The sequence below is a fragment of the Oncorhynchus nerka genome, linkage group LG27 (assembly GCF_034236695.1).
Source record: "Oncorhynchus nerka isolate Pitt River linkage group LG27, Oner_Uvic_2.0, whole genome shotgun sequence".
In the NCBI taxonomy this organism is placed as follows: domain Eukaryota; kingdom Metazoa; phylum Chordata; class Actinopteri; order Salmoniformes; family Salmonidae; genus Oncorhynchus; species Oncorhynchus nerka.
Window position 1 is genome coordinate 71,900,443 of NC_088422.1, and position 122,369 is coordinate 72,022,811.

Sequence of the window (122,369 nt, forward strand, 5' to 3'; positions counted from 1 at the left end):
GGAGTGTGGCGAAGCCAGGTAGGAGACCTGCGCCAACTTCCCGTGCTTACCAGAGAGAGAGAGCGAGGGACCGGGCAGGCACCGTATCGGCCGGGCTAGAGTGGGCATCGAGCCAGGTGCCATGAAGCCGGCTCTATGCATCTGATCTCCAGTGCGTCTCCTCGGGCTGGCGTACATGGCACCAGCCTTACGCATGGTGTCCCCGGTTCGCCAGCACAGTCCAGTGCGGGCTATTCCACCTCGCCGCACTGGCCTGGCTACGGGGAGCATTCAACCACGAAAGGTTGGGCAGGCTCGGTGCTCAAGAGCTCCAGAGCGCCTGCACAGTCCGGTCTATGGCTGTCTCTCCGTCTTCTGCCTACAGGTGTTCCCGCCTGTCCAGCGCTGCTAGAGCCTTCCTCCTCTCCAGCGCTGCCAGAGTCTCCCGTCTATCCTGAGCCACCAGAGTCTCCCGTCTGTCCTGAGCCGCCAAAGCCGCCAGTCTGTCCTGAGCTGCCAGAGCCACCAGTCTGTCCTGAGCTGCCAGAGCCGCCAGTCTGTCCTGAGCCGCCAGTCAGCCAGGAGCCGCCAGAGCCGCCAGTCAGCCAGGAGCCGCCAGAGCCGCCAGTCAGCCAGGAGCCGCCAGAGCCGCCAGTCAGCCAGGAGCCGCCAGAGTCGCCAGTCAGCCAGGATCCGCCAGAGCCGCCAGTCAGCCAGGAGCCGCAGGTCAGCCAGGAGCTGTCCGAGCCGTCAGTCAGCCAGGAGCTTCCAGAGCCGTCAGCCAGCCAGGAGCTTCCAGAGCCGTCAGCCAGCCAGGAGCTGCCAGAGCCGTCAGTCAGCCAGGAGCTGCCAGAGCCGTCAGTCAGCCAGGAGCTACCAGAGCCGTCAGCCAGCCAGGAGTTGCCAGAGCCGTCAGCCAGCCAGGAGCTGCCAGAGCCGTCAGTCAGCCAGGCGATGCCAGAATCGCCCTTCACTCCGGAGCCTCCGGAGTCTCCCGCCTGTCCGCCGCTGCTGGAGTCTCCCGCCTGTTCGGCGCAGCCGGAGTCTTCCGTCCATTCGGGACCCATTTCTAGGGTCCCCAGTCCGAGGTCGGCGGTGAGAGTCGCCACTCGTAAGAGGCCACGAAGGCGGACAATGAGGCGGAGAAAAACTATGGTGAAGTGGGGTCCACGTCCCACGCCAGAGCCGCCACCGCGGACAGATGTCCACCCAGTCTCTCCCCTATAGGTTCAGGTTTTTGCGGCCGGAGTCCGCACCTTTGGGGGGGGGGGGGACGGTACTGTCACGTTCTGACCTTTATTTCCTTTGTTTTGTCTTTATTTAGTATGGTCAGGGCGTGAGTTGGGGTGGGCAGTCTATGTTTGTTTTTCTATGTTTGGTTTCTGTTTCGGCCTAGTATGGTTCTCAATCAGAGGCAGGTGTCGTTAGTTGTCTCTGATTGAGAATCATACTTAGGTAGCCTGGGTTTCACTTTTGAGTTGTGGGTGTTTGTTTCCGTGTGAGTGTTTGTTGCCACACGGTACTGTTTCGGTTTTCGTTCATGTTCTTCTCGCTTCTCCTCCTCAGAAGAGGAGGAGGAATGCCGTTACAGTATGAGGTGACTGGCCTTGCAGTTGTTGTGTTTGCGTAAATCAGGGAACTCTACACTGTAGAAACACTATTGAAATAAGTACAGACAAAAAGGGGGTACAATGATAGCACACCCCTAACAAATGAATAGGTGTTGGAGGCTGTGGACACTGGGATCTGTCATTGTCTGTCTGGGATAACTGACAGGGTACAGCCTCCTGACATGAGCTCCTGTGGTGACGTGATCTCTGTTCAGAAAAAACCCTGCTGTAGAAAATGACCATACTCCACTAAGAGACAGGACTCCTATGTTGCGCTTCCTAGGTGACCACAGCTTGAAGAAACTGCTTGCCATTTTCCCTGTGAAACATCAGAGGAGAGTGTGTTACTGATACTAGCTGCTGTCCCCTTGATCCTGAAGTACTACTGAAGTACTACTCATCACTACGAGTCAAGATCTACACAAAACCTACTGGTGTTACTACTTGATTGCTATTGAAATGTGTGGTAAACCAGTAGTGATTTATGTAGTAATTTAAGTACCGGTAGTAATGAGTGATACATTGGGATGTTTCACTACTGTTGAACACTACATATTTCCTACTCAAATCACTACACAATTATCCCTTAATGACTACTGTGCAACTACTGAGCTTTTGAGTATCGACTACTTAAAATCTACACATACCCACACAATTCCTACAGGTTCACTATTGGATTACTACACAACGCCTACACATTACTACTGTATGCTTATTCAATCCCTATTGAATTACTACTGCCAGTGCCATCTGTGTGTGTAGTGTTGTGTCACTGCTGAATTGCTCCTGGTCCATTTTCATTTCCTAAATAAACCCTTTAGAATTACTATTGAAAACATTTACTCCTGTTTATTTATTCAAAATCACTACTGACATCTTGTTTCACTACTGTGTCACTACTAGACTAGTGCACATTATTGAACTTTTTATTATTATTACATTAATTACATATAAATTACATATTTACACTTTTTTGTTAAACCCTTTGAAGTCTTGTCTTCATTCAACTTTGACTTAACTATCTTCAGATCCTCTTTTTTGTTGCAGTCATATTTCTCCACAACGTAACTTTTAGAAAATAAAGATACGCAGCAGTAAAATGTAGGCATTGTGTAGTAATACAATTATAAGCCATTATTAATCATCTGCTAACATAAGATCTTAAGTTATCTGGAGTTATTGGAAACTCAATAGTAGACTGTTGGAAGATGATCATTTCAAGATGGATGCCAAAGATATTATACAAGACAATTGGAGGAAAGCCCAACTATTTAAGTCTTATGGGAAATACTGGGAATGAATGAAGTATGAAATAAGACAAACAGCCACGAAGAGAGCTAAAGAAATTGCTGAACTTAAAAGATTGAGGGAAGATAAACTTAAGGAAATACTTTCTCTAATCTCTATGGAGGACCTTGATGAAGAAGGAAAGGCTCAGTTATTCTCTTTACAACTAGAAATGGACTGAATGTATGAAGAGAGCAAACGGGGTATTTTAAAGATCAAGAAGGAGACGGTTGGTGGAAGGTGAAAAGAATACAAAATACTTTTACAATTTAGAAAGAAAGAATTTACATCTATTAATAAGCTCAATATAGATTGCAAAGAAAATGAAAAGCCCAAAGATATTTCAAAATATGTTTCAGAATTCTATGGTAACCTTAATACCAGTAATGCCTGTCCTACTAGTGACATATTTGCCTTTCTAGACTCTGTCAAAGACTGTACAAAATTCATAGATGAAGACTTCCAAAAGTCTTCTGATTAAATTATTTATATTAGTGAAATAAAAAAATGTATCAGCAAGTTAAAAGAGAACAAATCTCCAGGGAATGATGGCATTATCAGTGAATTCTATAAATATTTTCAGGAGGATATTATTGAATTTATATCTAATGTTTTTAAGGAGGCAATTGATTTAGAGGTCCTGCCTGTTTCTATGACACAAGGCCTAATTTCTGTAATACCCAAACCAAACAAAGATTCTATGATGTTAGAAAATTGGAGAGCAAACCCATTTATGAACAATGATGGAAAGCTACTTGCATCCATCTTTGCAGAAAGACTTAAAAAAGGTCTTGACCAAATCATTGATGATACCCAGTCTGGTTTTATGAAGAGCAGACATATATGTAATAATATTCTACTAGTATTGGACTTGATAGACAACAATGAGCACATTATGGAAGAAAGCTTTATTTTATTTGTAGACTTTTACAAGGCATTTGATACAATTGAACATTATTTCATTTTTGAGACTTCAATTTTTTGGTTTTGGTCAATATTTTCAAAGTGTAATTAAGACACTTTACAATAATAGTAATTCGACAGTAGACGTGGAATCAAACAAGGATGTCCGATATCTCCTTTCTTATTTTTATTGGTCACACAAGTTATGGCACTTCATATAAATAAGGATAGTTTTAGGGGTATTGAGATACAAGACAAAAATATAAAATGTTCACAATTGGCTGACGACACCAGCATTTAAAAAAAAGATCATAATGAAGTCAAGAAAGCTATTGAGTGTATTAATGCCTTCACACATGTATCAGGTTTATCTCTGAATATTAGGAAATGTGAATTATTTGCGTTGAAAAGACGTGACTTAAACTCAGTATTGTAATATCCCTGTAAAAGATGTGATCACATATCTTGGTATTACAGTTAGCAAAGATCAGAGAGAAAGGGCCAATTTAAATGTCTCTCCTATTGTAGAGAAAATTGGATAGAGATTTAACTCCTGGTTATTAAGAGATGTGTACTTTTATCACAATCTGAAGGTCCAGATTAGTTTACACCTCCCTTGCCTTGGATGTTCCTCTGTCAGTAACTAAAATGGTTGATACTAAATTATTTAACTTCATATGGAGGAATAAACCTCATTATTTAAGAAAAGCGGTAATATGCAGAACCCAAGGTGAGGGAGGGTTGAATGCTCTGGATTTTAAAACCTCTAATATAATATTTAAGATTAAATGGATACAAAACTATTTAAGAAATAAGGATTGCATCTGGAATATAATCCCTAATTTAATATTCCAACAAATTGGTGGTCTAGAATTCTTACTCAAATGCAACTTTGATATGGGTAAAATCCATATTAAGCTTGCAAACTTTCAAAAACAAGTTCTTCTAACTTGGAACCTCATGTACAAACACAATTTTTCCCCTCATAGGTATATAATCTGGAATAATAAAGATTTTGACAAAACAGTATTTGGGTTAAACAATTATTGAATAGTGATGGACAACTATATGATTATCCAGAATTGATTAGAACACACAATGTTACATTCACAATGTTACATTCACAATGTTACATTCAGTATCAAATTGTTGTTGGAGCTGTACCTAAAGGTGCTATTCTTCTTTTAGGAGAATATAACAATACTCCAAGTGCAACTGTTGAGGATTTTGTAGCCTCAATGCAATTAGAAGGAATTGACATTTTAAACTATAAATGTAATAACATGTATATAAGGAAACTATGTCAATATGTTACTATTCCCTCTGCTAAAACGTACTGGAATGCAGCCCTCGGACAAGTGAACTGGAACAAAGTTTAGTTGTTGTCTGGTAAATATTGTATATCTAATAAGGTGAAAGAAGTATCATACAAACTCATTCATAGAATCTACCCTGTAAAGACCTTTATTATACACAGATTTAAAATAGCTATTGATAACAAATGTGTATTTTGTGATTGTAACCCAGAGACTCTTGACCATTTATTTTGGGACTGCTCTTATGTCAGAAGATTTTGGATTGAGTTAGATGATTTTATTTTAAAAGAAACAACTATTCATGTTAATTTGAAAGAGTCTGATATTATGTTTTATTTTGAACCTAATGATATGGACCCTGATTTAACTTTCATTGCGAATTTGTTTATCTTTCATGGAAGATTCTTTGTCCATAAAATGAAGTGGGCAGAGAACAAACCCCTCTTTACATGATTTAAGATAGAATTGAAATATTATTTTGAAATAAAAAAGCATTATGCACCATGAAAGTATTTAACAAATGTAAAATGAATCTTGATATGTAACACCCCTGTCTGTTAGGTTTATGCCTTGTTTGTATATTTCAGTTTTTGTTGTTGTATTTGTTGTGTTCATAATAAAAATACAAATAAAAAAATATTTCATTTAACGTTCTAGAACACAACTGTTGACGATCAGGGGGCGCGCTGAACGTAACCACTGCTAGTATTCAACCAGCCGCAAGATGGAGTTATTATTCCTAAAGGTTTTTAGCTAAACTTTTATTTTAGTCGACCACTGATCAATGTTCGGTGGAAGATTAGTACACTTTTTAAAATTCATGTTCAATCTATTTACTAACAGGGTTGCAATTGTATTTAGCCTTGGCTCAGACAAGTCAAGGAAAGGGACCAGATAGAAAAGTATAATAATGTCGTTGATTGGCTGAATAAACAGGCATAATTAGGCTACAGTTTGCGCCGATGGTGCGACCTGAACGCCACGCGGTAGGCTATTCAACAGCGTGTGCATGATTACACGCTCCATCCTTTTGCAGCCATTAAATGGCAGTGAGCACCAATATACTCCAACAGAGCCAGGTGGGTAGCAGTGGGCTGGGGTGGAAGGGTTTGCTTTGTTTGAGTTCTTATTGAAAGGCTCCTCAGCTCAGAGCTTTTGAAAACGAATTTGTAGTGGTGCACATCACTGCTTGTTTTAGGGCTGTGAGTGAGGGCCCTACTATTTAAAACCTAAACCATAATGAATAAAGGTGTGTTATCACAATGTAATGCATATAGACTATATTGCTATATTATGATGCATATCTGATGTTCATCGAAATGAAAACATCCCCCCCCAAAAAACATTCTTAACACTGCAGACAATATCATATTTCGGAACAAAACATCCATCACTCATGCTGCCAAACATACCCTCATAAAACTAACTATCTACTGATCCTTGACTTCGGAGATGTCATTTACAAAATAGCCTCCAACACTCTACTCAGCAAATTGGATGCAGTCTATCACACTGCCATCCGTTTCGTCACCAAAGCCCCATATACTACCCACCACTGCGACCTGTATGCTCTCGTTGGCTGGCCCTCGCTTCATATTCGTCGCCAAACCCACTGGCTCCAGGTCATCTATATGTCTTAGCTAGGTAAAGCCCCGCCTTATCTCAGCTCACTGGTCACCATAGCAACACCCACCTGTAGCACGTGCTCCAGCAGGTATATTTCACTGGTCACCACCAAAGCCTACTCCTCCTTTGGCCGCCTTTCCTCCAGTTCTCTGCTGCTAATGACAGGAATAATTGCAAAACTCACTGAAGCTGGAGACTTATATCTCCCTCACTAACTCTAAGCATCAGAGCAGCTTACAGATCATTGCACCTGTACATATCCCATCTGTAAATAGCCCGTCCAACTACCTCATCCCCATTTAATTTTTTTTTTTTTTTAATCCTATGCACCCCAGTATTTCTACTTGCACATTCATCTTCGGCACATCTATCACTCCAGTGTTTATTTGCTAAATTGTCATTATTTCACCACTACGGCCTATTTATTGCCTCACCTCCCTAATCTTACTTCATTTGCACACACTGTATATATACTTTTCTATTGCGTTATTGACTGTACGTTTGTTTATTCCATGTGTAACTTTGTGTTGTTGTTTGTGTCGCACTGCTTTGCTTGATCTTGGCCAGGTCGAGGTTGTAAATGAGAACTTGTTCTCAACTGGCCTACCTGGTTAAATAAAGGTGAAATAAAAAATTAATTGTTATAGATTATACCAGCAGATGGCGATATACCACTGTGTATATTACTCTTGAGCAGTAGGTGTGTCCAAATCCTGTGCATTTTCCCCTTGCCCTCGGTCGCCATGACGTATTTCCTGAGGGGCTACATGATGTGGACCCCTCAGCTGTTTTGAGAGGGTTCATGGAATCATGTTATTTATTTATTTATTTTGTAACCATTAACAATGTAGTATGGTAGTTGTAAGAGTATATTCGATTCATTAGTATATCAAAGAAGACAGGGGATCATGCATAATGTAAACGGGAACTGGTAAACCTACAGAATAAACCCTCCCAAGGCATTGGAAAGTTTCCTGATAATTGAGGCGCTCATGGGGAGTTTTGTACTGGTGTGCCTTCGTTCCTGGAAGAGGCCAGACTAGTTGGTTAGTGCGAGGAGTGTGCTTTGCCTGTCATCGGTATTGCCTTGTCCCTATCTACAGAGACACTCGGGCTGTAACGGTGTCCGCTAGAAGGGCATTACGAGCCTGGCCTTAACGTTAGCTGAAACTTGACGCCGTCGATCCCGGTTGTTGTTCTGTGGAGTGGGTTTATTTGAAATTATATTCCGATTACGGTCCAATTCGGAACGATCAGAGAAACAGAAGGCTGGGATTAGACACAGGGGATAAATTGGGTGAAAGAGCGCGTAGCGCCGCAGAATCGCAGTAGGCTACATTGCATCAAGTAGTTGTAGCTGATACAGTGTTACTTTACTGAAATACCAGCGGGAGACGATTCAGGAATTTATTGTATTCGAAGTTTTTCGCCAAACCGTTTGCAGTTTTCAATGACATTTGTGGTAAGTTACAGTTTTTTTTCATGCAATAATAAGCCATTTCTGATATGAACCATAATTGTTGTCATATAATGAAACTTGAATGGTTTAGTGAAACGTTGTGTAACTTTTTGAGCTACGAGCAAAAGTTTTATAGCCTAACTGGGCATGTTGACTCACTGGTATGACTGTCAAAAGAGGAGATATTCAATGTTTTGTGCCCAATTTTAAGAAAGGCCTCTTGAAAGATTTTTAAAATTTGAATTGTAGCTTGCTTGCTTATGATTTGAAGAAGTGTATATTCAGTGGAGAAAACGCCTTGTTACTCTATATGATAAAGACATTGTTCATGGTAATTAAACACTTTCCTTATGACATAGCATATTAATTATCTGCAAGCAACATACAGTGAGTGGAGTGTTAGAGGAGCTCAAGACAAGAAGACAGTATATTGTAGTATGCTGTAAATGTTAACCGTAGGTACTCTTTGTGGATTGTGATACAAATGTATTGTCTTCATCACATATTAAGTGATTAGCACCTTTTAAGTTCCCCTATCATGTCTCTGGGTTAGTGTGTGTCAGAGCTTGGCTGTCCTCTCTGAGTTCCAATTTGCCTTTGGGGAAAGTGCAAATAACCACTGGGCCCCTGTGAAAGTTTGTTCCTGTTTGAGATTTGTTGAGTTTTTAGCCATTCCTCAACTCCTGAGCCAGTGGCCATGTTTTGATTGCTAGTAGGGAGACCTGACACCCCCCTGCCAGAGAAATGCTGAAGGATTCTAACCTAGGGCACTGCTCTGTGGTTTGCCAATGTTATCTCCTGGGCAATCACCATCTGCAGTTTGACTTACACTTGGTGAAATTATCACCCTAGGATGTAATGTTTTCCATTTGGCCTTTTAGATAATTTCAAGCAGAGTGTTGAAATGTATGACTTCTTTCTGATTTTGATTCACATCTATCTGTTATCGCTTGTGCAGTTTTATGATAGTTGCTGCCAAACTTTGATGTATGGTATCATTTACTCTGCTAACACTGGCAGAAAAAATGTCTGGTTCCCCACTTTCTCCTGCGAGCAGTAAAGTAGTTGAGCTTTTGTTATTCCACGGTATATGGTTTTTATACTGACGTTAAACTCCGGCTGAACGGTTGAGTGCCCAGATGAGGTCACTAGGGGCGGGTGTACTTTGAGCCATGCATGTCTGTGAACGTTAAAGGGAGGCTTGGGGAAGGTGCACACCTCTGTCTGTGTGTGCTGCCTCCGCATCAGATCGGACTGCATCAGAATCACAACAACAACAATAGTCTGAAACTCAAAGGTGAGCTGCATATTTTACCGCTTTTTTTCCCCTTGAAAGTGTTATGCTGTTAAGACTGTAGTTTTCTTTAGGGCATTTAGAGAGAACCCAGTGAGTTTAATCAACATTTTATTCTTAAGTATTGTGTCTTTTTTGTAGCCTCTTAAACTGGAATGTTTTGGTCTCTGAGCTCGACAAACAAGTTGTTTTGCCAGAAGCTAATTATCACTCTGAGCATGCGGTTTAGCAGGTTTTAAGCCAATGCTTAATCTGGACCTCTGCTCTGTCTTTAGCATTGCAAATAATTCTCTAAGTGTATCCTAAATCTTTGGGCACAAAAGCTTTGGTGTGCCCAAATAAATAAATGAACCATAGAGAATCAGACTGAGTCGTGGTCATCTCAGAGGAACGGTCTGACTGTACACACTGTCTAACTTTGTGTTTGCTGCTCTGATACCATTGGCTACAGTTGGCAGAGCAAACTCCTCTCCTCTCATAGTTATGGTAGCACCGCAGCTCTTTTGTCCTGCAGGGTTCCACATGCACTGAGGTTTAGGGAACAATGGGCCAAATAGTGTGTCTGAGCGTGATATAATGGCTTTCATGTGGTTTAAATGTTTCTCATTTCTGAGCTAAGGCTTTTTAAAAATTTTGCCAGGTATTTTTTTCTCTGAACTTGTTTTCTGAAGCTAGAAATGTCAATCATCACTGTGGAATCATTGGAATGTCAGTTTCTTGTTCCTTGTTTCTTGAGCTGTCAATCTGGGCATATTCCTGCTATTGTAACAGTGTGGTACTTTCTGTCATTTATAGTTAAAATGGCATTGTATTTGGTGGCTTTGGCCAAGTGTTCTGTCAGAATAATGCATCGGTTCTGGAAGCTGAAGCTGACCCACCTGACTATTTTCATACTGGTACTCTTTGTAGAGCTGTTTTTGAAATGTTCAGTGATGAAAAGATTCATCACCCCCTCTAAAATAAAATACAATGATGTTGCTGGCCAGTACAACAGCAGAACAAGGCATTACATAAAGTGGAAATGTTGCTGCTTGTTAGGTGGGTATGTTTTGTCGCGTCTGTTGGAACAGCTGTAACAGAACACGCTGCCTGGACCACTGGACAGGGATTTGATGGCCACTCTGTCAATGGATTTCACACACCCTAGGGACTAGTAGTATTTCAACTAGTTCTTTGAAATGTTTTCATTGAATGAAATAACCTGGAATGCATCAAATGTTCATTCAGATAAGTATTTAGTCTTGTTTGTAGCCTTTTAGATTGGAATGTTTTGGTCTCTGAGCTTGATAAACAAGTTGTTTTGCCAGAAGCTAATGGTCACCCTGACCATGTGGTTTAGCAGGTTTTAAACTAATGCTTAATCTAGACCTCTGCATTGGGTCTTCAGCATTGCAAAGAATTCTCTAAGTGGATCATAAATCTTTGGGCACGAAGAAGCTTTGGTTTATTTTATGTAATGATATTTGTGATGGAATTAGGATGCTACAGTACAAATTTAAACATTTAGTTATGAGTAAGTGTATGAGTCAGTAGGGATTTTTCCTCATCTCTATAAATTGTCTGAAAGGCGCAGTCAGAAGTAGTTTTATTTGGAGAATAGTTATTTGTAACTAACGGCCAGTAGGTCTATAGGTAGATCAGTATTGAAGAGATTTTAACTGTGCCATGCTTCTTTCTACCTCTGCCTGCTATTTTAAGCTTTAATGGGTTTAATCCTCCAGGATTTTTCACCCAGCTTCTCATTTAGCATATTCTTGCCAAGCAACACTATATCTCTGCATTGTTTCTGCATTTGAAGACATTGTCTTTTTTCCAGACGCTTTGTAATTTGCATTTATTGGGTTTCAATTACCGAAAGCTCTTCAAAGGGGAGCCTTGCATGTTTTTTCATGTTTTCTTCTTTCAAATTTCCTGTGTGGAGCTTGAGCCTACGAGCGTCCAAGGTTCCTCAGCCAGAGCACCATCCCAGCTGAGGTCTCATAACTGACTGACTGACTGCCAATGGCTAACAGTCATCCTCATAGGGAAGACCAGCTGAAATCTCCCCATCACTCTCTCTCTCTCTCGGACTCTCTCCGTGACTCATCATCATCCGATTTCCTTTTGAAAGATCGAGCTGGAAATGAAATGTTATGTTCAATGAAAAGTCTTCTTGGAAGGTTGAGGAACAGGTAGGGCCAGTGTTCTTTGTAGCTTTTTGGAGAAGTAATGGAAGCACGGAAGCCTCAAAGCAGCCTCAACCACATTCTCTGAAGTCAGCTGGGCTATATTTATTAATTGGTTTCACTCTGAACACCTCTCAAACTAGTGATTCGGGATCTCTATGGGGTTGGACAGTGTTTTCATGATTCCAGTTCACAATGCCATTTTACTTGGAAAAGTTTTCTCATGAATAAAGACCTAGACTAGTCATTGCTGGGTGACCTTTGGTCATTGCTGGGTGAAGGTCTTCTATCTTGGCTTACAGAAGGAGAGTGAGAGGGGAAGTACAATAGTACATGTGTTACGAATCCCTTTTGGCCCGACAGTCTAGGGGGGATGGTAATGAGACCCGTAACATAACTCATGCAAATTATTATTGTGACAAAGTAAAAGTGTGCACGAAATAACCACGACAACAGAAATCTACCGTCAAACTCTAGGTTTATTTATAAACACACGGTAATGGGGGGAGCAGGAAAAGGGGCTGAGCTGGACCCAAGGAAAGAAACAATAAGTATTCAAAAACACCCCTAAGCTAGACTAGCCTACTTTAACAACAGCTAACTAACTAACCAAAAATACAGTGGGTGGTCCACCCAGTTCTAACTAGTGTATTTAACAAAGTTCACCTACGGGTAGTGTATGCCCATGGGCAACTTGTCTTGGTTTCCCCCTTTTCCCACCAGCAACAAACAAACACCATAACCAAAAACAATACTCACAGGTGATGACAAAGTGCTATGAGGTGCTTAAACAAAAGAGAGGTTAAGACACAAAGCGAGAGTGAAACACAGAGACCTACAGACATGGCATTTACAGAGAGATTGAGCTAGAGATTGAGCTAGAGATTGCTCTAGAACAAACAAATGATGGGGTTTTTAAACCATGGGGAAGGAACTGTGATAGGGTAGGAAATAGGAGGAGGTGTGTCTTCTGATTGATGATTGATTGTTGACTGATTGGGGAGTGATGATTTTCACCTGTGAGGGGAGAAGGAGAGAAAAGAAACACACACAGGATACACACACACACACACAGGATAACTGTATCCGTAACAACATGTGTGATCCATAAGCTTTGCATAATGCATGGTAAGAGACAACCACTCCTCCACCACCTCCAGTGCTGAGAAAAGCAAAGTTAGGAGGAAAATAATATTTCAACTGTCATGGATTTGTTTTTAGTTTGTCAGGTGAACAGGCTGTTGAAAAGTCTTCCCCCATCCCCCACACACAGTCTTTATTTGCAATCAACATTTTCATGCTATAGAAATTGGAATGGACTTTTGTAATTCCAAATACAATATGCGTTTAATTGTCATAGCTTCACTGAAAGGGAGAAGAAAGGACCTTGGACTCCTTTAACTCAAGTCTGTTGTTAATCTGGTATTGTTCCATTGTGAATTTTGACATCTTCACGTCACTCCGCTTTCCTTTTTGTAATGCTGTTGTCATGGTTGCGATGTAACAAGTCAGCAAAACTTGGCAGGATTGTCTTCCTTCTGACAATACATGCTGCTTCAGCTCACTATTACAAAGCTCCGAATAGACGTTGTAGGAGTTGTTTTTCTCATTGTGCTGAGCTCTGCTACATGTTGTAACACTCTCTTTCTTCTTAGGTGATCCCGGTGCAGTGACTATCCTGTGTCGTCTCTCTGCGTCCCTGTATGTCCCCTGGCCTATCATAAAGACGCTGAGCTTTGGGACTTCGCTGTTGTAGGACCCTATGGCTCTGGGCCTTCCATCCTCCTCCATGGGCCTTTGGTCACGGCTGGCTGAACGGCTGCTGCTGGGACCATTGCTGGTCCTGCTGGTGTCTGGGCTGGGCATGGCCCTTGGTCAGAGGGTTTACACCAACACATGGGCCGTCCACATCGCTGGAGGACCAGACGAGGCTGACCGCATTGCCAGTAAACATGGCTTCGTCAACCATGGCAATGTGAGTTGTTGGGTATTTTTTTACCCTCTTTTGTTTGTGTCTTTGTGGGTTTTTTGTCGAAGTGAATAATTAAGGAACATCTACTGCAGAAAGTGCTGATCTAGACCGCTTTTCCCACATTGCCTGTTAGTGCCAAAATACCTGACCTTAAATTGGCTTAAATATTTATTACACTTGGAAGTTGCCAAGCCTCCGAGGCACTCGGAACCAATTGAATTATATCACTTTACTAGAGCAGAAAAAATACTTACAGTTGAAGTGGGAAGTTTACATACACCTTAGCCAAATGCAGTTAAACTCAGTTTTTCACAATTCCTGACATTTTAATCCTATTAAAAATTCCCTGTCTTAAGTCAGTTAGGATCACCACTTTATTTTAAGAATGTGAAATGTCAGAATAATAGTAGAGTGATTTATTTCAGCTTTTATTTTTTTCATCACATTCCCAGTGGGTCAGAAGTTTACATACACTCAATTAGTATTTGGTAGCATTGCCTATAAATTGTTGGGTCAAACGTTTCAGGGAGACTTCCACGAGCTTCCCACAATAAGTTGGGTGAATTTTGGCCCATTCCTCCTGACAGAGCTGGTGTAACTGAGTCAGGTCTGTAGGCCTCCTTGCTCGCACATGCTTTCAGTTCTGCCCACACATTTTCTATAGGGTTGAGGTCAGGGCTTTGTGATGGCCACTCCAATACCTTGACTTTGTTGTCCTTAAGCCATTTTCCACAACTTTGGAAGTATGCTTGGGGTCATTGTCCATTTGGAGACCCATTTGCGACTAAGCTTTAACTTCCTGACTGATGTTGCTTCAATATATCCACATTTTCATTCCTCTTGAAGCCATCTATTTTGTGAAGTGCAACAGTCCCTCCTGCAGCAAAGCACCCCAACAACATGATGCTGCCACCCCGGTGCTTCACGGTTGGGATGGTGTTCTTCGGCTTGCAAGCCTCCCCCTTTTCCTCCAAACACAAAGATGATCATTATGGCCAAACAGTTCTATGTTTGTTTCATCAGACTATAGGACATTTCTCCAAAAAGTACAATCTTTGTCCCCATGTGCAGTTGAAAACCGTAGTCTGGCTTTTTTATGACGGTTTTGGCGCAGTGGCTTTCTTGCTGAGCGGCCTTTCAGGTTATGTCAATATAGGACTCGTTTTACTGTGGATATAGATACTTTTGTACCTGTTTCCTCCAGCATCTTCACAAGGTCCTTTGCTGAGGCACTGGGAGGCACTGGGTTTGAAAGTAGGCCTTGAAATGCATCCACAGGTACACCTCCAATTGATTCAAAGTATGTCAATTAGCTTATCAGAAGCTTCTAAAGCCATGACATCATTTTCTGGAATTTTCCAAGCTGTTTAAAGGCACATTCAACTTAGTGTTTGTGAACTTCTGACACACTGGAATTGTGATACAGTGAATTATAAGTGAAAGTATCTATCTGCAAACAATTGTTGGAAACATTACTTGCATCATGCACAAAGTAGATGTCCTAACCGACTTGCCAAAACTATAGTTTGTTAACAAGAAATGTGTGGAGTGTTTGAAAAACGAGTTTTAATGACTCCAACCTAAGTGTATGTAAACTTCCGACTTCAACTGTATCTTTAAAAACATATTATGTATAGGAGTAATATTGAGAATGTTGTATGGCATTTATGTCCCATATAACTTGCACAATGCAGTGCTTCTTCTGGAGATTTAGGCTAAATGTTAGTGTACCAGAGGCAGTGGTCCTTATAGAAACCCCTCTGACTAGTTTAGTTTAGTTTCAGTTCATCCATTCCAGAGAAATGACTCACCCAAACAGACTAAACACAGTTACCTGAATGAATACAGTATTGCCTTTCTGGGTAAGATGTATATTCTGTTACTCTCTTACTGAGAGTGGCTGACTACAACCTCCATACGAATCAAGTCACATTTTATTGGTCACATACATGTTTTTAGCAGATGTTATTGTGAGTGTAGCGAAATGGTTGAATCACACACCTGTGTGTGTCTGTAGATATCTCTGTATTGTCCTGAAAGCTTCACTCATCTCTCTGCTTTTCATACAGCTTTTAATCTCATTGCTTAAGGGGAGGAGGCCTTCAAAGTTCGCCATATGCTCAGCCTGCTGTTTTGTTTGTGGTTAAAGAGTTCATCAGAAAATGACCTCCCTCGTCTCTCTGACATGTTAGCATTCTCAACACTACCACAGTCTTCCATACTTTTCTGTTTCTTTTCAATGAAACATCCCACAAACTTATTTCTGTGGTGGTCTTCCTTTGTGGCAGATGAGAGGCAAGTCATGGTACATTTAATGTGGTGTTAACAGAACTCTTTGAACTAGCCATCAGACTCTTCCCTCTCGTCTCCTCAATGCGCTGTGTTGTGGCATTGTTTGCAAAGCAGAGCTGTGTGTTTGTGTCAGGAACAGATGATCCGACAGGAGCTTCCTGACTGGAACGCCCAATCAGAGCGTGGGTGAGATGGGACTTTGAACTATGAACTGCACGGTGCGGCTGAGGGAAGACTAACAGGCAGTGACAGGAATGGGACTCCGATCCTATGAGCAGCACCACCAGGGTTTAGGTTTTCACTGTTTCTCTCCTTCCTTCCGTTTTGAGGACAATCTATGAATAATTAAGCTCTACTTGGGATAGTTTGTTGTTGAGGCCCCAGTGGGCGGGTGTAAAGTAAATGTAAACATTTCCTGTTTGTAAGTGAGCCACTATATTCTCTGGTTGCTCCAAGACTTCAATGGGGGCATGATGAGTAGAAGTACTTTGTTTTTTTGCCTCTGTCTTTTTTCATCCATTTCACTTTTAGCTTTAATAGCTTCCTTCCTGGTTAGCCTGTATCCTGCTAGGCAACTATATCTCATGTCTTCCAGTTAGAGATCATTCATTATGCACCTGGTTATGGGATAGATCTGTGTGTAAGATCATTATTCCGGTGACATTATAAGGTGGTACCTTTTTAGTCTGGGTTTTATCGTTCTGACATGACTCTCTGTAATAGTTTACATCCAGATTTTTTTGTATGCTGCCTACTGTGGAAATGTAGTGTCTGTGAGTCAATTTCCTTTAAAAGGCTTTTTGCTTAAAGGTCTGTTTTATACTAATGCCAATGGCTAAACTAATGGCAATGATGTTGATTTATCAAATAATGATCTGAACCACATAGTAAACATCAGCTTAGACCTCTTTAGAGCTCAGACTGACTCAATAAAGGTTGCAATTGAAAAAATCTATCAATCAATGGTTTCTGAAAACTCACTAGCGAGAGAGATGAAATAAGATTGCTTAATCCCTTTGGGGAAAATATGTTGGGAAAATAACTGGGGAGGATTGTGAAATCACTAGCTAGCAAACAAACACAAAATGGTTGCAAGAAAATATTCTCTTTTTTTAGTTGATTTCTTTATAATTTGTTTACATTGCATCCATGAACAGATTCTATTCTGGGCTATGGGAAGGTCAGACGATAAACCTTCCCTCCCACTGACTCCTAGGTAGTGTTTAGTGGATGTATAATGTCAGTAATTGGTAGTGGTGTGGGCTTGTCGGCTGACGTGTGGGTGACTGATTGGTCCTAATGGAAAGGGGAACCCAGTAATTCTTCCTTCTGACGGAATCTAAGGAGAGTTGAATCAGCCTGCCCTGCCAGTGTGACTGGTGACCGGCCCTCACATGTGGTAGTTAGGTTACCTCTGTTGCAGTCAGCCAACCAGGGACAGTAGTGGGTATCTGGAGGGCCCGGTAAGAGATTGTAGCTCCTTCTTCCACACCAACTGACCCCTCTTTTCCCTGTGTGATATTGACAGTAATTGAAGAGCTTGGTCGGACATGAAGCCAGGCTTCCTGCCCTGGGGCAGGCTTGTCCTGTGTGTCTCTTTTCTCTGTTGACAGATGTTAGGCCTCTACATTTTCAAGACTAGACCCCACCTCTATTCACAGGGCATCCATTTGTGATTAGGGGCCTGTATTCTGACTGTATTTCTTACCAATCATCAGGAATGTTGTTTATGCTGCGAGACGCAGAGTGCAGACTAATCAGTAATCTCACTGTGAAATGTCCAATGGCTTTGTTTTTACTGTGATTACTAGTAAGCCATTAACTATGTATTGGCCATAAGGGAATAAGGAATCCAGACATGACCATTAGAGACACTTACTCAGACTGTTTTCAGCATACTGTGAGCTGTGTGTGGGCGTCTCTGTCTGTATGACTGCTGAGTAGATTTGTCCCATCACCATAAAGGGATCTGAACTTGTTGGAGACTTAAAAAGCTGTTTTCAACCAAAATGGTGAAAAGTTTTGGGCCTCACTCGGTTGACCAGAGCCAAGTTTAGCCAAGCCTCATTGGTCAGATCAGTAACTGTACTCAGCTAATGTGCTTTACTCTGACCTTTTGCTCTACAAAACAACACTATTTTCTCTGCATGGTTATACCTGGCCCAGCCCCAGACCTACAGCGGGGAGGGACATGCTGTAATCGCAACACTTCATCTTTTATAAGCTCTTGTCCTCTACTTTAGAGTTGTTGTCTGAAATGTCTGGAAATGGAGTCTGAAATGTAGTTACGTTTTTCTCTCCGCAGCAGTGTGGTATTTGAGTCTTCTCAGACATTTAGATTACTCTTCCATTGCCCTCGGGACTCTTCTTGAGGAATAAGGCAGCCAACTTCCTCAATACTAGTGTGGCACTTTTTTTTTCTTGGTATTTGTACCCCCTCTAATGGTATATATTTGGCCTTTCATGTTTACTCAATTGCAGTGTGCTCCAGTTAGAGGACAGAGTTGACCCTGTCATGCTGTTAGCTTTCACACTGCTAGTGAGTACTCAGTCACTGTGTGTGTGATATTATAACGCTACCACCTCCAATGTGGCTACAGGAAAACCAGTGTTTTGACATCTGCATAGGCTGTTGTAAACACATTATCTTGACACCCAGATCAGCCACCTCACTAGTAGTTTCTACATGCCTCATCCTCTGTCTCTTATCAGCTTGGTGACGCACTGCGTGACCTTAACTCTCTCAGACCCAAACCATAAACCTGCCAGGAGGAAAAGGCCATTCACAGGGTAACGTGGCATGAAACCTGCAAACGTAGAAATTCCCAGCCAATGTGTCCCCGGAAGATTGAACATCACACCTAGAGCAGCACTGACTACAGCGGTGTTTGTTTTGTGGACAAGGCAAGGCCACAAACGGCATCAGGCAAGGTTGATGACTTGATGGGCTGTTGATGCAACGTGCGCAGCCCCCTACTCATTAAAATAGACCATTAGGCAAAGGAGAGGGGACCAACTGGGCACTAAAAGTGAGGGAGCGAGGTGCTCTGTATGGCCTGCTCGGCTGAATGAAGTGTGAGATGATTGGAGTATGGTAATGAGGGGAGCAGCGATTTACATTTACGAGGGGGTGCTGGGGGAGTTGGATGGAGGGTGCTGAACTCGCCCTGGGTGGTATGTGTGGGGGGGGGGGGGGGGGTAAGGCTGGGGGGCTCCATCCCTTTGTATTTTGAAGGCCTTCCACGCTCCTCATCTCATTACCATGTGGATCAGTGTTAGTATGTGTTCATCTGCTTTATCTATCTGTATAGAAGGCCGTGGACAGAGGCCATACAGAACTATGACTACACCTTTCTACATGGAACAGTCACATCTTCAGCCAACAGTACATAGTTTGTGCAGTATCTTTTAATCGCACCTGCATTAATATGCATTAACATTAAAGGAGGTAAAACAATCATGCTGAAATATGATAATATCATCATGCAGAGATTCTCTATTGAAATAGTCGTACTTAATGATCTTCCTGATGCAGTGAGGCATCCATCACCAGTCATTGTGCAAAATAAATTGTAGTAGATCTCTAATCAAAGCAGTTATTCTGCCTTCCCTGGACTGATGGTGAAGGAAATGAGGGTTGCGTGAGCAAGATCTGGTGAGGAATGGCATGCCCCAGCTGTGGTGTGGGGCTGGTGTGTGCAGGTGTTGTATTGAAGTGGAGGGAGGGAGGGCAGGGGGATCACAGGCTGCAGCTGAGGGGGTTTTACGACCCCTTGATTGTCCCTGTAGAGTTCCCCTCCACCCCTGGGACCCCGCAGCTCTGGCCCCTGGCTGCTTTTTACAGTAATGAGCCTCTGATGTCTCTGTTAAAAACACAAGCACCTTTTTCTAATTTCGCTGTTAAAAGTGGATTAAATAGATGGCCAAATGGCCCGAGAATATATATATTTTTTCGTTGTGTGCTAGAGCTCTCCGAGAATGGAGGTGTACTGCAGTAGTTTGTTTCTCAGCCTTGGGTGTTTTGCCTAAGCTCTGTGTCTGGCCTGCCTGAGACGTCTCTACTCCCGTCGTGGCCGAGACGTCTCTACTCCCGTCGTGGCCGAGACGTCTCTACTCCCGTCGTGGCCGAGACGCCTCTACTCCCGTCGTGGCCGAGACGCCTCTACTCCCGTCGTGGCCGAGACGCCTCTACTCCCGTCGTGGCCGAGACGCCTCTACTCCCGTCGTGGCCGAGACGCCTCTACTCCCGTCGTGGCCGAGACGCCTCTACTCCCGTCGTGGCCGAGACGCCTCTACTCCCGTCGTGGCCGTGACGCCTCTACTCCCCGTGGCCGAGACGCCTCTACTCCCGTCGTGGCCGAGACGCCTCTACTCCGTCGTGGCCGAGACGCCTCTACTCTCCCGTCGTGGCCGAGACGCCTCGTGGCCGAGACGCCTCACTCCCGTCGTGGCCGAGACGCCTCTACTCCCTCGTGGCCGAGACGCCCTACTCCCGTCGTGGCCGAGACGCCTCTACTCCCGTCGTGGCCGAGACGCCCTACTCCCGTCGTCTCTACTCCCGTCGTGGCCGAGACGCCTCTACTCCGTCGTGGCCGAGACGCCTCTACTCCCGTCGTGGCCGGACGCCTCTACTCCCGTCGTGGCCGAGACTCCCGTCGTGGCCGAGACGCCTCTACTCCCGTCGTGGCCGAGACGCCTCTACTCCCGTCGTGGCCGAGACGCCTCTACTCCCGTCGTGGCCGAGACGCCTCTACTCCCGTCGTGGCCTCTACTCCTCTACTCCCGTCGTGGCCGAGACGCCTCTACTCCCGTCGTGGCCGAGACTCCTCTACTCCACTCCCGTCGTGGCCGAGACGCCTCTACTCCCGTCGTGGCCGAGACGCCTCTACTCCCGTCGTGGCCGAGACGCCTCTACTCCACTCCCGTCGTGGCCGAGACTCCTCTACTCCACTCCCGTCGTGGCCGAGACGCCTCTACTCCACTCCCGTCCGTGGCCGAGACTCCTCACTCCACTCCCGTCGTGGCCGAGACGCCTCTACTCCCGTCGTGGCCGAGACGCCTCTCTCCACGTCGTGGGACGCCTCTACTCCACTCCCGTCGTGGCCGAGCGCGTCTCGGCCACGACGGGAGTGGGTAGAGGCGTCTCGGCCACGACGGGAGTGGAGTAGAGGCGTCTCGGCCACGACGGGAGTGGAGTAGAGGCGTCTCGGCCACGACGGGAGTGGAGTAGAGGCGTCTCGGCCACGACGGGAGTGGAGTAGAGGCGTCTCGGCCACGACGGAGTGGAGTAGAGGCGTCTCGGCCACGACGGGAGTGGAGTAGAGGCGTCTCGGCCACGACGGGAGTGGAGTAGAGGCGTCTCGGCCACGACGGGAGTGGAGTAGAGGCGTCTCGGCCACGACGGGAGTGGAGTAGAGGCGTCTCGGCCACGACGGGAGTGGAGTAGAGGCGTCTCGGCCACGACGGGAGTGGAGTAGAGGCGTCTCGGCCACGACGGGAGTGGAGTAGAGGCGTCTCGGCCACGACGGGAGTGGAGTAGAGGCGTCTCGGCCACGACGGGAGTGGAGTAGAGGCGTCTCGGCCACGACGGGAGTGGAGGCGTCTCGGCCACGACGGGAGTGGAGACGTCTCGGCCACGACGGGAGTAGAGACGTCTCCACTCCCGTCGTGCCCGAGACGCTCTACTCCACTCCCGTCGTGGCCGAGACGCCTCTACTCCACTCCCGTCGTGGCCGAGACGCCTCTACTCCACTCCCGTCGTGGCTGAAGCTCATAAAGCCTGCGATGTTGATGAGGCTCGGTGTCCTGGTGTTAAACCTGTCCCTCTGCTTGAATAGTCTGCTACTTCTGGGGCTCACCTCGTCTCGTGTGGTTTACTGCCCCTGTCTGGCTTAATGGTCTCATCTCTCTGGTCCTCTTTCTACCTACTCCTGATTTTCCTATCCACAGTCAATTGCTGTCATTATAGAGTGATTCACCCTGGCTTTTATAACATAGGTGACCTTTTGGCACCGTCATTGGCTTTGGGGTAAGTCGAATACCAGAAGTTAAACACACTTGTATATGAAGTTGAGAGCTGTTTGAAAAGCAGTGTTTGCATGATGGATGTCACTCTTTTCTCCATCTACTTCTAGTTCCCAGGAATTTAGAACAGGTTTGTGCTGTTTTCCTTTTCGAGAAGTGTTGCAAATGTCTTGCTACTGGTGTACAGATCTTTAACAAAATCTGCCTTTCCTGTCCCATTTTCTTTTGACAACTTATTTTGATTTATGTATAGACAGATGTGGGAAGGAACCTGATTAATAAATAAATGTCTCATTGTTTCCTGCACACGCACATCAAAGTAGAATCCAGCGTTTCTCAGAACCCTGCCGGTTCCTTTTTTCTCAACGAGCGCTGTGGTTTCTGTCACTAATGGCTGATGTGAACGCTTCCTGTGTTCAGGGTGTAAGCTACGATGAGGAATTGAATTGCAAGGTGGGCTACCCTGATCAGAGAAGGTCAAATATTTTCATGATAATAAGAACAGGAGCCTCCAGTTCATTTCACTGGTTGAACCTCCAACTCTGTGCCTGTGCTGTGTTAAGAGTATTCTATCCCTTCTGTACTACGTGGAACCACAAGGTCTAGCATTAAACCCATACATCATCTAATGGGGAAGGATGGTCTATCTCTGCCATCACGAGACAGGCTGATTCTAATCAGTGCTGCTACAGCCCTGCACCATGACTGGGCGTGATTAGTGTTACTGGGGGGCATTTCCATCTAAAAGGACCCATGAGCATCAACATGTGAAGTTCATAGGCTCATGTCAAATGAAGGCTTAGAGTCTATCATTTTGAGAAATTAAGGCATACATTTTTCAACCATTTTCCATCCTACAAATTAGGAATAAGCAAAGGCTTATTAGTAACAGAATTACTGCAATTGAATTGGCTACAATGGGAGATGATGGTAGTCACAAACCACAGTTGGGTGACCTGCTACTGTCCTTCCTTCCACTGGTGTACTGTTATGTTCAGCTCAACTTTTTTTTCTTCCTCTTTCTGTTGTCTGGTGGTCAAAGCAAGACTGTGAAAAAAGCCTGGACAACCCCTCTTTCACCTTTCTTTCTTTCTTTCTCTCGCTCTCTCTCTCTCTCTCTTTCTCTTTCTCTCTTCTCTCACTCCAGTTAATGGGCACGTTCCTCGGCGTGTCTACTGTGAACATGTCTACTGTGATGTCCAAACTTGTGAAAAACAGATGTATATGATTGGTTCAGATTTGGTCTGGTCCGGACCAACCAAATGTGGTCTTGTTTTGGGGGCAGAGCTCATTACGATAATAGCCAGTGTAGTATAATACCCAAATATTTCTACATATTTGAAATATTTCTCCCAAATTTCTACCTTTGTGTACCAATTCAGGCTACTTTACTATGAAGGTAATGATATTCATATCCATAATTATGAATTTCTGTATAGTACAGCTCAGGGACCGATTATATAACATTTTGGTTACAAGGTGTCATGTCTTAGTTGACAACCCATTATTTCTGCAGACTTAATCTTAATTCGTAGCAGATGGATATATTTAAGTTTTTGGACAATTTTATTTTTCTGTAAGTCTTTTACCATACTTTGCATCTGCACAGTTATTCCAGAAAATGTGTTTTTGTGAACATTTCTGTGTAAATTGTTCAAAGTAGTTCTTGTGCTTAGAGTTGTATGGTTAGTTAAACTTTGAATATGTTTTTTTCTTTGGCATACATTTAAAAGTGAAAAATCTGAGTCAAAGCGTAATTCTGTTATTGTGTAATTGCCTTGGGAAAGATTGACATCAATTTCCTAAAGGCATGGCTAAGGCCTATACACTGCATGTAGCAAGACTGGAGGCCTATCTGTGCACAACAGGCATCCGGAGTGTTTATCTGTTAGATTTCCCATCTGTATAGTTCTTGTTTTCACTCTAGACTTCTCTGTTCTTTAGTCAGAAGTCTCTCTGCTCTGTCTCCTTCCCAGTGCTTTTACATTTGTTTTCATCTTGTGGTTGTGCGAAACGACAAAATACTTTTCATGCAAAGTAAACACATCCGGATGCTCATCTCTTAGCAGTTGATCTCTGGCATAGAGATGGACAATGAGGACTTGGGGATTGTAAGTAAACACATCCGGATGCTCATCTCTTAGCAGTTGATAGAGATGGACAGAGGTTCCAAATGATCCATAGAGATGGACAATGAGGACTTGGGGATTGTAGTGCAGTTCCAAATGTCCAGAACTCCCTGCACCTACTGTAAATCACCAGGCCTGGTGCCACTGAGGACAGATGAATGCTTGCCGCTGCAGAAAAACACTATGTAAGCACACACACACACACACACACACACACACACACACTATGTTCACTGAAGTTGGTTTTGATAAATAGCTTTGCCATGTCTCAAATCGGACAGATGGGAATCCTGAAATATAATCCAGTGTTCATGGGAACTGTGTGTGTTTCCAACTCTTCAAGTCTCTCTACTAGCTGCTGGACCTGAGCCACTCCACCAGCCATAAATCATCTGTGACCCTTGTTGTTTTACTCTTGATGCTTTCTCTAGCCCCCTTAAAATCTAGCTATAGCTAATGTGGAACAGAACCTCAGGCTCGAATAGGAGATGCTGGACTCACACAGCCCATAATTGGTCCCTGGGGAGCCCAGGTTATTGACTGGGAGTCAACAGGGGTTTGAAGTGATTTGCTGGAGAATGAGGAAGTTATTGGGCGAGGGTGACAGGGAGAAAATGGCATGCTGATGGTCTTTGAGGCACCACTAGGCAGAATTCAGCTCGACTCCACAAAGGTGCTTTCTCCTGTGCACAGCACCAGTTCAGGTCCTAAACATAACCAAACTCACCCCTATCATGCTCCCTCACCCCTCTTCATACAACCTCTCTCAAACACAAACTCCTCTTCAACCCCTACTCCCCCTTTCCTCTCACAGCCTGAACACAAGGACTCTCTCATGATATGGTTTCTTGGAGAAACTGTTAGCGCCCAGTGTGGTAAGCCAACAGTCACCTCACGAGTTACCACTCCCTTGGTTGGAGAGACTGTATTGCAAACACTTTGGCTATAGATCTGCTGTGGTAAATATTGCATTATGGCTTTGCAGTGTTTTGTAACATGGCATACTTGTGCAATCTCTGTGTCAATCTTTAACAGGCCTGTGACTGTGCTGTGGACTCTGCTGTGGCCTACTTTAGCCAATGAGAGCTGACTGGTCTAAGGGAGCGTGCTGCTTCTATATAGCCAGAGCAGGATGCCTCTTAGACTCCGTAGCTTTGAAGTGCCGTAATGATATCACCGCGACCGTGGCTCTTAGACCTAACCATGGGAGTTGGCCCTTTTGAGATGGATGGTCTCGTAGTGTCGAAATGCGACTTAGTCCTCCCACCTCTTTGGTGGTTAACAGATGACCTCTGCATTGTCTGTGGCCTTTGTTGCTCCCTATAGATGAGCGCTGCGCCCCCTGACATCCATGACACTGTAAAGATATTAATCAGTGTCTCTGGCATCTTGCGAATGGTGTGATCAACTCTGTTTTGGTCCAGAGTTGGAGTTGAGGCATGAGACATTTTGATGGTTTTGGAACACGTATAACTTTTCGTAACCTTTTTGGTGATGAGCCTGAAGGCAGAGCATTATTTAAGAGGTAAATGACCTTTCATCATCTGCAGAACTACCCTCAACTTGGCCCGTGAGAACAGTCAGTAGTTGGGGTGGAAACGTTTTGCATTGCAAAAGCAGCTTTTGTTTGGCGCTGCTTAAAGAGACATGACCTGAGTATGAGGTAAACCTTTGGACAGAGCCGGGCTGGGATGGCCGCACCCCGACTCCCAAACAAAAACATTTTCTCCTGAAAGCCAGGCTGTCAGCAGGCGGCCATCTGGAGCCTACATCAGGAGTGGACACCCAGATCACCAGGGACCAGAGAGGGGCCTTGGGAGCCAGGGACCAGAGAGGGACCAGAGAGGGACCAGAGAGGGACCAGAGAGGGACCAGAGAGGGGCCATGGGAGCCAGGGACCAGAGAGGGGCCATGGGAACTCCAGTCTCTATTAATCCCCTGCTCTCCCGCAGGACAGGGATGGGTCAGGGCAGAAGGACTGAGGTGAACCACTCGCCGGTCACAAGGGCTGTAACCAGAGCCAGATGTACTGAGGGGACACAAATATACACTGACAATAGGCCTACATCCATTTTGGGATTTATTTGATTTTTCTTAACTTTATTTTCATGTAGATAAAGTTGTCCTAATAGCGGGCGTGTTTGCTAATGATTTAAGCAATTGTTTTTCCAAGTCTGTCTATTCAACTTTCTATATCTCCTCTCCTAGATGCGTGGGTGTGTAGAATGCTATAGGCTATGGCACTTTGGTAAAAAAAAATATTATATGTGGACATTATTTTATAAATGCAAGCTTTCATTGCCTCCCAGCAAAGAAATAAATCAGTCTTAAAAAATTAAATAAAAATAATTTTTCAACAGCAGTCAACAAGGTTGTTCTGGCTCTGTGGCCTATAATGCACTTATGTTATGCCATGGATAATGCTCCAATCCTCTCTAACTTGGCATGGTATAATTTGATACTGAATTGTTTCTAAATTTATAGACTAATCAATGCTGATCAGGCCCGGTCCTGGCCGATATGTCGCCCTAGGCGAGATGAAGAAGAATTACATCCCTACTAGCCGTGCCAAGTAGAATAGTAGCCTAGGCTATATAGTGCCGGCCTGCAATACATTTTTGCGATTGCCCATGAGGTAGCCTAGCTTTTGAAAATCAGGCAATTTAATGTTAATCCCTGTCATTTGGTTACATGAATTTCTGTTAATGCATGTGTTATTTACAGTTCTCACGCTTGCTGTGTGCAAAATGTAGGAAAGTGCCCAATTGACAATGTCTGATTTCTTTCATAACTCACCTCCTCCACAATTAATAAGCTGAGCTTCCCAGTCATTTTGTCTTCACCTCACAGAATGTTAATGTCTGTTTTTTCACATCTATTGCAAAAGATAGTTCCTTAGTATTAGAAAAATCTTTCCAACACTCCCGGGCCTCTAATCACCAAACCTCCTTGTGAAAGCTAAATATCATGATCTGATGATTCCATATATCCAGTGGAAACGTCATTAAAAAAAACAGCCATCTGTCCCGAGCTCACTGGTGCGGGAAACTCTGAAGGCCAAGAAATAGGTAGTTGTATACAATGTTTCAAGTTTGCTAGCACCAGCTTCTGGCTGAACCCAGTTGATGATGTTCTACAATGTTGCACTTCACTAGCAATAGCTCAAGTCAAAGTGAGGCAGGGAGGTGAAATAGAGAGATGAACCAGAATTTTCAACATGATATTTTCTGTTTTTATTTGCCTGCTTTAGGTTGACGATGGCAGTTATAGGTCTAGTGCTGCACTGGCCTATATGTTATCTCTGAGTTCCTTGTGTTCATTTCTTTAGCCGCCAATGGACCACAGTCTATCAGTGGGTCCAAATGGCAGAGGCTGGTGCTCCCACCTGAGTTGAATTTGAACTTTTAGATTTTTATGATTAACCACATGACAATGATTTTTGAGAAATACAAACGTTATTGAAATGAAACTGTTTCACAATAATGCACACAATAAATAATCATAATTGTCACGCAGATCGGTAGAAATGGTAGGATAAATTGTAAGCTTTTCCAAACTTCCCCTGAAAAGAACCTGCGTCCTTCAAAGCCACCAGCATATGTCAGACACAAGCAAATATTTCTAATTTCCTTAAAACGAGTGAAAAACCCTAGGCCTACCTTAGGCTTTCCGGATAGGCTATAAGGGAATAAATTGACAAGGAAAGTATGAAGGCAACAGCTATGCTGTAGTATGAAGGTGAAATTTATGACAATTAAAATCGAAACAAATACACGCAACATGTCCATAGCCTATTTATCAACGATGCTAATTATTGAGGGGAAGTATGTTGGTATATTTTTTAAAATACTGTTAGGAAATATAATAATCTGGATGTAAAAAAAATTGGGGGGTGACTTTGTTGATTTACTTTGAAGTGAAGACAAAATGGCTGAGAAGGCCAGCTTATTAGTGGTGGTGAGTTTAGACAATCAGACATCCCTAAATGGGCACTTTCCTACATTTTGACATTTGCGAGAAGCACTTGCATGCTCAGGCGCACGTGCTCCGTCAACACTAACGAGACAGAGAAACCAGACACATGCTCATTGCTCACATGGAGTTCGTAAATGATGGTATGAAATAAACTAAAACTGCTGGGTAAGTTGGCTGATAAAACATTCTCAATTACAGCAATGACCTTGGGAATAGTTACAGAGGAGAGGGGATGAATGAGCCAATTGGAAGCTGGGGATGGTATGAGGGCCAGATTGGGAATTTAGCCAGGACACCGGGGTTAACACCCATACTCTTACGTGCCATGGGATCTTTATTGACCACAGTCAGGCCACCCATTTTAATGTCCCATTCGAAAGATGGCATCCTACACAGGGCAATGTTTCCAATCACTGCCCTGGGGCATTGGGGTAATTATTTTAGGCCCGAGGAAAGAGTGCCCCCTACTGGGCCTCCAGCATCTGCTCTTCTGACCAGGACCCACCCTGCTTAGCTTCAGAGGCAAGCCAGCAGTGGGATGCAGGGTGGTATGCAGGGTGGTATGCTGCTGAACAGTTTCCTGTGTGTATCAAGAATGGTCCACCACCCAAAGGGCATCAAGCCAACTTTACGTAACTGTGGGAAGCATTGGAGTCAACATGGGCCAGCATCCCCGTGGAACGCTTTCGACACCTGGTAATGTCCATTCCCCGACAAACTGAGGCTGTCACGAGGGCAAAAGGGGAGGGGTGCCACTCAATATTAGGAAGGTGTACCTAATGTTTGGTATACTCAGTGTCTGCACATTCAGAAAGTTTCCTGAAATAGCCTGTCTGGACTCCATCTCTTTAATAAGAATCAAACGCTCCTGTCATGATTGAATCTGTTTTCAATGGCTAATGGTACATTATGTCTGTCATTATGGCGTCCTCTCTTTGAAGAACATATGCCACTGCAATCAAATGACCGCAGCAGCAGGTTTTGTGACGCAAATATTTTTGGAAAAGAGGAAGAAATCCCACCGGACCTCGTTTTAATAATTTTGTGCATCAAAATAGGATCTGTATTAAAAGAATGTATATGCAGAAAAGCTAACTGACGGACCCCCAAAAAAAATTACCATAACATAACATGTACAGTGGGGCAAAAAAGTATTGTCAGCCACCAATTGTGCAAGTTCTCCCACTTAAAAAGATGGGGCCTGTAATTTTCATCATAGGTACACTTCAACTATGACAGACAAAATGAGAAAACAATCCAGAAAATCACATTGTAGGATTTTTTATGAAATTATTTGCAAATTATGATGGAAAATAAGTATTTGGTCAATAACAAAAGTTTATCTCAATACTTTGTTATATACCCTTCGTTGGCAATGACAGAGGTCAAACATTTTCTGTAAGTCTTCAAGGTTTTCACACACTGTTGCTGGTATTTTGGCCCATTCCTCCATGCAGATATCCTCTAGAGCAGTGATGTTTTTGGGCTGTTGCTGGGCAACACGGACTTTCAACTCCCTCCAAAGATTTTCTATGGGGTTGAGATCTGGAGACTGGCTAGGCCACTCCAGGACCTTGAAATGCTTCTTACGAAGCCACTCCTTCGTTGCCCGGGCGGTGTGTTTGGGATCATTGTCATGCTGAAAGACCCAGCCACGTTTCATCTTCAATGCCCTTGCTGATAGTAGGCTTTGTTACTTTGGTCCCAGCTCTCTGCAGGTCATTCACTAGGTCCCCCCGTGTGGTTCTGGGATTTTTGCTCACTGTTCTTGTGATCATTTTGACCCCACAGGGTGAGATCTTGCGTGGAGCCCCAGATCGAGGGAGATTCTGTGGTCTTGTATGTCTTCCATTTCCTAATAATTGCTCCCACCGTTGATTTCTTCAAACCAAGCTGCTTACCTATTGCAGATTCAGTCTTTCCAGCCTGGTGCAGGTCTACAATTTTGTTTCGGGTGTCCTTTGACAGCACTTTGGTCTTGGCCATAGTGGAGTTTGGAGTGTGACTGTTTGAGGTTGTGGACAGGTGTCTTTTATACTGATAACAAGTGGAGGACAGAGGAGCCTCTTAAACAAGAAGTTACAGGTCTGTGAGAGCCAGAAATCTTGCTTGTTTGTAGGTGACCAAATACTTATTTTCCACCATAATTTGCAAATAAATTCATTAAAAATCCTACAATGTGATTTTCTGGATTTCTCATTTTGTCTGTCATAGTTGAAGTGTACCTATGATGAAAATTACAGGCCTCATCTTTTTAAGTGGGAGAACTTGCACAATTGGTGGCTGACTAAATACTTTTTTGCCCCATTGTAGGTCTACTACTACCGTCTAAAGATATTAGATGGAGTCAAGGTTACAAAGAAGCTGAGATGAATCACCCAAACCTCTTAGTAGATACTTTTGGCCATGTAGTGTATGTGGACACCCGCTGGTCGAACATATCATGGGCATTAATATGGAGTTGGTCCCACTTTTGCTGCTATAACAGCTTCTGCTCTTCTGGGAATGCTTTCCACTAGATTTTGGAACATTGCTGCGGGTCGTGCTTCCATTCAGCCACAAGACCATTCGTGAGGTCGGGCACTGATGTTGGGAGTTTAGGCCTTGCTCGCAGTCGCGTTCCAATTAGTCCCAAAGGTGTTTGATGGAGTTGAGGTCAGGGCTCTGTGCAGGCCAGTGAAGTTTTTCCACACTGATCTCGACAAACCATTTCTGTATGGACCATGGTTTGTGCATGGGGGCATTGTCATGCTGAAACAGGAAAGGGCCTTCAAACTGTTGCCACAAAGTTGGAAGCACAGAATTGTCTAGAATGTCATTGTATGCTGTAGCATTAAGATTTCCCTTCACTGGAACTAAGGGGCCTGAACCATGACAAACAGCCCCAGACCATAATTCCTCCTCTACCAAACTGTACAGTTGGCACTATGCATTGGGGCAGGTGGAGTTCTCCTGGAATCTGCCAAATCCAGATTTGTCCGTCGCACTGCCAGATGGTGAAGCGTGATTCATCACTCCAGAGAACTAGTTTCCACTGCTCCAGAGTCCAGTAGCTGCAAGCTTTACACCACTCCAGCCGAAGCTTGGTATTGCACATGCTAATCTTATGCTTGTGTGCGGCTACTTGGCCATGGAAACCCAATTCATGACGCTCCCGATGAACAGTTCTTGTGCTGAAGTTGCTTCCAGAGGCAGTTTGGAACTCTGTATTGAGTGTTGCGACCAAGGACAAACTATTTTTACGTGCTTCAGCACTCGACGGTCCCATTCTATGAGCTCGTGTGGCTTACCACTTTGCTGCTGAGCCATTATTGCTCCTAGACATTTCCCCTTCACAATAACAGCACGTAACAGTTGACCAGGGCAGAATTTGAAAGTCACGGAGCTATTCAGTACGGCAATTTTACTAGCAATATTTCACCATGGAGATTGCATGACTGTGTGCTCGATTAAAAAAATATATATAATTCTATACACCTGTCAGCAACGGTTGTGGCTGAAATGACCAAATCCACTAATTTGAAGTGGTGTCCACATACTTTTGGCCATGTATTTGTCAGTCAGTATCAGAAAAGTTCCCATGCTACAGAGACATGAGAATTCTGCTGAAGCTTGTTTTGAATACTCTGAGCTGTTGAAATTAAAAACGATCAATCACACTGAAACACTTTTAAAAGGATATTCCTCAATAAATATTTGGTTGTGAAGGATACAGCGTGTGGGAAGGGAAAGTTAGTGTCTTTTGTTTCTGGCAGCTGGAACTGGGTTCATTGTTCACTGTTGTGCAAGCGCTCAGGGAAATGGTGTCGACTGGCGTTCAGCAGATTGAATAACTCCTGTAGGTCGCTGGTGCATGTGGCTGGATCTAATGTCACGGACTGTCTACCCGGGACAGGAACTGCTGCCCTCAACCAGGGTCCGCTTGAAACCCTGCCTGTCAGCCATCCCCTGCATGACCCAGTCTCTCACTTTACACTGGCCAGCCAGGTAGACACACACACTCTTGACTGTCGGAGGTGGAGCGACCGCTTGGTGTCTTTTCAAAAGGTTAACGCTTAGATCAGATAAGCCTTTTACAATGAAAACAATGAAGTCTCCCTTTAAAAGCCTTTTAACCAGTGTAATGTTTGTGGTGGTGTAGGAGGAATGTTTTTATGACTGCTGGTCATAAATGGTGTTTCCTTTTAATAGGAGTCATGGTGGTGCGTGTGGGTATCAGATCTTAGTGTAGATTTGAGCTGTCTGCTCAGCACCTCTCTGTAACGCTGTAGCAGAGTAGCTGGGCTCACATTTCAGCTCTCCGGTCGTCATTACCACAGAGAAATGTAACCTGGGTATCATTTTCTTCTGGGCTTATTATGTTATGGACGTGTTGCTGCTTTGTTGTAACATCATGAATGAATCAACAGGTCATACATTGCATTACATGCTCTTACACCACACATACACACACAGGCCTGTGTTGTAAGGAGGGCTGCTGCATTAGTCATGCCATGCTGTGGGTCTCTGGTCTGATCCTGCCCACTGCCAACACCCCAGCTCTCCACCTCTCTCCTCTTACCTCTCTCTCCCGCTCTCCACCTCTCTCCTCTTACCTCTCTCTCCCGCTCTCCACCTCTCTCCTCTTACCTCTCTCTCCCGCTCTCCACCTCTCTCTCCCGCTCTCCACCTCTCTCTCCCGCTCTCCACCTCTCTCTCCCGCTCTCCACCTCTCTCTCCCGCTCTCCACCTCTCTCCTCTTACCCCTCTCTCCCGCTCTCCACCTCTCTCTCCCGCTCTCCACCTCTCTCTCCCGCTCTCCACCTCTCTCTCCCGCTCTCCACCTCTCTCCCGCTCTCCACCTCTCTCCTCTTACCTCTACTCCTCTCTACCCTATCTACTGTCCTGTTCTCTACCTGACACCTACAAGACTCACCCTCCTCATCTCTATTCTCAACGTCACTCTTCTCCCCTTTCCTTGCTCTTCCCCATCTTGTCCCCTATCATCTTCCCTTCCCTTTATCTGTTGATCATTTCACTTCCCTCTGACTCCTAGTCACATCATACACATCACGCTGTTACCACCACTGTAAACTAGACTTTGATTTGTTTTTCTATGGTTCCAGTAATGTCTTTGTATTGTGCCAACTCCACAGAAATCATTATTTTAGAGGTCATTCGCTCCTGAGTACACAAACTGTACAGTAGTTTATTTAATTCAGTGTTTCTTTTTGAAAGTGTTTGAGTCTTAGTGCCTTGTCGTGCAGTCATCAGACTGCCGAATTAAGCTGGCAGCTTAGTCAGGATGCGACTTGGTTCTGTTCCTCTGAATTCTCATTACATTTCAATAGAAAGCTTTGAAATGGTTTTGATCTTGAGAGCACAGTGATTCACAAGAAAGACAGGAACCCAGTCACTAAACATACCAGTAAAAACAGCTTGTATGATCTAGGAGGCTGTATATCTATTCCTCTTGCTGTGGGGTAGTGTACCTGGGTGTATGTCTCTTGGTCTTTTTACAGTATCAGTTGCAGTGATACATTTGACTGCTCGTGAATATTTTATTATCAGAGATGCAGGTTTTTCATGAAGGGACCACAACCAAGCAACCTCCCCACCCCCTTTTGTTTCATCAGTTGTTAATGAAAGTTGACTCTCCACTCCACATGAGAAAATTGCTTTGAAGACTGGATTCATGTTCCCTGTTTGATTTTTATTTGTGAAATACACTCATAACTTAGCTATGACAGCAATATATTTAGATTACTTTGCATTTGTCTGGGCTTGCTAGCAGTAGCCAATAGCCAGCCAGTAGCCCTGGGTGGAGAATTGCACCCTGGGAGTTAAAATGCACTCTGGCAATTATATGCTGTGTAAAATCCTTTGAATTTCTATGGTGTGTAAAGTAAAGTAAATTGCAATAAAGAAGCTTCAGAAATGAGCTTCAGAGTTTGTTGTTTTGGAACTAAACTATTCATTTAATACAAAAAATGATTTAGCTCGGATTAATAATGAATTGTATGTCTAATGAATTTCATTTGACCAAATATTATGGCCATGCGCAAATGAACCCTAATATGTATCAAATTACATTTTAAAACGGATGTAATCAGATTCTCAGATATGACTTTGCATAAGGAAAATGTTACATTCTTCTGTTATTTAATTTAGATTTTTTAAAGAAGTTCTAATAGAAGATATTATATTTGGGTTTTTAGTTGTTGTACCTGTTATCAACATATTGTTAAATGTTTAAATAAAGCCCTGTGGTTTATTCTGTGACTTTAGCTAATACGCTTTCTTTTTTTTGCCGAGGTATGTCTTCGGCATCCATTATCATTTTGGTATCAGATATCGTTTCGGTATCAAGTATTGTAATACAAACCTGGTATCAGTATCGAAGTCAAAATTCTGGTTTAGCGGTTATGACAGTTATATTATTTTCATGACAGTTTTCATATCAGCTGTATATAGCCCATCTGTAAATAGCCCATCCAATATAAATCAAATCAAATTTATTTGTCACATACACATGGTTAGCAGATGTTAATGTTAGTGTAGTGAAATGCTTGTGCTTCTACTTCCGACAATGCAGTAATAATCAACGAGTAATCTAACCTAACAATTCCAAACACAAGTGTAAAGGGATAAAGAATATATACATAAAGATATGAATGAGTGATGGTACAGAACGGCATAGGCAAGATGCAGTAGATGGTATCGAGTACAGTATATACATATGAGATGAGTAATGTAGGGTATGTAAAAATTATATTAAGTGGCATTGTTTAAAGTGGCTAGTGATTCATGTATTACATAAAGATGCAGTAGATGATATAGAGTACAGTATATACATATTAGATGAATAATGTAGGGTATGTAAAAATTATATTAAGTGGCATTGTTTAAAGTGGCTAGTGATATACACTGCTCAAAAATATAAAGGGAACACTTAAACAACACAATGTAACTCCAAGGCAATCACACTTCTGTGAAATCAAACTGTCCACTTAGGAAGCATCACTGATTGACAATAAATGTCACATGCTGTTGTGCAAATGGAATAGACAACGGGTGGAAATTATAGGCAACTAGCAAGACACCCCCAATAAAGGAGTGGTTCTGCAGGTGGGGACCACAGACCACTTCTCAGTTCCTATGCTTCCTGGCTGATGTTTTGGTCACTTTTGAATGCTGGCGGTGCTTTCACTCTAGTGGTATAATGAGACGGAGTCTACAACCCACACAAGTGGCTCAGGTAGTGCAGCTCATCCAGGATGGCACATCAATGCGAGCTGTGGCAAGAATGTTTGCTGTGTCTGTCAGCGTAGTGTCCAGAGCATGGAGGCGCTACCAGGAGACAGGCCAGTACATCAGGAGACGTGGAGGAGGGCAGCAACTCAGCAGCAGGACCGCTACCTCCGCCTTTGTGCAAGGAGGAGCAGGAGGAGCACTGCCAGAGCCCTGCAAAATGACCTCCAGCAGGCCACAAATGTGCATGTGTCTGCTCAAACGGTCAGAAACAGACTCCATGAGGGTGGTATGAGGGCCCGGTGTCCACAGGTGGGGATTGTGCTTACAACCCAACACCGTCCATGACGTTTTTCATTTGCCAGAGAACACCAAGATTGGAAAATTTGCCACTGGCGCCCTGTGCTCTTCACAGATAAAAGCAGGTTCACACTGAGCACGTGACAGACGTGACAGTCTGGAGACGCCGTGGAAAACGTTCTGCTGCCTGCAACATCCTCCAGTATGACTGGTTTGGCGGTGGGTCAGTCATGGTGTGGGGTGGCATTTCTTTGGGGGGGCTGCACAGCCCTCCATGTGCTCGCCAGAGGTAGCCTGACTGCCATTAGGTACCGAGATGAGATCCTCAGACCCCTTGTGAGACCATATGCTGGTGCGGTTGGCCCTGGGTTCCTCCTAATGCAAGACAATGCCAGACCTCATGTGGCTGGAGTGTGTCAGCAGTTCCTGCAAGAGGCAGGCATTGATGCTATGGACTGGCCTGTTCCCCAGACCTGAATCCAATTGAGCACATCTGGGACATTATGTCTCGCTCCATCCACCACAGACTGTCCAGGAGTTGTAGGCTGTCCAGGAGTTGCTCCTCATCAGGAGCATGCCCAGGTGTTGTAGGGAGGTCATACAGGCACGTGGAGGCCACACACACTACTGAGCCTCATTTTGACTTGTTTTAAGGACATTACATCAAAGTTGGATCAGCCTGTAGTGTGGTTTTCCACTTTAATTTTGAGTGTGACTCCAAATCCAGACCTCCATGGGTTGATAAATTTGATTTCCATTGATAATTTTTGTGTGATTTTGTTGTCAGCATATTCAACTATGTAAAGAAAAAAGTATTTAATAAGAATATTTAATTCATTCAGATCTAGGATGTGTTATTTTAGTGTTCCCTTTATTTTTTTGAGCAGTGTATTTTACATACATTTCCATAAATTTCCATTATTAAAGTGGCTGGAGTTGAGTCAGTGTGTTGGCAGCAGCCACTCAATGTTAGTGGTGGCTGTTTGACAGTCTGATGGCCTTGAGATAGAAGCTGTTTTTCAGTCTCTCGGTCCCAGCTTTGATGCACCTGTACTGATCTCGCCTTCTGGATGATAGTGGGGTGAACAGGCAGTGGCTCGGGTGGTTGTTGTCCTTTGATCTTTATGGCCTTCCTGTGACATCGAGTGGTGTAGGTGTCCTGGAGGGCAGGTAGTTTGCCTCCGGTGATGCGTTGTGCAGACCTCACTACCCTCTGGAGAGCCTTAACGGTTGTGAGCGGAGCAGTTGCCGTACCAGGCGGTGATACAGCCCGACAGGATGCTCTACCTACCTCATCCCCATTTTCTGATCTTTTGCACACCAGTATTTCTACTTGCGCATCATCATCTGCACATTGATCACTCCAGTGTTAATTTGCTAAATTGTAATTACCTCGCTACTATTGTCTATTTATTGCCTTACCACCTCACGCCATTTGCACACACTGTATATAGACTCTTTTTTTTCTATTGTGTTATTGACTGTACGCTTGTTTATTCCATGGCCTCAGTTCTCTCCCTTGCTTTCCCTCGCTCTCTCCATCCTCTCACTCTCTTCCCACATCTCTCTCCTCTTTCCCTCCCTCTCTGGGCTGAATTCCAGACCTGGCTCAGTCCACTGTGCAGTGGTGTAAAGAGACTCAGACTGCAGCCTTTTTCTCTGAAAGTCCAGCTCCCTTCCATTCCTCGACTTGCTTGTACACGAAGTAGACCACAAGGCCTGCAATTACGGTGCATGTGAAATAGCTGAGCAATGCGGCCACCTGCAAGGGAGCTTTCCCAACCGGTGGGTTCAGTCCTCACTCTACACAGCCAAGTAATTCGGCCTCCTGCTGCTCTGCAGGCCCATAACACTGTCTGGGACAAGAATCGCTCTCGGCCGCAAAACCTGCCCTCGACAAACACTGAGACTGAGCGGCTCAGCCGAGGCCAGAGAAACCTCTCATTATCTGTATTTTTGGCATCAGTTTGGCTTGTTTGCATATTTTATAACCACTGCTTCTTTGGAAGTCAAAACTTCATCTGTAGGTTGAGCAATAAGTTAGCTTACAGTAAACAGAGGCTGATGAATCATCAGGGTATAGTAAGTGTGTCTTGCTTCCATCCCTCTCCATGCCCCAACCTGGGCCTAACCAGAGACCCTCTGAACACATCGACAACAGTCACCCACAAATGCCTCTGTCCTTGCAGAGCAGGGGAAACAACTTCTTAAAGCTCTGTGACGACACCGATTTTGAAACGCTACTAGTGTGCACCGCTGGGAAATAGGACAAATATAAGCACCCACCTAATAATAATAGTAATTTATTATTATTATTATTATTTCACATCAGTTACATAAGCAGCATTTTTCTGTTTGCATGTTCAAGCTCAGCCTCAGAGGAGGATGGTGAAGGGTCTTTCATGAAGGTTTGATGTTGGAGGATGAGTGTGAACTCCTTTGATGACTGAGAAAAGGGTGTAAATGTGCAATGAATGCTGCCTTTTAATGGGGGTGCTGGGCCTGCACATTCAAATGCTCCAATACCATCCCTTAATTGGTTAGTGTTTTGATCCATTTACGGTAGGTATTGGAGCTTTTGAATGTGCAGGACCTGCTTCATTATATTACCGACTACAATAGTCTCTGAGGGGTGTTAAACCCTTGAAAGTTTTGGTTGGCCCTCCTGACATCTCTCACTGCTGAGCAGGAGGGTGGCTGGGGGCCAACAGCGACCTGTGACCCTGAAGTGGTTGTCATGGTGACCGGGTGGCTGTCCGCAGGGCTCAGTGGGGGGGACCCTTGGACAGAATGGAATGTTCCCCCCTGTGGGGTGACTGACCTGATGTGTCTGTACAGCACGCTCCAAGTTTGAACACCACAACCTCACAAAACACACACTACAATCACTGCCAAGAACATTGTTCACAATGGCCTTGTACCCTGGACAAGAACATCATGTCGCCATTTTAAATAAGTAAATACATAAACCTTTATTTAACCAGGAAATCCACATTGATATTAACTGCTCTTTTTCAAGTGACTACTGGAGTTTGTCTATGGTCTGCTGCTTTGACTGTGTGTCCCTTGTTTTCTGTTCTTGGATGTTGTCTGCTGACGAGGGGTGTCAGGTGAGGAGGGGTGTCAGGTGAGGAGGGGTGTCAGGTGAGGAGGGGTGTCAGGTGAGGAGGGGTGTCAGGTGAGGAGGCTCAGTGTTTGGCTGTTGTCTGGAGGAGAAGAGGAGAGGCTGCCAGGTGGCTCTGTGTGCTCAAGAGGACATTCACCGCTAGGGAAGGCTCTGCCCTGCCATCCTGCCCCTGGCTCCATACCCCGCTGCCATGGTGTTTGGCAGAACGGCAGGCTTTAAATTTAGACTACTGCTGGGAAGACACCTGATTCCAGTACTACTGAGAGACAGTAGAGCGTTTGGCTTGACTGAGTTAACAGTATGCACACACAGCCCTATCCAATCCCCACACCTCTGTGATCTTACAGGGACAAAAGCAACATGAGCTCAACTCCTGTATTGTTTTAGTGATTCAGTGCCTGCTCGCTTTAGCTGGGCTGTGCATCTCATTTATGTGTGGTCATGTCCTGGTTAGCGCCTGTGTCTGCCTTGCATCCCGGAAACAGTGCGTCTGATTGGTTTATTTGACTTTGGGCCCAAGTCCAAAGTCGGTGACATCGATCTGAAATAAACCCATGTTATTAGTGTTCAGTGTTCTCCTCATAGAAACTCAGTGTAGATGATGAGACTGGGGTTGTCCTCTGCTGTGCCGCCACTCTCTGTATGAATAATTTTGTGTCTCTCTCCTCTCCTCCCCACACAGCTCCCGTTGCCTGAATTATTTGGTTGGATGAATTTATTTATTCATTCCGGCTGCCGAGAGGGAAATCAAAACAAAATTGACCCAAATGGGCTGGAAATGCAAATGTTTTTTCACCCTGAGATGAGAAATGTGTTGATTCTCTCGGAAATAGTAATAGCGAGGTCAAGTCCTGTACCATTATCGCCCATCACTCTACCGGTTGGATGAAGCCTCTTTCATTTTAGTTTGGTGAACATTCCACTCCTCCTACCTGGCTTGTGAACCAGCAAGCAATCCATTAGAGGCGCTTCCTAACCATTGCACGGCACTAAAACATACCTGATGTTTACCCACTACAGAACTGTTAGACTAATCGATATGGACACTGCTATGTGCTCTTGGGCACTTTGTCCAAGAGGAGCAGAGCAGTTTGGTCTAGTTTCCCCTGCAGCTCAGTCTGTAGGCCTACACTCTCAACCAATTCCTCCCCATCACCTGTCCCTTGGCCCTCCTACCCTCTCTGGTCTCTGTCAGGGGTTAAGAGCCTAATGGTATTAACCAATCTGCCCTGTTAGACAGTTGGCCTCTAAATGTGGCATGAATGTGATACCGAACAGGAGCATATGTTTTAACTGCAGGCTGTGTGTCTGTGTGGTGTGGGTGTGTGTGTGTGTGTGTGGTGAGGGGGTGTGGTGTGGTGAGGGGGTGTGTGGTGTGGGTGTGCGGGCGCGCGCCCTACACTCTCAATCAGTTATCTTACATTGTGGGACCGATTTGTGTTAATACTACTGTCAATGTCTGTCAGGCAGGTGTTCCACAATGAGCTTCCCTTTGCAGTGTCCTTCAGATCCAGCTCTCATTGTGCCTGGGCTAAGAGCTGGAGTTCCCACCACACCTTCTGGTACCCAGGGAAATGATTTACAAGATGTGCTTTTATTTCCTCCTACAGATAAAGCTCCAGAAGGTGCTTCTAGAAAATGACCCTCGCTCATCTATAGAAACACTATTTCCTGGAGCTTTTTGTTGTCGTTGACAACGTATGATTTAACGCCACCCTTTTCGATATCTATTACAGTTTTGACTTTGGGGAGGGACGGGCGAACGATGGGCCAACAATGTCATTCGGTGTGAGAGAACATCCTGAACATAATACCCTGTCACTTACACCTCCAGTCTATCATCATCTCCTGCTTCTGTCTCCGTTAGGGGGGTCATCACATTACCACAAGGTCCATCAGCTCTCACTGTACTATCACTGTAATGTTGTCTGTCCCCGGCTCTCTGTAGATGGAGGGGTAATACACTGAATCATCCAAATAGAGAAATGGGTTTCTGTCAGCGTCTCGTTTGTTGGTGTGTGTTTTGGCTCACTCAGAGATTGCGTACGAGTGGTTTTGAGTTGGATTAGTTTTGAAACATGAGATCACATGCAAGTGTGGCAGATGAGTAAGCTACTACTAATAAGCTACTACAGGTTTTGTACATGTGGAGGTAAGTCCTCTACAATCCATCTGGTGGCTGGAACTTGTAGGACCAACAGATGGTGAATAATGTTAATAATAATAATAAGCCTTTTAGATTTCCTCTACATGTGTGGCAGGAAAGTTCTGATTTAGAAATGTTTTCCTTTTGATTTGGACACCCCAAACACCCATTATTGTTGTACATAAACAATCATAATAATGTTTAAAGTCTAGCAACTATTCTACCCCCACCCCACTTACGAGACCACACCGTTCAAGATTGAATCATAAACTGATTTTATCGTTGCAGCTTTGTCTCCATGGGAACGGGAGTAACAAATGTTCTTGGAAAGGCCCTTTTCCCATCTGTTGTGTATTGGGGCAGTGTGGGCGACCTTTCTTTTGTCCAACCTTTCCTTCCTTCTGCCCGTTTGTTTTACTTACAGTGCAGGCAGGGGGAACACAATGAAGTGAGAGGCTCTTGGAGCGGGAGGAGCACACATTGTAATGTGGGCGTAGCCGCGTGCCTTGGCAGCAGTTGAGTGGATGGATGGATGGATGGATGGATGGACGGACGGGAGGGGGGAGGGGGAGGGGGGTTTGTGGGTGTTGCTCCATTTCATGTTGACTCTGTTCATCTGCAGTCAGAGGACAACCATGGATTGAGACGGTGGAAAGACTAATGAAGATGGGTCATGTGGAGAGATGGAGAAAAGGAAGGGTGCTGACGAGACTGTCCTTTCCTCAAACTCTGTAAGACACTTCATACCTGTATATGCATTGGTCCCATTGGCAATCTGCATTGCTCAATGAAGCATCAGTGTAGCATCGCTCAGCATAGACACTATACACATACTGTATAGGGTCTAGTTCAGTCACATTCAGTCTGGGTCTACATTGGCATCCATCACTTAGTTTGAGCCCATTAGCGACTCGCTGGAGGAGAGTGGTAGAGAGCCTGTGAGACTCGGCCTGGTCTAACTCAGTTTCTCACTCAGGACAGAGCTGCTTTTAAACTGCTTTTAATTCCCAGGGTGACTGTGACACTTCTGGAGAGCCCTCTGGAAAGTCTATTATAGCTGGTCCAGGAAGGGGGACCAGTTTTAGCTCCCCAGAGTAGGAGCAGTAACAGAGGTAACCTACCCCGCTGAGGGGATGGGGACAGGACTACTACTTTAGAGAACTGTTAGAGGCTGTTAAGTCTCTTCCCTCCTCAGAGGGCCCAGTGCTGCTTCCATGGTTCTGTTCTAATCCTGTTCTGTATATCCTCCTGCTCTACTCTTACAAAGTGCCTAGGAGTGGAGAGGTGAGAGAAGGGAGAGCGGAGAGCTATAAATAGATTCAGGAGTTGATCTCATTAGCCTTTGGTCTCCCCGGCCTATCACCATGACTGAACCCACCTGAGAGATGGCCCGCTCGGCTCTGTGTCATGTGATAGAAGAGGAAATTAAGTGCAACCCTGGGGAAGGAATGGGATCCATGAATAATGAACAAGTTCATCAGGATGGCTTTCATGGCTTTTGGTCTAAGAGGTACAGTCACCATGGATATAGTGACCAGAACCCTTCCACTCCTTCTATCCACACACTGTGCAGAACTCACTGTAGTGCCCTTACTTGCTGGTACCTCTGTCAGCATTGTTGCCCTCTTGTGTGCAATAACGTTAACCTTTCAAATTGTTTTTGGAATGTTGAATACTACAGGCCACAATGACAAGTGATCAAACTGTGACACTGTTAGTGTATTTTAAAACTCTGGTTCCACTGGCATTGCTGTGACTCACTCCTGCATTCATGTTATCCCTCATGTTTATTCATCAACACGTATTCATTCTGTTGAACCCAGAAGCATGTATAGCGTTACGCTGTGTGTGTGTGTGTGTGTGTGTGTGTGTGTGTGTGTGTGTGTGTGTGTGTGTGTGTGTGTGTGTGCGCGCGCAGTCCCGAGTGGTACTCTCTCCATGCATGTCTACACACACAATGCCATTTGTGCCAGCGCTATAATTTCCCTGTTGCTGTGGGACGTGGCGGGCTGCTCCATGGTAATGCAGAGAGGAGCCTCGGCCTCGTCTCAGATTAGATTTAGCGCTCCCTCACAGAGACCTGAGCAATCATCCAGCCTGCCCTGCCACTGATAGGGCCAGCTCCCTGGTGTCAGAGCCGGATGTCCTCTCTGTCTCTCTGTGTCTCTATCTCTCTCTGAGCAGGGTAACGTGTTACTGGCTCAGGTTTAATGTAATAGAATTCCACACATGTCAAAGTTCGAGCTTGCCCACCAGGTTGCATGAGAACATACACATTTGAATAGATTATCTCTGCACAGGGTGGATATGATGGCAATGAGGGTGACCTTTCATGTCCACAAGAATGAACAAGTGATGCAGAGTGGCTAGACTGACTTGCAAAAGACAGATTTGTAAGGTAGTTTGGGAATTGCCTCACGATAGAATATTATCACAATACTTACTGTAGGTGTCGATACGATATGTATTGCGATTTTCACAACATGTACAGAATATATTCAGACCGCTTGACTTTTTCCACATTTTGTTACGTTACAGCCTTATTCTAAAATTTATTATATTTTATTTTTCCCTCATCATTCCTAACACAATAACCCTTAATGACAAAGCAAAAACAGGTTTTTATACATTTTTGCAAATGTATTCAAAATAAAACACTGATAGACCCTTTACTCAGTACTTTGTTGAAGCACCTTTGGCCGTGATTACACCCTCGTCTTCTTGGGTATGACGCTACAAGCTTGGCACACCTGTATTTGGGGAGTTTCTCTCATTCTTTTCTGTAGATCCTCTCAAGCTTTGTCAGGTTGGATGGGGAGTGGTGTTGCACAGCTATTTTCAGGTTTCTCCACAGATGTTCGATCAGGGTTTAATTCTGGGCTCTGGCTGGGCCACTCAAGGACATTGAGACTTGTCCCGAAGCCACTCCTGCGTTGTCTTGGCTGTGTGCTTAGGGTTTTTGTCCTGTAGAAGGTGAACCTTCGCCCCAGAGTCCTGAGCGCTATGGAGCAGGTTTTCATCAAGGATCTGTCTGTACTTTGCACCGTTCATCTTTCCCTCGATCCTGACTAGTCTCCCAGTCCCTGACGCTGAAAAACATCCCCACAGCATGATGCTACAACCACCATGCTTCACTGTAGGGATGGTGCCAACTTGTTTTTCATGGTCTGCGAGTCTTTAGGTTGCTTTTAGCAAACTCCAAGCGAGCTGTCATTGTGCCTTTTTACTGAGGAGTGGCTTCCGCCTGGCCATAAAGGCCTGATTGGTGGAGTGCTGCAGAGATGGCTGTCCTTCTGGAAGGTTCTCCCATCTCCACAGTGGAACTCTGGATGCAGTGGTGTAAGAAGTACCACATTTTCATACTTGAGTAAATTTATTTTAAGGTATCTTCACTTTTACTCAAGTGAAAGTCATCCAGTTAAATACTACTTGAGTATAAATGATTTAAAATTCCTTATATTAAGCAAACCAGATGGCACACTTGTCTTGTTTTTTAAAAATTTACAGATCGCCTGGGGCACAGTACAACACTCATACGTCATTTACAAATGAAGCATTTGTGTTCAGTGAGTCCGCCAGATCAGAGGCAGTAGGGATGACCAGGGATGTGTATTTTGTGTGTGTGAATTAGACCATTTTCCTGTCCTGCTAAGCATTCAAAATGTAACGAGTACTTTTGGGTGTCAGGGAAATTGTAAGGAGTCAAAAGGACATTATTTTCTTCAGGGATGTAGTGGAGTAGAAGTTGTCCAAGATATAAATAATTTAGTTACAGATACTCAAAAAAACAACTTAAGTAGTACTTTCACTTTAGTACTTTACACCACTTTCTGGAGGTATGTCAGAGTGACCATTGGGTTCTTTGTCACCTCCCTGACCATGGCCCTTCTCCCCCGATTGCTCAGTTTGGCCGGGTGGCCAGCTCTAGGGAGACTCTTGGTGGTTCTAAACTTCCATTTTTAAGAATGATGGAGGCCACTGTGTTCTTGGATTTTCAATGCTGCAGGCATTTTTTTGGTTACCTTCCCCAGATCTGAGCCTCGACACATTCCTGTCTTGGAGCTCTACGGACAATTCCTTCGACCTCATGGCTTGGTTTTTGCACTGTGGTCAACTGTGGAACCTTAATATAGACAGGTGTGTGCCTTTCCAAATCATGTCCAATCAATTGAATTTACCACAGGTGGACTCCATTCAAGTAGAAATGTCTCAAGGATAGTTAATGGAAACAGGATGCACCTGAGCTCCATTTCAGTCTCCTAGCAAAGGGTCTGAGTAATTATGTAAATAAGTTATTTTGCTCACTATATTTCTGCTGCAGAGATGAGAGCATTTGAAAATTGTTTTGATCAGTCATGGAAATAAAAGTGCTGAAAACATGTTGGCTCACTATTTAAAAAGATGGAGAACAAGCTGTAGGATGACAAATACTGTAGTTTTGTCACGGGTACAGCTGACCAGCGCTAGCTAACGCTACCTACCTACCTACCTACCGAGTTAAAGTATCGATATAATATTGCAATTTGTAACTGCATGGATTTTCCCTCTCACTTGGTGGGTGACTTGACTTGATATGGTTGCTACTGCGAGCGAGGGAGTGTTTTTGCCTTAGATGTGTGGCTGTGATTATATAAAGCACTCTTTGGACCGACTCCTTTAGATTTCATGCACCATGCTTGTTATGTCGAAGGTTCTTTGAAAGTCCCTACTTCAGGCATTCCTTTCCTCTTTTTTGATTTTAATGAAAAACATGTGCAAATCTCAGACAGAATGGCACAGCAAGAGAAGAAAAAAAGTCTGTTCCTCTTCAGATACTGCTGTTTTGAAGCTCCAGTCTCTCGTAAAGTAGGCCAATGGCGTGGTGGGGAGTGTTTGTGTAGTGGGGGGTGCTAGTCTTTGTAGGGTAATATTATGGTATATTCTTCGTACTGTCGGCCAGGGGAGGATAGCTAGTCTGTGTAGGATTTTGATTCTAATTTAGATAATTTTGTATACATTTTGTAAACTGTCGTCACTTGGCAAAGTAGAGCTGTTTAGCAGACTCATTCTGAGCCTGTGAGGCCACATGAAATGAACCCCCCCCCCCTCCCCCTTCTTCTCCAGCTGAATTTCAGAAATGGTTGTTAGTGACTAAGTCTAGTCCACATGAACATTCCAGACAGACTCTCCTAATTATATTACCTGCCCATTTAACATCAGTCACCACCGCTGGGCTGGGTAGAGCTGATCCCCAGTTGAAGGGTCTGTGTGCTGGGATCTGTCTGCCAGGTGTGGTGATGGTGGTGTCATCTCTCGTGGTCAGAGGGTTTTTGTTGTTGATTATTTGGATGAATCAAGATTGGGTGAAGGTGGTGCTTAAACTGGTGTTGATTTTCAGGCCTGTGTTTGGCTAATGGGGCGGCAGGGTAGCCTAGTGGTTAGAGAGTTGGACTAGTAACCGAAAGGTTGCAAGTTCAAATCCCTGAGCTGACAAGGTACAAATCTGTCGTTCTGCCCCTGAACAGGCAGTTAACCCACTGTTCCTAGGCCGTCATTGAAAATAAGAATTTGTTCTTAACTGACTTGCCTAGTTAAATAAAGGTAAAATAAATAAAAATAAATAGGAAGTATTCCATTCATACATTGAATTTCAGCTCATCCACTGAATTGACTAAATTGAAGGTAAAATAAAATAAAAGGTTTCCACGAGATTCCACAGCCACAAACTCAAAAATTAATAAAAACAAAAATGGCCTTTTTTGGCCATTTTATAAATCACAGATGAAATTAGCGGAAGGGAGGGGTTTGGCTGAGAGTTTCCGTTTGCGAGGGAGGAGACTTTGCATTCCTTTGCTCAAAGGTAATCACAATTGTTAAACAAGAAATGACAAACGTTTGCAATATAATTTTACTTCTGGCTACCCAAGATTAGTTGTGGTGTGGCGAAGTGGTTGTGTGTGTGTAGTGGTCCAGCACTTCTCAATGGAACTGGTTTAGTTGGTGTCATGTCTCCTTTGGACCTGTGTGTAGTTGTTTACGTGGGTGGTCATGTTTGTTGGCTCATCAGTTGGGTGGTAGTGTTTTGGATTATGTGTGTGTGGTGTGTGCGCGCATGCGCACGGAGGGCAGTTGTCCTTTACTGCAGCTTGTTAACTCGCTGATGCACAGGCCCAGTTAATGGGGCGCCTCGGCAGAAGTGGCCCTGCATCTTTTCCTACTGCCTAGAGTAAATCTTAGCTTTCCTCTGGCCACCATGCTCCATCCTCATGTCTATTCTCCTGTCTGAAACACTTCATCCTCACTGGGTTCACAAGCTGAGTGCAAAACACATTTTATTTTCCCTATTTGGAGGAAGTCTTTTTGGTGTGTTCTTCTTAGAGCGTCTCACTACTGCATGGACATGAAAAAGTTCAGCCTCAATAACAGAACCTCAGATGCAGACTCCAGTTGCAAGAGGAGTATAATTTGTTTTCATGCTTGAAAAGCCAGTGCACTGAATGTTTATTTTTCAGATATTGCAAAGATGTTTCACCGTCGTGCTGTGACATGAAAGTCATGATTAGATTTTTGGAGCTCTAGGAATAGTGATTCTGTTATTTTTCTTATCAACAAGCACATTAAAAACAAAGGAAGGGAAACCAAGCCATGTTTCTTAGTTATTTACTTGGAGGCCATGTTTCTTAGTTATTTACTTACTAAATCATAGTAGCAGCATGAAGCCATACATGTCTGGCTCTGGCTCTTACGCTGAAATAGTGTGGTGGAACCGATGCCATTTAGTTTTTTTTCTTACATTGTTTTTCACACTCAACCCCTTCACACATGTACGTACATTTGCGGTCTTTTATTTAAACATTTCACCTCAGGGCTCGACGGCTAAAATTGCATGTTAATTTTGAACAGCAATAACTTCCCATTCTCATATCTGTGCTGCACGCTGCCTCTGTTCCTAAGGCGAACGAACGACTGTCCAGCATTTCTATAACGTTTGTCTTGCTTAAATGGGTCCTGGGGAGTGTGACTTAATTAAAAGCTTAAATTATATTCCCTCCTAGTGAGCACAAGAATGAGTTTTTTTCCCCCTGTGGCTACTGAGTTACACTCCACCAGCTCTCCTTTCTCCTCTGTTCATAGAAAATCTGTTTTCTCCTTGGTGATTTGAAGTGTTTAACAGGGACTTCAGCACGTTTTGTGTAAAGCTCCTTTGAATTGTGACCTCTGTCTAACCATTTCAACTGTCAAAAAGACTGCTCCTTTTTGAAAGGCTTTTTAGATGAACGTTTTTGATTGAGGCCATTGTGTGGCTTTATAGAACTGTCGTACATCCTGTCTGATTCACCTTATAAAATGAAACTCTTTCACTCCATGAGGATATTTATCCAGTGAATGTATCATGAACCTCCAAGGACAGTTGTTCAGTGTGCCAAAACATCTCAATAGACCAGCTATTATTCTCAATACTGTTCAATTTAAGACTCTCGCTGAATGTTAACACGCGATACAACAGTCAACTGGTCAAATCTGGTCAAGATAAACACAACTTTTGTAAGTTGCACAGGTAACTCACTATACTGGCCTAACATTAAACTGAAATATTTAGTGTGTCTTCTACCAATTCTCCATTAGGGTATGCAGGAGGTATATCAATATATTGATGTACTACATCAACAAATTGAAACCAATCATGTTTTGTTACAGCCCTGTTCACCATGAGGCCTGCTGAAAGGTTGTGTTGATAGTTGGAGTACTCAGCTTTGAAATAGACTGGCCCATCTCTCCTAAAGTACAGATGGCCACATTCATCTGTGATGCGTTGCTTGGTCATGGAATATTCTAAACACGGTCTTGTATAACAATCCAAAATGGGTAAAAAAACGTTTGAGCCCTCTGTCAAAGGACCAGTCAACTTTAACCTTTGACCTTTACTCACCCCCTAACTATAATGCCCCTGAAAACACTAAGCACTTCAACATTGAAGGATGATGTATTGGGGCAGTGTCAGTTACTTAACTTGTGTTGAGTCAAGGGAAAACTATACATAAGGGCAACTTATCACTTGACTATCCATTGTTCCAAAGCACAACACAACACAAATCAAATGAACTTTTATCGGTCACATGCAGATGTTGATGCCAATGTAGCGAAATGCTTGTGCTTCTAGTTCCGACCGTGCAGTAATATCTAACAATGTCACAACAACTACCTTATACGCACAAGTGTAAAGGAATGAATAAGAATATGTACATATAAATATATGGATGAGCAATGGCCGTGCGGCATAGGCAAGATGCAGTAGATGGTATAGAGTACAATATATACATATGAGATGAGTAATGTAGGATATGTAAACATATAAAGTGGCGTTGTTTAAAGTGACTAGTGAAACATTTATTACATCCAATTTTGAATTATTAAAGTGGCTAGAGATTTGAGTTAGTATGTTGGCAGCAGCCCCTCAATGTTAGTGATGGCTGTTTAACAGTCTGATGGCCTTGAGATGGAAGCTGTTTTTCAGTCTCTCGGTCCCAGCTTTGATGCACCTGTACTGACCTCGCCTTCTGGATGATAGCGGTGTGAACAGGCAGTGGCTCGGGTGGTTGTTGTCCTTGATGATCCTTTTGGCCTTCCTGTGACAATGGGTGTTGTAGGTGTCCTTGAGGGCAGGTAGTTTGCCCCCGGTGATGCGTTGTGCAGACCTCACTACCCTCTGGAGAGCCTTATGGTTGTGGGCGGAGCAGTTGCCTTACCCGGCAGTGATACAGCCCGACAGGATGCTCTTGATTTTGCATTTGTACAAGTTTGAGTGTTTTAGGTGACAAGCCAAATTTCTTCAGCCTTCTGAGGTTGAAGAGGCGCTGCTGTGTCTTCTTCACAACGCTGTCTGTGTGGGTGGACCATTTCAGTTTGTCTGTGATGTGTATGCCGAGGAACTTAAAAAACTTTGCACCTTATCCACTACTGTCCCATCGCTGTAGATAGGGGGGTGCTCCCTCTGCTGTTTCCTGTAGTCCACGAAAATCCTTTGTTTTGTTGACGTTGAGTGTGAGGTTATTTTCCTGACACCACACTCCGAGGGCCCTCACCTCCTCCCTGTAGGCAGACTCGTCGTTGTTGTTGTTGGTAATCAAGCCTACTACTGTGGTGTCCTCTACAAACTTGATGTTTGAGTTGGAGGCGTGCATGGCCATGCAGTCATGGGTGAACAGGGAGTACAGGAGAGGGCTGAGAACGCACCCTTGTGGGGCCCCAGTGCTGCGTATCAGCGGGGTGGAGATGTTGTTTCGTTCCCTCACCACCTGGGGGCAACCCGTCAAAGTCCGCTGATGCTGTATTAGAGTCCCATCTGCTGAGTTGTCAGGTGCTCGGCTGTATTGATCTGCCTGTAATTGATTATGATAGTCTGAAGATAAGGCTTCTGTTAAACTGTGGCTGGGCTTTTGCAGGGCCCTGTAATTGCATATGCATGCTGTTCCTGTGCTTATCTCTCTGCTTTCTCCCAGCACCATACAGCTCTGTCAGCTTAAAGACCTCGGCAGCACGCCGAGTTATGCCTCCAAGGACACTCCTCGTCAACACCAGAGACTGACCGCCTCTGCAGCAGTCGTGCTACAACACTGTAAACTTTTTACACACCGATCCCCTTCATAAACTACACTGGTGCTCTTGCTGCTGGGGGTAAAGGGGTGGCCTGTCCTCCACTTAAACTTAAATAAAACCAGTGGGTTTGGTTAAACGACATGCTAACAGATTGGGTGCGTGTGTGTGTGGCTGCCAGTGGGCTCCCACCCTCATCCCCAAACCATTGACCACCACTAATCGCAACACATTGGAACATGTATGGTTTACCCGCAACTACACACAACAGTTACTAAATACTTTGTCCAGAGTTTAGTTTTTGTTTGCTGCGGTTGTCATTAAAATGGCAACTTTCTATCACCCAAGTCTTATCTAAACCAGTTGTTCTTGTCAGCGCTATTAAATCCATTACTGTAAACTGTTTTCAGAACAACACAGGCAGGCAGTTTACTGTGTCGAGAGTGATAAGCCCTGTCAGACAGTGTAGAGAGGAAATTGGTATCTTGTCCGGAATGGGTTGGTATGTGGATAAATGAGTGTGATGTAGAGGGCCGTATAAGGTTTCATAAACTCATAGTTTACCTGGCAGGCGGACGGCTGCTGTGGTTTGGTGCTGCCTGGCCTCTCTCCAGGTGCTGCCGGACTGAAGGAAAAGTTCTCTCAAAGTTTTATGTCACATGCGCCGAATAAAACAGGTGAAGACCTTACAGTGAAACGCTTACTTTACAAGCCCTTCACAAACGATGCTTTAAGAAGTGAAGAATAAAAATAAGTGTTCAGTAAAAAATGAAAAGTAACAAATAATTAAACGGCAGCAGTAAAATAACAAGCGAGGCTATATACAGGGGTACCGGTACAGAGTCACTGTCCGGGGGCACCGGTTAGTTGAGGTAATTGAGGTACAGTGGGGCAAAAAAGTATTTTAGTCAGCCACCAATTGTGCAAGTTCTCCCACTTAAAAAGATGTGAGAGGCCTGTAATTGTCATCATAGGTACACTTCAACTATGACAGAAAAATCCAGAAAATCACATTGTAGGATTTTTAATGAATTTATTTGCAAATTATGGTGGAAAATAAGTATTTGGTCAATAACAAAAGTTTGTCTCAATACTTTGTTATATACCCTTTGTTGGCAATGACAGAGGTCAAACGTTTTCTGTAAGTCTTCACAAAGTTTTCACACACTGTTGCTGGTATTTTGGCCCATTCTTCCATGCAGATCTCCTCTAAAGCAGTGAAGTTTTGGGGCTGTTGCTGAGCAACACAGACTTTCAACTCCCTCCAAAATGTTCTATGGGGTTGAGATCTGGAGACTGGCTAGGCCACTCCAGGACCTTGGAAATGCTTCTTACGAAGCCACTCCTTCGTTGCCCGGGCGGTGTGTTTGGGATCATTGTCATGCTGAAAGACCCAGCCACGTTTCATCTTCAGTGCCCTTGCTGATGGAAGGAGGTTTTCACTCAAAATCTCACGATACATGGCCCCATTCATTCCAATCAAATCAAATCAAACTTATTTATATAGCCCTTCGTACATCAGCTGATATCTCAAAGTGCTGTACAGAAACTCAGCCTAAAACCCCAAACAGCAAGCAATGCAGGTGTAGAAGCATGGTGGCTAGGAAAAACTCTCTAGAAAGGCCAAAACCTAGGAAGAAACCTAGAGAGGAACCAGGCTATGTGGGGTGGCCGGTCCTCTTCTGGCTGTGCCGGGTGGAGATTATAACAGAACATGGTCAAGATGTTCAAATGTTCATAAATGACCAGCATGGTTCAATAATAATAAGGCAGAACAGTTGAAACTGGAGCAGCAGCACGGCCAGGTGGACTGGGGACAGCAAGGAGTCATCATGTCAGGTAGTCCTGAGGCATGGTCCTAGGGCTCAGGTCCTCCGAGAGAGAGAAAGAAAGAGAGAATTAGAGAGAGCGCACTTAAATTCACACAGGACACCGAATAGGACAGGAGAAGTAATCCAGATATAACAAACGGACCCTATCCCCTGACACAAACTACTGCAGCATAAATACTGGAGGCTGAGACAGGAGGGGTCAGGAGACGCACATTCTTTCCTTTACACGGCTCAGTCGTCCTGGTCCCTTTGCAGATAATCAGCCCCAAAGCATGATGTTTCCACCTCCATGCTTCACAGTAGGTATGGTGTTCTTTGGATGCAACTCAGCATTCTTTGTCCTCCAAACACGACGAGTTGAGTTTTTACCAAAGAGTTACATTTTGGTTTCATATGACATTCTCCCAATCTTCTTCTGGATCATCCAAATGCTCTCTAGCAAACTTCAGATGGGCCTGGACATGTACTGGCTTAAGCAGGGGGACATGTCTGGCACTGCAGGATTTGAGTCCCTGGCGGCGTAGTGTGTTACTGATGGTAGGCTTTGTTACTTTGGTCCCAGCTCTGTGCAGGTCATTCACTAGGTCCCCCCGTGTGGTTCTGGGATTTTTGTTCTCCGTTCTTGTGATCATTTTGACCCCACAGGGTGAGATCTTGCATGGAGCCCCAGATCGAGGGAGATTATCAGTGGTCTTGTATGTCTTCCATTTCCTAATAATTGCTCCCACAGTTGATTTCTTTAAACCAAGCTGCTTACCTTTTGCAGATTCAGTCTTTCCAGCCTGGTGCAGGTCTACAATTTTGTTTCTGGTGTCCTTTGACAGCTCTTTGGCCTTGGCCATAGTTGAGTTTGGAATGTGACTGTTTGAGGTTGTGGACAGGTGTCTTTTATACTGATAACAAGTTCAAACAGGTGCCATTAATACAGGTAACAAGTGGAGGACAGAGGAGCCTCTTAAAGAAGAAGTTACAGGTCTGTGAGAGCCAGAAATCTTGTTTGTTTGTAGGTCAGCAAATACTTATTTTCCACCATAATTTGCAAATAAATTCATTAAAAATCCTACAATGTGATTTTCTGGATTTCTTTCTTCTCATTTTGTCTGTCATAGTTGAAGTGTACCTATGACAAATTACAGGCCTAATCTTTTTAAGTGGGAGAACAATTGGTGGCTGACTAAATACTTTTTTGCCCCACTGTAATATGTACATGTAGGTAGAGTTAAAGTGACTATGCACAGATTATAAAAAGAGAGTAGCAGCAGTGTAAAAGAGGGGTCTGGTTAGCCCTTTGTTTAGCTGTAAAAGAACATAATGCATGTCCGCTCACAGTGCATGGCTCCCAAACCATTACTTTATCTCCGGTAAGACATTCATGTTTTGACTGGCATGCTCATCTAAATTAAAGTGTGCCTGTCTGGGTGTTGGTGAATGGAGGGATGTATGTATTTATTTGTATAATTTGGTTGTTTGTGCTAATCTGAGAGGTTTATAATCTGGATTTTGGTTCTGGATTAGAGCTAAAGGCTAGAGCTGGCACTTTCAGGGAGCGGGACTCTAACCCGGAATCTTATAAGAAATCTCGCTATGCCCTCCGACAAACCATCAAACAGGCAAAGTGTCAATACAGGACTAAGATTGAATCGTACAACACGGCTCTGACGCTCGTTGGATGTGGCAGGGCTTACAAACTATTACAGACTACAAAGGGAAGCACAGCCCAGAGCTGCCCGGTGACACGAGCCTACCAGATGAGTGAAACTACTTCTATGCTCGCTTCGAGGCAAATAACACTGAAACATACATGAGAGCACCAGCTGTTCTGGAACACTGTGTGATCACGCTCTCTGCAGCCGATGTGAGTAAGACCTTTTAAACAGGTCAACATTCACAAGCATGCGCTGACCAACTGGCAAGGGTCTTCACTGAGTCCAAAACTGTAATACCAACAGGTTTTAAGCAGACCACCATACTGCCTGTGCCCAAGAATACTAAGGTAATTTGCCTAAATGACTACCGACCCGTAGCGCTCACGTCTGTAGCCATGAAGTGCTTTGAAAGGCTGGTCATGGCTCAAATCAACACAGTTATCCCAGAAACCCGAGACCCACTCAAATTTGCATCCCGCCCCAACAGATCCACAGATGATACAAACTCTATTGCACTACACACTTCCCTTTCCCACCTGGACAAAAGGAACACCTATGTGAGAGTACTATTCATTGACTACAGCTCAGCGTTCAACACCTTAGCTTATTGATGAGCTTTGAGGGCACTAAGGACCCTGGGACTAAACACCTCCCTCTGCAACTGGATCCTGGACTTCCTGACGGGCCGCCCCCAGGTGGTAAGGGTAGGTAACAACACATCCTCCACGCTTATCCTCAACACAGGGGCCCCTCAGGGGTGCGTGTTCAGTCCCCTCCTGTACTCTCTGTTCACTCATGACTGCACAGCCAGGCACGACTCCAACACCATTTAGTTTGCCGATGACACAACAGTGGTAGGCCTGATCACAGACAACGACGAGACAGCCTATAGGGAGGAGGTCAGAGACCTGGCTGTGTGGTGCAAGGACAACATCTCCCTCTCAATATGAGCAAGACAAAGGAGGTGATTGTGGACTACAGGAAAAATAGGACCGAGCACGCCCCCATTCTCATCGACGGGGCTGCAGTGGAGCAGGTTGAGGTTCGTTGGGTTTGGGGTTGGGGTTCGTAAGTAAGCATTTCATTAAAACCTGTTGTATTTGGCACATGTGACTAATACATTTGATTAACAACCCACTTGAGCAGACTGGAAGGAGAGCGTAAGAAGTAAAGATGAGAGGATGGTGGATGAGAGAGAGAAATGACTCCGGAAAGAGATGACGGAAAAGAGGAACCAACAATGAGTAGGATGAGCAGAAGGTGTATTATTCTGGCTGGCAGAACAGACCCATCTGCCGTGTGTGGGCATATGGGCCCGGCTTGGCCCAGCCCGCCTGACCATTATTAAGGGAAACTGCCTGTTAACACCAGCTGCCAGCCCAGTGCAGCATGGCCTGGCTCTCTCTCTCTCTGCCCCCACCACCTCCCTCAGCCCCGGCCCTCAGAGCAACAGCTGAGACAGGGTGTGGCTCCCAAGACATTCTCTAAACCTGGAAGAGATGTTTATATTCCAGCACAGAATGTAAATAAGGTGGGAAATAATTTATGGGAGATGTTGTTTTTAACTTGTTCCTCGATTGGCAAGTATGTATTTCAATGGTTAAGTTTATTATAAAATAATTTTAAGAGGTTAAATCTGGGTGGTTTCTAGAAAAATCATCCATTGGCTGAACTCTGTACTAATCGAATGATTCTATTGCGCTTCACTTGGGAAATTAATGTAAAAAATTGAGGCTGTGAATCACTTTAGATGTGTTGAGTCAAACCCATTGTTCCAGATCCATACCTGCCTTTACTCTTTCCACATTCGCAGCTCTATAGCCATTGGCGCAGCTCTAACCACCAAACGTATTCCCTCCCTGAGCTTAACTCCTTCTGCAATAGAGCACCTTTCACTTCACTTTGTTCCCATTATATGCCCGCCTCTCCAATTTGTCTCTAGACGTTGTTGGGCTTTTTGTAACACCTAATTGTGTCTACAGTCTGAAGATGCCACACATTGTGATAAGTGCATTCCCACAAGGTAAACTTGGCAGGGCTCGAGTAGAACGAACAAACAACCCAACAAACATTCAGTTATTCCGGAGCCTGTTGCTCTGCATCCCAATGAGGCTGATGGATCAGCGCTCCGCTCCAGTAATGGGCTGAGAGGAGGAGTGCCAGAAGTCCCATTCTGCTTTTATCAGTGGCTCGCTGCTTCTCACATTTGTAATGGCGTCTGGGCCGGCTGTTTTCCACATTTTCCTTATCTAAACTTCTTTGGTGTGCAATTGCAGTAAATGGCCTGCTTCCCCACAAACGACTAGTTAAAGTTTACCGCCGGAACGTGGATGCCAGATCAGATGGACGACAATAAGGCTTTTATGTTTGGTTCACAAATACATACACAGGGCTAAATAACCCAGGGGGCTAGGCTTTAAGTTGTGGTGGAATGGGTTTATGTTTGTGAGTCCGTACATAAGTTTACGCATTTTTCCAAGAGTGCGGTGTATTCTTGTGTGTGTGTGTGTGTGTGTGCGCTCTGCTTGGTCTCGCTCCGAGAGCGGAGTCCTCTCTGACTTCTACTGAAGGATCCGGGGTCGTCTCTGAGCTAATTGGGTTCGCCTCGCTCTGGTCATGACATTCTGGGTTCACACTGCTTTCAAATGTAAGCCTCCAGCCATGTTCCATGCCAGCCAGGCCTGAGAGCAGCAGAGCATCAATGCCACAGCCTCTCTACCCATTCAACCATCTCTGCAGTAGCACTTCAAATGCCAAGGACAGTCTGGGTGGAGTGAAGCGCAGAAACATCTTTTGAGAACCATTCATGAATTCACTTTTGTATACAATGACCGTACATTTCTCACATCCCAACTAAAGTCAGCGGTGAGTGTTATAGAATTAGAAGGACATTGCTATTGCAGTTTGTAAGCTATGCAGTTAAGTTGTATTGTAAAGGCCCTTCAGTGAACTCACTTCTGCTGTAGCGGAGGAGATGGCTGGGGTCTTTCTGAATGGTGGATGACCTGAAAAGAACTAACATTCCGCTGCGTCAGTAGCTCTGTGATGTAGTACTCTAGGACAGTGTGGCGTGATAAAGGGTGAGTGTAATCACAGACCGGCCATAGCGTACGGCAGCAGTCAGTCAGACTACGCATATGGCAGAAGCCGAAATCCTTAATTGATTCCATGGTCATGTTTTGAGTTGACGTTTACTTGATGGCGTGCTGCTGTGCGTTGGCTTCCAAAACATTCCACACTCTTCCAACTCTTGCCTAGCAGCAGTGTGGTTTGGCACGAACCGTCAAGACTTCAACCACAACCCATTATCTGATTTTTATCCGTGTCAAACTCTCCGGCTTAAACCATTTCTCAGACCTCTATTGAATTCTAAGGCCGCAGCGTTGGAGAATTCTTAACTGTAATTTCCAGGCTAATGAAGCACTGTGAAGTGAATGGGCGATCTTAAGCAGCAATCACTTTGGCTGAATCAATCCTGGCTGCTTTGTTCACCCTTCCCTTTTACTTGGTGTTGATGTGATTTAAGAGCTGCCTTAATGGACCCCGCGTCTCTCTGTTGAAGCCATATCTACATATCCCCCCTCCACCTCAAGTCTTTGATCGAAGCCCACCCTCTCAGGCTGTTATCTAGGCTCACACACAATGGGGCCCTCAGCGCTCCAGGTCTTCTTCCCTTCTTCATTTGGCTTCCTATCTCTTCCCTCTCCATCTCTGGACGGGACAATGGGCTCTGTGGAGCCACTCATGCTTTTGTGATGTCAGCATTTTATTCCGTTTTCATCCCGCTCTCTCATGGGTTCACGCTCTGTTCTTATTCACACACATACTCACTCTTCCCCTCTCCCCATCTCTTTGTTGGTGTTTGTGGTGGTGGGTCGGGCTCTGGGAGGCATCTCATTGTGAATCATGTAATCTGCTTTTTCTGGGTTATTGCCTCTTTATTTTCCGCTGGCTGTGTTCTGAGAGGGGGGATATTTGTGTTGACCTGCTTGGAGCCGACCTGTTTGCTGGGATTTAAATGGGAGCAAGAGAGGCTGAACCCCCCCCCAGAGTGGAGTTAAGGGTGTTCTATTTCTCCTCTCCACGGCAGCGTCTAAGCTGCACTGTACTGACGCTGCCAGCCAAGACAAAACGGCAGTTACTATGTGGCCTGAAATACCCCAGCCTAAATGGTCAACTTGGTAATACTAGGGTCATACCCTAGGCTTTGTCACAGCCAGGATGGACATATTGTACTATTTATTATTACATAGCCTGCCAAGATTGTCTGAAGTCATTCTTTGGTTTTCTAAAGCAGTGCCCTCATTTGGTGTACATGTTATGATCCACCTAGACTACGTTAATGTTGAAGACATGTTCTGATCCACCTACAGTACTGTGTTAATGCTGTAGACATGCTATGATCCAACTAGAGTACTCTGTTAATACTGTAGACATGTTATGATCCAACTACAGTACTCTGTTAATGCTGTAGACATGCTATGATCCAACTAGAGTACTCTGTTAATGCTGTAGACATGTTATGATCCAACTACAGTACTGTGTTAATGCTGTAGACATGCTATGATCCAACTACAGTACTCTGTTAATGCTGTAGACATGTTATGATCCAACTACAGTACTCTGTTAATGCTGTAGACATGTTATGATCCAACTACAGTACTCTGTTAATGCTGTAGACATGTTATGATCCAACTACAGTACTCTGTTAATGCTGTAGACCTGTTATGATCCAACTACAGTACTCTGTTAATACTGTAGACATGTTATGATCCAACTACAGTACTCTGTTAATGCTGTAGACATGTTATGATCCAACTACAGTACTCTGTTAATGCTGTAGACATGTTATGATCCAACTACAGTACTCTGTTAATGCTGTAGACATGCTATGATCCAACTACAGTACTCTGTTAATGCTGTAGACATGCTATGATCCAACTAGAGTACTCTGTTAATGCTGTAGACATGTTATGATCCAACTACAGTACTCTGTTAATGCTGTAGACATGCTATGATCCAATTACAGTACTCTGTTAATGCTGTAGACATGCTATGATCCAACTACAGTACTCTGTTAATGCTGTAGACCTGTTATGATCCAACTACAGTACTCTGTTAATGCTGTAGACATGTTATGATCCAACTACAGTACTCTGTTAATGCTGTAGACATGACACTTCTAACTGGCAGGCTTTAGTTAGCTACAGTGATTTATACACTTCCATTCTCTCTAATGAAATCATTAATTGGCCATTCAGAACCCATCAGGCTGACATTAGGTTGAGCTCTGCTCCTTCACAAGGTCTGGGTGGGCGGTTCAGCACTCTCTCAACTGCGCTCTCTCTCTGAACATTAAACCTTTTTCATTTTTGATTGCTGAGGGCCTCGTTTAGTCTTTTTGGTCCGGTCTGACAGTGCTCTAACTTCACACTTCCTGGCTCTGTCATTCTTAGCTGGGGAGGGAGGGATTGATACCCAGCCACACCGCCAGACTACCGTCTGCCATCACAGACTGCTCTGTCACTAGGAATGGTGCAGGGTGCATACGGCAGGTTGACTCATCCATACTGTGTGTGTGTGTGTGTGTGTACACATATATTTAGCCCAGGACTAGAGGTGTTACTGTGTGATATTGATAATCTCTGTATCCGCAGGGACTGGACTGAGAGCGGAGGATTATGGGACAGACGTGGCCTGTGCCCTGTTTAACCAGGTCTCTGTGTTAGACACTTTCTCTTAGACACAAGTGCACTATACACACTGTGTCCCAGCCCATCTTACTCAGGGAGGTCACGGCCCAGGCAGCAGCTGCGATCCTGCAGGTGACCTTGTTTCAACCAGGGCCCCGCAGCGCTCCACTGACCTCTGTCAGGTTGCTGTAATGCTGCGTTGTTAGGCCCTGCTGGAGTACACCAGGTTAGAGACTGTTCCACATGTGCCTCCCTCCCTCACTGGGTACTGCACTGTACAGGATCAGTTTGATATCATTTCTCTATGCTATTTTCCAACTGTGTGCTTTCTCCTTGACTTCTGTTCTGAACTAGTCCATGCACTTGTGGCAAGAAACTTCTCTACATTGCGGCACTTGCTTTTTTCAACATAGTCTGAGCTTTCGAGAGATGTTGTCATTGTGGGTCAGGTAGTTTCTCACTGACACTGAGAGCAGCTGAAGTGTGCCTGTATGGGTGTTTAGTGTTACAGTAACTCAGGGTGTGTTTACTGCAGTGCTGTCATCCAAACCCCCCCCCACTCTGGGTCAGACTCTCCAGGAACTCGGCTGTAACTAATGAAAATAGCTGTATAAACAGTGATAGAGGGATTACATGTACAGTATTTACATGTAGCCTTCTAAATATAAATACTGTTTGATGATGAATACTGATGATCAAATTCATTGTGACTTAATTAATGGAATCACAATTGAATGAATGGATTCTTATGTATATTTTCATGAAGTCAGAATGAATTGGATGTTTCATCCTCCAAACTTTAACACCCGTGTCAAACTCATTCCACGGAAGGCTGAGTGTCTGTGGGTTTTCGCTCCTCCCTCGTACTTGATTGATTAATTTAAAGTCACTAATTAAAGAACCCCTCACCTGGTTGTCTAGGTCTTAACTGAAAGGAAAAACCCAAAGACCCTAGGACCTCCATGGAATGAATTTGACCGCCCTGCTTTAACAGGCCACGTTGTCTGGCTTCTGGCTTCACCCTGTCATGTATTAAATGGATTTAAATGAGGAAAATATGTCTAGTGAGATCTATCTCTCTTCAACATCAAATTTGTTACTTTTCTGTTTACACTAGCCTGGGATGTGGTGTGGCCAAAAACCATATTCCTGCTTCTTGTGAGTGCAGCTATTAGCACACTGTAAATAGCATTAGCATATAAAAAGTTCTCAACTAAACCATATTGCACAGTGTTGCACACTTGATTTAATGCAAGGATTGACAAATGTGTGGATACTTTAAAATCAAAAATGCTGTCTACTGGTATAAAGGTAATTATTGCATGTGGTGTGGGAGAGCCGTTGTCTTTGCAGTTTAACACGCAGAAGTGGTTATGTCTCCAACACCCCCAGAGCAGGTTTTCACAGGATTCCCCTTAGGAAAGTGTGGTGCAGGACATTTGACCAGCAGCATTTTAATTTATCGGACAGTTGAGAAATTTACCGGACCCATATGCATTGGGTGTGTAACCTGATTAAGGCGTCCACCCACAGTGCTCAGAATGACAGAAATTACATTTAGATTATGCTAATTCATATTAACAGAACATGCAAATCTAGAATTCAACAATGTGCTGTCGTTCTGAATGAATTCTGATGTTCACTTTGAACATGTTAGAATAACTGTCCATTTACTTTTCCTCAGCCAACAAGACGAGTAACGAACAGCAAAATCACTAGCCTGTCAATCTACTATAGTAGAGAAGTTTAGGCTACCTATTCTATTGGTCAGCTTGTGGAGAAAGAAATGGCCTGTTCCAAACGAACTCTGGGACAGTTGTGGGACGATAGATTCCAAATGCATACAACCAGTGGGCCTCTGGGCTACATAAAACAAACCTTAAAAAGCACATGGAGTCTGATGCAGCAGATCAAAACGTTTAGCATAATGTTAATAACATTATTTCTTCACATTATAAGCGCAGCAATGCGCACCAGGCAGTAGGCAACGCAATAATGTTCATTCCATAATGCAATTAGTGGGTTAACACCATTGTCGAAAGGACACTGAACATTCGAGCGGTTTCATGTAAAAATATCCATTAGAAATGTGAGAGGGGATCTAATAGGCTACTTTTGAAGCAAGGTAAGACATGCCTCATGTATTAGAACGTTCAGGTTTCAAATAAGTATATGTTTTCAAAATGCATATTGCCTCCAGCTCATTGCAAAGTGGTGTGTGACGTTCTGATGAAGCCTGCCTTTCGTGATGCCGCGTTCAAGACAACTTGAAAATATAAAAAGCTCCAACTGGATGACTGGGGTCATCCAACTCGGAATTCCAAGATCACTGACGTCATGATTTGACCTCGTATTTTTCAGAGTTCCCAGTTGTATTGAAAGCACCACAAGACAGGAGCTGCGCTTGCGCTGTCCTGACAGATTTTCCACTCAAAGGCTCTGTATCTGTATGCTATACGGGTGGGATAAAAAACTAGATGCATAACGAATAAAATGTACACGCACCAATTTAATTCCACTAAATTATACAAAGTCACCTATAGACACATTTTTAAGCATGACCAGTCAAATGTTTTTACATGGACTGGTATTCCCATAAATAAATAGGCTGAAAAGCATTATTTTGCAATGGGATTTTTTCTTATTCTACCGGCGCCAATTTTATTTATTGACTTTTCTATTTTTGATAGGACAAAAGCCGGCTATTACCGGATAACGGAAACCTTGTCCCGGAGGTAGTGTGAGAAACATCTCTTAAAGAGAGATTTTAATCTAGATTTGTCTCTTGACAATTTTGAGCTACACAAGTATCTCTCCTGGACCTAGTTTGTGTTGTGGAAGTGGTGTAAAGAGGCCCCTTGCAAATGGAATGCCTCCCTAACATGTAGTGATGCTGATACACTGATGCTGCATCAGTGACACTGGGATTAATCACTGTGTTTGTGTGTGTCTGCAAGTATGGGGTGATACTATTAATAATCCTATGTGTATGTGTCCGTCTGCAGGTATTTGGTGACCTCTATCACTTCCGACACCGTTCTGTGGAGAAGAGGTCTCTGTCGGATCACCGAGGGACGCACGTCCGTCTACAAAAAGAGCCTCAGGTAAGATGCCTTGGGAGGAGGTGTGAGTGTGTGTAGATCATGTTGGGTGGGTGAGTGTATCAAAGTGGATGAGGAGGTATGCTCAAAGTTAAGACCAACATTGAGCCGTGCGTGGAGTGTGGCCACCTGAAGCAGAAGCATATTCTGTGTGGGTTCTGTTATGAGAAGATCAGGAAGGAGACAGCGCTGATCCGAGGTCAGATTAAAGCCATGGAGGGCAGGCCTCTCAACACACCAGCGCAGGAGACCCTGGTCCTGTATGACAGCGAGAGTCCATGGGAGTCCGACAAAGACAAGAGGATAGTGGAGAGAAACAGAAAACGACCCTCCTGGTTCAGTATCTATTGAGGTAGCATTTAGTCACACCAGTAATTAGGTTGCTAATATCCCAGTTTCTGTATTGAAGTAAATGCATTGATTAAAAAAATCAACAGCAGCATTGTTTTTTTTGTTTTGTTATCAACGCATGACAGAACCTTCAAATGTGGTTCATTTCCTCAGTTCCCGCTCAGCCCAGTCAAAACTGTTCGCTGCTCTGGCCCCCCAATGGTGGAACAAACTCCCTCACGACGCCAGGACAGCGGAGTCAATCACCACCTTCCGGAGACACCTGAAACCCCACCTCTTTAAGGAATACCTAGGATAGGATAAAGTAATCCTTCTCACCCCCCCCCCCCCCCCTTAAAAGACCTAGATGCACTATTGTAAAGTGGCTGTTCCACTGGATGTCATAAGGTGAAAGCACCAATTTGTAAGTCGCTCTGGATAAGAGCGTCTGCTAAATGACTTAAATGTTGAGAGTGAGTGTGCAGCTAGAGAGGGTGGAAGGATGTGAGTGTAGGGAAGGATGGGTTTTTATCAATAACATGACTTCACCAGCTGCAACAGAGGGTGGGGGTTGGATTGGGCTTGTTGAAAGATTATTAATGAATCTAGAGTCATACTGTAATGCACCTCCCATTAACAACACAGCCAGTGGGAGAGGTGAGAGGTGATGGAGGGCAGGATGTGAAGAGGTTGAGAGTCACTACTGTAGCTAGGTTGGATGGGTTAATTTATATTCCATAACATGACTGGAGGAGCCACAGGTACTTCACCACCTGTGGAGCGGCCATTAGGCAGGCAGTGGGGGCGGGGGTCGACGCAGAGGGGACCACGGTGAGCTAACAACAACAGGGCAGAGTGCCAGAAACCTGAGCTCTCATTTATCACCAACTTTTAATGGATGTCTCTGACACCCTACAGCATCTACCCAATCCGTTTCCTTTCCCTGCTTTACGTTAGGGCTGGGAGGTGAGAACATCCGAAACATGTTAATAACATACACACATATACTGTGCTTGGCTATACTGTAGTGTCTAATGACCCCATTCTCAAACCACCTCTGAATAGATTTAGGTTTCCAGTTTGATTTCTAATGCCTGTCTTGTGTGATGATTTCTCTTCCACTCCTGTTGTGTGTGTGTGTTTGAGTGATGGGGCCCTGTTTAAAAGGTCTGTGATTTTGTGTGGCTGGTGCTGTGTGTAGTTCACTTTGTAGTCTTAGTCTGTAGTCTGGTCTCACGTTTCCCTCTTTGGGCTCTGGCTGTGTTTCCATGGCTGTGAAAGGTGAGCGTTTGAACTGCGGCACAATGAATGTCCTGCCATCTGCAGCAGCCGCTCAGAACTTCACTGTCACTCAGCGCAGCTCAGGTCCAGATGGGAAGATCAGAGAGACAGGGCTTGTAAAACAAACCCACAGACTGATGTCCAGGGAACTAACTGACATCCCCTGGGAACCCACAATTGAAAATCCCCTGTAAATATAGGGTGTCATGGGAAGTACATTGTGTGTTAAGGGAAGGACTAAGTGCTACTGCACTCTGCCAGTGGACACCTCCCCTACCCAGCCCATTCCTGCCGACTGTAGAGAACCCATGTTTTGGTTTCCCAGTGTTATGGGAGGTCATTTTTTAAAATGTATTTTACCTTCATTTAACTAGGCAAGTCAGTTAAGAACAAATTGTTATTTTCAATGACAGCCTAGGAACAGTGGGTTAACTGCCTGTTCAGGGGCAGAACGACAGATTTGTACCTTGTCAGCTCGGGGGTTTGAACTTGCAACCTTCCGGTTACTAGTCCAACGCTCTAACCACTAGGCTACCCTGCCGCCCAGACTGTCATTCAGCCAGGGAACTGTGTGGCCAAGTCTCACCGCTGTTTGTCTTGAGCAGGTGCACAGTGGGAAAAGCATTGTGTGGCCTATCTCCTCTTACCCTTAGCAGCACAGCATTAAAACAACACGGTTCCCGCCCCAACCCCACTCCCCACCCCTCCACTCACCACTCAACTGACGGGATTTCCTCTCTAGCCGCCGCTCCATTTCCTGTTGTTGAATTCCTTTTCTCCCAGAGCACCTCAGAGAAAGGGGAGCCTCCCTGCACCTCCCTCTGCTCAGGTCAGCCCTGTGGCCCAAAGCAGTCACACTGGGGGAGATGGATCCCAAACAAAAGCAGCAATAAACCCTGCTCAAAGACTCTCACATTACTGTGGACTAAACGGCCAGGGACTCTGCCAAAACTCAGCCTGGCTGACAGACCCCACTGATCGAGGAGCTAATGCCTGGGCTTGGCCCGGCTGCTCATTCACTTCTAATGCTGATGCATTGCTCTAATATTGTGTTGCTGTTGTAAGACCATTGATGTAGTGAAATTGTGTTAGTTAGGCCTAAATGATATACCCATGGAAATGCCATCAATCCAGCCATCAGTATTTCCTGGGCAGGCCATGTGGTCAGGGAAAACCCCTGGACCTAATCATTTTACAATCTGTACAGCTACCTTTACTACAGCAATGTAACACTACAGCCATGCTCTGCCATAGTAATAGTACTCTAGCTGTGGTAGTTACTTTGGTGTGGGCCAAAGGTTTTGTTTTGTTTTGTTTTGGTTGTGTTCATGTTTGTATATGGAGGGGAAGAGAAGACCGCAGGAAGGAAGGCACAGAGACCTGTCTGCTCAGTATCTGCTGGACAGCAGTGTTTAACCAAGCAGCCGGGGTCCTGTATGTGAATGGTCTGGAGCGAGGAGAAAAGCCGTCTCCGATAGCTGGCATCCGGACCCATTTATAATGGAGATCTTATCTGTTAACTGCTAGCCGGTTCCCTCTGTTCTGTTCCACCTCACTCTGTCTGTTTAAGAATTCCCGGAGACTCCCTCTCTGGCTCGCTCCGATTTTTCCCTTTTCAAACATTTGCTTAATTATCTCTGTTTGCGATAGGGAAACTTTGGCAAAGGCCTTTAAGTGTAATGAACATTGGAAACGTCCGTCGGTCTTGACAGGATCGGAAGGTAATCTGTGGTAAACTAAAAACTCAGACAAAGTTAAATGCTCTCGTCTTATTGTGTTGATTTTAAATCCATCCATTCAAAATGTTTATTCATTCCCTGTCTCGTATGAAATACTTTTATTAAAATGTTCTCAGTGTCAAGACTAACACAAGCCCCATTAATGCTGTTTCTGGGGGTGATCCGTTAGGCTAATTGAAGAGAGCAGTCATATGGAAAGGATTGGTTGCTCCATGTGAGGTTTAGCCTACCCATCCTCTATGCAGTCAGGCGCTACTGATAACCCTGTGCATCTTGAGAGGGGATTTAGCTACTCTGGGATACTCACTGTCATGGCTGACCTGTTTTAATCAATAACCTCAGAGATACTGAACCCCACCCCCCAGGCTGACGCTGTCTGAGCTTAGCAGACTGTTCATTAACAGTCCAGAACCTCCATTTCTAATCTCATCTCCCCTGGTTGAACTGGATGGAGGTTTTCCATTTGGAACATCAAGGTAACAAACTATCAACAGTGTTCTTTCTGGTTGTATTGTGGTTGGCAGAGTTCGTGATAGCAATGACATTGGCCAAATTCAGAGGGTTAACAGTGGTGCCCTGAGTTACCATAGAGACTGTTTTCATGCAAAGTGAGGTTTCTCCTTAATGTGCTTCGTGTGTTCTCAGTACACACACCACATAGTGAGCCCAGTACCAGCAGCTAATCTGCATGCCTGACTGAGTGTGCTTGAGCTGTGATTAAGGGGTCTTGTAGCAGGCCTTGTTAATGCCTTGTTTGCAGGAGAACGAGCCCAGACCGTGGAACGGCGCAATTAAAGGGGTCCTCTCCCTCCCTCTTTTGGCCCTCTCGCACTCCGCATGGCTGACCTAGCCTCATTCTGTGGCTGCCAGTAAATCGCAGAGTAAGAGACTTAACAGTCAGGGGAAAACCATGTTGCTTCTGGCCATGCAATATCACTGTTTCCTTTTTGAAACTTTGTTTTTGATGACCCCGGTTGCCTCAGTCGTCATTGTTCTGTGTGGAGCTGGTGAGTGTAAAGCTGATGACTGGTCTGTGGGGAGCTGGTGAGTGTAAAGCTGATGACTGGTCTGTGGGGAGCTGGTGAGTGTAAAGCTGATGACTGGTCTGTGTGGAGCTGGTGAGTGTAAAGCTGATGACTGGTCTGTGGGGAGCTGGTGAGTGTAAAGCTGATGACAGGTCTGTGGGGAGCTGGTGAGTGTAAAGCTGATGACTGGTCTGTGGGGAGCTGGTGAGTGTAAAGCTGATGACTGGTCTGTGGGGAGCTGGTGAGTGTAAAGCTGATGACTGGTCTGTGGGGAGCTGGTGAGTGTAAAGCTGATGACTGGTCTGTGGGGAGCTGGTGAGTGTAAAGCTGATGACTGGTCTGTGGGGAGCTGGTGAGTGTAAAGCTGATGACTGGTCTGTGGGGAGCTGGTGAGTGTAAAGCTGATGACTGGTCTGTGGGGAGCTTGTGAGTGTAAAGCTGATGACTGGTCTGTGGGGAGAAGAGGAAAGCAACACTACTCTGTTCCATGACTGCAGCCTGGATTAGAGACCAATGGAAACTGTGTTTCTTCCTGACAGGAAGCCACATGGGTAATGGAGTGAAGTCTGATGGTACATCTCCATAGTCTAACGTAGCTTCCTCTCATCTCCTTTCCCTTACCTGCACTGACATTAAACTGGGACAGCAAATTCCTGGTAGGCATCCTGTCATTTGGCTTTCACCTACCTTAGTGTCAGTGCAGAGTGCAGAGACGAGGAGACATAAGAGGGGAAGCCTCTTGTATTGTGATGCCCCCATTGACTGACCTGGTTCAGCCTCCCTAAACCTCTTCCCCTATCCATGCCCCACGATTTCATCTGATATCCCCAGCTGTAGGACACAGACAAATCCCCCATGCTAGCTCTGTTTTCATATTGCTGCTGTCAGTACAGTAGCGCCCCACCCCCAGTCCTCCATTCTTCTTAATGTGTTGACCTTGTGAAGGGGCCACCCACTGTGGAAGCATCTGCTCCAGTGTGATTCTGTACAACTGCCAACCAGCAAGGGCCTTTCAACACTGATTCATGTAAACATGTCCGATTTCTTCCCCAATGTTTTATATATTTTTTTACTTCTGTACACCAATTATTGGTTGGAGGGCAGCGCATAAAGGTGTGTGTTGTGTCGGTAGTAACCTTGGTGTTATTGAGAGGGGGCTGCTGTGGTTCCTGGTTGTCCTTCATGTCTGCCTCTCTGTCCTTGCAGCAGTCTCTTGTCTCCCTGCTGCAGCTTCTATTCCACACCCCTCTCTCCACTTCCCTCTCTGCCTGTGTCCCTTTCAGCTGCTCCACTGTACAAGGAGACAGCAGCCCTTAGATGGGGTGTGACACAGGGTTGTCGCTGTGTGCAATCTGCCTCTGTCTACACTTTCTGCAGCACGCCGGCCAGACCTCCCAGAGAAGAATAGCTCAAATCACATTTTATTGGTCGCTTACACAGTTTCTAGCTCCAAAAGCGCAGTAATACCTGGTAATAAAATAAGAAATAAAACACAATGCACACATAATCCAGAAAAATCCTTCCCTGCCTACTGTTATTACCAGGGCTTTGTGTGGGGAGGCAGAGCACAGTGAGGAGGGAGACCGAGGACAAAGACTGGGTGTCGTAGTGTATGTGTGTGTGTGTGTATATCCTCCATTCTATGTTAATGTGGATTTTTGTTTGTGGGTCTATCTGTCTGCGTGAATGTGAGATTGTGTGTTTCTGTGTTCTTCTGTGTGTGTGGCCCCCTATCTGGCCTCCTCCAGCAGTTGTAATTAGTCTCAGCCTAGGCCGTCGTTAGGCTCGGTCTCTAATGAGGGGCTCCTGAATATGCATGTTAGAACTGCTGTTCCCTTTTATCTCTCTCTGCTGTCATCCCGCTCTGCTTGCTGAAACTAGATTTCTCTTTCATTCGGGGGAAACGATGACCCTCATGTTCCCTCCTGCTCATCGTTATTCCTTATACCCTGTACTAATGGTCTTCCTCTGGTATATTGAGTGCCGTTTTAGCACGGCTACTTCAGTAATGGCCCTCCTCTGGTTGAAATCCCTGTTACTAGAGGAGTAGTGGCGTTCCCATCCTCATATTAGCATGGTGAGCGAGTCTACTTAAAGATGGAATCCGCAGTAGGGGAAACGGTGCCACTGTCTGCCCCACGGCTTTTGTTATTGTTTCTGTTTTGTTGACGAAGCGGATGTGAGGAGCCTCGCCCAACATAACCAAAAGATTGCAGTACACATTCTGCTGCTTCTCACCAGTACAAAGTTGTTTGCAATAACTTGTTGTAGTTTCGCAGCTTCACCATTAAGGATTCCAGCTTTAATGGAGTGTCCAAGCCGAATGTAATCACGTCTCTCTGTTTGATGTCGTGACTGATCTCTCTCTCTGTCTCTCTCTGTCTGTGTCTCAGGTGATGTGGGCAGAACAGCAGGTGGTGAAGAGTAGGAAGAAGAGGGACATCTACACGGAGCCCTCAGATCCCAAGTTTACCCAGCAGTGGTACCTGGTGAGTAGACCAAGTCTGGCTGACGTTTAACAATCTTTATCACTTTATTATCTCTCAATAGGAAAAATATGAGGAAGAATGTGTCTCATGCGAGGGAGAGAAATCAATACCCACTCTCAGCGCTTCATTGCCGTCATAAATAAGCCACAATGGCTTCCTCAGTGTATGGACTGACATTTCAGAAACAACCTCTCAGACGACTGTCCATCACTGAAGCCACGTTGTTGTCAGGAGACAAACAGTTCAAACCTCTTCTCAGTTGATCAGTAATTCCTCCCTGTGCTCGGCTGTGTGCACTGTTATGTCTGGATGCACAGGGCTCTATAGAGCCAGTCTCTTTATTAAAAGGGAAATGACATAAGAGCCCATACAGTGGCACAGCAGGGCCCAGCGCTCTGTTTGATCTGCCCGTTCTCAATAACTCAGTGGATAGTTCCCTGTTGGCTGAGTAAAAAAATCTACTTTGCTCTGTTCAATAGACTGTATTTAAACATGGAGGCCCTTTTGTCTGAAGGAGTGGATGCGATTAAGCGTCTTGGTTGATGCAGAATGGACTGCTTAATGACCATGGTCATTTAGGAGTCCATTATCAGAACGGCATACACATTTGGGTTTCCAGTCTTAAATTGAATTCATCTATTTATTCTATTCCCCAGACAATGGCACAGTCCCCCGAACAAGGCCGTGAATACAAATAAAGGACTGAAATTAAACCAGTGTCTGTTATTGACTGTATGTATCATCTTAAATGCAAAGTGAAGCACTTTGACTTTGAGAAGGTTACACAGTCTGATCCAGTGGTCCATGAAAGAAACGGTGAGAACAAGTTGTGATTTCTCTTCACTTTGCTCCACCTTTAATTAGTCTCAAAGAAGGTTCAAGGCAATATAAAATAGTTGATTGTAATTCTCAACAAACAAACATTCCTCGCTTATTCTCCAGCACGCTGGTGCTGAAGCAAATCCAATTTCTCCCCATGTCTCCGAGCTGCTATTGGGGGGGGGGGGGATGACTTCACCAGTGTGACTAGCTACATTTAATTCCCCTCCGGAGTTCACAGCTCTGTCGCACACAGCTCGCTAGCTAACTCTCCAGGCACTCTGATTTGACTTAAGCAGTTTACAATCACGCTACAGAGGGAGGCGGGGAACCCGGGGCCCTGCGATGGAGAAGTATGGAGAGGTATAGCTGGTGCTGCTTGCTGTTAGTGTGTGTAGAGTGGGTTTAGTAAGGCTACTGTGGAGTGAGGTACGAGGAGTAGAGAGTATGCAGTATTTAGGTTTAGTGGGAGGATGTAGCTGTAGCAAAGGTGTAATAATGTTGTGGTGTTTAAGGGTGTAGTGTGCATGTAACAAGTGTGCAGTCAGGCAAAACAGTGTTCTAGATGGGGTGCTGCAGTCTGAGAGCCTAGTCTGAGAGCCTAGTGTGAGAGTCTCAGTCCAGGTGGTTCTCGGTGGCAGATAGTATCTGTGTAGTCAGTTTACACTGTCTCTATGATAAGGACATGGATAGACTCTGCTGCTACTTCCTCTGCTTATTTATATGTATGACAGCAGCTCATATCACTGGATAAATTATGGAAAAATCTCAACGCACAGTGTGAGATTTCAAAGGCAGGAAAATGTGTTCATGTGCCAATATTTAATGCAGTAAGAATGGTCAATTTAGGTATAGGAAAAAAAAAAATGCCAATGTCCAAGACCATGACAAGAACCTGGATAATTTTCATGGTAATTTCCACTTTTGAGTCAGATTTTGAGCAGGATTTTCTGAGTGACATGAATCTACACAGATCAAAGCTTTGGCCATGGTTATCTGACACTGAAGGGTTTGGATGAGAGGAAAATAGTAGGAGGGCACTTTTCAGACAAATTACATTAAATTGCGGCAGCATTCTAGAGAAATGGCTGTGTGAGAACGGCAAGGCATCAAACATGGTGTTTGACCAAAGGTCAAGTATGATAAGGAGAGAATACCAAAAGGCCTGTGTAGAAGGCTCTCTGTACCATTACCCTGCTAGCTGATTGTCCACGAACAGACACTCGGGGTGGCTCTGAGAGATGTATGCTGAGTCTGGTCTGTCTGATCTGGGACTGATGCTACATGCTGAGTGATGAGTCTGCCTACCTATCTGTCTATGTCTTTGTCTGCCTAGCGCCACAGGAGGTTGTAAGCCTATCTGGTGCCACAGGATGCAGTCTGCCTCCCATGGGGATTTTGCCATTTTCTGTTATGATTGATGTCTAATGCAGCCTGACACATTTCTCATGGGCCACATCACCCAAACAAATCAAATGTATTTATGAAGCCCTTAAATCAGCTGATATCTCAAAGTGCTGTACAGAAACCCAGACTAAAACTCCAAACAGCAAGCAATGCAGGTGTAGAAGCACGGTGGCTGGGAAAAACTCCCTAGAAAGGCCAAAACCTAGGAAGAAACCTAGAGGAACCAGGCTATGAGGGGTAGCCAGTCCTCTTCTGGCTGTGCCAGGTGGAGATTATAACAGAACATGGCCACGATGTTCAAATGTTCATAAATGACCAGCATGGTCAAATAATAATAATCACAGTAGTTGTTGAGGGTGCAACAAGTCAGCACCTCAGGAGTAAATGTCAGTTGGCTTTTCATAGCCAATCATTTAGAGTATCTCTACCGCTCCTGCTGTCTCTAGAGAGTTGAAAACAGCAGGTCTGGGACAGGTAGCACGTCCGGTGAACAGGTCTGGGTTCCATAGCCGCAGGCAGAACAGTTGAAACTGGAGCAGCAGCACGGCGGCCAGGTGGACTGGGGACAGCAAGGAGTCATCATGCCAGGTAGTCCTGAGGCATGGTCCTAGGGCTCAGGTCCTCCTCCGAGAGAAAGAGAATTAGAGAGCATACTTAAATTCACACAGGACACCGGATAAGACAGGAGAAATACTCCAGATATAACAGACTGACCCTAGCCCCCCACACAAACTACTGCAGCACAAATGCTGGAGGCTGAGACAGGAGGGGTCAGGAGACACTGTGGCCCCATCCGATGATACCCCTGGACAGGGCCAAACCGGCAGGATATAACCCCACCCACCCCACCCCGCCCAAAAAGATCTCCGCCATGGCACAACCCAAGGGGGGTGCCAACCCAGACAGGAAGACCATGTCAGCGACTCAACCCACTCAAGTGACGCACCCCTCCTAGGGACGGCATGGAAGAGCACCAGTAAGCCAGTGACTCAGCCCCTGTAATAGGGTTAGAGGCACAGAATCCCAGTGGAGAGAGGGGAACCAGCGAGGCAGAGACAGCAAGGGCGGTTCGTTGCTCCAGAGCCTTTCCATTACCTTTATACTCCTGGGCCAGACTACACTCAATCATATGACCTACTGAAGAGATGAGTCTTCAGTAAAGACTTAAAGGTTGAGACAGAGTCTGCGTCTCCTACATGGGTAGGCAGACCATTCCATAGAAATGGAGCTCTATAGGAGAAAGCCATGCCTCCAGCTGTTTGCTTAGAAATTCTAGGGACAATTAGGAGGCCTGCGTCTTGTGACCGTAGGTACGTGTAGGTATGTACGGCAGGACCAAATTGGAAATATGGGTAGGAGCAAGCCCATGTAATGCTTTGTAGGTTAGCAGTAAAACCTTGAAATCAGCCCTTGCCTTATCAGTGTAGGGAGGCTAGCACTGGAGTAATATGATCAAATTGTTTGGTTCTAGCCAGGATTCTAGCAGACGTATTTAGCACTAACTGAAGTTTATTTAGTGCTTTATCCGGGTAGCCGGAAAGTAGAGCATTGCAGTATTCTAACCTAGAAGTAACAAAAGCATGGTTTTATTTTTCTGCATCATTTTTGGACAAAGTTTCTGATTTTCGCAATGTTACGTAGATGGAAAAAAGCTGTTCTTGAAACTCTTGATATGTTCATCAAAAGAGAGATCAGGGTCCAGAGTAACGCCATGGTCCTTCACAGTTTTATTTGAGACAACTGTACAACCATCAAGATTAATTGTCAGATTCAACAGAAGATCTCTTTGTTTCTTGGGATCTAGAACAAGCATCTCTGTTTTGTCCTGATTTAAAAGTAGAAAGTTTGCAGCCATCCACTTCCTTATGTCTGAAACACAGGCTTCGAGCGAGGGCAATTTTGGGGCTTCACCATGTTTCATTGAAATGTACAGCTGTATGTCATACGCATAGCAGTGAAAGTTAACATTATCTTTTCGAATGACATCCCCAAGAGGTGAAATATATAGTGAAAACAATAGTGGTCCTAAAACGGAACCTTGAGGAACACCGGCATTTACAGTTGATTTGTCAGAGGACAAATCATTCACAGAGACAAATTGATATCTTTCTGACAGATAAGATCTGAACCAGGCCAGAACTTGTCCGTGTAGACCAATTTGGATTTCCCATCTCTCCAAAAGAATGCGGTGATTGATGGCATCAAAAACAGCGCTAAGGTCTAGGAGCACGAGGACAGATGCAGAGCCTCGGTCTGACGCCATTAAAAGGTCATTTACCACCTTCACAAGTGCAGTCTCAGTGCTATGATGGGGTCTAAAACCAGACTGAAGCATTTTGTATACATTGTTTGTCTTCAGGAAGGCAGTGAGTTGCGGTGCAACAGCTTTTTCTAAAATTTTAGCGAGGAATGGAAGATTCGATATAGGCCGATTAGTTTAAAAAAATATATTTTCTGCGTTGAGGTTTGGCTTTTTCAAGAGAGGCTTTATTACTGCCACTTTTAGTGAGTTTGGTACACATCTGGTGGATAGAGAGCTATTTATTATGTTCAACAGGAGGGCCAAGCACAGGAAGCGGCTCTTTCAGTTGTTTAGTTGGAATAGGATCCAGTATGCAGCTAGAAGGTTTAGAGGCCATGATTATTTTCATCAGTGTCAAGAGATATAGTACTAAAACACTTGAGTGTCTCCCTTGATCCTAGCTCTTGGCAGAGTTGTGCAGACTCAGGACAACTGAGCTTTGGAGGAATATGCAGATTTAAAAAGGAGTCTGTAATTTTGATCTTTTCCTCAAAGAAGTTAATGAATTTATGACTGCTGAAGTGAAAGCCATCCACTCTTGGGGAATGCTGCTTTTTAGTTAGCTTTGCATCAAAAATGTATCAAAAATAAATGTAGGATTGTTCTTATTTTCCTCAATTAAGTTGGAAAAATAGGATGATTGAGCAGCAGTGAGGGCTCTTCAATACTGCACGGTACTGTCTTTCCAAGCAGCTGTGGCGCCATTTCCGCTCCAATTTTCTGGAAGCTTGCTTCAGAGCTTGGGTATTTTCTGTATACCAGGGAGCTAGTTTCTTATGACAAATGTTTTTAGGGGTGCAACTGCATCTAGGGTATTGCGCAATGTTAAATTGAGTACCTCCGTTAGGTGGTTGGCTGATTTTTGTCCTCTGACGTCCTTGGGTAGGCAGAGGGAGTCTGGAAGGGCATCAAGTAATCTTTGTGTTGTCTGAGAATTTATAGCACGACTTTTGATGCTCCTTGGTTGGGGTCTGAGCAGATTATTTGTTGCAATTGCAAACGTAATAAAATGGTTGTCCAGGGTTATGAGGAAACACATTAAGATCCACAACATTTATTCCATGGGACAAAATTAGGTCCAGAGTATGACTCTGGCAGTGAATAGGTCCAGAGACATGTTGGACAAAACCCACTCAGTCGATGATGGCTCCGAAAGCCTTTTGGAGTGGGTCTGGACTTTTCCATGTGAATATTGAAGTCACCAAAAATGTGAATATTATCTGCTATGACTACAAGGTGGCCATATCCCCATAACATTTACGATAGCAAATTTAAATTTACAATAAAACCCCCAACGTTTTGTCTTTTTTGAGCTTCTAGTCATGAAATCTATGCAGCCTACTCAATCACTTTTTATTGCTACTGTTTACAGGCCTCCTGGGCCATATACAACATTCCTCACTGAGTTCCCTGAATTCCTATAGGAGATTATGATCAGTGATTAATTCATTGACTATAACTGCCTTTGAATTGAGGGATCTAACATTAAGTAGCCCTATTTTGAGATGTGAGATTTTACGATCTCTTTCAATAATGGCAGGAATGGAGAAGGTCTTAGTTTAGTTTTGCCCAACCTAGGTCAAGGCACAGACACGGTCTCAATGGGGATAGCTGAGCTGACTACACTGACTGTGCTTGTGGCAGACTCTACTAAGCTGGCAGGCTGGCTAACAGCCTGCTGCCTGGCCTGTACCCTATTTCATTGTGGAGCTAGGGGAGTTAGACAGGGCTCTATGTTTTGTAGATCAGATGAGAACACCCCTCCAGCTTGGATGGAGTCCGTCACTCCTCAACAGGCCAGGCTTGGTCCTGTTTGTGGGTGAGTCCCAGAAGGAAGGCCAATTATCTACAAATTGGGAGGTGCAGAAAACCGTTTTCAACCAGCGATTGAGTTATTCCCCCTAACTGGGAGGGGGCCAGAGATAATTACTCGATGCCGACACATCTTTCTAGCTGATTTACACGCTGAAGCTATGTTGCGCTTGGTGACCTCTGACTGTTTCATCCTAACATTGTTGGTGCCGACATGGATAACAATATCTCTACACTCGCCAGTTTTAGCTTTAGCCAGCACCATCTTCAGATTAGCCTTAATGTCGGTAGACCTGCCCCTGGTAAACAGAGTCTGATCGCTGGATGATTCGTTTTAAGTATAATACTGCGGGTAATGGAGTCTCCAATGACTAGGGTTTTCAATTTGTCAGAGCTAATGGTGGGAGCCTTCGGCGTCTCAGACCCCGTAACGGGAGGAGTAGAGACCAGAGAAGGCTCGACCTCTGACTCCGACTCGCTGCTTAATGGGGAGAACCGGTTGAAAGTTTCTGTCGGCTGAATGAGCGACACCGGTTGAGCATTCCTACAGCATTTCCCTCCAGAAGCCATGAGAAAGTTGTCCAGCTGCGGGGACCGTTGGAGGGGATTTATACTAACATTACTATCTGTACTTCCTGGTGGCACAGACGCTGTTTCATCCTTCCGACACTGAAATTACCCTTGCCTAACGCTTGCGTCTGAAGCTGGGCTTGTAGCACAGCTATCCTCGCCGTAAGGCGATCGTTCTCCTGTAAATTATGAGTACAGCGACTGCAATTAGAAGGAATCATGTTAATGTTACCACTTAGCTTCAACTGTTGGAAGTCCTGACGAACCATGTCCAGATAAAACGTCCAGAGTGAAAAAGTTGAATGAAAAAAAAGTTGAGTGAGGGGAAAAATTAAAAACGATAAAGTTGTCAGGTAGCAAAGGAAGCTTGGCAACAAAACGCACAGGAGCACGTAAACAAGTCTGCAAGTTGTGACCGGAAAACACTCATCTATGTATTTCTGTTTGGTGACGATCGCTGTATATATTTTTTGTTTCATAGTCTAAAAACTATTATAAACTTGGTGGTTCGAGCCCTGAATGCTGATTGGCTAACAGCCGTGATATATCAGACCGTATACCACTGGTATGACAAAACATACTTTTTTTTCCTGCTCTAATTACGTTGGTAACAAGTTTTTATAATAGCAATAAGGCACCCCGGGGGTTTGAGGTATATTGCTTAATTTGATAATGCAAAGTTTGATAATTTTCGTCATCTCTCTTGCGTGTCTTGTAATGGCTCTTTAGACTCTATTGACTGGTTTTGGTGTTTTCTACTCTACAGTACAATACTAATCATCGTGACCTGAATGCCAAAGGTGCATGGGAGCTGGGCTACACTGGGAAGGGAGTGGTGGTGTCCATCCTGGACGATGGTATAGAGAAGAACCACCCAGACCTTATATCAAACTATGTGAGTATCACCGTCATCTTACCCCTGGCTTCAAAGCTGGAGCTGCTGCATCTCAATAGTTTAAGGTGGCGTCCTTTCCATGATCCATGTTGATGAGGAGAGGAGGCCATTTTGGACTATTGGTATTCACCCCTAGACTTTTGCTCCTCTTATCATAGATGAGTGATTCTGATTGTCCCTGTCTGCCTGTAGGACCCAGACGCCAGCTATGATGTGAACGATGGAGATCCAGACCCTCAGCCACGATACACACAACTCAACGACAACCGGTAAGACCCTGATTTAAAAAAGACACTGTTTCAGTGACAGCAGAATTTGATCACCCCGTGCCTAACTTGATTCTTTATTCAAATCTACCATTGACGTCAATGCATGATTATCATGGAAAGATACGAGTCACGTCGTGTGCCAATGCCACATAATGATTCAGTTCTGAGAGGAGAGATGTGTAGGACACAGGAAACGTCACGCCTCTACATGAATAGGCTGTTTCATTGTGATGTTCTGATAAAAATACTGTATTTTCTCATGCAGTCAGCTGAGCGAGGGAGCGAGACAAAGCCAAAAGTGGTGGTGGTGTAATGGAGTGAGTTATGGTCACCATCGCTCTGGCTTGGGTCCAGGTCTGTCAGGTGTTGGGCTACCCACTACTGCTAGAGCAGAGCTTCTCTGACTGGAAAGGGAAATGCAGTCAATGAATATGTTGAATGTGACTGTTGAGATATTTTAATAAGCCGGGAGACCGATTTGAAGTAGTAGACTCTTAGAGGGCCTGAGAACATCTCAATGGGTTTTGGGTCTCCCCCCCAATCGAGAGCAAGCACATGTGCTTTAGAGTCTTAAATCACCCAGCTGCTAACAGGGCATTTCTGTGGCCTAGTTAAATGGAGTAAATCTCCTGGGATTAAGTGAATTTGTGAAGAAAGCAGCTTTACTGCAGTGGCCTGAGCAGATGGCATTAAGACTTGTTTACTACTGCCCCGATGTCTTCCCTGCTGCCCTGAATTGATCGATTTAATTTCATCAGCGTTAACGAAATACGACAAATCTCCTGGCTCTGGAAAGGCCTGCTCCCCTCGTTTCGCTCCCCTGCGTGCTTCCCCTTTCTGACTTTTAAATTGTGATTTTCCGTAATCTGCTGGTTTCAGGCTGCTAGCCAAATACCCTTTTTTACATTTTTTATCTTGAGGCTGACCATGGTTGGTGATGACAGACAAAGGTTATAGTTAGACGCTGGTGGAAATCAAAGGTCTCCAACTGAGACTGCATGGGTCTGGAGCAGGCACTGTCCACATGGAGGTCAGACTGGTGTAAGGAGAGATGGAGATGACCTCAAGTAAAACGACAGTGTACATTACTTCCTACGCTAGTGTGTATAGCCATAGGTCTTGAGCCTCCTGCTGTCAAAGAGAGAAAGTGAAACGGTGGAGTAAGAGCTAACACCAATGGAGCTCTGCCACTGACCCCACACACACACACACACACACACACACACACACACACATCCGTTATTATGATTCCCCCAGCATACACACAGCCAACAGACAGTTGATTCCCCTATCCCACACATGCAGTGGAGTAAATGCCTTTGGACTGAGAATCCTCCTGGCTTGTCCTCTCCTCCCTGCCTAGCTCACCCCAGCCCTTATCTCCGGCCACCCAGCTCTGCCTTGCTTCCCCGTGGCAGGACTGAGGTGGTGTGTGTGTGTGTGTGTGTGTGTGTGTGTAACTGCGTGGGGTTTGTGTAGGCGTGTGTGTAAACACCATGTGGGCAGGTTGGAGCTCTGTAAGGCTGTGTAAGGGTCTGTTCTCTGCAGAAAGCCCAGTTCTGTTCACCTCCATAAAGCTCCCTTTCTTCCCCTGCATGAGGAACGCTCCTCTGCAGCAATGTGGCCATTCAGCCCCGTGTTTCTCAAGTCAACATGTGATCTGGCCCTGTGGGTCTGCAGCCTTACTGTCTTAGAACAGGAGGATCAGTCTCTCTAGGGGCCTCTGCTGCGAGCTAAAATTGGAATTGGGGGGGTTTTCTTTTTATGTATTGAATGTTTCCCAAATACCCTTCCCCAGCTGGGAGTGGCAGGCTTTACAGCTAGGTATAGCGCGTGATAATCTCCACAAGATTTGAACTGAGGTTCTCTTGTTATTGATTTTGAGGCTGAGGCTTTTCTGTTATTTGAGATATTTTGGTAAAGCAGTGGGAAGTAGACTTGAGGTATTTTTTTTACATTCTGGAGGAAGTTGATTTTATCACACGGTGCTAAAACTGCTGTACTATGGCTGATATCATGTTATTCATATTTTAATTAAAAACAGCCAGGGAGTTGGCTCATTTGAATTTGCCACTTTGAATAGTGCATTACATTAAGTTGGCTTGCTGCAAGATACCATCAAGGACAAAAACTTAGATTAACTGTACTGTAGTTGTACACACACACACACACACACACACACACACACACACACACACACACACAGCAATGTAGCTGTATATTGGGTGAACATTGGGGATATTGCTGGTAGCAGTAAGTGTTTGTGATCATCATCTGACCACCTTTTCTCAGGCCTCCAGGGTGCCAGCGCTCTGTGTCTGTTAGTGCAAGACAGAAAGAGCTCTTGCTTTGTAACAGGAGGCATGTGTGTTTGTGTGTAGTATTTGCTTTCAGTTTCCGCTGTATCACTGTCACATGTCAGGTTGTGTACACACAGCTTGAAATGTCTAGTACACACACATGTTTGTGTCTGTGCCAAGGCTGCAGGGGCCAAGTGAAATAGTTCAATTGATGTTATAAGTTTGCATTCTGACTTATGAAATATTGCTATCAGTTAGAGGAGGAGAAAGCTTGTTCTTCATTACAGCCCATCTCTTTGGAACATTAAATCCCTCTTCCTAATGTGACCGGTCGTCAGTGTTGGGAGGAAGGCTCTTTATCAGGAGCACTCCACAGAACAACACAGGTTGATTCATTTTTACAGCGTCTCAGAATAGTTACACAAGATGTTTGCTTTGTATTCCCCCTCTGCCTCTGTTCCATAAACACTGAGAGACCTTTTGTCCTGTAGGTCAACTCATTAGTCAGCTGATTAAGTAGGAGCGGGGCCGGAGCAGTTGTCCAGATTTACCTCGAGGCAGAGGCCCGGCAGGCAGGCAGTGAGCAGAGAGCCTAATGATCAGCTGGGGCCACTGGCCCAGCCTCAGAAAGCACAAATGATTTTCTTCTCAGTAATTAATTCAAGTTAGGAAAAGCAGAGCGAGTGGAAGGAGCGCCTTGCCAAGCTATCAATAGCCCAATATGCCATCTGAGAGAGAAGAAAGAGCTCTCACACAAAGCCGAACTACGGCCCAGGCTCAAATGGAACCCTATTCCCTATGTAGGGCACTGCTTTTGGCATCATTAAAAAGTAGTGCACTATGGGTAGTAGGGTGTCCATTTTGGATTTTAACCAATTGGATATGCCTTAGGAAATTTCATTATGTTACGCAATGATAATAGGTCTAACTTTATGTATGACCTGAAAGGACGTAATGGCTGTTAGCACTGTGTTTCTGATCTGTAGGAAACCTCTAAAGTTCCACCTGTAGTTTTTCCCACATAAAAATATTTGTCTCGTTAATTTGTTTATTCCATTATGTCTCCTTTTCTGGCTCCGTTTGAAATATTGTCTTCATGGAAGTTCCACCTGTGGTTTTCCCCCTCGTATAAACATTTATTATGCTAATGTAAGACCTTTCAGGAGGCAGCTGGTTGCCATGGGGATGTGAGCACCAAATTGGCTGCATCATCCCAAAAGTTCATCAAACTGTTGCCTTTTGGTTTCAGCCCTCTAGTTCCACACCAGTATGTATATGAGTTCCAGCTAAGGAGAAAGCCAAATCAGCATTTTCACAGCACAATGATAATGTTGTTTTACCTTACCATGGAAATCAGATTTCCTGTTTTATTTTAATATGCCCTTCGGTTAAGTTGGTCCAAACTTCTGGGAAGTTTGTCTTGTTTCTCTATGAGTTTATCATTCCAACACCGTCTCCAGTATTCTTTCCTCAGTTTACCTTTATCTATTACTTTCTGGCCAGCTCAGTTGAAAACTGGCTTTGTCAGTGGTGTTAAGACTGGCGATGGAGATGGCCTTGTCTCTGCTCCAGTAGTTCTGGTCAGGCTGACTTGTAGCTCCTCAGGGACCAGCCTCATTTCTTGCTCTGCTGCAGCTCAGACAAAGGAAGGATGGAGTTGCTCCTTCACACTGAGCTGAGGATTGTTTTTGAGTTTTCCCCCTACGGGTGAGGCTTTGGGCATGGCAAGCTCATCCTAGATCCGTGCCTAATGGTAAATTCTGCCAGGAGGAACGGCCAGCTAGCGGTCTGACTGAGATTGATTATTTGACCTACTGCAGTTGTCAATTAAAGCAAGGACGAAGACAATTGACCCAGCGTCATCACATAAAAGTGAAATTAGCACTTGGACTAATTCAATGTCAGTTTTGAGTTCTAGCCTAGGATTTGGGGCGCTGATCCAAGATTTGTGCCCATGTTCCAGACTACAGTAGAGCAATTACTCAGTTAGTCTAATGTTTCAAAGTGACTTAGGTGAGGTATTACCCTATGGGTTTACCATAGTGCCGAGACACTGCCTGCCTGCTTTCAGTTGAGCCCGTGTTTGAGTCTTTGAGTAGAATCTGTTTCCTCCACACAGTGATGTGATGCAAGTAGGGCTGTCTGTTCTTTGAATGAATGCTAATCTAATGGTTAGCTTTGGGCTGGCTGCCAGCTGTAGCTGTGTGTAAGTCTCAGTCTTCTCTCCAGACATGTGTGTCTGTAATCAGATATTGCCTGTTGTGTTCAACTTATTGACATGGCTTTTTGTTGCTCTTATCCCTGTAGATAAATATCACCATTGTGTAGAGACTGCAGAGCATTGAGACTGCAGAGCATTGAGACTGCAGAGCATTGAGACTGCAGAGCATTGAGACTGCAGAGCATTGAGACTGCAGAGCATTGAGACTGCAGAGCATTGAGACTGCAGAGCATTGTTACACAATTAGTCAAAGATTCAGAGGATATTATTAATGCTGTGTTTTGGTCCCCGCCCCTCTTGAAAACCTATGGATCCGGATCACATTCTGCACATGTTATTTTACACACACATGTTTTCTATGTTGCTGCTGCTCACACTCCACCTCCCTTCACATTTCTCTCTGTTGCTGCGGCTCACACTCCACCTCCTTCACATTTCTCTCTGTTGCTGCGGCTCACTCCACCTCCCTTCACATTTCTCTCTGTTGCTGCTGCTCACACTCCACCTCCCTTCACATTTCTCTCTGTTGCTGCGGCTCACTCCACCTCCCTTCACATTTCTCTATGTTGCTGCTGCTCACACTCCACCTCCCTTCACATTTCTCTCTGTTGCTGCGGCTCACTCCACCTCCCTTCACATTTCTCTCTTTTGCTGCGGCTCACACTCCACCTCACATTTCTCATGTTTTCTCTACCTCCCTTCACATTTTGCTGCTGCTCCACCTCCACCTCCACCTCCCTTCACATTTCTCTCTGTTGCTGCTGCTCACTCCACCTCCCTTCACACCTCCCTTCACATTTCTCTATGTTGCTTGCTCACACTCCACCTCCCTTCACATTTCTCTCTGTTGCTGCGGCTCACTCCACCTCCCTTCACATTTCTCTCTGTTGCTGCGGCTCACACTCCACCTCCCTTCACATTTCTCTCTGTTGCTGCGGCTCACTCCACCTCCCTTCACATTTCTCTCTGTTGCTGCGGCTCACTCCACCTCCCTTCACATTTCTCTCTGTTGCTGCTCACTCCACCTCCCTTCACATTTCTCTCTGTTGCTGCGGCTCACTCCACCTCCTTCACATTTCTCTATGTTGCTGCGGCTCACACTCCACCTCCTTCACATTCTCTGCTGCTCACACTCCCACCTTCCTTCACATTTCTCTCTGTTGCTGGGGCTCACTCCACCTCCCTTCACACCTGTTGCTGGGGCTCACACTCACCTCCCTTCACATTTCTCTATGTTGCTGCTGGGGCTCTCACACTCCACCTCCCTTCACATTTCTCTCCACCTCCCTTCACATTTCTCTGTTGCGGCTCACACTCCACCTCCTTCACATTTCTCTGTTGCTGCGGCTCACCTCCACATGTTTTCTTCCTTCACACTCCATTTCTCTATGTTGCTGCTGCTCACACTCCACCTTCCTTCACATTTCTCTGTTGCTGGGCTCACACTCCACCTCCCTTCACATTTCTCTGTTGCTGCGGCTCACACTCCACCTTCCTTCACATTTCTCTATATTGCTGCTCACACTCCACCTCCTTCACATTTCTCTATATTGCTCACCTCCACCTCCACCTTCCCTTCACATTTCTCTATCCACCTCCCTTCACATTTCTCTATATTGCTGCGGCTCACACCTCCCCATTTCTCCTCACTCCTTCACATTTCTCTGTTGCTGCGGCTCACACTCCACCTTCCTTCACATTTCTCTATGTTGCTGCTGCTCACACTCCACCTTCCTTCACATTTCTCTGTTGCTGCTGCTCATACTCCACCTCCCTTCACATTTCTCTGTTGCTGCGGCTCACACTCCACCTTCCTTCACATTTCTCTGTTGCTGCTGCTCATACTCCACCTCCCTTCACATTTCTCTGTTGCTGCTGCTCACACTCCACCTTCCTTCACATTTCTCTGTTGCTGCTGCTCACACTCCACCTTCCTTCACATTTCTCTGTTGCTGCGGCTCACACTCCACCTTCCTTCACATTTCTCTATCTTGCTGCTGCTCACACTCCACCTTCCTTCACATTTCTCTGTTGCTGCGGCTCACACTCCACCTTCCTTCACATTTCTCTATCTTGCTGCTGCTCACACTCCACCTTCCTTCACATTTCTCTATGTTGCTGCTGCTCACACTCCACCTTCCTTCACATTTCTCTATGTTGCTGCTGCTCACACTCCACCTTCCTTCACATTTCTCTATGTTGCTGCTGCTCACACTCCACCTTCCTTCACATTTCTCTATGTTGCTGCTGCTCACACTCCACCTTCCTTCACATTTCTCTATGTTGCTGCGGCTCACACTCCACCTCCCTTCACATTTCTCTGTTGCTGCGGCTCACACTCCACCTTCCTTCACATTTCTCTATGTTGCTGCTGCTCACACTCCACCTTCCTTCACATTTCTCTATGTTGCTGCGGCTCACACTCCACCTTCCTTCACATTTCTCTATGTTGCTGCTGCTCACACTCCACCTTCCTTCACATTTCTCTATGTTGCTGCTGCTCACACTCCACCTCCCTTCACATTTCTCTATATTGCTGCGGCTCACACTCCACCTCCCTTCACATTTCTCTATATTGCTGCGGCTCACACTCCACCTCCCTTCACATTTCTCTATATTGCTGCGGCTCACACTCCACCTCCCTTCACATTTCTCTATGTTGCTGCGGCTCACACTCCACCTTCCTTCACATTTCTCTATCTTGCTGCTGCTCACACTCCACCTTCCTTCACATTTCTCTGTTGCTGCTCCTCACACTCCACCTCCCTTCACATTTCTCTATGTTGCTGAGCCTCTGCCTCATAGTTCTGAACAGCTGAAATAAAACCCTGCGGCGATTTGAACGAACATTCAAGGCCATTAGGAAGGCTACAACCTTCTATGTCTGTTGTAACGGATATTACAGTTGCACAAGCAGGACGCAGTCCCTACACATTGCATTGGAGCAAAAACAATTAGCATTTTGTGTGATGATGTAGGCTAATCTTTGTAGTTGCTGCCATATTGTAGCTACAAGCCAGAGTTGCTGAAAAAGAACACTACTACTTTGACTGCATGTCTGCCACCTGCTTAACCGATGTTGGCAATGATGGCGAAACAGGAACATTATAATCACTAATTAGACTGCGTGTCTGTGTCTTGCTTGTGTTTGATATGCTGCCTAAATGGCTGCATGTAACTGCCCACTTGAGTTTTGCATTGGCGCAAAAAGCAATCTGCAAGGTTGTACGAACATGTTGATCATTTATTTTGTGTACAATGCAAATAGCTGCATGTAGCCTAACTCCCCTATTGATAAAAAGAACATGAAATCACTCTTATGCTTAATATCCTACTGAGGCAAGGAATGCAGTAGTTGGAACATGTCCTGGAAGCGGCAGTAGAGCACTGAGCAGCAGCTACGAAGGCGGCCCGGGCGGGCAGCAGCTACGAAGGCGGCCCGGGCGGGCAGCAGCTACGAAGGCGGCCCGGGCGGGCAGCAGCTACGAAGGCGGCCCGGGCGGGCAGCAGCTACGAAGGCGGCCCGGGCGGGCAGCAGCTACGAAGGCGGCCCGGGCGGGCAGCAGCTACCTTTTAAAAAAATCCAGCACATAAGCAGAGATCTTTAGCCACAGCAAATCGAGTTTCCAGAAATTCTGGAACCGCAGCCACTGTATTTTTAACCTCAAATATGAGGTGTGTGTGTGTGTGACTCCGAGAGGGTTAATAAACATTGTTATTCAACATGCCTGTAACAGATGGTCCAGGGATTGGATCAGAGCGGATCTCATTACGAACAGTAACCGTTGAATGAAACTGAAGGGATAACTATAATCTGTTACTGATGATGCACCTCTCTATATGCTGTAATTTATATCATACCAGCACGGTGTGATTGAGTCTTTGTGTTGAACGGTGTATTCTTTCATGAAATATAAGATGGAGGCCGACCCACTCGCATGAGTCAGTGTCTGATCCCAGGCAAGTACATTTAGTTCATCTATATTATATATCATTGATGGTTCTTTTATGGAAGGCGTTTAACTGCACACTTTACAGCAGTAATATAAAGTAGAGTTTTTGTCCTCTGGTCTGTGACTGATGGTAAGTGAGTCTGCCAGTGTGTCAGATCAGTCCAGACTGTCAGTGAGACGTGTCAGGGGGATATTAAGGCTCTGTGATGTTAATTTATCTCACTGTGACTTGATGATGAAAGATGCCCTCCTCCTCCCCTGTGTGAGTGAGAGACGTCACTTTGTTCTGCTAGAGTGGAGCTCAGTGTGTTTTGATTGGCCAATTCATCTGAGCCCCCTCGTATAGCCTACACCAGAGCTCTGCTCAGTTACAACCTCTGTAACCACACCACAAGGTTGGGTTCAATCCCATGTCAATGCCAGGCTGAGGCAATGCAGGAAATCGAACCAATTAAAATTCAATTTGGCTGCAGGTAGCCTAGTGGTTATGAGTATTGGGCCAGTGACCAAAAGGTCACTGGTTCGAATCCCTGAGCCGACTAGGTGAAACATCTGTCAATGTGCCCTTGAGCAGGACACTTAACCCTATTTGCTCCTGTAAGTCACTCTGGATAAGTGATTAAAAATGTCAAATGTAAACAGTACATTGTCATTGATAATCTTGGTAATGTTCTGTTTGTTTTTGTGCTTCCATTGGATCAGGAAATGAGTTGGAATTGACCTGGACTCCGGCCAGCTGGTTGAACCCCCAGTGGTTATTAGGCTGGAAGCCTGGAACATAGTATAACAGAGTTCCACTTACCTTCAGAGTTACAGATACGGAACGCCTTCCTAATATTAAGTCGAGACAATCATCCAAAACACACAATCAAATGGGAAGTTTTGTAATGGTCTAGTCAAAGTACAGACCTAATCCCAATTGAGATGTGACAGGAGTTGAAACGAGCAGTTCACACTTGAAAACCCATAAATGTCGCTGAGTTAAAGTAGTTCTGCATGCACGAGTGTGCCTAAATTCCTCTACAGCGATATGAGAGACAAATCAACAACTACAGGAAGCATTTGGTTGCAGCTAAAGGTGGCACAACCAGTTAGTGTAAGGGGGAAATTTTGTTGGGGCATGGACTCTACAAGGTATCAAATGCTTTCCACAGGAATGCTGGCCCATGTTGACACAATTTTGGGAAGCAGTGTCAAGTTGGCTAGATGTCCTTTGGGTAGTGGACTTCTTGATACACACGGGAAACTGTTGCGCGTGAAAAACCCAGCAGCGTTGCAGTCCTTGACACACTCAAACCGGTGCATCTGGCACCTACTACCATAATCCATTCAAAGGCACTAAAATCGTTTGTCTTGCCCATTCACCCTCTGAATGGCACACATACACAATCCATGTCTCAGTTTTCTCATAGCTTAAAAATCTTTCTTTAACCTGTCTCCACCACTTAATTAACACAAATGTAAGTGGATTTAACAAGTGACAACAATAAGGCATTATAGCTTTCACATGGTCAGTCTGTCTGTGTACATTCTTCCATTACAGAAGACTTCACAAACCATTTCTTCAGGAGATTTCATCAGCGGTTCCAGCACCTCCAAAATCCCACTTTTATCCTTGACCCCCAGACTAGACCAGACCGGATGACCGTGGCATGTTTGCTTTGATCCCTCTCCATTGGAGCAGCAACCCACAGTCTGGAAATGCCCACTCACTCGGAGGATGTCATTGACTGGGCTGTTGACCCGACCATTTATGTCCTCCACATTCTCTGAATGAGGAGGTCAGATAAGCACATTGTGGCTCTGAGATGGACTGCTGCTGTCCTGTGTTGCTGGCCAGTCGACACGCCACCATTGTGTGATTCCTGACCCTGGGATGTCTTGCAACACGAGAGACTCCAAATGGTCTCTCCTGGATCATTTTCAACCTTTTTAGAAATGTTCATACACCTTTTCAGTGGCGCAAATAGATCAAAATGCACTTGTCTCGTGGAAAGAACATTTTGCATCAAAAGGATCGCACATCTTAGATTCTGGAAGATGTTCAGATTGGGATATTTTCCGCATCCTTTGATTTTACCCTAGCAACCTCACATGCCAGAAGAACGTGTCAGATAGATCTAGGTGGATATGTATTTGTCAGAGGCAGATATACCTGGGCTCAAGACAGACTGGTGTTATAAGCTTGGGCTTGCCCTACATCCTTTCAGACATCTGAGCTGTGCCTTATCTGCTGCATCGCTGGCCTGCTTTCCTACCGCTACAAAGGGATGGATCACTTACAAACAGAGACTAACATACCTGCCCTGGTATGAAAGTGGAGATTAAGTTCATTGCCGATCTTCCATTGTCAGTTCACACTAGCGGTGTACTAGCCGCCAGCCTACATGTGGGTGTTTTCGCTTACCTTTGTCGTGTGTATGTGTGTGTACGAGAGAGAAAGAGAGGGAGCGTGTGTGCGTCATTCTTTTAGATGTGTTCTTCGCTTCAGATCTGGTCTTCATGACCCAGTTTTCTTTGAATTGCCTCTACACATTCTACCTTACACCATTAAAGCATGTCGTTAAAAGGACCTCTGGTCCTGCAGTTAATCCGGGTCCCATGACACTTGTTAGTGGGACATTGAGCACTCAGGGGTAACTCTGACATTAACCTTTGACCTGCAGCTCATAGCCGTGTCTAAAGAGATCTCAGGCGGATTGGTTGATCTACTGCCACAGTGCAGCGCTCTCTGATCCTCTTGTTTAACGGGGTCTGGTCGACGCCCTGTGGTTTTAATGAAGGGAATACATTAGCCTAGCCTAACGCCCATCAGTCAGTCCTGGATAAATTAGGTTAAAGTGTTGCAGAGGTTGTTTGAGTACAGCTGACCCCCAGAATGAAATGGCAGTTACTAGACGTCCCACTATAAGACAGGTACTAGAGGAGTTAAGTCCCTTTCATATTCTTTAATTGCTCATCGAGGTGTATGGCTAACAGTTTGCATATGCTGCTGCTTTCATAGAGCTATGGTGTCTCAGTGCTCCATAGAGCCACACGCTGAGACCACATGCAAGTTATCAATGGAGGATGTCGGTCTCTCTCAGCCCACTGGGGTATTTCCCCTGGGCTATGATAGAACACCATAGTACTGGTTTATTTACTCTGCTTGAATGGGAGCCTGCTGGCTGGGCTGTGTTCTTGGGCAGTGTAGCTGCTCTCTGCTTATCTGGTGTATTCCTAACCCTGGCATTATCCGCTCCCACTGATTGTCCTGCGATCCGCTTGTGAGCCGGTGGTTTGGAGGACTTTTAGTGTCCGTGTCCATCCGGTGGAGATGAGCGAGTGGCAGAATGAACCTGACTGGAATGTGGTGGGCCACATTCTCCGCCGATCTCCTGCAGCGCTGAGAGGGAGAGAACAAATCAGAGAGGCACAGACCCAATGAAAGCTCTTTTGTGGAAATGGTCAATCTAATTTGTTTCCCCCACCGTAAGATGGTAGCATGTCAGCTCATTTTGCCTTTCCTTGCTGCCGGCAGGCCCCGCGGCCCCAGACTCAAGGTCAGGCCTGCTGGAAGGGCACAGTCTGTTTCATGACCCACGCTCACTGACTCACTGACTGACTGACTGTTTTCTTCTGGGCTACAACCAAGTCGGAACAGCTGAGAGGCAGCTAGAGCCAAGGACTTGTCTACATGTTTGTTTTTTGTCGATGGCCATCTTCGATCACAGTATCGCAGGGAGTGCATTCCTACACAACCTCCTGTATCTGTTAATTTACTGTCTTCTAGAGCTCAATTCATAGATAATGCACACTGCCTGGAGACAATTATGTCATTTGTAGCTAATGTACACTGTGTTTTATATGGGTAAATCACATCAAAATGAAGACTTACACCCCCCCTATTCTCTCTCTCCGTTCTTTCTTTCTCTCGTTCGCTCCCGTTCACTCTCTCTCTCTCGCTCGTTTTCTCTTTCTCCCACCAGGCATGGGACTCGTTGTGCAGGTGAGGTGGCAGCGATGGCCAACAATGGGATCTGTGGAGTCGGAGTGGCCTACAACGCCAAGATTGGAGGTACAGTACCGTAGAACAGAGGGCGATTCATGCCATCTCTCTCTGTTTCTCCTCCATTTTATCTTTCAATTCTTCACGTTTTCTGACTGCTAAGACAGCTGAAATACCCATGTGTGCTGCCTCTGTACTATTCTGAGCTCAGTTTGAGCGGGAGTTGCTCAAGGGTAACTCTTCCTCCACTTCTGGCCTGAGATGACAGGGAGGCTCTATGAACATTAGTTGTGTGTGTGTGTGTGAGATAATCTGCGTGCAGCGTGGCTCCTCTGAGCCCATGCCTCAGTGTAAGCGTGTGTAATCCCTTTAATTAGAGCCATCTCTTTTATCCAGTCAGTTCGTGCTCTCATCTCATTACCCCTCTGCATGTTTTATCTCTCCATGCCGCTGCATGTTTCCAGCTGTCACAGCCCGGCTAAATCCAACGCATAGTTTTAGTCCTTATTGGTCACATCCAATATCTGCCTGCCGCCACTTCTCTTCTGTCAGGAGTAGTACTGTCTCATTTAAACCATGAACACACATACAAGTGTTATTCGTTTAGTTGAAAAATGAAGTCTGCCGAAGTTTAACAACAGTGTATGCCTCCTGCATTCAGCCTCTTCAGCACGACCACTTCCTTTATAAAGGTAGACTCCACACTGGGCAGTGATTAAACAGTCTGCGTGTTAATGAGCTGGTTAATGAGCAGCAGCTTCTGCTCACCTTCCCCACTCAGAGGACAGAAACTTTCTGACCAACCGCAGTCCTTCCAAGACTGCAGCAAGGGTGCCCTGTCAGGCGTAAAGGAGAGTGAAGCAGAGGAACAGCAGGCCGCGTGTGTGTTGCGTTTGTGTGCGTGCGTGTGTGTGTGTGCGTGCGTGCGTGACCAACCTGCAGGCTTGGCCCAGTCCGGCAGCTGCCTGTTAATAAGTGAGTAGTACCCACTTCTAGAAATAAATATTTGAATTCTAGAAAGGCAATACTGTAGATGGCCTATTGCATTGCCACTCCACCAGCTCTCATACCATACACACCTACAGACACACAACTATGTCTTACTATACATTTGAGGACTTTTTGGGGACCAACGATTGATTCCCATTCAAAATCTTATTTTACCCCTAACCCTAAACCTTACCGCTAACCCTAATTCTAAACCTAACCCCTAAACCTTAAAATACCTTTTTTATAAGTGAGGACCAGCAAAATGTCCTCACTTCTCTGAATTGTATTGGTTTATTATTCTTGCGAGGACTTATAGTGTGTGTGTGTGTGCGCACACGCATACAGGGAGAGATTAATCTAATTTCCTATCACTCTATGGCAGTCACTACCAATGAAAGGCTGGTCTTTGTCATCCCACCAGGAATCCTACCACTATTCCAGAGCACAAACTGTAAGCTCAAGCTTTGACCTTAAGATTTAGAAAGCTGTATTGGCTTCAACCCACCTACAGAAGAATCCCTGTGTGTTGGTGGAGGTAAGGGGTAGCCGAGATGGGCGCAGCGCTCCCCAGATAATGGGCTATCTCCTCCTATAAAACGATTTGCTCGTTTCGTTCTGAGCTCTACGGGGCCCCTGAGTCAGTGCCCTCGCCGCTGGATGCCTTTGGAGAACTTCAAAGGGACAAACTCTGTTTGTTTACTTTAACCGGTATGAAGGCAGTATGGAGTAACTTGACCCTCCATGCATCAAAGCAGCCAACGAGTTTGTTTTGAAGATGTCTGCCTTCGATTTGTCAGCTTTCTGTCTGCTGGGCTGGGATGGGGGTGCGGAGAGAAAGAGGATGAGGAGGCTCCGAAAACTGCCCTGGAGGCTGGCGCTAGAAAACATTCTAAATTCAATTCAGAATCGATGGCTTTAATATACAAAAGCGCTGGCATATCCCAATTCAAGTGTCCCTCTTCTGCAGAAGGGATTTGTGCAACACAATGTCCACCCGGATTCAAACGTCATCTGTTTTCTGGGGAGGGAAACAGAATGTACTCATTTATCACCTGTAAACGAACCTTCAGTATCCGAGTCAGGACATTTATCACCAACTCTGCTGCTGACTGTTTGTTTTTTCTGTGGAACACTTCCTACCAGTGGCTTTGGTATTTGAGTTTAACCTCACCTCTCTTCAAAGAAAAGGAGTAGATGATTATTAGATCAAATGTGTACAAATTTGTATGTGTGTGTGTGTGTGTGTGTGTGTGTGTAGGAGTGCGTATGCTGGACGGCGAGGTGACAGACGTGGTGGAGGCCCAGTCTCTCAGTCTGAACCCACAGCACATTCACATCTACAGTGCCAGCTGGGGCCCCGAGGATGATGGGAAGACGGTGGATGGGCCCGCCAAGCTCGCCAAGGAGGCCTTTCTACGCGGAGTGACCGAGGTGTGTGTAAATATCTGTGTGTTTTGGGCCTCGGATGTGTGCCACGTTCCACCATTTATATGTCCCCCATAAAAATCAATAGTTTGTGGGTGACTTCCTCTACACACAGGCAGTAATTATGTAGTAAACTATTCAACCATTTTGAAGGACAAAAGGCGGCTTGAACAACGCAAGCACACTTTTTGACCCTGACGATTATGAATGGGGATTTGGTCGCAGTGGAAGTATCAGGCTTTCTAAACTTCAGTAAGGATTTTTTTTTTTTTTATGTCCTGAAAAAAGAATATAGGAAAAAGAATCCTCAATACAAAGCACTGAAAATAATGTACATTCATAACCACAAAAAGTGCACTTTACACAATTATTTCCCTTCACAGTACCACAATTTGTAGAAGTGATTTCAGAATCTGAGTGGGAGGATAATTGTGTTATGAGAATATCTCAATAAAACGCCATTGAGCTCAGGTCACGTGCACATTTTCTTCTGCATGTGAAATGCAAACAGTTGTAAATAGTTCATGGGGCTTTAACGTTAGTGTGGCAGGATTCAGAGAGACCGAAGTCTTAGCTACAGCTCCTTCGTCTCGCATGGGCATCCGGGAAGAGCATTGGCATACTGCCAACCCTGAGATGTTACCGCTCTCTCTGTCTGTCTGTCTGTGTGTGTGTGTGTGTGTGTGTGTGTGTGTGTGTGTGTATGAGAGCTTATGAGAGAGAGACTATGGCTTTTAGGCATTTTGATAGCTATTTAAAGAGCAGGATGGTGAATGGTCCTGGTTTTTAGTGTCTATGAAACAGTAGCTGGTTTGCCGAAGGCGGCGTCTTTAATGGGCGTCTTACTGTATACGGTCTCCACCAAACAAAAATGTGATTACCAACGCTTTCAGGCCATACTATAGTTAAGCAATAAGTCACGTTGGGGTGTGTATAGTCTTCGTATGTGTGGGAGTCCAGGGAGTGTGGCAGGTGTGTACAGTGCATGACTGAGTGGAGGGAACAGTAAGCATCCCGACTGCAGACGTATAGTGCCATATGCCAGGCTCTCTGTAGTGTACACATGGGAGCCTGCATCCATCTGATCCCAGCTCTAAGGGTAAGAGGGTGTGAGAGAGCCAGTCATAAAGCATTGAGCCGAGCCAGGGCCAACGGGCCATTCAGACAAAGAACCATCAGACCTTATGGGGCAAACCCCATCTGAGGGCCGTTACTGGTGCCCTGTCTGCCTCCTTTTTATTACAGGCCTGTCAAATAAAAAGCATATGGCATGTAAACACACTATTCTATAGGGAGCCATGGCATCATCGGTAGCTCCAGTCTGTTGTTTACACTGTTCATGATGGTTGCATGTGATGGTCAATGTGGAGAGGCTGCACCACCCAGCACAATGGAGCATTCTGTGGGACTTTGATATTTGTTCACTGTGAATGCTGAATAGCACAGATAATGTATTGCTCCGGGTTTGTCCCTGTTGTCGTGTATTGTGGCCGTGGTACATTAAAGCTCTTTGGATTCAAAGCGTCTGAGTGCAAACGGTCTTGTGATGTATGGATGAGCTGAGGCAGCCCTTTCAGAGATGGACCCTGTTAAGAGTTGTGCTGTAGTATCAATGGGAATCTAATTTAGATTGAATGACACTGTGTTCCCCTCTTTCATAAGCTGTGCCACACCAAGATACACATGCATGTGGTCTTGTACGTCAGAAAGGCCTGTCTAGAAGCCTTGTGGTTGTCTAGGTTTGTTATTGACTCTGTTCTGTCTCTCCCTCCTCTAGGGTCGTGGGGGCCTGGGCTCCATCTTTGTGTGGGCGTCAGGGAACGGCGGGCGTGAGAAGGACAGCTGTAACTGTGACGGCTACACCAACAGCATCTACACCCTGTCCATCAGCAGCTCCACCCAGAACGGCAACGTGCCCTGGTACAGCGAGGCCTGCTCCTCCACCCTTGCCACAACCTACAGCTCTGGCAACCTCAACGAGAAACAGATAGTGAGTTCAGTAGACACGTGCTCGCATACACACACATACATACATATATATATATATATATATATATATATATATATATATATATATATATATATATATATATATATACATACATACATACTTAGTGGCAAACGGAGCGGGAAACACAGATTTGGATTAATAAACATACTGAACACACACTCTCATTCACTCCCAGTGTGAGCGTCATGGGGAGAATGGGAAGCATTCGTCTGTACAGTCTGAAAATGGGCATGTCAGAAAACATTAAACTGAGTGGTGGTGTGCATGCAGGGTGAAGGAGTGTGTGAGTCGGGGCTCCTGTCCTGTGAGAGTCTTGTGCACTGTGGTTCCAGGGCCTCAGTGGTATTATGTTGCTAACTGCAATGGGAGATCACACAGATTCCACTGAGCTTTGAAGAGGAGGAAGTCTATTTTACAGCATATTAGTCAGGGGAATGATGTGTGCTTAAGTAAGAATGGATGGAAACTTTTGATGTATAGCCAGGATGTTGATGTATAGAACCAGGTTGACTTGGCTCCTGGGATCCGTAGAGTATCTCAGATGGTTGAATCCGGAGCCAAAGCACTAGTCCAGACTCTCTAGCTGTACTCTAGAGGTTTGAGCATTTCTGGATGTCCTAGTTAGCCTGTATTCTGTTGCACTTCTTTCTTATTTCTGTTGCACTTCTTTGTCAGTTTTCCTATTGGTTTTAGTGCTTCTGTAAGCCAGATGCTTACTAAACTGTTTGGTGCTTCAAGGCAGGTTTTGTGTGTTCACTCTGGAGGAATGACTGAGTCAGTTCTCACTAGCTTGCCTCAGGCAGCCATAGCCTGCAGTCTTCTCACATTGAGCAGTGACACTCTCTCTCTTTCACGCTTTTGTTCTTTTCTCTCTCTTCATAAACTCACACTCTTTCCCACCTGCCCTCTGAGGTCCATTTGAATGAAGAACTGTAAAACGTTAAAATCCCATCTCCATGTCTCGCCCTTCCACAGACCGGTCTCTCTCTCTCTCTCTCTCTCTCTCTCTCTCTCACTCACACACACACACACACACACACACACACACACACACACACGAGGTGGAGGATGGAGAGCCTCTCACTAGGAGAGATTACAGTACAATACCGTATAATGGATGTTCATCCCAACCTCTTGCCATGAGGCATGCTGTGCGCACACATGATTAATGATTGGTTTATGTTTCCACATTCATGATTAATCATGTTAACCATGTGTTGATACATAAACATCTATCAAAGTAGATGGGGCTGAGTAGAATATCTGACTTTTATAGTGTATAACTTACACTCCTACTGATTGTTTCAACAAAAAGTTATTTATTTGCCCGTATATTAGGTGTAAACATTTCGGCCCGGTATGGGCATTCATCTGAGCACCATATCTGACTATGAAACTCTTCCTGTCAGGTGACAACGGACCTCAGACAGAAGTGCACTGACACCCACACAGGCACATCCGCCTCGGCTCCTCTGGCTGCTGGGATCATCGCCCTTGCACTGGAAGCCAAGTGAGTGACTCTTACCACCTGTCTCTATCTGTGTCTCTGTCTCTTCTTTTGGTTGTCTCTGTTTGTCTCAATGTCCCCTTGCTTGTTCCCATTTTTCTCTCTCTGATCTTGCTCTCTCTGTTTCTCTCCCTCCTTTGTGCTTTTTGTCTGTTCACAAATATTTGCCGTCTGAGCACACGCACACACAGATGTCTCAGAAGTATGACGAACTCTTGGGGGAAGGCAACTGTCTTGTAATAATGCATTGTGGATCAGAATAGATGAGTCAGTTATCTCCTACCATTCTGTTATGAACGTGTCATCAGCTCAGTACTGTAGTCTGGTTGGGGAACGAGGCACGTGTGACCAGTAAAAACCTCCTGTAGGTCCCTGTCCATTAAAAGTGTCTGACTGTACTGCAGGACTTTGACTTTCCCTTCAGTCAAAGCTGACCTTTCAGTAAAAGACAGAGCTGATGAGGTTTAAACTCTGTGTCGCTGGGGCACTGTACACTATTTGACTCTGTTTTACTGTAGGCTTTTACTGTTGCTCTGCTGGGTGAAACTGCAGTAACACAGGGTTTTATACGGAGAACAGAGGAGAGTGTGGGAGAGCAGAGATGTGACTGACAGAGGGATCTCTGGTCTCTTTATCTTTTCAATGTGGTAACATTAAGCCTGATGTTCAACTCTTCTTGGGCACCTAATGCCATTTCCTTTGCAATCAGTCGCTATGCATTGTGGTACAGTAGAATATGTTGTTGCTTGTTGTACTGTCTTCATAATCATGTTAAGGGTATGTTAGATCTGGTATCTTCTTTATTGAATGGTATTTTGTTTTGTGTGTGTGTGTGTGTGTGCAGTAAAAACCTGACATGGAGGGACATGCAGCACTTGGTCGTGAGGACCTCTCATCCCGCCCACCTCCTCACCAACGACTGGAATACCAATGGGGTCGGCCGAAAAGGTACAGCGAGGCGTCCCATTAGCTGAGCTCGGCTGACCATCATCATTCCCGTGCCTTGCCAGGTGCACAATGGAGACGGATCTATATTGTATTTACATCAATTGATTTAAAGTTGCCTACATTAAGCAATTACAGAAAGCCATGGATCCAAAGTTCATTGAGAGGTTTTACTGGGCACACAGCAGGGTACATGCAATAATCTAATAGTGAAGAGGCCCTTATTGAGTTGGAACTGGAATCGTGATGAAGTAGCCTTTCAGCAGTCTGATATCGATCTTTATTTTTCCTTCTCTCTCTATCGCTCGATCTCTCTCAGTGAGCCATTCATATGGGTATGGTCTGCTTGATGCCAGTGCGATTGTGGCTCTGGCTGAGAACTGGACCAACGCTGGGCCCCAGAAAAAATGTGTGCTGTCCATGGTGGCAGAGCCCAGGTGAGCTACACACACACACACACACACACACACACACACACACACACACACACACACACACACACACACACACAGCTCTACCAACTCGACCTGTAATACTGTTTGGCTGGCAGGAGCATCAGTACTAGCTTCATAGGGATTACATTGGTTTTGGGTATAGTACAGTTAACCTACCAGGTGATTAACATATAATAAACCTATGTGATCCTTATTAGAATAGGATGCTTCAGATTGTGTGTGAGAGAGTGTCTCACATCTGGGGGGTGTCGACTGTGGAGGTGATGAGCGCTGCTGTGTGTGGGCTGGTTTGTGATGGGCCGTAGGTGTGAGAGGTGCTCATGTGGGACCAAGCTGTCATACCCCAGTGTGACTGCATGTCATGTTTCTATTCTGAGCATGGCACCGGAGGCCCATTGATATGCTCTGCTGGGTTCTTGTGTGTGTGCGGTGTGTGTGGTAGGGCGATGATCTTCTGAGCCTGGGGGAGCATGTTAAAGGGAAATAATCATTTTCAGATGAGTCTCTCTCTCTCTATGCTTCCCTGGCTGTCTCTAGACCTCTGTCGATCTTTTACTCTTTCACTCTTCCACTCCATCTTTCTGCTCCTTTGGTCTTGCTCTCTATCCCTCTCTCATTCTCTCTCCCTCTCTCTGTTTTCCCCTCATACTTTCTCAATATTGCTCTTTCGCTTCCACTCTCTACCATCTTTAACCCTGCCTCTGCTACATACTGTAGCTGACAGGTTCCCAGCCCTGTTGTATTGTCTCTGTACTGGTCCCCAGATCACCGCCTACCACTGGAGCCTGTATTAAAGGTGTTAGTGGCATGGTGTTTGTGCAGTGTGCATTGTACAGTACAAGAGGTGTTACATATGAGCGATAACTGCTGGCTTGGTGGGGATTTATTTCCCCTTCACTCTCTCTGACTGCTGCGGATTGGATTCTAACATTTTAAGGGATTTAGTTAGGGGGAAGAGGTGTGTTTTTACACCCAGTTCACTGATTACGGCCCGTATTTTCTATCAGCTGGGCGCCACAGCTTTTCTAAAGCCTCATGCCCTCCTCTCCCCCCACAGCCCTCCTCCTCCTCCTCCGGGTTCAGTTGTAGTGGATGTGTGTAAGCTGCTAAGCGGATTGGGGGGAGTCGGGGGAGCCTGGTACTTTTGTCCTGTAGAGGACAGGGCTGCTGCAGGACCTGAGTTGCTAATCCTGTTTCAAGGCCGCAAACCCTGTGCCCTCAGCAGGCTCTCTCTCACACACTAGTCTCTCTCTCACACACTAGTCCAGAGCAACAGTCACACCCTCATGCAGCATCACTCAGAGAACCATTATCGTCGGTCACACAGAGTTGCTGTCACATGCTCACTCCCAGATGAGGCATCTTTCTCACAGACCCCAGAAGCCAGCAACATGAAAACACAAGCCACTCCAAGCCAATTTTCATCTTCAATAACTATGCTGTCTTTGTGCAAATGTATGTATTTGGTCCATATATGCTGATGTGCTGTTTATCTGTGTGCCAGGAACATTGGAAGCCACCTGCTGATCACCAAGACAGTGGACGGCTGTGTTGGGACAGCCAACCATGTGAGCTCCCTAGAACATGCCCAGGCCCAGCTCACCCTCTCCTACAACCGCAGGGGCGACCTGGGCATCTACCTGACCAGCCCACAGGGTACCCGCTCCACACTGCTCGCTCCCAGGTACGTACACACACACACACACACACACACACACACACACACACACACACACACACACACACACACACACACACACACCTTGTATTACATACCTCCTGTCTCTCCCCTCTCCAGGCCTCATGACTACTCGTCAGAGGGCTTTAATGACTGGGCTTTCATGACCACACACTCCTGGGACGAGGACCCTCGGGGGGAGTGGACCCTGGAGATGGTAAACGTGGCAGGGGCCAGCGACTATGGTAAGACACCTCTTGTTTACTACCTTAACATATGCTATTGTTAAGTCTGGAACATTGTCTGGGAGCTCAGAGACAGAAAGAGTGACAGGGCAACCATGTCTGACTAGCAGTGTCACTGAATGAATGTGTGTGATGGGATGTATGCGTGTGGTTGCATTTATCTGTGCATCATATGTGTTTGATTCATTGATGTACTGTGTGTGAGAGAGAGTGTGTGCATGTGCAGTATATGCTTGATTTATGTGTTAATGGATTTGTGTATTTCATAGTGTGCGTCAGTGCATGTACGTCATTCATGTGTTGATGATTTTGTGTGTGTGAGATGCTTCCAGACCGCTAATAGGGAGTGTTTTTTATACGCAGGGCAGCAATGTCTGGTGCCTGGATAGCGTTCCTTTTGATCCCCTTTATACAAACTGTCAGGCAGTCTCTCTCTAGCTCCACACACCCACCTCTAAATCAGCTTCATTAAACCAGGGAGAGTGAATCAAGCAGGAGAGTGGAGGACCCTGCTGTCTGGCCCAGGCTAACCCAGGATGACCCAGAATAACTATGACCTAAGACCCATCCAGGCCACACTACTGTCAGACAATATTTTGGGATTTATTTGTAATTTTCTCTCGCTCTCTTTCGTTTTATTTTCTCTCACTCTTCTTTCTCGCCCTCCCCTTCTTCCCTCTGGCTGTAGATCTCTCAGCCCCCCTTCTGTGATATAGGAAGTTGGACCCTCTTAAAGGGCCCCTCGTATAAATGGCTCTCCCGGGAAGTGGTGTTCTGAACTAACGGGTCTATACAGAAACACCAGAATGTATACTTGTACATTTAATGCTTTACTTCTAGGAATCTTTTCCTGTCATTCCATCCAGGAAATCCAAGAATATAAAAGGAGCAGGATAGAAGCTACAATTACAGAACCCACCCTGAAGAGTGCCAGAGCCTTGCTGGCGTAGACGGTGGCTTGGAGATCTGTGCTCTTGTTTCTTATGTGTAACACTCTCTCTCCCTCCCTCGGTCTAGGCACTCTGACTCAGTTCACCCTGGTGCTGTATGGTACAGGCTCAGACTCTCCCAGCTCCACAGCCAAGGACCTCTCTCAGCCCAGTAACGGCAGCTGTAAGACTTTTGACCTACAGCAGATCTGCATTGGTAAGAATGTTACTGTTGGTTACTATTGGTTACTATAAGAGAATGTATATTCTGTACCTAGGGTTAGGAAACTAGGGTCTCTTAGAGCTGTGGTGTGCCCAGGCTTTTGTTCCTGCACACCACAAATGCACCTAATTAAATCCATCATGGTCTAATGGATCAAAAGTCTGCCCCACTGTGGCTCTGCAGGCTTCCGTTGCCTACCCTAAACCTAACCATTTAATGATCAGGTACATTTACACTGCACACTGTCCAGATAAGACCAGAGAGATGAAACACTGGCTCTCCTATCAAAAGTGTGTGGCTTGTCTCCAAAAGATAGATTGCGAGCTTCCAGTAGCTCGCAGCCCACCTACGATAAGCTTGCCGATTAAATTCTGAAAGTACATGCATTTCTTCATGTGTTCCATCAGAAATTGTCATAAACATAAGGCTACCGGTTACTATCCAATCAAAGACACATTGACATTATCCCACCCCTGGTTTGCCACTGTTGACTAAAAAGCCAAGCGTAACACACTATCTGGCAATTGAATTCTGGCAATATTGCCTGTTTGGTGTGCGCGTTTGTCTAATGATAACTGGCGTCTTGTGGGTAGACAGAAGGACATTCCCCATAAACCTTCTCAATTAAATGTGAACAAATATTTAACCTCACAGAACTAGGCTATGTGATGATTATTTTGTATCAATTTGGCCATTGCTTTGCAAACTCTGCCATGACGTGTTCTACAGACCTCAAAAATGGTCTTCTGATGTGGTTTAAGCATTGACATGGACTCCATTTTCGTTGTTTCTTTATGAATAATTGTTATATTGAGAGTAAAAAATAAAATTAAACTGAGATCTGAATTTGGGAAAATACACATTTTATGGGGCCTGTCATGCCAAATACTGTTCATTAACCATTATATTACCTGGGTATATTGACAGAAAGCACAAATCTGGTTCACTAAGGATCCGGGGAAGAGTTGCAGGGTACAGGAGAAGAAAATAATGTGCCTATTTGAAAAATACAATTTAAAAAAAGTAGCTTGTGACATGTTCAATTTTAAGGTAGTGTTCATGCTCGAGGTTGGAGACCACTGCCCTAGAATAAGACTGGGAGAGACAGGAACAGTCTGACCCCTGCAGGATCCCCTGGGTATCACAATTTAACACTCTTGTTGGTATACTGTATCAGATCGTCAGTGGCGTAATGGCATAGATGTAGGTTGTGAAGCATGAACTCTGGATGGTTGAGTTTGTTGATTAGCTCGTCCTCAGAGACATCTACTGAGATATTGAGTAAACATGGCGGCAGGTTGGCGAGGACGGATTTTCCGAGCTAAACTGACCAAGACGCACCTCCAACAACACATAACACATAATTCTGCCCCAAAACAATCCTAAAAACAGGACAGGTAAAACTTTTTTTTTTTAATGACATTATGGAATGGACAACCAGTAGGTTACATTGGTTTCAAGTTTGTATCGGTACATTTTTGACGAGCTGATTATATGGAAAAAGAAGATACTTCTGCATTTGCTGCTGTGTTAAACGCATTCATTCTCATTGCAAATAGGCCCAGGGTAACTCCTGATAAAGTTGGGATGCTTAGTCGCAGGGTAGCTTAGTCGCAGGGTAGCTTAGTCGCAGGGTAGCTTAGTCGCAGGGTAGCTTAGTCGCAGGGTAGCTTAGTCGCAGGGTAGCTTAGTCGCAGGGTAGCTTAGTCGCAGGGTAGCTTAGTCGCAGGGTAGCTTAGTCGCAGGGTAGCTTAGTCATGGGAATCAGGACTAATGAAGCAAATGCAACTGCCTTAAAAAAAAAAAAAAATACAAACAGTAGGCCCACCAAATGGATGGGCATTCATAAAATTCCATTGCAGGCCGACACTGTAGGCTACACCCCAGTCAGCACTGACTGACGCCGAAATCAATTGGGTGTCTTTTTTTGGTCCTGTCCAGACCAGTCTTTTTTATTTTATTTCCACACCCACGGATGTAGATTTTTGGTCAGGTCCAGACCAAACCTGAACCAATTATAGACGTCTATGTTTGGCTCAGATTTGGTTTGGTCTGGGCCTCCCGAGTGGCGCAAGGCACTGCTTCGCCGTGCTAGCTGTGCCACTAGAGATTCTGGGTTCGAGTCCAGGCTCTGTCGCAGCCGGCCGCAACCGGGAGACCCATGGGGCGGCCCAGCATCGTTCGGGTTAGGGAGGATTTGGCCGGCAGGGATGTCCTTGTCGCGCACTAGCGACTCCTGTGGCAGACCGAGCGCAGTGCACGCTGACACGGTCGCCAGGTGCACGGTGTTTCCTCAGACACATTGGTGCGGCTGGCTTCCGGGTTAAGTGGGCATTGTGTCAAGAAGCAGTGCGGCTTGGTTGGGTTGTGTTTCGCAGGATGCACAGCTCTCGACCTTCGCCTCTCCCAAGTCCATACTGGAGTTGCAGCGATGAGACAAGACTAACTACCAATTGGATACCACAAAATTGGGGAGAAAAACTGGGTAAAGGTTTGGTCTGGACCGACCTTCGTTTGGTCCAAACTTAGACGGCTGACTATAAATTTTCAACTTTCTTTCAGAACTGAAATTTTACCTGATTTCAACATCCGGAAAATATGTATTTTCACCTTTCATTCAGAACCTAAAATGAACGTCACTTCAACGTCTGGAAAATACTTAATTAATGGGACTATTCTAGTTTTGTGGGGGTATAGGAGGAGGGCGGGAATATTTTGGGTCTCATCTAGAGCAGCAGAATGGCCAGGACTGGGCCTGGCTGTGATCAACACATTCAGCCAGTTAGCAGATGACAACTCTTATTAGTGCAGCCAGACCAGCCCTGTAGACATACTGTATCATTTGTGTTGGAATTTCATCCCTACTGCTCCCTCCTCCCTCTTGCCTCTGTCATCAACCCCTTCTCCCTCAACACTCTGTCACTACTCCCACCCTCTTCCTCTCTCTTCCTTCCTCTCCTTCCTCTTGCCTCTGTCATCAACCCTTTCTCCCTCAACCCTCTGTCACTACTCCCACCCTCTTCCTCTCTCTTCCTTCCTCTGTCATCAACCCCTTCTCCCTCAACCCTCTGTCACTACTCCCACCCTCTTCCTCTCTCTTCCTTCCTCTGTCATCAACCCCTTCTCCCTCAACACTCTGTCACTACTCCCACCCTCTTCCTCTCTCTTCCTTCCTCTGTCATCAACCCCTTCTCCCTCAACCCTCTGTCACTACTCCCACCCTCTTCCTCTCTCTTCCTTCCTCTGTCATCAACCCCTTCTCCCTCAACACTCTGTCACTACTCCCACCCTCTTCCTCTCTCTTCCTTCCTCTGTCATCAACCCCTTCCCCCTCAACCCTCTGTCACTACTCCCACCCTCTTCCTCTCTCTTCCTTCCTCTCCTTCCTCTTGCCTCTGTCATCAACCCCTTCTCCCTCAACCCTCTGTCACTACTCCCACCCTCTTCCTCTCTCTTCCTTCCTCTGTCATCAACCCCTTCCCCCTCAACCCTCTGTCACTACTCCCACCCTCTTCCTCTCTCTTCCTTCCTCTTGCCTCTGTCATCAACCCCTTCTCTCTCAACCCTCTGTCACTACTCCCACCCTCTTCCTCTCTCTTCCTTCCTCTGTCCTCCTCTTTTCCTGCTCTCCAATTTCATTTGATCCTTCCTCTCTCTCCCACCCACTTCAACAGGGAGAGAATGACAACTGATTATGAACCAAGTAATTAGATTGGGGTAATGGTCTGTCGGACCGTGTAGGCTGGGGGGGAATGGGCCTTGCGGAGTGGGCTGCTGGGGGGGGCTCAGTAGCTGTGTGTGTGAGATTAGCTTTCCAAATCATTGGGGGAGATAACGAGTTACAGGGTGCTACGACTGAAACTACTGCGGTGATAACACACTAATGCCACTGCCAAACTGTCCACGTGGATGTGTAAACTTAGTACAGATAGATGCTTCAGAGCTTATTAGAAAGTCTATATATCTGCGATATTATTTTTTCCAACTGGGTTGGCAAAGCACGGCTCAGGGCATAGATATGCTACAGTGCATTTCTCCTCAGATAGATGAGGGATTTACACACGCTGCATTTGTCTCAGCACACAATATGCACATTCACACTCCAAACAGTTTGCGGCAGGAAACTGTTCATTCTAGCAGAAGCTACATGAACATTATGCAGCTTAAGTTGAGGGCACATTCACAGGCTCATGATTTTAATGCCCCAGAATGAGGCGATGCGTAATGTGCTGCATGATTGTCATGGCAGACTATTCAAATACAGTTCACATATTGAAGGTTTGTGTGAATTAAATCAATTTATTAGCGGTGATTGTGCACTAACCATGTTAAATAAAGAATTTGGACACCAGCAGTACTAAAATGTGTCTCTGTTTCTCCTCGTCTCCCTGTATGCAGAGTGCAATGGTGGCTACTACCTCTTCCAGCAAGGCTGTGTGAGGGACTGTCCAGCCGGCTACACCGCTGGCTCCCAGCTCCTCAATTACACCATGGGGAACTCTGTGGATCCAGCCTCGGTCCCCTCCTGCCTGCCCTGCCAACCCCCCTGCCTGACCTGCAGCGGCCTCAGCCCCAGCGCCTGCCTCTCCTGCCCCCCTCACAGCCACCTGGACCCTGTGTCCAGCACCTGCCTGCACCTCAACCAGATCCAGAGGGAGTCCCCTGGCAACTTCATGGTGGGCCAGGGCAATGCCGGTCCCCGCCCAGAGCTCAGCTCCCGCCTGCCCGTCACCATCGCCGTGCTCAGCTGCATGATCATCATGGCCACCTTCGCTGGGGTGTTCGTTCTGCTGCAGCTGAGGTCTGGAGTCTTGGCCAAACTGCCCTCACTGGAGGAGGCCGGCTCGGGCCTGAGGGGGGGCTTCGGCCTGGGGGGCAGCAGCAGAATGGTGTCGTACCGCGGTATCCCTACAGTGTGGGGTGACGAAGGGGTGAACACTGACTCCGACAACGATGAGTTTGACGTACACAATGAGAAGACTGCCTTTATCAAAACACAAAGTGCTCTTTAACCCCCTCCTGTCTTTGTATTCCTCCCCCCAATCACTCTGACTCGTCTAATTCTGGGCTCCCTGTCCTCATGTTCCCCTCCTCTGGTTTCTCTTTCCCTGTTTCGCTCCCACGTTCTTCCTCTCATGGGGTTTCATTCCCCAGGTTTAGTGTTCCACTCTGTAGTGGGTGACCTGATGGGAGACTGGAGTCACGTGGAACAGGGATGGCCTGGGCGCGCTCGGCGCTCGCTTCACACTCGGGTGCTTTTCTATTAAACTGTATCTCTGTGCCCTTTCGCCCTCAATCACCATCAGACAGAGTGTTTTCTGAACACAGCCCATTTCCCGGACGTCTCCAGGGTTTCCCTGTCACAATAAACAAACCATTATTGTTTGCTCTCTTTTTTTTTCTCTCCAGTTCCAGTGCAGTATGAGATTGTAAATTGGGGGTACACAGCTGTGCGTGTGCGCAGACAGCGAGATCGGGGTAGGGTCAGGTTCTGAGAAGCCACAGCTTGAGTCCTCATAGTTCCAGTGTTTTGGTGAATCAGACCCAGGCTCTCCCAGAGCTACTGTGTGTGTCCATGCTGCAGTATCTCTCAGCTCTGGCTGGATACAAGGCTATGAGTCATGAGACTAGCAACACTCACTCTACCCCCAGCACGGAATTCAGGAGGCGTTCTGCTTATTCCGAGCGGTTTAGGAATGCTGGATTCATGTGATTCTGAGGGTTATATAAAGTCCCCTGACCTCCGCCCCTCTCTGTTCTCCAGTGGGGGGGGTTCGGACTGAGTGCTTGCTCGCTGCCAGATCCACAAAGATAGGTCAGCAGTTCACTCAGCTACGCCTCCACACTTTACTGGGCCTCAGAATTTAGACCAAAATAATACTGCCTCTATGATTTGAAACCCCATTCCCAAGAAAAAAGTACCCATGAATAATTACATTGGCTTTCCACTTAAGTCTTATAATTGCTCAGCTACTGAGGATGAAATTGGTAGTGAGATGTATTGTGGATGGGGCTCAGTACTGTAGAAGTGACTTTTTTAACACAAGGGTTCCTGTGGGCTTCTCTGAGCAGCTATACAGGTAGTGAGAGGAGTGTGTGATAGAGAGAAGGGTTTTACTCACTGCAGAGGAGAGAGAGAATAACAAAGTCTGGCCATGATTCCCAGACTGGGCACTTCACTCTCCCTACTCTGCTGCTCTCCCTACCTCGTTTCAGTAAGGTATATGTGTGTCTGAGTGTGTGTGAGCAGGTGTCCAGTTGAGCAAAGGGAAGGAATGACCACATTGGGAATACTAAGGTTGTGTTTGTAGGCGGAGTTATGATACTGGTTGGCCTATGTAGTTTCCCGTTCCCTGTTCTTTAAAGATCTGCCTATGTCAAAGAACTGAGGTTGGCTATAATAAGCAAACTTCTTTTAACATCTTTTATCTGTCATTGAGACTTATCACAGCTTCTCTCCACTCGCCCTCCAGTCGTCATCAGGGATGCCGATGCCAACTAGAGATAATCTGTTTCATATACTTGCCAATGAATTATATCCTGAACGACACTACAGCTCAGATGTGTTCCAAAGGAGTTTTTTTTTCTCTACTCATACTGTATCTTTATTGAAAAACTTTTAAGTTAATTTTTGGCTGCATATCTTTCTTCTACAATCTGTACCTCATTAATTCATCCATTGGACAAATATTGGATCCATCTATCTTTTTCTTTCTTCTATTTTTATGTTGAAGTTATTTTTCATTTCCAGCAGATAATAGGGGGCTTCACTGAGAGGGGCTGTCATAGTGACAACGTGCATAAAAGATTGATGCAGCTGCTCATCCTGTCCTCTCACTCAGATCACACAGCAACGGCAGCAGAGTATATGTGTTCCATAGCGATGATGAAGGATTATATAGGTCAAAGGTGAACGCTTTTCAGAGAAGGATATTTCTTTTGAACTGTAGGAGTTTTCCTTACACTGATTTACACTTCTACCGTAATAATAAGACTGAAATGTCTTTATCTACAGTGCCAGGGCTGTAGGGCTGCAGTCTCTCTTTCTCTCTCTCCTCCCCTACCCTGTCTTGGCACAATTTAAATGTAATTTAATATATCCTTATTTATGCCCTCTGAATATATAGTTTTCAGGATTGTTTTTTAAAGGGGGGTGATTCCTGTGCTTTAAATCTTATGTAATTAAAAACATTTCTGAGGAAGACAGTCTTCCATACACAGATTGGGGAGTTGCTATCCTCTGAGTGCAAAGTAATGACGGCCAACTTTGAGCAAAATATGTAATTACCACAACGCTGGAATAGTGTGCCGTTTAACCCTGGCTGATGTAAGGTGCTGTCGTTGATGATAATGAAGTAACTGATAAATCCTAAGAGATTTTTCTTCCTACCAGAATTACAGTTGAGCAATCATTTTAATGTCCCAACCCCCCCCCCATTTACATTGTTTCCTCTAAATTGGTCACTTCTGAATGTGGAAATCTATATTGCATTATAACAGTATGTCTAAGGAAAAAGACAGCTGCTGGGAAGGAGGTTGCGCCCCTTGCAGTGCAGCCTCAATACTACAGCTGACTGCAGCAGAGATTCTGGCATTACCAAAGACAGGGCAATTTAGACTTGTGTTCAGTACAGTTCTGCTCCAGATTGCTGAGCCTGAGTTGGGGAGATGATGCAATCTGAGGTTTTCTATATGCATTGATTCATAAATCAGATGAATGTCTTTTTTTAAAATCTCTTTGTTATTCCTGCTTTTTAATGCAGAGAGACCTTTCCATCTCCACCCCCTGCTTGGTGACAGTGGTGGAGCTGAGACATTCTGTATGCTGAGATACAGCGTTGGATGTGGAGGGAGCAGATTGAGAATGTATCCCATCCCCATACACTAAAGGGCTGAATGAGGCTGTGTGTGTGTGTGTGTGTGTGTGTTATAACTACAGAAGAAACACACTCATGGAGGTTAAACAGAGCTCTGGACATACGGCCCATCCAGCTCTGTCCACCTCTCCACACCTCTCCTTATGAAGTCTTTGGCCTGGGGCTACATATAGTACCTTACAGAAACAGTGACCTATGTAAAAGAATGACTACCTTAGATGGGACATAACTCTAAAATAAGGCCTATTTTTCTATATATATATATATATATATATGGTGCAGTGTAATGTTCTTGTAATTTAAACATTTGTTTTGCTCTTGTTAAATTTGTCCTTTTTATTTAATTGATAGATTCTACGAAAAATAAAGATCTATGCAAACTTCAGGATTTGTCATGTGCTTTTCTATGTGATTGATGGAAAGCTGTATTACAAAAATCTAAATTATGATTGATACTGTACCTGTATGACAAGAATCAATATCTTATGTCCAGCTAGATTCAATTGAGCAGAATACTTTATTTCACCGGAGTGCTGTGCTCTAAGAGAATACAATGGCAGTTCAAATATAGAGTCAACGGATAACCCTAGAGGAGTTGGACAATTGTGGTACATGAAAATAAAAGTATAACCTGTTTCTTACAATAGCAGTACTGTGTATCGCACCAGAAGAGCTACAGTATGTGGCCTCCACCCAGGGTTGGATAGGTTACTTACTTAATGTAATCTGTTAGTTACTAGTTGTCCAAAATTCGCCATAGGCCTATTTTTTACGTTTTTGTTGGTGACACTTTATTTTGCTAACTTGCAGCTGTTTAAGTAAATCAAACGTGGGCGAGTTTGAGCATGTGTCCATTTTTCTTATCAGCATTCAATTGAGCAATAAAAGCGCCACTCGTGGTCTAATTAAATTAAACTAGTTTTTGATAGTATGGAGCACACTACCATGAGGGAGTTTAGAAGGGAGGAACTCCTCAAATTGTTATTCCATAGGCTGGGATCGGCACTATTCAGCTATTGCAAGAGCGCATTGTATAGGCGAATGGCTGTCCACTGGGGCATATTCATTGCGCCAATTCTGTCGAAAAACGTTTATTAAATGGAACGAAACCGGGAGGGACTTACTTGAATTTCCCGAGGTAAAGACCGATTCAGGTTGGATATTCGCTGGTAGTTTTCCTTAACGTCCACCATCAGCAGTTAGGGGCCGTCAACATAGTGACAAATCAAACATTTCTAATTTCAATAGCTCTTTAACCATTACTCCTAAAACTTTCTAAATTGGTTCTAGCCAACCCGATGGCATACACACATTGCACGCACCTTTTTTTGTCGGTTTACATCTCACACTATTTTAAATGTATTTATTTGAATTTTAATAGCTACTTGGTCATGTGACCTACTGACTTCAAACAAGGTTCAGAATGTACACTCAGTGGGAATACACAGTGCACAACCTTTAGTTTGTCCCCAAACAATTGTATTTGCTGGTTTTAAGCATTAAACATTCAAATAGCTCTTTTTTGACTGTTGCTGGGTGCTATCGTCTTCCATCAGCACCGGCCTGTACCCTACCTGCCCTAAGCTCTACATTTACATTTACATTTAAGTCATTTAGCAGACGCTCTTATCCAGAGCGACTTACAAATTGGTGCATTCACCTTATGACATCCAGTGGAACAGTAGTGCATCTAAATCTTTTAAGGGGGGGGGGTGAGAGGGATTACTTTATCCTATCCTAGGTATTCCTTAAAGAGGTGGGGTTTCAGGTGTCTCCGGAAGATGGCTCTCTCCTGGTCCCTTACACTAAGTCTGCATTTGTCCTGCTAGGTGACCTAAACTGGGACATGCTTAAACCACCTGACCAAGTCCTAAAGCAATGGGACTCCCTAAATCTTTCTTAGATCATCACCAATCCCACAAGGTATGACTCCAAACACCCAGAAAAGGCTAATTTCCTCGATGTTATCCTCACAAATAATCCTGATAGTTATCAGTCTGGTGTTTTCTGTAATGACCTTAATGATCACTGTTTTACAGCCTGTGTTCGTAATGGCTGCTCAGTGAAACGACCTGTCTTGATTTGTCATAGATGCTTGCTAAAAAACATTAATGAGCAAGCCTTCCTTCATGAATTGGCCTCTGTAAAATGGTATAGAGTCAGCATGATCCCCTCTGTCGAAGACGCTTGGACCTTCTTTTTTTATATTTTCAGTGGTATTGTTAATAAACACGCCCCCATAAAGAAAATGAACATTAAAAACAGGTTCAGCCCCTGGTTCGACTGTGATCTTGCATTTGGCGAAAGGCTCGGCACACGCATACTCAGGCTGACTGGCTATTGTTCAGGCAAATGAGAAATAAGTGCACTTAGGCTATCCGAAAGGCCAAAGTTAGTTACTTTAAGGAGTAGTTCTCTCTCTGTGGGTCTAACGCCAAGAAGTTCTGGAAGACAGTTAAAGACCTGGAGAATAAACCCTCCTCCTCACAGCTGCCCATGTCCCTTAATGTTGATGATGTGGTTGTTACTGACACGAAGCACATGGCTGAGCTCTAATCACCACTTCATTAAGACAGGATTCCTATTTGACTCAGCTATGCCTCCTTCCCTGTCCAACATTTCCTCATCTCCCACCCCTTCTAATGTGACTATCCCTGATGCTTCTCCCTCTTTTTCCCCTGCCCGGCTACAAAGTTTCTCCCTGCAGGCAGTCACTGAGTCCGAGGTGCTAAAGGAATTCCTTAAACTTGACTCCAATAAACCATCTGGATCAGATGGTTTAGATCCTTTCTTTAAGGTTGCTGCCCCTATCATCACAAAGCCAATCTCCTACACTTTTAACCTGTCTCCTTTCTGTGGAGGTTCTCATTGCTTGTAAAGCCAGCCACAGTTCGTGGGGGAGATCAAGCTGAACCTAACTGTTAGGCCTATTTCTATTTTGCCCTGTTTATCAAAAGTGTTGGAAAAACTTGTCAATAATCAACTGACTGGCTTTCTTGATGTATATAGTATTCTCTCGGGTATGCAATCTGGTTTCCGCTCAGGTTATGGACGTGTCACTGCAACCTTAAAGGTCCTCAATGATGTCACAATTTCCCTTGATTCTAAGCAATATTGGGCTGCTATTTTTATTGACTTGGCCAAAGCTTTTGATACGGTAGACCATTCCATTCTTGTGCGACCGGCTAAGGAGTATTGGTGTCTCTGAGGGGTCTTTGGCCTGGTTTGATAACTACCTCTCTCAAAGAGTGCAGTGTATAAAGTCAGAAAATCTGCTGTCTCAGCCACTGCCTGTCACCAAGGGAGTACCCAAAGGCTCAATCCTAGGTTCCACTTTCTTGTCAATTTACGTCAATAACATAGCTCAGGAAGTAAGGAAGCTCTCTCATCCATTTATACGCAGATGATAGTCTTATACTCAGCTGCCCCCTTCAGGGATGTTGTGTTAAATGCTCTACAACAAAGCTTTCTTAGTGTCCAACAAGCTTTTTCTACCCTCAACCTTGTTCTGAACACCTCCAAAACAAAGGTCATGTGGTTTGGTAAGAAGAATGCCTCTCTTCCCACAGGTGTTATTACTACCTCTGAGGGTTTAGAGCTTGAGGTAGTCACCTCATACAAGTACTTGGGAGTATGGCTAGACCGTACACTGCCCTTCTCTCAGCACATATCAAAGCTGCAGGCTAAAGTTAAATCTAGCCTTGGTTTCCTCTATCGTAATCACTACTCTTTCACCGCAGCTGCCAAACTAACCCTGATTCAGATGACCATCCTACCCATGCTAGATTACGGACATATAATTTATAGATTGGCAGGTAAGGGTACTCTCCAGCGGCTAGATGTTCTTAACCATTCGGCCATCAGATTTTCCACCAATACTCCTTATAGGACACATCACTGCACTCTATACTCCTCTGTAAACTGGTCATCTCTGTATACCCATCACAAGACCCACTGGTTGATGCTTATTTATAAAAACCCTCTTAGGCCTCACTCCCCCCTATCTGAGATATCTACTGCAGCCCTCATCCTCCACATACAACACCCGTTCTGCCAGTCACATTCTGTTTAAGGTCCCCAAAGCACACACATCCCTGGGTCACTTCTCTTTTCAGTTCGCTGCAGCTAGCAACTGGAACGAGCTGCAACAAACACTCAAACTGGACAGTTTTATCTCAATCATGGACACTCTTACTGGCAGTTGTGGCTGCTTTGTGATGTATTGTTGTCTCTACCTTCTTGACTTTTGTGCTGTTGACTTTGCCCAATAATGTTTGTACCATGTTTTTGTGCTGCTACTATGTTGTGTTGCTACCATGTTGTTGTCGTGTTATGTTGCTACCATGCTGTGTTGTCATGTGTTGCTGCCTTGTTATGTTGTTGTCTTAGGTCTGTCTTTACGTAGTGTTGTGTCTCTCTTGTTGTGATGTGTTTTTTCCTATATTTATATATATATATATATATTTTTTTATCCCAGGCCCTCGTCCCCGCAGGAGGCCTTTTGGAGGCCTTCATTGTATATAATAATTTGTTCTTAACTGACTTGCAGTTGAATACTTGAATACAGTATATACATATATACATATGAGTTGAGTAATGCAAGATATGTAAACATGATTAATGTGACTAGTGTTCCATTTATTAAATGGACAGTGATTTCAAGCATATGTATATAGGCAGCAGCCTCTGTGTTTGTGATGGCTATTTAACATTCCGATGGCCTTGAGATAGCAGCTGTTTTTCAGTCTTTCTGTCCCAGCTTTGATGCACCTGTACTGACCTCGCTTTCTGGATGATGGCAGGGTGAACAGGCAGTGGCTCGGGTGGTTGTTGTCCTTGATCATCTTTTTGGCTTTCCGCACGCGGACCATAAAACAAAGAAATGGAACATTGTCCTTACTTGATGTAGAAACGGGTGAACAGTTTTGGAACACTGAGCCATTGACTGCAAGCACCAGTTAGCTGTGTTACGAGTAGGTTACTTTTGGCAATAAGGCACCAGACTACAGCCATATAGTTTTGAATTAGAAGACCAAGAGACGGCAGTAGGCAAGGAGTCGACCGGGATGGGTGAGAGGAATGTCCAGTTGGCCAGAAAAGCATGGTAAACTAACATTACTGAGTGATTATCAAGCTAGCTGATTTGGCTACAATTGATAAAGTCGAGGTGGTTAGCTAGCTGCGTTTTATAGACATGTTCTCCGTTTTACACTTAGCTAGATAATGAACTAAACTGCAATTATCGTAAACCATTATTATATAGCTAGCTACGGTAGCTAAATATCTGTCAGCAGGATAGTAGAATGTGTTATAAGCATGTTGGCTAGCTCACGTTAGTAATACTGAACAAAAATATAAACGCAACGTGCAACATTTTCAAAGATTTTACTGAGTTACAGTTCATATAAGGACATCAGTCAATTGAAGTAAATAAATTAGGACTTAATCTCTGGAATTCACATGACAGGGAAGAGGTGCAACTACATGTCGGCCCACTTGGCAGCCAGGTCCAGCCAATCAGAATGAGTTTCTCCCCACAAAAGGGTTTCATTACAGACAGAAATTCCCATCCTTCAGGACGATCCCGTAGGTGAAGCCGGATGTGGAGGTCCTGGGCTGGCGTGTCATCTGCGGTTGTGAGGTCGGATGGACGTGCTGCCAAATTCTCTAAAATGACGTTGGAGGCAGTTTATGGTAGAGAAATTGACTTTAAATTCTCTGGCAAAAACTCTGGTGGACATTCCTGCAGTCAGTATGGCAATTGCATGCTCCCTAAAAACTTGAGACATCTGTGGTGGTGTGACAAATCTCCACATTTTAAAGTGTCCTTTTATTGTCCCCAGCACAAGGAGCACCTGTGTAATGATCATGCTGTTTAATCAACTTCTTGATATGCCGCACCTGTCAGGTTATCTTGGCAAAGGAGAAATGCTCACTAACAGGGATGTAAAACAAATTTCTGCACAAAATTTGTGAGAAGCTTTTTGTGTGCGTATGGACCATTTCTGGGACTTTTATTTCAGCTCATGAAACAGGGGAACACTTTAAATGTTGTGTTTATATTTTTGTTCAGTGTACTGTAGGTCATTTATTAAGCAATAGAGTGAATACTTAATAGGGTTGTCATTTATTTAACTAGCTAGCTTCCTTTGCAAATTCTTGACATCTGTCTTTGAAGCAGTTTGACTGCAAAATTAGGTCTCAACAATCACAGGTATCTAAGCTAGCAGCTAGCTAAATACTTTCAAATAAGGAAGAGCATGTTGTCATGATGGAATAAGTCACCTACTGTATGTGAAGCTAGCTACAATACGGATTAGCCACAATATTGGAATTTGCTGTACACCTTAGCAATTGTTACTGAGATGAGACGTGGTGCCATAATATAAATACAGTACATGGCCAAAAGTATGTGAACACCCCTTCAAATGAGTGGATTCGGGAATTTCAGCCACACTTGACGGATGCCATAAGAACGGCATGAATCCTAAATACGATTTTCTTTAGTTAATCTACTGGTTTGTCGTATGATCTCTTGAAGCCTGGTGGAGATGGTTGCAACCATACTACAACAGGGCATTTTTCTGCATCCAGATTGAGGTTTTCTACCAGCAGGAACATGGAGCACTCTGTCTCAATAAAGGCAACCGCATTCTTCCCACCTGAAACAGTTCGGTATAGTTAGTGCATATATTTTGATGACATTTTGTTCATTTTGGATAATGCACCAAACATCTCAGATGTAAAATTGCGTGACTAATATATCTTCGGCAAAAACGTCAAAATTAATGACAGATTTCTTAAGTTAACTTATATTATTTCTGACTATTTGAGGAAGTGTATTCTGGCTACGGCATCTCAAAATGGACAAACCGACGGGGAGACCGGGGATGGTTATAACACAGGTTAGTTGTAACACTCTCAATATCTCTAATCAGGAACCAGCTAAAATCATGTTACACACTGTGCACATGATGAGTTTAGTCCTCAAACCTCATGTGAAGAAGCAAGACCCTGTGATAGACCGCAGATTTTATTGACAAAATTCTGATTTTGAGGTAAGAAAGTAACAAAATGTCGTTAGATTCACCAAACTTATATCAGATTTATAACCAGTGTGTGTAGATATATTTTAAGTCAGTTAGCAATGCTAAAGTTTGAAGTTGAAGTTCAAATTGAAGATAGCTAATGGCTGCAAGGGTCAGGGTTAGTTGTAACAAGCCTAAGGAGGTCTGGGTACTGGGAATGCAAATTATGCCCACCAAGCCTGTACCCCAGGACTACCATACCACTGTCACAACTGTGACTCAGTGAACATGTCCAACATTCACACACACACACACACTCAGTCTTGTACAACTAACCTTGTGGAGACACACATCAGTCCTATTCAAAATCCTATTTTCCTTACCCCTAACCCAAAAACCTAACCTTAATCCTAAACCTAACCCTAGCTCCTAACATTAAACCTAAAACTAACCCTAGCTCCTAACCTTAAACCTAACCCTTACAATAATTCTAACCTTCATCCTAAACACCTTAGAAATAGCATTTGACTAACAAAATGTCCCCAGTTGGTCAAATTTTTGTTCATTTACTAATCTTGTTGAGACTTTTGGTCCCCACAAGTATAAACATCCACACACACACACACACGAAAATGTGTTTTTGGAACACTTCAAATGTAACATTTTATATGTGAACTCATGTCTTTTTTAGAACATTTCACATGATTATGATACACACACAGTTATTTTAACATAGTGTTCATCTGACAAATTTGACTACATTGTGTATGTTTATTTATACAGTAATTACTATTCAATGTGTCATCATCTGGGATTTGAACTAACAACCTCTTGGTTCACGGCATTATGATATTTCTGCTAAGCCACCACACCTGTATTCCTGCACTTTCAAAGTAAATCTCAGCTTTGTTAAATAAACACTCAAGAAAAAACTATGATAGTGATTCAGGAGTAACATTGAAACAGAATAATGACCCACCAAAATTAGACAACTATACAGAAAACCCTCAAATTGCTGAAATAAGTAAGTTAAATCAATGATGAGAGAATAGTCCAATTCATTAATAACTAAAATAGCAGTGCAGATGGCACTATTTTTACCAAGTGCGTAGATGTATTATAAGCAACACGTGTAGGGAAATGCTACAGACATTATTGCTAAAAGTTTCCCCTACTATTGCTGCTTTATGGTTTTTCAAGCAAAGGTTTTTTTAAGGGATTATGCAAGCACACTCGTTTGAGTCGGTTAGGCGCCAGCCGGGTTGAAGCATGATTAGAGGTCGACAGACTAATCGGCATGGCCGATTAATTAGTCCGATTTCAAGTTTTCATAACAATCGGTAATTGTCCTTTTTGGACGCTGATTACATTGCAATCCATGAGGAGACTGCGTGGCAGGCTGATCACCTGTTACGGGAGTGCAGCATGAAAAGGACCTTGTGGCTGCAAGGAGCCAAGGTAAATTGCTAGCTAGCATTAAACTTATCTTGTAAAAAAAAAACAATCAATCTTCACAATCACTAGTTAACAACACATGGTTGATGTTACTAGGTTAACTAGTTTGTCCTGCGTTGCATATAATCGATGCAGTGACTGTTAATTTATCATCGAATCACAGCCTACTTCAACTTCGCCAGTGATGATTTAACAAAAGCGCATTCGCAGAAAAAGCACAATCGTTACACAAATGTACCTAACCATAAACATCAATGCCTTTATTAAAGTCAATACACAGAAGTAATATTTTCTTAAACCTACATATTTAGTTAAAATAAATTAATGTTAGCAGGCAATATTAGCAAGGGAAATTGTGTCACTTCTCTTGCGTTCAGTGCAAGCAGAGTCAGGGTATAAGCAGCAGTTTGGGCCGACTGGTTCATTCCGAATTGTGTGAAGACCATTTCTTCGTAACAAAGACCATAATTAATTTGCCAGAATTGTACATAATTATGACATAACATTGAAGGTTGTGCAATGTAACAGCAATATTTAGACTTAGGGTTGCCACCCGTTCGATAAAATACAGAATGGTTTCGTATTTCACTGAAAGAATAAATGTTTTGTTTTCAAAATGATAGTTTCCGGATTTAACCATATTAATGACCTAAGGCTCGTATTTCTGTGTGTTTATTATATTATAGTTAAGCCTGATTTGATAGAGCAGTCTGACTGAGCGGTGGTAGGCAGCAGGCTCGTAAGCATTCATTCAAACAGCACTTTACTGCATTTGCCAGCAGCTATTAGCAATGCTTGATCACAGCGCTGTTTATGATTATCAACTCCCGAGATTAGGCTGGCAATACTAAAGTTCCTATAAGAACATCCAATAGTCAAAGGTATATGAAATACAAATAATCAACGCGGCATAATTCCTATAATAACTACAACCTAAAACTTCTTAACTGAGAATATTGAAGACTCATGTTTTAAAAGGAACCTCCAGCTTTCATATACATGCTTTCCACCTGGCCACCCTACCCTGGTCAACACCCCTGCGCCCCCCACAGCAACTTTCCCAAGCCTCCCCCATTTCTCCTTCACCCAAATCCAGATAGCTTATGTTCTGAAAGAGCTGCAAAATATTGACCCCTACAAATCAGCAGGGCTAGACAATCTGGACCCTATATCTTTCTAAAATTATCAGCCGAAATTGTTGAAACCCCTATTGCCAGCCTGTTCAACCTCTCTTTCGTATCATCCGAGATCCACAAAAATTGGAAAGCTGCCGCGGTCAACCCCCTCTTTAAAGGGGGAGACACTCTAGACCCAAACTGCTACAGACCTACAGTGGGCCAAAAAAGTATTTAGTCAGCCACCAATCGTGCAAGTTCTCCCACTTAAAAAGATGAGAGAGGCCTGTAACTTTCATCATAGGTACACTTCAACTATGACAGACAAAATGAGAAAAAAAATCCAGAAAATCACATTGTAGGATTTTTAATGAATTTATTTGCAAATTATGGTGGAAATAAGTATTTGGTCAATAACAAAAGTTTATCTCAATACTTTGTTATATACCCTTTGTTGGCAATGACAGAGGTCAAACGTTTTCTGTAAGTCTTCACAAGGTTTTCACACACTGTTGCTGGTATTTTGGCCCATTCCTCCATGCAGATCTCCTCTAGAGCAGTGATGTTTTGGGGCTGTTGCTGGGCAACACGGACTTTCAACTCTCTCCAAAGATTTTCTATGGGGTTGAGATCTGGAGACTGGCTAGGCCACTCCAGGACCTTGAAATGCTTCTTACGAAGCCACTCCTTCGTTGCCCGGGCGGTGTGTTTGGGATCATTGTCATGCTGAAAGACCCAGCCACGTTTCATCTTCAATGCCCTTGCTGATGGAAGGAGGTTTTCACTCAAAATCTCACGATACATGGCCCCATTCATTCTTTCCTTTACACGGATCAGTTGTCCTGGTCCCTTTGCAGGAGAAACAGCCCCAAAGCATGATGTTTCCACCCCCATGCTTCACAGTAGGTATGGTGTTCTTTGGATGCAACTCAGCATTCTTTGTCCTCCAAACACGGCAGGGTAGCCTAGTGGTTAGAGTGTTGGACTAGTAACCAGAAGGTTGCAAGTTCAAACCCCCGAGTTGACATGGTACAAATCTGTCGTTCTGCCCCTGAACAGGCAGTTAACCCACTGTTCCTAGGCCGTCATTGAAAATAAGAATTTGTTCTTAACTGACTTGCCTAGTTAAATAAAGGTTAAAAAAAACACGACGAGTTGAGTTTCTACCAAAAAGTTATATTTTGGTTTCATCTGACCATATGACATTCTCCCAATCTTCTTCTGGATCACCCAAAAGCTCTCTAGCAAACTTCAGACGGGCCTGGACATGTACTGGCTTAAGCAGGGGGACACGTCAGGCACTGCAGGATTTGAGTCCCTGGCGGCGTAGTGTGTTACTGATGGTAGGCTTTGTTACTTTGGTCCCAGCTCTGTGCAGGGTGCAGGTCATTCACTAGCCCCCCCCCCCCCCCCCCCGTGTGGTTCTGGGATTTTTGCTCACCGTTCTTGTGATCATTTTGAGCCCACGGGGTGAGATCTTGCGTGGAGCCCCAGATCGAGGGAGATTATCAGTGGTCTTGTATGTCTTCTATTTCCTAATAATTGCTCCCACAGTTGATTTCTTCAAACCAAGCTGCTTACCTATTGCAGATTCAGTCTTTCCAGCCTGGTGCAGGTCTACAATTTTGTTTCTGGTGTCCTTTGACAGCACTTTGGTCTTGGCCATAGTTGAGTTTGGAATGTGACTGTTTGAGGTTGTGGACAGGTGTCTTTTATACTGATAACAAGTTCAAACAGGTGCCATTAATACAGGTAACAAGTGGAGGACAGAGGAGCCTCTTAAAGAAGAAGTTACAGGTCTGTGAGAGACAGAAATCTTGCTTGTTTGTAGGTGACCAAATACTTATTTTCCACCATAATTTGCAAATAAATTCACTAAAAATCCTACAATGTGATTTTCTGGATTTTTTCCCCTCATTTTGTCTGTCATAGTTGAAGTGTACCTATGATGAAAATGACAGGCCTCATCTTTTTAAGTGGGAGAACTTGCACAAATTGGTGGCTGACTAAATACTTTTTTGCCCCACTGTATATCTATCCTACCCTGCCTTTCTAATGTCTATGAAAGCCAAGTTAACAAACAGATCACCGAACATTTCGAAACCGACCGTACCTTCTCCGCTATGCAATCTGGTTTCCAAGCTGGTCATGGTGCACCTCAGCCACGCTCAAGGTCCTAAACGATATCATAACCGCAATCGATAAGAGACAATACTGTGCAGCTGTATTCATCGACCTGGCCAAGGCTTTCAACTCTGTCAATCACCACATAATTATCGGCAGACTCAACAGCCTTGGTTTCTCAAATGACTGCCTCGGCTGGTTCACCAACTACTTCTCAGACTTAAGTTTGTCAAATCGGAGGGCCTGTTGTCCGGACCTATGGCAGTCTCTATGGGGGTGCCACAGGGTTCAATTCTCGGGCCAACTCTTTTCTCTGTATACATCAATGATGTCGCTCTTGCTGCTGGTGATTCTCTGATCCACCTCTACGCAGACGACACCATTCTGTATACTTCTGGCCCTTCTTTGGACACTGTGTTAACTAACCTGCAGACGAGCTTCAATGCCATACAACTCTCCTTCCGTGGCCTCCAACTGTCCTTAAATGCAAGCAAAACTAAATGCATGCTCTTCAACCGATCGCTGCCCGTCCGTCCAGCACCACTAACTCTGGACTAGAGGTCGGCCGATTAATCAGAATGGCCGATTTAATTAGGGCCAATTTCAAGTTTTTGTAACAATCACCTTTTATTTAATCTTTATTTAACTAGGCAAGTCAGTTAAGAACACATTCTTATTTTCAATGACGGCCTAGGAACAGTGGGTTAATTTCCTCGTTCAGGGACAGAACGACAGATTTTTACCTTGTCAGCTCGGGGGATTAAATCTTACAACCTTACAGTTAACTAGTCCAACGCTCTAACCACCTGATTACATTGCACTCAACAAGGAGCCTGCCTGTTACGCGAATGCAGTAAGCCAAGGTAAGTTGCTAGCTAGCATTAAACTTATCTTATAAATAACAATCAATCAATCATAATCACTAGTTAACTACACATGGTTGATATTACTAGTTTATCTAGCATGTCCTGCGTTGCATATAATCGATGCAGTGCGTATCGTTGCTCCAATGTGTACCTAACCATAAACATCAATGCCTTTCTTAAAATCAATACACAGAAGTATATCTTCTTAAACCTGCATATTTAGCGCAAAGAAATCCAGGTTAGCAGGCAATATTAACCAGGTGAAATTGTGTCACTTCTCTTGCGTTCATTGCACTCAGTCAGTGTATATGCGACAGTTTGGGCCACCTAATTTGCCAGAATTTTACGTAATGATGACATAACATTGAAGGTTGTGCAATGTAACAGGAATATTTAGACTTATGGATGCCACCCGTTAGATAAAATACGGAACGGTTCTGTATTTCACTGAAAGAATAAACGTCTTGTTTTCAAAGTGATCGTTTCCGGATTCGACCATATTAATAACCTAAGGCTCGTATTTCTGTGTGTTATTATGTTATAACTAAGTCTATGATTTGATAGTGCAGTCTGACTGAGCGATGGTAGGCACCAGAAGGCTCATAAGAATTCATTCAAACAGCACTTTCGTGCGTTTTGCCAGCAGCTCTTCGTTGTGCTTCAAGCATTGCGCTGTTTATGACTTCAAGCCTATGAACTCCCAAGATTAGGCTGGTGTAACCGATGTGAAATGGCTAGCTGGTTAGCGGGGTGCACGCTAATAGCGTTTCAAACGTCACTTGCTCTGAGACTTGGAGTGGTTGTTCCCCTTGTTCTGCATGGGTAATGCTGCTTTGAGGGTGGCTGTTGTCGATGTGTTCCGGGTTCGAGCCCAGGGAGGAGCGAGGAGAGGGACGGAAGCTATACTGTTACACTGGCAATACTAAAGTGCCTATAAGAACATCCAATAGTCAAAGGTATATGAAATACAAATGTTATAGAGAGAAATAGTCCTATAATTCCTACAACCTAAAACTTCTTACCTGGGAATATTGAAGACTCATGTTAAAAGGAACCACCAGTTTTCATATGTTCTCATGTAGAGAGAGAAGAGAGAGAGACTCCAGAGCCTTCTGACCAAGTAACTACCTGTGACCTCTCCAGAGCACAGAGAAGTAACCTATACTCATAATAGTATAACTGATGCACTATGTCAACCTACTTCACTATGGCAGTCTGCCTGTGTGACATAGCATATTATCCCAAGGCCACTGATTGGATTTACTGTACCCATGCCAAAGCTCATTCGCTCTCCTCCCTGTAAAAGTCTCCCAGACATTTATCAAAGCTAACATGTATCCATCCCCCTATCCCCAGGTGAGTCTGCTGGGCTATGGAACTCTAGAGCAGCACATCAAAAAACCTGCCACCCTGTTGT

At 44.8% G+C, this 122,369-nt stretch overlaps 1 protein-coding gene across 4 annotated transcripts; it reads left to right on the forward strand.

Annotated features, from left to right (window-relative positions):
* The first annotated feature begins 7,493 nt into the window (after positions 1-7,493).
* Positions 7,494-108,749, forward strand: LOC115112301 (furin-1-like). Of its 4 annotated transcripts, XM_065011967.1 has the most exons (17): positions 7,494-8,183; positions 9,376-9,477; positions 13,295-13,614; positions 62,584-62,682; positions 69,448-69,543; positions 77,220-77,348; positions 77,541-77,617; positions 90,060-90,148; positions 92,328-92,500; positions 94,272-94,484; positions 95,915-96,015; positions 96,857-96,960; positions 97,277-97,394; positions 98,917-99,096; positions 99,211-99,335; positions 100,353-100,481; positions 104,886-108,749. In XM_065011967.1, the coding sequence occupies exons 3-17, from the start codon at positions 13,402-13,404 to the stop codon at positions 105,497-105,499; spliced, it is 2,460 nt and encodes an 819-aa protein (XP_064868039.1). In that variant the 5' UTR covers positions 7,494-8,183; positions 9,376-9,477; positions 13,295-13,401; the 3' UTR covers positions 105,500-108,749. The 4 variants fall into 4 exon arrangements, with proteins under 4 accessions (XP_064868039.1, XP_064868038.1, XP_064868040.1 ...); XM_065011966.1 differs by lacking the exon at positions 9,376-9,477; XM_065011968.1 differs by lacking the exons at positions 7,494-8,183; positions 9,376-9,477 and adding an exon at positions 12,676-12,767.
* Positions 108,750-122,369: the final 13,620 nt, after the last annotated feature.

What these genes read in the sequence shown, in the direction of transcription:
- LOC115112301 (XM_065011967.1), top strand. Translation starts at nt 13,402, where the DNA reads ATGGCTCTGGGCCTTCCATCCTCCTCCATGGGCCTTTGGTCACGGCTG. An exon ending in GTCTACAAAAAGAGCCTCAG is followed by an intron (nt 62,683 to 69,447) that starts GTAAGATGCCTT and finishes TCTGTGTCTCAG; the next exon opens with GTGATGTGGGCAGAACAGCA. An exon ending in CTACAACGCCAAGATTGGAG is followed by an intron (nt 90,149 to 92,327) that starts GTACAGTACCGT and finishes GTGTGTGTGTAG; the next exon opens with GAGTGCGTATGCTGGACGGC.